This window comes from Prionailurus bengalensis, chromosome A1, assembly GCF_016509475.1.
Source record: "Prionailurus bengalensis isolate Pbe53 chromosome A1, Fcat_Pben_1.1_paternal_pri, whole genome shotgun sequence".
Classification (NCBI taxonomy): domain Eukaryota; kingdom Metazoa; phylum Chordata; class Mammalia; order Carnivora; family Felidae; genus Prionailurus; species Prionailurus bengalensis.
The window spans coordinates 15,404,000-15,548,178 of NC_057343.1; the positions used below are offsets into that span (position 1 = coordinate 15,404,000).

Here is a 144,179-nt window from a genome sequence, read left to right on the forward strand (position 1 = left end):
GAGGGAACAAAGGCTCATGGAGGTTAATGACAGACTCAAGGTCAAGTGCCCAACAAGAAAGGCAAACAGATCTCATTTCAGATCACAGAATCTTTTCACTACATCTTCATTGCCCTCCTGGCCATTAGTTAGCCTATTAGAAATACCATTCCACTAGGAAGCAGAGGGTAATGCCAACTGAGATATTTAACACCCAAAGCCAGCATACTGAGAAAATATCCTAGAATTTATGAAATAATATCTATACTGATGAAAGGACAGGGCTTAAGAAAGCAACATTTAACAAGAAATATAGAGCTTGGGCAACTTCTGTTAGCAAAGGATTAAAAAAATATTTATGGAGGATTTAAAAATATACCAGATAGAATGAAAACTCCGCTATTGGAATAAAGGGTCTCTTTACATAATGATGCGACAGTAATTAGTTACCTTTCAATTCTTGTTCCAATACAGTTCTCAATCTTCCTCTTTATAGATTTTACAAAAAGCAAGAAAATTCACAGTAAAGTCAATTATTGGTCATGAAGTTAATAGGCTCGTTTCTTTATCTTTGGTCTTATAAAACAGTGAACAGAATGGTAAAATACATGGCTAAGGCTTGAAGTCTGAGTGTACAAATTCCTTTTACATTTTTTCTTTTTTTCTAATCTTTTTGTTTCAGCCACAAAGATATTCTTTTTGCAATACCCTCACTATCTCAAGAACCTATACATTCTTGTGGCTGAGAAAAATCCACACAGCCCATCATAATGGAAGAGGATGCACAACTGGTGGGTCAGAGATAAATTTTGAAATGCACACACATTTTGAAATGTACAGTCCTCCTCCTCCGCTCAGCCAGGCTCCTTCAGCCACATCACAGGCAAGCAACACTGCTGTCTTAGGTCGCCATTTGAAATCCTAATATAAAAGGCAAAATACAACTTTAAAATGTTTTCTGGATTTTCTCTGCCTTTTTCCCCCCCACAATTTTTGAGGATTTAATTCTGACAGGGGAATATAATGGAAGAACTGACTACGGTTGAACACATCTAGGAAATATACTTTGCAGAATCCAATCTTCGCAGAGATTACATGGCTCAATTCTTTTTCATCAATCATCTTATTCATTTAAAAATTTTTCTAAATTGGGACACCTGGGTGGCTCAGTAGGTTGAGCGTCTGACTTCAGCTTGGGTCATGATCTCATGGTTCATGGATTCGTGCCCCGTGTTGGGCTCTGTGCTGACAGCTCAGAGCCTGGAGCCTGCTTCGGATTCTGTGTGTCCCTCTCTCTCTGCCCCTCCCCTGCTCATGCTCTCTCTCTCTCTTTTTCAAAAATAAATAAACATTAATTTTTTTTTTAATTTTCTATATTGGCCTATTTATTTGTCTTCTTTTTACTCTAAACTACTCTAAAATTCTTAAGTTTTAAGTATTTATATTAGCATTTTTGTTCTCATATTCAAAAATATGAAAGTCTTGAGATTTATTACAGAAAAAAAACCTGGTAAAAGCTAGACAGCACACAAAAATACTACCACAGAATGCAGACTCATACTCTGAGAAAATCTGTGAGGGCTCAAAGGTATATTATTTAAGCCTCCTATACTGGAAAAAAAAATTCTCTTGTTATTTGAAGACAGTCCTTAAAGGACTCAGAAATCAAGAAAGAAAATTGATAAATTAAGGCAGACAAAAAAGGGGTCCTAAAAAAGTATGATTAAAATTTTGGGGAGAAAGTATACATTCAGTGTCAAGGACGATGCCCTAGCTTCTTTAGATTATTATAGAATTACTTAACAGGATGGCTCGAGGCTTTTGTAGCTAGAATAGATTTCCAGACAGTATGTTGTAAGAAACCATGCTATTCTGGCACATACAAGGACCAGATGATCTGTTAAGTCTTCCCACCATTTAACTTCTCTAATACCATGATGTGCAGGTGTATAAAACCCTTATATAAACTTCTGGGCATTGCAAGGTATCCTGAAAGAAGGAGGAGAGAGAAGAGCTCCATTGATCTCAAGGAAACTCGTGTCTGCACATATTTCAACACCAAAGCAATTTCTAGCTTTATGCCAAAATGGATTAGGTTTTAGTCACATCTATAAATTCTCTGAAGAGGCTGAGGATTATAGTGGTTTAGAGTCCTTTAAAATTACTGAGAGCAGAAACAGATTGGAGGGGGAAAAAAAAGAAAGAAAAGAAAAGGTAGATCATTCTGGGAAAAGGGTCTTTGGCCACCACAGCCCCTAGGGCTCTGACTCAGTCCCTCTGGCCAGGCAGGTGATGAAACTGGTGCTAGTGGGTTGGCTGCAAATTAATTCTACATTATTCCATACACAGATCTGATCTTGTATATATTTTTTCCTGCATTTGTGGAAAAAAGACATCATTTTCTGAAAACCTGTTTACAGCAAATCAAGAGTAATCCAAATACATTTTTAAATTACACAAATAAAAATAATCAGATTCACCCTAATGCCCCAAATCATTTTGGGCTCTCTAAGAAGATGAAGGCCTTATCCATTTCAGGGCTGGACTTGACTTTGCTGTCGTGTCGTAAATCCTTTTGCAATGACCCATCCAGAAATCACTTTTGCGTCTGAAATCTCAGTACTTGGGCTTATTCTTCTAAGATCATCAGGCTATTGGTAAGCTCTTTAACTGTCTCAACATTTAGCTTTTGAAAATCACTTTTAAATCACCCATCACCACTGATTATGAAGGAACACAGAAAGGGGCCTGGCCTGACCTCAGGTCAGTATCAAAGCTGTAAGGGGTCAGGTCAGGCCAATAGCCCTGCAGACTCTAATCTCAGAAAGTTATTTCTATAATTTTTTTATGTTTTTATTTTATTTTTGAGAGAGAGACACACACAGCGAGAGCAGGGGAGGGGCAGAGAGAGATGGAGACAGAATCCGAAGCAGGCTCCAGGCTCTGAGCTGTCAGCGCAGAGCCCGACGTGGGGCTCAAACTCACAGACTGCAAGATCATGACCTGAGCCGAAGTTGGATGCCCAACCGACTGAGCCACCCAACCACCCCAACGGAAGGTTATTTCTTTAAAGCCAATTCTACAGACGTCATTTTGGACAGATCTTGAGTTCCCTCATCTCTATTTTTTTTAATAGACTTGGGATTTAAAGGTAAAACAGGTTAAATGCTTGACTTATATTGGGATAATACCAATGGAGGTAGCTAAATAGATGATTATTTCAAACTGAGGTCTTTTTCCAAGTGCATAATTTAAAAATAATGACATGGGCATGTCCCATGTCTCTAAAGTAAGGGTAAATATATATATTTCAGAGAAGTCATGAACCCACTGAAATTGCACTTAAAATTTTACACATATTGACTATATGCAATTTTCATCAAAAACTCAAAGAGCTCTCTAGCTCCAAACAGAGTTAAGAACCACTGCTCTGAGGGACCAGTAGCTTCCCAAACAAATAACGGTATCATTTAATTCCGTTCTGCAAATAATAACTGAGTCATCTCTTTGCTGGATACTTTGCTACCTAGTGAAGACCCAAACGTGAATAGGAAGGGAAAGTAGTTTATTAAACTCCTCCTGCATGTCACACCCACGCCCATGGCATTTCTTATACTCATCTTCTTTAGTGCTCACACAAGTCTTAGGGATTAATTATAATTATATGGAATAATTTGTAGATATGGAAGTCACCTGTGTAAGAGGTGGAGCAAGGACTCAACATTAACTTGATCTGAATCATAAAGTGTAAGAGGTGGAGCAAGGACTCAACATTAACTTGATCTGAATCGTCCATGCTTGCTGGATCCACCCTGACTTTCTGATGATATAATACAAGGCAGAACAAACGCACCAAGTGCTGAATAAATGCAAGCAACCTGCCACTTCCAAAAAGATCTCTTTTTCCCACCCCTTTCTATCTCTGCCTTTACCACTCTAATCACAGTCATTATATGTTTCCTCTGGATGAGGCAACAGTGCTGATTTTTTTTTTAATTATTAAAGCATATATATATTTTTTTTTTTTAATTTACATCCAAATTAGTTAGCATATAGTGCAATAGTGATTTCAGTAGATTCCTTTGTGCCCCTTACCCATTTAGCCCATCCCCCGCTCCCATACCCCTCCAGTAGCCCTCTGTTTGTTTTCCATATTTATGAGTCTCTCATGTTTTGTCCCCCTCCCTGTTTTTATATGATTTTTGTTTCCCTTCCCTTATGTTCATCTGTTTTGTCTCTTAAAGTCCTCATATGAGTGAAGTCATATGATATTTGTCTTTCTCTGACTGATTAATTTCACTTAGCATAATACACTCCAGTTCTATCCACATAGCTGCAAATGACAAAATTTCATTCTGTTTGACTGCTGAGTAATACTCCATTGTGTGTATATACCACATCTTCTTTATCCATTCATCCATCGATGGACATTTGGGCTCTTTCCATACTTTGGCTATTGTTGATAGTGCTGCTATAAACATGGGGGTGCATGTGTCCCTTTGAAACAGCACATCTGTATCCCTTGGATACATGCCTAGTAGTGCAATTGCTGGGTTGTGGGGTAGTTCTACTTTTAGTTTTTTTGAGGAACCTTCATACTGTTTTCCAGAGTGGCTGCACCAGCTTGCATTCATAACAGTGCCTTTTTTATGTGGTTTCTCTGTTTCCACCCTTGCTGGGTCTAGGGCTGTTCTCCACATAGAAACCAAGGCGATCTTTCTAACATATCATGTCACATCCTGGCCTAAAACCTGCAGTGAGTTCCTACTGAGGATAGTAGGGATCATTTATTGTATGCTATACCACCCTTAGACCAGGCAAGCAAGATCCTCAGAGTGCCCCTACAGTTTGGGGTGCCTTCCCCAAAAGTTTGTAAGAACCCCACAAATTCCTGAGACCAGTGGGGGCCAACAGACATCAGGGTGGGATGATCCTAGCCCAGAGACTTATGTGGGCACTGGTCCCATTTTCTCTCCCTTGGGAGTATTCTCCAACAGGCCTACATGATTGTCCTGAGCTGGCGCTGACCAGATTCCAGAAGCGGGGACCTGGGGTGACAGGATCCTCCCACTGGTCAATATGTTTTTTCTTCTAAGAGGTCTTGCAAGACTGGATTGCCAGAATGGTGCTGGTATGCTGATTTGGGGGTGACACTCACATGGGACATAGGACAGGTCTAGGGCTGTGTGGCTTAAAACAACACAAATTTATTATCTTGTAGTTCTATAAGTCAGAAGTCTAAAAAGTTCACAGGGCTGCACTCCTTTGGAGGCTCTAAGAAAGAATCTGTTTTCTTGCTTTTTTCAGCTTGTAGAGTCTACCTATATTACTTGACATGAGGTCTTTTCCTCCATCTTCTAACCAGGAGTAGCATAGCGGCTTCTCTCCTATTGATCTCCTTCCCTCTTTAGGACCTGTGTGATTACATCAGGTCCACTTGGATAATCCAGGATCATCTCCATATTTCAAGATCCTTAACTTATTCACATCTGCAAAGTCCCATTTGCAATATAAAGTAACACAGTCACAAATTATGAGTATTAGGATATGGACATCTGTGGAAGGCTATTATTCAATTTACCACAACTCTGTACTACCTACAGTCCACTGCCCACCCCTGTGGTCAGGCTCATGTGAGGAGGTCAGCCCTTGCCTATTCGTGTTCACACCAAGGTACTGCTTCTGGTCCATAGCACCTGAGGACAGTGGGGTTGGTGACAGTTGTCCTTTGCTCTGTCAGTCACTCTAAAGATAATAACTTAGTCATCAACCTCCAACCTACCTCTGCACAAGAACTATGCGTGTAGCTCTGACACAGCTCTATGGTGGCATCCTCTTAGGCTGCTTCACTAAAGTGAATTGTTTCGAAACTTACCAGATTACCTCCTCGCCTCCCAAAATACTACTACTAATAATTCATAGTACTAAACACCTAATTTGAAAAGAAAAATCATAAAGCTTTTTAGAAGAGACTATAAGATATATCTCTATGACTTTGAGATGGGGAGAAGTTGCTTATACAAGATACAAATATCACTCACTGTGGGGAAAAGCTACTCAATTTGACATAAGAACATTTCCTCATTGACAGGCCATAAAAGGATTGAAAAGATAAGCCATAGAGTAGGAGAAGATTCTTGCAACATGTATAATAGACAAAGGATTAGTATGCAGAATATATAAAGATTTGTATAAAAGAGAAAGAACAGATGACCCAATTTTTTACAATATCCAAAATTCTTGAACCAGTTCTTCACCTGAAAGGATTCTCAGTAATCATTTACATAAAAATGTACTCAACTTCATCAGTAATCAGGCAAACCCAAATTAATACCACAAGAGGACATCATAACATACTTATGAAATTAGCAAATATAAAAAAATATCTGAAAACATTTGATGTTTGTGTTTGTGTGAATGTAGACCATCAGATACTCTTATTTACTGCTGGTGGGAAGGTAAATGGGAACCACCACTTTGGAAAACAGAGTGGTGTTATCTAGTAAACTGCAAGATAGAAAGACAATATAACCCAGTTATTCCACGTTAGGTTTATTCTCTGGAGATACATGTGTTTATGTGCAGGACAATACATGCATATTGTATGCATATGTAGGCTCATAGTAGCTTAGTTTGTAATTTCCCCAAATGAGAAACAACCCAAATGTCCATTAATAGAATGGACATATAATAATACACCCAGTGGGACACTATACAACAATAAAAATGCTCAGTCACTCATGCCATTCAACATCTATTGAACTTCTTTATTCTAGGCACTGAGGCAGGAAGTCAAAATAAATTAAAACAGGCCCTCTCCTAGAAAAAGCATCTGGGTGTGGGGTGGGGAGGGAAGCAAACAGAAACTTACAATTCACTGTGATATTAGTGAAGCACTACACTCAAAAAGAATGCTTTGTAGATTTACCACACCATATCTTTTCCTCCCTCTTCTAGCTAGAAATAAATAAATAAATAAACAAACAAACAAATAAATAAATAAAATTGCCTTTCTGTTCATTTTTCTCTTTGAAATTAAAACCGAATCAAGCTGAGGAGATACACATATAGTATACTGGGGGAAAGAAAATGGTAAATTACAACAGCAAGAACAAATGCTAATGGCTTAAATCCCATGGACTTTCAGAGTAATTTCGATGTTGTCTAATGACCAGACATAACCATGCCTCTCTGGAGCAACTGCTTGGCATTTAATCTTATGGGTTCTGTAAACTGTGAAACTAATCAGGTCTCTTATGAAATGGATTCTAGATGATTAGAATTAAATTTGTGTCCACCCCACAAGCACAGATAATGCATTTTTATAAGTCGTATTCCTTGACCTCTGTTCTTCCCTCTTCCTTCTCATCTCCTTCTAATGTACCTCATTGCATTCTATTACTTACATTTTATGTGTAAAGGCCGGAATAAATCCTTTCTGGAGAAGCTAGGGGATGGATGAATGAGGAGGATAGGATAAGATAAAATAGGATAAGATAACTGTCTCATCTCTCTTAAAGAACCAGCAGGTGTTTTAAGGGAGGAGATTATGTATTATTCATCTCTATTTCCCAGCACAAAGCCAGACACAGAGTTGGTGTTTTAGTCAGCTTTCCCTAGATTATGCTGCAGGATAAATAAGCTCAAAATCTCAATAGTTTAAACAACAAATATTTATTTCTTATTTATGGTAAATGTGCTCTTCAGGTCAGCCGGGCCCTGCTAGGCTTGGCACCGTGTGTCTTCTCATTCTGGCATCTTGGCTAAAGAAGCCAAGACTAAGACATAGTACCAGCAGCCAGCTTCAGCCATGCCAAGCAATGGCATTTAAATCTTCTGTTCGATCACGGCAAAGGTCATGGTGACTGGTAACTCCCATTGGTCAAAGCATGCCAGTGGAGAGTAATTGTGAACTGCTGGTGTTCAATAAATGTTTGCTAAATGAGTGTTGCAGTCATTACTGTGGTAGTTTCTCTACCTCACAATACATGGTGAGGTTCCTGAGCCATGAGCATCTACTGTCGGGTAAACACCCTCTCCCCTGCCCCTGGAGTTGTCTTACAGAATATGAGGTCCAGAAGGATGATTCCAGACAGTTAGTTAGAGCAAAGTATTTTCTCTATTCCCTCATAGCTCAATGAGCAGAACCAATGAAAAGTGAGACAGAGGAGTTCACTGGCAAATTAATTCTTCATCTTTTAGAACAAACTTCAGTGTGCATAAGAATCACCTGGGGAGCTTGTTAAAAAATATAGATTTCCACTGATATTGAATCTGTGAGACCAGGAGCTTATACTTCTAGGCTCACCATGTAGTTCTGAAGCACAGCATGGTGTGGGAGCCCTGCGTAGAAGCCAGGAGCAACTTGGGCTTGGATGCACAAAACATCTTCTCAGGCCCTGCCACACTTGAACCTCAGGAAGGAGCAGCTTTATCTTTCCCAGCCCTCACTGCCCTCTACTGCAAGGAGGCATGTGGAGAAGAGCCAGGCCCCAACTCCTCTGGGCCACCCTCGTACCCGAGCATTCTCCGTCACCCTGAAATTGCATGACTGTGCGGACCCAGGTCTGTGAGCAACCGCCTGAGTGCTGGGAACTTGTCTGGTTTGCCTGTACATCCCCAGTGCCAACCCCAAACTTAAACTGCGTAAATGCTTACTGGATAAACTAATCAATCTCATTAGTGATCCCTATCTATCACAGCAAGAGTCCTCGAACTCCAGCACATGGAGAATGAGCTGGAGGACTTGTTCACAGGTTCTTGGCTTCACCCCCAGAGTTCCTGGTTTACCAGATCTGGGGAGGAGCCAAGAACTTACACTTCTAACAAGCTCCCAGGTGATGGCCACACGCTGCCACTGGTGGTGCAGGCTCATACCTGGAGAACCCCTGCATTAGAGTTCTTTACTTTAGCTTTTTCTGTCTGTAAAATTAGAAGAAAGGGACCTGCTCAAAAGGCTTGACAATAGCTTTTAGAATCATGTAACACTCTGCCATGGCTCTAAGTGTCCAATCGCATCAGTCCACAAACTTATATGTGACAAAATCTCTCTTTAGTACTCTATTACTGAATTCACTTTCATTCAAAAAGGTCCCTGAGGGGGGTGCCTGCGTGGCTTAGTTGGTTAAGCGTCCAGCTTCGGCTCAGGTCATGATCTGAGTTTGTAAGTTCGAGCCCCGTGTCGGGCTCTGTGCTGACAGATTCTGTGTCTCCCTCTCTCTCTCTGCCCCTCCCCTGCTCATGCTCTGTCTGTCTGTCTCTCTTTCAAAAACAAATAAACATTCAAAAAAAATTTTTTTAATTATAAAAAAAAAAGTCCCCGAGGGCAGGAAGCTTTGGGCCCTGTTGCATCCCAAGAACAGTCTTGACACATAGCTGGTTGCCTTATAAATGTTCTTTGAATAGATGAATGAATGATACCAGCAGTATCCACTGGTCTTCATGCCTCACTTGCTCTAGGGGTCATGCTACGCCTTGCTGCTCCTGTCATCAATGACCCTGGAGGGTGTGCTTTTTGATACATTCTTTTGGCAAGGGTGAAACCTCACTCTTGCTCTCCTCAGCCTGGCACACAGCCCTCAGTAGGAAAGACGCTGGTTCTCTGCTCTCAGAGATCATGGTGGAAAATCTCTAATTCTCCAGCTTTTTTTTCTTTGGAAAAAGAATAAATAAAAAATGAAGTACAACTATTATGAATCAAAAGGCTTTGGCTTTTAATTCATTGTTTTGGCTTTGAATTTCATGCACCTCATTTGGAACTCAAAGCAAAAAATTTGACCCTTTGTTAACAATAGGTATTTTTCTCTCCTTGTAGAGCAAGGGACTCAGCCTTACTTTTATAATAAGCAAATGGCCTTACATCTGTTTTAGGGCTATAAGAAGTAAAAGGAATAAAAGAAGAATGCATCAATTAGTATTTCAAAATAGTAAGCAGCTATGTTTTGTTTTGCTTATATTACAGAAGCACATAGTATACAGTATCATCATCATACTATATGATCATATTACCATCATTAAAACAAAACCAAATCCCATTAAAAAATTTTGTGTACATAACTTACACACCTTTTGAAGAAGATATATTAACGTCATCTAGCACCACGGGGTATCCACCCATTCTTTGCCAAGCTTTGCTGGTGAAGCCTGGGGCTCCGAAGGAAAGTTCACAAACCCATTAAACAAACTCATTCATTTCTACTCAAGGGAATATTCTGTCAAGAAGCCCCCAGTCACAGCCTGCCCTGTGGCAGCTCATCACAAGTAACCTTCTCAGAAACATAAGTTTGCTCTGATGTTAGGAAAAATAAAAACTGGTAACAATAGCACTTGCAAAGGAACATACCTCCTGTTACCATCTCAATCCTGCTGTTATTAGCTCAGACAAAAGAAATTCAGGGCACAGACCAAGAGAGCTTGTAAGAAACAGGATGAGAGAGGTACTTTGAAATATGGGCGCACTGGTGTGGCCGGCTTCTGCTCATCCCCCAGAATGCCTACATCATAGGTATCAGGAGCACTGAGCAGCTCTGTAAGGCACTGACATGAGATGATGGAGGAAGGAAGGCACTATTTAGTGTTTATCACATACCAGAATTATTTAAGCACTCTGCAGACATGATCTTATTTCTTTAAAAAATATTTTTTTTTTTAGGGGCGCCTGGGTGGCGCAGTCGGTTAAGCGTCCGACTTCAGCCAGGTCACGATCTCGCGGTCCGTGAGTTCGAGCCCCGCGTCAGGCTCTGGGCTGACGGCTCGGAGCCTGGAGCCTGTTTCCGATTCTGTGTCTCCCTCTCTCTCTGCCCCTCCCCCGTTCATGCTCTGTCTCTCTCTGTCCCAAAAATAAATAAACGTTGAAAAAAAAAATTAAAAAAAAAAAAAAAGAAAGCCCTCCTTGCTGAAAGGATTAAGGAGACTTTCAAAAAAAAAAAATATTTTTTTTTAACGTTTACTTATAATTGAGAGACAGAGAGACACAGAGCGTGAGCAGGGGAGGGGTAGAGAGAGGGGAGACACAGAATCCGAGGTAGGCTCCAGGCTCTGAGCTGTCAGCACAGAGCCCAACGTGGAGCTTGAACCCACCAACTGTGAGATCATGACCTGAGCCGAAGTCGATTGCTTAACCAACTGAGCCACCCAGGCGCCCGACATGATCTTATTTCATCATCAAGGCAGCTCACATGCGAAACCAATGGTGCAGTGACATATTTTACAGATGAGAAACTGAAGTTTGTGGAGACTCTGTAAATTGTGCAAGCCTACAAGAAAGCAAAATTTGAATCCCTGTTTGTAACTTCAAGCCTGTGTTCTTTTCCATGACAACATGAGGTTTCTGCCTTCAGTGGTCATAGTTTGGTTCATAGGAAAGAGCACAGAGCAGCCAAGACTGACAAGTGGCAATAGGAAACCTGGCCCTTGTCAAAGGCCACAGTTTGTACTGGGCTTCTTATGTGATGATGTGTCTGGTTTTTCTTCCCTGTGATGGAACTCAGTGCAGGAGGGGGAGGGGGAGCCTGGGCACAGTGAGAGAAAGGGCCAGGATTCTGTTCTGTGGTGACCTTCTCTGTCAGAGGTGTGAGGAAAGGGCAGAATGTTAAGGAGAGGAGGCCACACTGAGAGCAGAGAACCAGCAGAGAACTTTCCTTGGTATCTCTTTCAAAGAGTTTCTAAGATTGACTTCATAGCACTCCCACTACCCCCAACTCTGCTACTCCCCAAGCACGGAGGCCCTTAAATTGACCTCAAAATTGTTGATTCTCTGGGTATGGGAATGAGAGGAGGGCAGGATGTCCTTTTTATTTTTTATTTATTAAAAAAAATTTTTTATGTTTATACATTTTTGAAAGACAGAAAGAGAAAGAGTGGGGGAGGGACAGAGAGAGGGAGACACAGAATCCGAGGCAGGCTCCAGGCTCTGAGCTGTCAGCACAGAGCCCAATGTGGGGCTTGAATCCACAAACTGCAAGATCATGACCTGAGCCAAAGTCAGACGCTTAACCAACTGAGCCACCCAGGTGCCCCAGGATGTCCTTTTGATAGCCAAGCTGTAGAAGGGAGTTTCCTTTAGTGCTGAAACAAAACAAAACAAAACAAAACAAAACAAAACCCATTGGTTTATTTGGGAGATACTTGACCAAGTGAGCAGGGACAGTTTAAGGGTAAACATTCTTTAAATTTCATTTGAAAAAATATACTTCTTCAGTCTCTCCATACTGTGACCTCAGGTGACCTCCCTGACTTGGGTGGGTTTCACAAAGGACCCATTTGGGAAAGGCGACAGCCCTGAAAGCTTGTCCAAGCTCAGAGGCAGCCTGTCTGAGAGTTTCCCAAACTTCCTTCCTTGATCTGCACCACACACTCCTGCGTCAACCTGTACAAGGACAGGTGAGCTCACTGGCTGACAGGTAGAGAAGCCACAAGTCTTCCAGCTGATGCTCCTGTAACATCCTTCCTAGAGGTGCTCACCCTCAGAGCTGTGCCCCTTCTGATGCCAACCTCTGCTCTCAGGTGTCTTTTCTTTTCCTATTGCTCTGTTTTAGGTCAGCCTTGCTGGCACCTTTCCATATTCCCACTTCATCAGGTTAAGCTCTGTTTAATTTAGTCATGAGAGATCTCTCTCTAGACAACTGCCTGCACTCCTCCAAAATTACCCGAAGATCATATTGCTTTTAGTTGTTCCTTTTCTTTCTTTAATGGAACATTCCTCTCTCTTACCAGATTTCTTAATAATAAACTCTGCTATTATTTGTTAACTATCTGTTTAGGAACTATCTATTATTAGCTTCTCTTGTAGTTAAATATGATGAAATTAACATTCTCTTTCCCAAGTTTTGGTAATGCAATGTGGTAGAAACAGAATGGCTATCTAATCAAATACATTTATTAACCAGATGAGTTTGGGAAAATTCCATCACCTTCCTGAGACTTGATTTCCTCATCTTCAAAATGGGCGTATAAATAATTACTTTACATGGTTGCAGGAAAGATTGAATGAGATAAAGTGCCTATCACACTGCTAGGTTGCCAGGTATATAGATTAAACGTAAATGCTATGCCCTTTTCTCTTCCTCTTCAAAATGTATATATATTCCAGAAAATTTCATGGTTCCTTCCCTAAAATCTGTCTCCACAACCCAACAACTTATACCACACTGCTATGAGCGAGGTTTGCAAAGCTTGTCTTCCCAAAGAACTTTGTGCAGGCTCTATGTTCAGGAAGCATAAACGCTTCAATTTGTCTCTTCCTGGGTTTGCATATCTGAAAGCAGCAAGAGAAAAATTTTCCATGGCCTGTCAGTAAAGCCTTTTCTAGTAAAAAAAGAAATCCTATTAAAATAACAGTTACAGGTTTTTCAAATGGGTTACATCAATGGGGTAAAACCACAAACTGCTTTCATATATGCACTCTCAAATTTCCTCTCTTCACCCACCCTTGATGACAGCGGATGTAGAGCCTACAAGCCTTCCAATCACTTCCAGCTATTTTAAGGGGGTGGGGGGCAGGGATCTTATTCAGTGCCTGACTTTTGGATATTAACAGGTCTGATCCCGTCTTACATCAAACTTGAACCTCATAGCCACTTCATAGTGTAACCCCCTCTATCCCCAGCAGCTCAGGGCTTACCCTTGCTGAGAACTTTACAATGGGGAAGAGCTGATATAAGAACTTTTTGTTCTTTCTTCATCAAATCTTCTGGCTCTTTCACATTAAGGAAAGGGAGGGGGGTTAGAGAAAAGCGGGCAAAAGGCTAATGTCACTGGTGCTCTCTCCTGGCTAGTTGTCAGTCATACTCTCTCACCTCAGGCACACAAATGCTGATTTTGTCATGGCATCATCTAGAGTTCTTTGGTGCCCTGCCCTTATCCCTATTCCATACCTCCAGTACATTCACATTCTCTGCCATAGACAAGAAACTCTTCAGCAGACCTTTAGAGACCTCTCTCTCCAGCTTCTGGCAGCCCACCCCAACCCTTCTCAGCGTTGCAGGTGCTCAGCTCAGCAGTCAGCCCTTTGAGCAAGGCCCATCAAGACAGCTTGAGCCTACTAACTGCCGGCAACTGCCATGTTCTTTTGTCCTTGAGGAGCTCTTGCATCTTTCCACAACAAATGGGGAAAGCCTAGCTCCCTCCTTGTCCTACATCCATGGGTTAAAGTGCTTCTCTAGCTGTCCTCCAACTGTCAGAGGTTTCCACTCAGAAATCAGTAGTCCTCATGTTTATGCCCCTAGTCCATGGGAAACCCATGACACCTTCCTACTGCAATCCACTTCTTCCCCTCCAGGGCACCTGGTGAGCTTGGGAGGGTCTGCAGCTTGGGAAGTGCAGGGCCAGGAGTGAGATGCCAAATGTCTCTCCTTGCAGTGCCCCATTCTTGGTGAGCATGTCTCTCAGACCCTATCACTTGGCTTGGGGGGTCAGAAATGCTTCACTAACCCCTCAAGGCCAAGAGCTCTCTTTCCTTCGTAGCCATCTTCTCTCACATAGGCTGATGGCAGCTTGAGGTGGAGGACAGTTTCTATGGTTACCAGACCAGATCTAATATCTTTGAGTAGTTTTGGCCTAGGTGTGTTCACCATTTCATTTAGAATAGGGATCTTTTGCCCAGTTTCTCTGCTTTAGGGCTTCAACTAAAATTCCAAGAAAACAGAAAGAACATTTCCACTGAACATCCTCTTACATATCCAAATAATAAATGACATGGGAATTACTACTTAGGTGCAATATACAAGCTATATTTTAATTGTTTTAGGATACAGCTAAGGCAAGATTTTAAGACAACCCAACTATCTATTTTAATTCAATCTTTTAAAATCACTGCTTTATGAAAACTTGCCTTTAATTTCTACTTCAAAGAATTAAAGCCTCCCATTTATGGTGCCAGGAAGCACCATATAACATATGCCTGACAAATATGTCTAATTTTTTTAAAACAGTCTTGCAAAATGGGTGTTCTCCTTCCATTTATTCCATTTCACAGATGAGGAAGATGAGACTTAGAGTAAGTAAATGGATCAAGGTCACACAGATAGTAAATACCCAGCATTGAAATTTTGCCTGTCTGACTCCAACAGGTATAGTCTTTCCAGATCCATGTTATAGCCCAAACAGTGGTTACAGCTTTATCTGTAGAATAATAGCTTTTTAAGAGTTGTCCTAAACTGCAATGTACCAAACACTATTCAATAGGAGTAAAAAGGGGTACTGGGGAGAGGGGAGGGTATTTCAGGGCTGCATAAGTTTGAGAAATGGTGGGTTAATAAAATTAAATAATGTTTAATTGTGTAATTTCTTAGAGGATTTATTTTTAACAACTTTACTGAAATATCTTGAGATATCTTTGACATATTAAAAATTGTATATGTTTAAGGTATACAATGTGATATTATAAAATATTTATTTATTTGTTTTTTATTGATATATTTATTATTTTAGAGAGAGAGAGAGAGAGAGCAAGCAGGGAAGAAGAGCAGAAGCAGAGAGAAAAAGTCTTAAGCAGACTCCACTCTTAGTACGGAGCCAGATGCAGGGCTCAATCTTGTAATCCTAGGATCATGACTTAGGCTGAAATCAAGAGTTGGATGCTCAACCAGCTGAGCCACTGAGGCACCTCTACAACTTGAGACTTTTATATATGAATACATTTTGAGAAGATCATCACAATCAACCTAAATAATGTATCCATTACCCACCTCTACATAGTTATCATTTTGTGTGTGTGTGTGTTGAAAAAATTTAAGATCCATCCTCTTAGCAAATTTCAAGTATACAATACAGTATTATTAACTACAATCAACTCATTCATCCTATATAACTGAAACTTTGTACCCTTTAAGCAACATCTCATTTCCCTCTCCCCATCTCTTAGAAACTTTAATGTATAGGTGAATACTTTGGTTACAGGGGGGCAGAAGGGAAATAAGCAGCAAATTGCGTTTTTAGGACAATTGTACTGACCTCTCCTGGAATAGAACTCTGTGGCTCAGTGACCACTGGATCTGTGTAGAGGTGGTCAGTAGGAGACAGACAGTTGAGTTGGGCAGGCTCTGCAATGTAGCTCCAACGACAACCCATGCTTTGTCATTTGCTTTTTGGTGAGGTCTCCCTCACCATCTCCTTCCCCTGAAACTTCATATTCTTTAAACTTCCTTCTTCAAGATCACTAACAAAAGACAGAGAAAGTGCACAGCTTCGGTTCCTTCCCAGCACACCCTTTCATGTTGTCTTCTGCTCCATACACGGTCGCTTGGGCACCTCAATTATCATCATGGTGAAACCAGACCCTACTTATCCTTTCCCTGACACTCATTCTTCCAGACTTTTCAAAGTAAGAAATAAAGAATCTGATAATGCCACATCTCTAAAGAAAGATTCCTTTAAAGTGAATTTGACAATCTGGCTTTCATTCAGAGCTCCTTTAGAGGCCTTACTATTTTCTTTGCTCTTTGTGTATACTTGGAGACATATTTCTGACATGTAGAATAGAGTAGTTCTAATGCATAATTACATAAGCATTTCTTTTCTCTGATCTTCCATATCACATTATTCTTTCCTGGCCACAGTGATCACCTGAAATCCTCTCCTTCTGAGGATCTACACCACTCACTCCTAGGGTCCTAGCTTGCCCTCTTTAGGGGCCAGTAACTTGAACTGCATCAGTTCCGTTTACATTCATGAGGCTCAGATTTGTTTTTAAATAAACTTTTTATTTTAGAATAGTTTTAGATTTACAGAGAAGCTGTGAGGATAGTAGAGAGTTCTCATATACTCCACACCTACTCGTTTCCTCTATTGTTAGCTTACATTTGGATGGTATATTTGTCACAATTAATGAATCAATACTGATTCATTATTATTAAAAGATTTCCTTGGTTTTTACTTAATGTCATTTCTGTGTTCCAGGATCCCACATTACATTGAATCCTCATGTCTCCATAGGCTCCTCTTGGCTGTCACAGTTTCTTAGACTTTCCTTATGTTTGATGACCTTGACAGTTTTGAGGAGTACTGGTCAGTTATTTTACAAAGTGTCCCTTAATTGGGATTTGAATGATGTTTTCCTCATGATTAGACTTATGAGTTTTTTGGAAGACCATGGAGAAAAAGTACTGTTTTCACCATATCATATCAGGGATATGAAAGCACAATAGTACTAAAAAAAATGACTCATTACTGTTGATGTTGACTTTGATCATCTGGCTGAGGTGGGATTTGTCAGGCTTCTCCATTGGAACATCTTTTTTCTCCCCTTTCCATACTGTATTCTTTGGAAGGAAGTCATTATGTGCAGCCCACATTTAAGGAGCAAGAGTTATGCCCTACCTCCTTGAGGGAAAAGTATCTACACAACTTATTTGGAATTCTTCTATATGGAGATATGTCTCTTCTCTCCTATTTATTTATTCATCACTTATATCAATATGGACTTATTTTATATTTTAAACAATAATCCAATACTACTTCCATTTATTTGTTGCTCAAATTGTTCTAGCTTTGCCCACTGGGAGCTCTTTCCATTGGCTCCTCTGTCTCTTTTACATACACCATCATTTTGTGTTTTTTCTTTTTTCCTTCCTTCCATCCACGTGCCTTCCTTCCTTCCTTCCAATGCTTCCTTACTTTCTGACACTACAAGTTGCTCCAACCTCATTTTCTGCATTCTCTGACATCATGCTCTAATTTGCTCTTCACTTTCTCCAGATTCTGTGCCTCTGTCTCATAGTGCTTAAGTTAGAAACACAAATCCTGAAGTAATTAATATGTTTTGAATTAGTACAATGATTTGATATGACAGACTGCTCCAGTAATCTTTAATGTTAATGAAACTGCATTTAGAGAAGATAAGAATTAGATTCATTACGAATTATTTACTTATACAGCCAATTATGAACTATATGCATGAATGGAGGGAAGAGAGATAATGGAAAAAAGAGATAAGCCAAAGAAATTTCTATTTCACTAGCAATAGTCAGACACCCACAAGTAGATAGCTGCTTACTTCCTTCCTGAAAACTTCAACTAAGTGGTGGGTTCACTTACCTCTATCCTGAGATCTGGCTGAACAGAAACTGAGGAAGGCCTCAGTTTCTCCAAAGACTGAATAACAATAATAATAATAATATAGTTACATTATTATTAAATAATAATTTTAAATTATTATACATAATTAAATATTATTATTATTTTAATGTTTATTTATTTTGAAAGAGAAAGACAGAGTGCAAGTTGGGGGGAGAGAAGAGAGAGAAAGGGAGAGAGAGAATTCCATGCAGGCTCCAGGCTCTGAACTGTCAGCACAGAGCCTGACTTGGGGATCGAACTCATGAGCTTTGAGATCATGACCCAAACTAAAGTCGGATGCTTAACTAACTGAGCCACCCAGGTGCCCCTTATTATTTTTTTTAAGTTTTATTTTTATTTAAGTAATCTCTACACCCAACATGGGGGTGAACTCATGACCCCGAGACCAAGAGTTGCACATTCCTCCAACTGATCCAGGCAAGCACCCTTCCAAAGACTACATAAAATAAACATTCAAGAATTGCTAAGAAATGACACATCAAAATAAATAAGGCTATTGCAAAAAATACAGCATATTTTATCTGGTTTATTTAGAAACATCTGGCGTCAGGCCAGGGACCCTTTAATCTGATATATAACATTTACAATGGACCATTTCTTACTGTCTCTACCCCAATCTAAAACCTTCCCACTCAGACTCTAATTTTTTGTAAAAAATTAATGATGATGGTGGGCAAAGGAATTCTCAGTATCATGAAATCTGATGATCAATGATTGATTTTTCATTGGAAAAACTGGAGTTTCATTGGAAGACTGGAGTTGCTTTGGTGAATTATTATATATGACAAATTAAGGAAATGTTATGGCAAATTATATTGCAAGAAAAGAAATAAAAGATATTCCTAAATATTTTCATTTTGTAAGAATACAGAATTATATGGAATATTGTGCCCCTACTGGAGAGAAAGAGCCAATAAACTGACAATATGCAGTAGTCTCCAAAGAAGAAAGGTCAGCTAATGATGGTGCAAAAACAAATGAGTTTGTCTCAACTCTTACAAAATGATAGACATTATTATAAGCAGCATTGCTACCAGTGCCCAGTTAATACTTTTAGTTTCTTGGGAATAAATTTTATAACTTTTTTTTTTTAATTTTTTTTTCCAACGTTTATTTATTTTTGGGACAGAGAGAGACAGAACATGAACGGGGGAGGGGCAGAGAGAGAGGGATACACAGAATCGGAAACAGGCTCCAGGCTCTGAGCCATCAGCCCAGAGCCTGACGCGGGGCTCGAACTCACGGACCGTGAGATCGTGACCTGGCTGAGGTTGGACACTTAACTGACTGCGCCACCCAGGCGCCCCAGATTTTATAACTTATTGATACTGTTTGAATCATCAGGAAGCTCCCTAGGCTTCAAACAAATATGTTTGGGTGGATAGAATCACAAAGCAACTTAATTCTGCTCACTGTTGCTTTAATTTTATTCACCAAAGACAGTTTTTTCCCCCTCTTTCCTTATGAAATCTCCTGCAATCTCACAACTTTCTGGTTACTTTCCATATTACGAAGTCCTATAATCCCTCTAAGGGGCAAAACAAAATTTCAAATTGGCAATTAAAAAGTTCACACTCCTGTATGGAGGTTCCTCAAAAAACGAAAAATAGAACTACCCTACGACCCAGCAATTGCACTACTAGGCATTTATCCAAGGGATACAGATGTGCTGTTTCAAAGGGACACATGCACCCCCATGTTTATAGCAGCACTATCAACAATAGCCAAAGTATGGAAAGAGCCCAAATGTCCATCGATGGATGAATGGATAAAGAAGATGTGGTATATACACACAATGGAGTGTTACTCGGCAATCAAAAAAAAATGAAATCTTGCCATTTGCAACTATGTGGATGGAACTGGAGGGTATTGTGTTAAGTGAAATTAGTCAGTTGGAGAAAGACAAATATCATATGACTTCACTCATATGAGGACTTTAAGAGACAAAACAGATGAACATATGGGAAGGGAAACAAAAATCATATAAAAACAGGGAGGGGGACAAAACATGAGAGACTCATAAATATGGAAAACAAACAGAGGGTTACTGGAGGGGTTGTGGGAGGGGGGATGCACTAAATGGGTAAGGGGCACTAAGGAATCTACTCCTGAAATCATTGTTGCACTATATGCTAACTAATTTGGATGTAAATTTAAAAAAAATAAAAATAAAACAAGTTAAAATTAAAAAAAAAAAAAGAAAGTTCACACTCATGTATTAATCTAAACTTCCAACGTCATTCAAGTCACAACAGTTCCCCCTCTCTACACTGAATCATGTTCTGGGGGAGAAGGTGTTACCAGATTCCTCTCTCTTTCTAGCTACTATTTCCCTTCTCAAGTTGGAAGGAAGAAAGAAGATTAGGGGAGCACAAAACATCCTTCTTGACTGGTGCTCTAAATCGGCCTTAACATTTTGAGTTTGGCTGATGTTTGATGTTTGTATTTCTTCTGGATGCTTTTGTGGCTTCATGGAGTCCTAGTCCTTCATTCACTGCAGATTTTTCATCTGCACTTCATTTAATGCCAGTAATACATTCTTCTCCAGCTTATCCTGACTCCTCGGCCACTAACAGTCTGTCTCTAGTTATTTTCCACTGACATCCCATCACTTCTCCAAGTGGCCCCAGTACACAGGACCTAAAATAAACCACAGTGGAGCATGAGAAATACACATGCTTTCTTTCCTCTGACAAACTTGGAGTCCAAGCTCATCCTTTGGTAGCCACCACTTCCTCAGCTCTGTTGTCATCAGCTAACTAGCCCATCATTATCTTTAGGTTTCTCAGAAGGGAGTTAGTTACCATTATACCATGACCTTTCAGTTTTAGGCAACACATATCAAGCTCTGTAAGTGATCCTTCTGTAGGTCTAAGAGATACATACTTTCCACTTCTTCTGATGGGGGAATAGGACCAATGCCACAACTCTTACCAGAGAAACTTACTAAAAATCACTCTTTATCTCCAACAGCTCAACTCTGTGATACCTTCAGTGCGAGTGAGGGTTTTAATAGTGCAAAATATTTTGATATAAATCTTTCTAGCAAGTTCTACCTGGTGGTCTAACTTTCAATTCACTTTGATTTTTAACATCTGACAACATACTGTCTTGGCCAAAGCTACTATTTCAACATTTCTACAAAACACTTACCTAAACACACATTCCATAAAACAGGGGTTTTAAGTTTATTTACTTATTTTGAGAGAGAAAGCACCAGTGGGGGAGAGGCAGAGAGAGGGAGAGAGAGAATCCCAAGAAGGCTCTGCACTGTCAATGCAGAGCCCAACGTGGGGCTTGACCTCATGAATCGTGAGATCATGACCTGAGCCAAGATCAAACAGTCAACTGACTGAACCACCCAAGCACCCCTATTCCACAAAATACTTAATGCTAATTTTCTTTGGCCACTATGGCTTATTGGTGATTTATATTTCTACAAATATTCAAAATAAATAGAATGTTATCTGGGATGTAAACCCAAACTTTTGTTTGAGCAGATGTAGAAAGTGGGGGAAGTTTCAGGAGCTCATCAACATTTAAACTCTAGTTCTGTCCTTTAAATTCTTCTTATCTGTTGGTTGAACATGTTTCTCTTTAGGGACGGGCAGCTGTTCTCACATCATCATTATCTCCTACACTTGGTCTTGGTGTAAACTCTATCTCCAATCTCTTTCAAGGTCTCAGCTTCAATAAAATCTGTATCTTTCACAAATTTCAGCACAGGAAGACTTGCTATTTTGATTTATTGTTTTTGCTGTAGGATCATAAAAAATTACAATGTGAAATTCAAAGATAACCAATGGTTTTCTTACTCTGGCTGCGTTTGCTTCCTCTCTAAAGGTAGTGGACATGGAAATATGGTTATGCACCTTAGATTTAGGGAAGAAGCATAGTGGTTACAAGTATGCCAAAGAGAAGAAACACTGTTAATATTTCAAATTAATTTAGGTGTTTCCTGTAAGTTGACACGAAACTTTAGAGGATATATATGATCCTCTAAATATATGCACTAATAAGTTAACAACAAAATAAATAATGTGCTATTTTAATTTCCTGGCATCAAATTGTAAGAAACTTCCTACTCAAGTTTGTCAGAATAAGGAAAAATTATCTCAAAATGTATTAACTCAATAATTAAATTAAAGACAGACTGAGATTTTCAATGAGAAGTCCTGGTATCCAATTCTGGTTTCACAATTTGCTGGCTATATACTCCTAAGCAAAGTACTTAATATCTCTGAGACTCAGCTATCTCCACTGTAAAACAGATATTATAAAAAAGTAGTCCAGGGGTGCTTGGGTGGCTCATTCAGTTAAACTCCAACTCTTGGTTTTGGCTCAGGTCATGATCTCATGGTTTGTGGATTCAATACCCATGTCAGGCTCTGTGCTGACAGTGTGGAGCCTGCTTGGGATTCTCTCTCTCCCTCTCTCTCTTTCTCTGCCCCTCCCCTGTTCTCTCTCTCTCTCTCTCTCAAAATAAATAAATAAACATTTAAAAATACAAAATAAATTGAAAAGCAGTCGATAGTGTTCCTTGAATATTAAAATGTTCTTCTTCAGCATTGTTATTATTCCTATAAAAATACCAAGATTTAAAGGAAATGAGGCTATCTTCCAAACTACACTTTTCACAGAAAGAGAGGCTGTGCAGGAGGCATGGGAAATGTGCTGGAGGCTGGAGGGTTATGTTAATGTATGTTAAATTATTCCTAATATAATAATAGTTAAATAACGTAAACCTCCGATAGGTATTTATAACAAAAGAAAGGGAGCACAAAGGGAGAGGTGAGTGGAGGTGTTCCAGGACTTGGCCTCTGTTCGGGTGGGTACGATATAAATGATGAAGCATGTGGGTCAAACAAGGCAATGACACCCTCCAGCTCTAGAAGCTAAGAGAGTAGAGGGTGTGGATAGACCACAGTCATATTCAGGTGGCTCACTAATTTCCCATGTCGTTTGGAATGCTTTTGGCAGCAAGTAACGGAAAGTCTCCACTCAACTGGCTTAAACCATGTAGAATTTATCATCTTAGATGACAAAATGTGTGTGTGTGTGTGTGTGTGTGTGTGTGTGTGTGTGTGTGTGTTTGGGGAAAGGTAGATCATCTCCAGAGATGACTAATACAGCAATACAATGATTTTAAAAAAGCCATGACCATTCCCAGTCTAAAAGCCTCATCCTCTGATGGGTTTCAGGTGCCACATCCTTATGACAACATCCAGAATTAGAAACAAGAACCTTATCTCCCTTGGGTCTCCTTTTAAGATCCAGAAGGAAAAGTTTCCTAAAAGCTACCTGTGCAACTCTCCCTCCTGTGTATCACATTTTCAAGCCTTGGTCAATCACTGGTAAGAACTATTACTGCTCTGGGGCAGTGATGGGACTCAACTCCCAGAAAAACAGCTGGCCACTCAGACAAAATCTGAATTTTGTAGGGAAGAGAAAGAGGGTTGTCAGGCAGGCAACGAGCGTGGTTGCTCTGGCCTTGCCTTCCCGTGATCGTGGAGATGGGGCTGAGGGTTCTGGAGCAGCCTTTCTGAGGCATCCCCAGCCCAAAGTTGTCTTCAGATATCTAAGGGTTCTTTTGAGGTAAATTGAGTAGGCATCATCTTTCAGAGATGTCTGGAAGAGAGGGCCCCACACTCAGAAAATCTCCCAACAAGAAAAATCTTTCCTGGGGCACCTGGGTGGCCCAGTTGATTGGGTGTGTGACTTCGGCTCAGGTCATGATCTCATGGTTTTTGAGTTCAAGCCCAGCACCAGGCTCTGTGCTGACAGCTTGGAACCTGGAGCCTGCTTCAGATTCTGTGTCTCCCTCTCTCTCTGCCCTTTCCCTGCCCACACTCTGTCTCTCTCTGTCTCAAAAATAAACAAACATTAAAAAAACTTTTTTAAAAAAGAAATATCTTTCCCGTTGTCTCCAGACATATTATTTTTAAAAAGAGCAGAGCCTTTAATTTCTCATAAACATTCACTGATTCTATATGGATATCATCTCCTGTAGCACAACATGGAATTCAGTATTGATGGGGTTCCCTGGAGTTACCTGTTAAGAAAACCATCAAATACAAATCTTAGAGGATATACGTTGACTAGGGTAGTGCTCCAGGATGTTTGAACAACATATATAAAAACATACTGGGTTTTGACTGTGGGAAGAAGGCAAAAGAACAATGGGTCACTGATAGGGTCACTGCCAGCTAGTGCCTTTGGGTGATTAGGGAAGGGCAACTCTTCTTCCTGGGGGGCAACCCCACCAGAGTGTGTAGAGCCCAGGCTGCCCATGACCTGTGGCCATGGTTATGGAATGCTCCTGAGGGAAGTAAGTTTCCACTGAAAGAAGGAAAAGGTACTTAAAGAAAGAGTAGAAATGGGGAAAGTATCTTGTTTAGAGTTAATTTTGTTTCCTTCCATTGTAGTGATACATTTGCATCATCTAGCTGCATTGAGGTCCGAGTTTTATGAAGACTGGGGCTTGTACATATCTTTTTCACCCACGTGGCTCCTCTTAAGGCTACTTCCTAGACTTTCTTTTCCTCTTAACCCTCATATTCTCCCTGGGTTAATTCACAAACTCCACCAGCTTCAATTCCTACATATCTACTAAGGACTCCTGGTTTGTATATCCAGCCAACCCAGGGCTCTCTCCCAGACTCCAGACTCATCTATCAACCATCTGCTGGTGGCTCCACTTGGGGAATAGAAAGTGGCTTTAATGATTTCAGTGTATATTTCTGTATTTTCTAAATTTTCTAAAATGTATTTCTATGATAATCATAAAAATAATGTTATTAGAAAGGGTACAGCACAGGGAATATAGTCAACGGTACTGTAATAGCATTGCATGGTGATAGAAGGTAGTTTGGCGAGCACAGTATAGCATATAGACTTGGAAATCGCCATGTTGTGCAGCGGAAACTGATGTAACGTGCGTGTCAACTATACTTGCATTACAAAAAGAATATACTTAAAAAATGAATGTGATTATACTGGGGATATAATGTAAAACATGAGTATAATTAACATTCCTATCTGGTATATTTGAAAGTTATGACAGTAGACCCTAAGAGTTCTCATCACACAAAAAAAATCCCCCCCTTTTTTTTTCTTTTGTAACTATCAGGTGACGAATGTTAACTTATTGTGGTAATCATTTCACAAAATATGTATGTCAAGTCTTTATGCTGTACACCTTAAACTTAGTCCTGCATATGTCAATTGTATCTTAATAAAGCTGGGGAAAAAATTTAAAAATTAGAACAATGAACTGAGGCACCTAGGTAGCTCAGTCAGTTAGGCGTCTGACTTCGGCTCTGGTCATGATCTCATGGTTTGTAGGTTTGAGCCCCACATCAGGCTCTGTGCTGACAGCTCAGAACCTGGAGCCTGCTTTGGATTCTATCTCTCCCTCTCTCTCTCTGCCCCTCCCCTGCTTGTGCTTTGTCTCTGTCTCTCGAAAACAAATAAACATTAAAAAAAATTTTTAATTAAAAATTAAAACAACAAACTAAATGATTTTAGGTAATGTGATAAGAATTATTCTGTCCCTTACACCAAAAACAAAAAAAAAATGTTAAGTAAGAAATAAAATAGACATGAGAGAATGTTAAGTTACTCTTTATTGTAGAGCTGCTCTATGATAACTATAGTGCTGAAGTATTGTACTTATTCTGACAATTTAATGCCCTTTACAACTGAAAAAAGTGGGAATTATTATCTTCATGTACCAGAAGAAGAAACGGAGGCTTGGAGAGGTCATGGACACAGCTAACAAACTGTGGAGCTTGAATTGGAACCTAACACCATCTGGCTTCAAAAGCTCTGTTCTTTCTAGTGCATGTCCTTTCCCAGAACCAGTGCAGATTCAGTGGGGAAGACAAAAACAAAGTAAAACAAAATTCAAATTATGCACATTTTCTAAAGTCTTTTATTTAATAGAACCTCATATTTAGTATCCTTCCTTGCTTTTTATTCTCAAGTGTTAGCCTTCTAATGTCCTCCAAATATTTGACAGAATGAGCTGGAAGACCACATACCTCCTTGCTCTTTTTAAGCAACAGCCATAGACTATCTTTACTGTTCAACCTGAAATTCTATGACTATTATTATTGCTTTTTTAATGTTTATTTATTTTTGAGAGCAAGACACAGTGTGAGTAGGGGAGGGGCAGAGAGAGAGGGAGACAGAGAATCCGAAACAGGCTGGAGGCTCTGAGGTGTCTGTCAGCACAGAGCCCATGCGGGGCTTGAACTCATAAACTGTGAGATCATGACCTGAACTGAAGTCAGATGCTGAACTGACTGGGCCACCCGGGCACCCCTATGACTATTATTTTTAACTTAAAAATAATCTATCCCATCATCCGAATGCATGGATTACTTTCATGAAACTGTACTACAATTGATATATTGGGATTGTGAGACCTTGACCTGTATTTCTAGGTGCCCTAGAACTATTCTAAACATTTACTGAAATTTCAAAAGGGGACTTTGACTGATTAAGCAACTATACAACTCCTTAACAGTTCAGAAATATTTACTGAGCATCCGCAATGTGTCAGGCACAGTGCATGGGGGGGGGGGGGTTATAAAGATGAAGAAGACAAAGTGCATATTCTTTGCCATGGGAGGGGGCACCGAAATGGATAATTGTGATATAACTCAGTAAGTGATTAAATTGAGGTCGTCCCTGAGGAAAAGACACGTATATTCCTGATGTTCAGTGAAATGTTTATAGGAAATGATAGCCAAGCCAAGTCCTGAAAGATGAGCAAACTAAAAATGTATTGGGAGTCATCAGCAGACAGGCCACGAGGTGGCTACATGAACAGAGAAAAGGCTACATGAACAGAGAGGTCCAGCAGTTGAGAAAGGAACTTTGGGGAGATCAAGAAATTGGGCATGGCCAGAAAAACGGGAACTATGAAAGAGGGAGTAAACAAGAGAAGAGAATGTAGAAGGAGAATTGGCAAGAGGTACTTCCCAGAAACCATGAGCGTAGAAAATTCTAGAGAAGTAGGGAATAGCCTACAGAGACATTTAATAACAAGACAACTGAAAATTATTGTTCAGATTGGACATTATGATATTCATTGATGGTCTTCACTGAAGAAACTTCAGTCAGGAGGTACAGACAAGTGGCAGATTATAGACACTGTAATGCAGAGATCAAGAAGTAGATATAGTCACTGTAGATTAGCGTTTCAAGAAGCTTGGTTAAAGGGAAGGAGAGATGGGGGCAGTAAACAGACAATGCAAGCTCGAGGGAGTTTTTTGGGTTTGATAAAATTTACTTAAATCCATTTTTTTAATGGATTATGGGGGGGGGGGCAGGCAATGATGAGAAAAAGGTTGAAAATATAAGCTCCAAAAAGGTAATTGATGGAACAATGGCATTTGAAGAAAAGCGGTGGGGGCTGGCCTTGTGCAGGAGTAAGGACAGATCCTTTGAAACCAGAATGCAAGGATTATACAGTAAGTAAATTTGTAGATGGGAACGGGGGCAGCAAGTAGGAAGTGGGATAATCCAGGGAGAATGAGAAGTCTGGAGGTCAGGGACTAGATAGGGAGCTGGAGGGTTGTGAGAGTTTGCAACAGGTGCCAAGTGGGAAACAAGTGGGAGAGCAAGGCTGACTCTGGGGAAAACTTCAGATGCATGATGGCAACAATCTTCAAAGTTGTGATTAAAAAAAAATTTTTTTTTAGCAGTGTTCAGTTGCCCTAGGTAAGAGCAGAAGATTGTGGGAATGGTGTGGGGCTGGTATTGTACCTCAGAAAAAAAGGCTGGTCTGAGCAGGAACTTGAATGAGGCTAGATGGGGCTGATGACCAGCTTTCAGGTGACTATCCACAGGGAATGTAATCAAGAACCAAGCACAGTATGCATCTGTGATACTCAAATCTTATCACAATGATCACTCTCCCTAAGTGTTAAAGCCACCAGAAATCCCCCAAGATCAATTTTAATCAACCCTAAGTACACATAAGAATTACACTGGGAGCTTCTAAAAAAGATAATATGTAGATTCCAAAGACAACCATCTGGGATGAGAGCAGGGTAAAGGAATTTTTTAAAACATCCCGACATTTCCAATGTATACCCAGAGTTTGGAGCCAGTGGTTTGGATAGCCAGCCTTTGATTATCCTTGTCAAGGGCAAGCTGGGAGAACGTTGCAGGGTCTGGGAAGGACATAGATAACTGAATTCTATAGACAACCCCAAATCTCATTTTCACTGATGGCTTCAGCCTTTTTATTTTTTAACTAGGTGGTAATTAGCACCAAAATTGACTATTTTGATTTCCTTCCTTTATTTCTGTCATTCATGATAAGATAGAGGTGCTAATTAACAGTGAAATGGCCTGAAGGCAGACAAAAGGCAATAGAAAAAAGGGAAAGAGAAAGTGTGTGGTCCTATAAATTGGATCTTCTTCACTGTAATAGCAGGGTTAACGCGCATTTGGTACTTCTTATTCACCAGGCTCCATCCTTAGAATTCCACAAATAACTCGGTTCTTCTCAGAACAATTCTGTGAGGCAGCTAGATTCTTTCCGTGTGCCCATTTTACAGCTAGGGAAGCTGCAGCTCAAAGACGATACTACAGAGAGTCATAAAGCTAGCCAGTGGTGGGGGTGAAACTGCAGCCAGGTTCTCTGATTCCACAGTCCTCTCTTAACCCGTGAACATATGTGTTCAAGAAACCAGTAAACTCACTGAGAAAGGAAGGTGAATATATTAAAGAAAGGAAAAGTATGAGAATGCTGTGGTTGTTCAGTAAGTCTAAGAAATATGTTTCTGAATGGATCATGAGTGCTAATTTTTTTCTGTCTATATTGCTGATTCACAACCTTTAAATTCACTCTAAAGATATTACTTTTTCTGATGCAAAGCTAGTTTGTCATTAAATATTTCAGTACCTGAAATAATACTTTTTGATGTTATTTGGTAATACAATCTACCTTAAAACTAAATCCCTGGGGGCCCCTGGGTGACTCATTGGGTTAAGCATGCAACTCTTAGTTTTGGCTCAGGTCATCATCTCCGTTCCTGAGATCCAGCCCTGTGTTGGGCTCTGCACTGACAGTGCAGAGTCTGCTTGGGACTCTCTCCCTCTCTCTCTATGACCCTCCCCTGCTCTGTCTCTCAAAATAAATAAATAAACATTTAAAAACAAAACAAAACAAAAAACTAAATCCCTGGGTGAAGTGGTGGATAGATTATTGCTACTACACTAAACACACCTGCTTAAAAGAACAGATTAAAAGTAATCTTTCCACAGTGTCCATTTGCACAGTTTTTCTCAATAATAAAAATCCCATCTTGCCTACCTCATTTGTATTCATTGCACCTATCAGGTAACATAACCTCAATTCAATTAGGGTTTTATTAAACCCTCCTTATAGAGTTAGTTCTGTATCTCTCAAAATGTCAGGATCTACTGTCTCAGTGCGAACTGTCTACAGTCAGTTTATTGGTGACCCTAGGTGTTCATGGTGTGGTTCGCTTTCCTTCATGTCAATTAAATTACTTGCTGTATAAATCATTGCAAATTGTCCCAGATGATGGAGATCTGGCAAATGTCAGAATGCTCATTCATATTTTTCAACACTTATAGGAAGTAAAACATTCTATTTTGTGCATGGTTCCCCTTCTCTCTCTCTCTCTCTTTTTAAATCTTTTTTAACGTTTATTCATTTTTGAGAAACAGAGACAGAGTGTGAGTGGGGGAGGGGCAGAGAGAGAGGGAGACACAGAATCTGAAGCAGGCTTCAGGCTCCATACTATCAGCACAGAGCCTGATGCAGGGCTTGAACTCATGATCTGTGAGATCATGACCTGAGCCAAAGTGGGATGCTCGACAGACTGAGGCACCCAGGTACCCCCTGTCTCTCTCTCTTTTTTCAAAAATTATTTATTTATTTTGAGAGAGAGAGACAGACAGACAGACAGACAGAGAGAGAGTACATGTGTGTGTGTGAATCAGGGAGGAGCAGAGAGAGAGAGGAAGAGAGAGAATCCCAAGCAGGCTCCATGCTGCCAGTGTGGAGGCTGACTGGGGGCTCAATCTCACGAACCGTGAGATCATGACCTGAGCCAAAGTCAAACACTTAACTGACTGAGTCACCCAGGGGCACTTAATACATGTAAAGTTCTTAGGCCAGATTTTCGTGCATGGTCAGCATTTAATAAATAACACATTTTTTTCCCCAAGGCCCTAGGATTGGAAGCCATCAAGTTCACCCAACAATTTAGTTGCTTAAAGCAGAACTCTAGGGTCGCCTGTGTGGCTCAGTCAGTTAAGTGTCTGACTCTTGGTTTCAGCTCAGGTCACGATCTCTTGGTTCTTGGGTTTGAGCCCCACGTCAGGCTCCATGCTGACAGTGTAGAGCCTGCTTGGGATTCTCTCTCTCCTTCTCTCTCTGTTCCTCTCCTGTTTGCTCACTCTCTCACTCTCTCTCTCAAAAATAAATAAATAAGCTTTTAAAAAAAGAGCAGAGCTCTAAAAAAGGTGGCAGAACAGGCCCTGGTAGGCACAAGGGGCAAGAGATTCAAGGACCCCCAGCAGGAGACTTTGGCCTTCTTCTTACTAATATTTAGAGAGATCATATTTTTTCATTTCAAAGGAGCATCTTCTCCACCTACTGGTCCCATTCCCCTTCAGGAAGTTCATTTTCCTATCCCTCAGAACTGAAAGCTCCACATAAGCAGAGATAGTGTGTGTTTTATTCACCAATATGCACCCAGTAATTAGTCCAGTGTCTGGCACCCAAGAAGTAAGAAACAAAATATTGATTAATCTGGAAGTCCCAGGGCAGGTAACGTATTATCAGCTATTGACGCGTTAGCTTAAATTAGACCATTCAGTTTAGTTCTGTCACCTGGTAGTTTTCAGTTGTGTACAGAGAGCGAAGAGATTGTGATGAGAGCAAGAGACAGTCAGGGGCAAGAATAAGATTAGGGGTTCCACGGTGTCCCATCTACAGGGCAGGCAGTTTTTCTATAAAAACAAAAGATAGCACAGGGTTATGGGTCACCCAGGAGAAGCCAAAGGAATAGAGACCCAGTCAAGAGACTATAAATGCACAGAAGAGGAAAACTAAGACTGGAGAGTCTGGGGGAAGCACAGTAGCCACAAATAGGTGAGATCAGTGTGTCAGCTGTGGAGAAACTGAAAGAGATGAGAGCAGAAAACAGAAGAAAAATACGTCATCACTTAACCAGAAATGTCATTAAGTAGGTTTATTGGTCTGCTCAGGCTGCCAAAACAAAATATCACAGACTAGGTAGCTTAACAACAGAAATTTATTCTCTCACAGTTCTAGAAACTGGAAGTCCAAGATCAAGGTGTTGGCAGACTTGGTTTATCATGACGTCCTTCTCCTTAGTTTGTAGATGGCCACCTTTTCCCATGGCCTTTTCTCTCTGTGAGCACATCCCTGGTGTCAGTCTCTCATGTTGTGACTAGGCCCCCAATCCACTAGGGCCTCATTTAACCTTAATTACCTCTTTAAACTCCCTATCTCCAAACATAGGCTTGCACATATAGATTGGGGCCGGAACACAATTCGGCCCGTAACACCGAGGTTTGCTGTGCCGTGCCTATGGGGGAACAAGGTCTACATCAGCAGGTCTTAAAGTGTGGTCTTCTGTCCAACAGCATCAGCATCACCTAGGGATTTTTTTGGAAAGGCACATTTTGGGGCCTGCCCCACATCTAATGAACCAGAAACTCAGGATGGAGCCCAACAACCTGTTTCAACAAACCTTCCAGGTGATTCTGATACAGACTAATGCTTGACTACTACTGATCTAGAGTAAAATACCTACTCAAAAGCACTGGAAAAATGAAATTGGTCCTACATCCTAGTGAATTTGATGTGGTGGGAAAGGTACTGAAAAACAAATCTTCACGACCGCCATAGAAGGTAGGCAGGGATGATATCATGAAATCTGTTCTATGTGGGATGAAAAGCAGCACAGTTCCATAGCTGAATTACCCAAGGACACACATTACTGTACCAGAATGGCAGCAGTGGGGCTCAGGTCTCCTGATTTAGTGCCAAGACACTCAACACTTCCTACCAATCTCCTCTGATACATCTAGTTCTACAAATGACAGCTTGTGGTCTCGCTAGGGCAGCTCTTTTGACAATCTGAATGTGACCAAGTCCTACATACACATCAATTATCAATCAAATGATTATGTTTTTCCTTTTTTTTTTTTTTAAAAAAAAAGCTTATTTATTTATTTTGAGACAGCGAGTGTGAGTAGGGGAGGGACAGAGAGAGAAGGAGAGAGAGAATCCCCAGCAGGCTCCGCACTGTCACCGCAGAACCCAATGCGGGGCTCAAACTCACGAACTATGAGATCATGACTAAGCCAAAGTCTGATGCTTAACCGATGGAGCCACCCAGCTGCCCTCAAATTATTATCTTTTTCAAATGAAAATTTCTATCTAGCCATGACTTCATGGTCAAAATAGTAAAGAATAAATAGAGCACAAGTCATTAAAATTAACTTAGGGCTTCATGTTTATAATTGAAAATTGGATGTAGAGAAATTCAAATACATCCTTAGAACACTGTGGAGGAAATCAATGGACACAAATTTAGCCTCCCAAAGGTAGTACCAGAGCTGTGGGGTGAGTTCTGAGAAAGAAGAGAGAGACAGTTGAAGACTGTTAGTCAGCACTTTAAGAAGATGCATTTAAATCTGGTCCCCCTCTATCGGGAACATCATTTGGCTTTTGTTTTCTTCTGGGAAAATCTCCGCCTCCATCAGCCTTCTCCAGGACATTTATGATATGCGAGAGCTGAATTTGAACCCTGGGAAAATAAGCATTTGGAGAAGCCAAACATTGTCTTGAAAACTGGCAAGGGTAAGAAAATTTGGGGGCAGTGCGAAAAAGTAAAACTACTTCCTAACAGCTTCCAAGTCCTTCCCATACAACGCCTTTCTGGCATGCCAGGGGTTGTGCTGGCTACATTCATAAAGCAAAACAAACTGTAAAATACGCTTCTGTGCCCAGAACTTTTACTGAGATTGTACACTCATCCCCTAAATTTCTGCTACTGACTTGCTGACTTACTTAAGGTAGAATAAGTGACCTATTTTTATATATGGAAGTTTTAATAAATATACTTTAAGGTGGTAGTTATCAAACTTTGCTACATATTTAAATCAAGTGAGGAGCTTTTAATAATCCACTGCCCAGGCTTCACCCCAGGCTAAGTAAATCTGAGTTTCCGGGGTGAGCTTCAGGGATTGGTATTTTGTAAACTTTCTAGGTGATTCCAGTGCACAGCCAAAATCTAGAGACACGGCTTAACAGTAATATTTACTTTTCTTCATCCCTCTCATGACAGTTAGAAAAAAGAAACAAGAAAGGAATTTAATCTAGAAAGAGAAAATTAGAAAAATTCACTCTACAGAGAAAGAAACTAAGTAGTAATTATATCATTTCAGCCTTCACCAGATTAATGACTGTGTCAAATCCAACTTCTTTAACTAGTATAGCCCTCAGTGTTTATTCCCTGGGAACTGGCTAGAACATAATTTAAAAAGAACAAAAGAAAAATCACAGAAATGTTTCCGTGAGATGTATCTCCATGCTAGGAGGAGGGGCACTGATCAATCAGACCTTATGAAAAGTAAGCAGACCTCAATGTAGCCAAAAGGATTTCCTATAGACACAAACTCTCAATTGGGCTCAAAATCTTCACTCTAATCATCCATCAGTTTTGATCATTCCCGAGAATACTGTTTTTTTCTAGGCCAGCCAGTAAGAAAAAACCCCAATCCAACCAACCCGACTAGTTTTACAGTCTCATTTCTCCTCATTTTCCTGAAGAAAGACCAACATCGGGTTTCTAATCTATGAGACATTTTGCAGGGATAATTCTGAAGGAAGAGAGGACACTGGGAGATGTCACAGGAAGCAGGGAGAACTGAGGGAGATTTCACGAGTTCCTTCTGCCCCCATACTGGAAAAGAAAATCGGAGGAGGAAGAGTTGGCAAGTCCTTCCACTCCCTTGTAGCGACACTAGCAGGTGCCAGAACTTCCAATGGGGTAGATCGGGAATGCCGTGCAAGGTTTACAGGCTGCTATGGCCATAGAGGTGTGACTGAGGACCCAGTGCTTGGCCTTGGCCCAGAGGAGCAGAGCTGCCCACCCTCTTGAACCATGTGGGCTTGCACACAATACAGTAAGAAGTGAGAGAGGCTCTTTCCTAGATCCTGAAACCCCTGTCCACCTAGACATAAAAGAAGGGGTCTCCATTATAACTGAGATGGAATTTGCTGGTAACCTGGTGGGATGGGGGCTTGAGGAAGATTAGTCTTGACTTAGGGTTTTTAAAAAATGTGAAATTTTTACCTCCAAAATTATAGAGGAAAATTCACACTGCTTTCCTGGTATTTCAAAGACTGACCTAGTCTCAGGAGTCAAAAACTGTACCCATCAGAGCATATCTAAATTTCAGTTCCAAGATGAAATCACAGATGTAGAGGGAATGAACTTCTAAACAGCCAGAGCTGCCCACTTTTGGAGACACTGCCATACTTTTCAGGATAGGCCTGAGACACAAAGATTCATCCCCAAACTCAGAAATGTTTGCTCTTGGGGTAAATCTGTATGTTCTTGGCACACAGAGTTTCACCTTCACATCTGGCAGTGTCTTTGGAAACTACAATGCACAGCTAAGCAGGAATGTGGACACAACTTGAGGTTTCCTCTCTACAAGCAGTCCTCACTTATTCACCCAATAGACATTTACTGGGTATCTACTAAAGGTCAGGTGCTGGGGAATAAAACCAAGGGCTAAACTGGCTTAAGAAGTTGGATTTAACACAGGCTTTCATGTCTGTTACCTCTTTATTTCCCAGTAATGACAGCTAATGACACAAACCACAGGGCAAAGAGCATCAAAGCTGAGGAACAGTCATGAAGATGTGAAAGCTAAAAAGCAAATGGAGAAGTAACTGATACTTGAGACCTTAGACAGCTGAAATCTATGCTAGCAAAAGGGAAACTAAGAAGCAATGTGATTTGTACCACAGAACCCCAGAACAAATCAGGAATTGGCAGTACAAGCTATCTCTAAAAAGAAGGGCAAAAGTGGGGCTGAAAATGGCAAAACTGATTAAAATAATATTTAAGCAGCAGCTTGGCCAAAGACTAGAGCTTTACTCTCTGGAAAGGGTGCTTTTCTGGACTGGGGACACAGGACAGTGGGTGGGGTTGTCACAGTGAGAATAGAAATTAGGTGAAAGTGAAAGTGTATTAAATGGCAAGATCCCCTCCCAGCTCATATCCTCGATAGGCCTCCTGGACCACCAGGAGCCAGGCCCATGCCCCTCAGGTAGAAGAGTAGAAGATAGTTCTCCAGGAAGAATCTGACCAGTCCAAGGGACAAGGATGGAGGGTCCCCAGTGAAAGGGGACCAGCAAGATCACCCAAACCCTGGAGTCAAGCCTAACAGGACGCAAACCCTGACCTTGTCCTTAGAACTTCCAATTGACAACTGGATAACCTCATTCTTAAATATTACCAGAGAGTCAAATTTTTGAGATGTGGATGTTTGAGATGTAAAGCAAATAAACAGGGGGAAGAAGGTACTCAGAAGATACAACACAAAGTGAAGGTAATTTAAAAAGAAAGTTTGTCATTAATATCTCAGAGACATTAAGAGAGTGAATTGATGAAATAAGAACAGAAGGTAGTATTCAGAGAACTGAAAGCAAAATTTTAATAAAAAATAAATGCAGAGAGAGAGCTCTTAAAAATTTTAGGGGTGCTTGGGTGGCTGAGTCAGTTGAGCGTCTGACTTCGGTTCAGGTCCTGATCTCACAGTTCATGAGTTCAAGCTCTGCGTTGGGCTCTGTGCTGACAGCTCAGAGCCTGGAGCTGCTTTGGATTCTGTATGTCTCTCTCTCTCTGCTCTTCCCCACTCGTATGCTGTCTTTCTCTCTCTCAAAAATAAATTTAAAAAAACATTTAAAAAAATTTTAAATGATAGTAGGAATGAAAAATTTGTCTAGAAGGAGTGAAAAATAAAATTCTGAAACTCTCCAAGAAATAGAACAAAATCAAGAGAAGGGAAATAGGAAAGAAAGGATAACAACAACTAGAGCCTGTGCAAACAATAAAAGTTCCAGAAAAGATTAACAGAATGAAGACAAATTCAAAAATTTTCCCACAGGAATATAAATTCGCATACCATTTGCTACTCACAATGAATTAATAGAGACCAAATCAAGACACAGCATTGTAAAACTTCCAAATATTGGGCTCCAAGAGAAAATTCTAATGCTTTCCAGAAAAAAAAAAAAGAACAGGAAACATACAAAGCAGTGGGAATCATACTGATATCAGATTTTTCTTTTCTTTTTTTTTTTTTTAATTTTTTTTTTCAACCTTTATTTATTTTTGCAACAGAGAGAGACAGAGCATGAACGGGGGAGGGGCAGAGAGAGAGGGAGACACAGAATCGGAAACAGGCTCCAGGCTCTGAGCCATCCGCCCAGAGCCTGACGCGGGGCTCGAACTCCCGGACCGTGAGATCGAGACCTGGCTGAAGTCGGACGCTTAACCGACTGCGCCACCCAGGCGCCCCCTGATATCAGATTTTTCAATGGCAACACTGGAGGCTAGAAGACAGTGGTGCCTGCCTTTAAAAACTAAGGGGGAAATACTTCCTTCCAGAATTCTATACCCCAAAAAACTTTAATCAACTGATGTATAAAATATTTTATTACCATGTGCCCTTACTCAGGAAACAACTGAAGGATATGGTCCAACAAATGATAGAACGGACCCCCCTGCATGCCCCCCAAAAAAGGACAAGTGAGTAGAAACCAACACGGACTCCAGGAAATAAGGCATCCTACAAGGGCAAAGGGAATCTCCACAATGCTAGTGAAGTGGGGGCCATGCCTAGTACAGCCTGAGCAAGTAACCAGTCCATGTTGGAATAAGACAATAGAAGCCATGTCTTCAGAAAGATGGAATCAAAAAATATGAGGTAGCTATTTTGCAAAGAAAGGAACAGAAGAAGTAGTCAGAGGGGAACTGGAAGAACTAAACCTTCATCTCCCAGAAAAGAGAGTCAATAGAGAAAAATCTAAGATGTAAAAATCAAGATATATAAGTGCAGGCATATTGCTTAGAGATTTGGACGTAACTGCAAAAAAGAAAAAGCCAAAGCATGAAAGTGATTACCAGCTCAGGTGGAAGGAGATGGCAAGGCGGGGAAATGTGGAGACAGGACACCCCTCTCTTAGACAGTACAGTTAGACTGACAGATGTTTTGGAAAATTCCACCCCCAGCTCAGATACCTCCGTCCCTCTGTCTTTTCAGTGGCGCATTCAGTGGTGCACACAATTATTCCTTGGCATTATCAGAGCAATCAGAAACAATCAATACATACTAAATATGGTGGATTACTGTCAGTGAGGCACAGATAAGGAATATGCTGTGCTTTAAAATTAGATGTACATTACTTTTTGGGTGAGAAGCTAAAGCAGTAACCTCAAGAATAAGACTGAGAAACTCTGTGGTTCTAGACCTAATTTAACCAGCATGTGGTATAACCTGGGGCAGATCATTCTTCTTGCTTGGAAAACAGAGTTCTAAAATAAGGATTATAATAATATTGACCCTGTTCACAGGAAGGTTATTAGGATTAACTTACAAATAATTATAAAATGGCTTTGCAAATATTGCATTAGATCAGAATACCTAACCCCAGGCAACATATCTTTGCAGTTGAAATAAAGTTGAAATGTCTTTGATTGTTCATCATGGCCATAAAATAGAATGGAATACGAATGAATTACCAAATGTTAAGGTTGCCCCTAATGAGTTCATTGGTATTCATTGGTTACATTGCTCATGGCAGCCACACAAATCAACAAAATTTCAGTTGAACGTACTGGGTCACAGGTCAAATCCAGACAATTTTTTAAAAGACGGTTGATGGGTTTTGTCAAATAAATTAACATCAGTTTAGAAATTCAGGTAAATGAATAGTGTATCAGACAGAGTCCTGGGAGAAAAACACAGAATCCAACGCAGGTGGTTTAAGGAGCTTTCATTAAAATGTGGGCCAAGATAAGCAACAGACCTAAGGTATTGATGCCTCTAGAAACTAGCCACAGAGGCATGGTTACCACCCTTACATCTGAGGGTCAAGGGAAGGTAATCAAAGGAAGGTAAGCCATGTGGGGAACCCAGAACTGAGTTGTGGGAAAGCCTGCATGAGGAAACACGGTCAAAGAATCCAGACTTTGCCAGGAGAGAGAAGGGAAGACGTGGCCTAACTTCACTCTCCCACTACTTACCACATTTCATTCAGTATTTCTATTTGCTTTTAAAATCTTGACTGATTCAGACCACTATATCCTAGTTCTGCTGCTTTTGCAAGACAATCAGTAAATCACAGTCTTACAGAGTTGATGCACAATTAGGTAGGTTTCAGAACTAAATATACGGTTGGTTAAGTGTCCTACTTTGGCTCAGGTCATGATCTCATGGTTCATGAGTTCTAGCCCCGCACCAGGCTCTGTGCTGCCAGCTCTGAGCCTACAGCCTGCTTCAGATTCTCTCTCTCTCTCTCTCTCTCTCTCTCTCTCTCTGCACCTCCTCCACATTCAAGTTAACAGCATAATTGGGCTAACTTTGAGAAGCAAATATTTTAGTATTAAACTTCAGTTAACTCTAGTCATTGGATTCAGAAACACAAAATAGTTATTCTAAAAAGGAAAATCTAGTTCTTGAGTTAGCTGGGGCGCCTGGGTGGCTCAGTCGGTTTAGCATCTAACTTCGGTTCAGGTCATGATCTCACAGCTTGTGAGTTCAGAGTCCCGCATCGGGCTCTACGCTGACAGCTCAGAGCCTGGAGCCTGCTTCGGATTCTGTGTCTCCCTCTCTCTCTGCCCCTTCAGTTTGCACTCTGTCTCTCTCTTTCTCTCTCAAAAATAAATAAACATTAAAGAAAAAAAAAGATATTACCTGTTATTACCACTCAACCTCCACACTCCTACTGGTGCTTCCCACTGGTTGTTTCCAAACAGAAGCCAGTAGGTCAGGAGATGCAGTTCATAGGTCAGCCTCTTAGGACACAGAGGATGGCTGAGGGGATTGAGAATGTATCCAAGGGGTGGTAAATGGAGAATAACCAGCATAAATAAATTCAACCCCCAAAACGCTGAATACCAGTCTAGCTTTAAAAATAAGGTTGTGTCTTCCTTTCAACGTATTCATAAGCCATTGAAAAATTCTACTCTACATTTCTCTTGGCAGTTAGCAACAAATTCCATATGTGCTTGGGTTTTGACTAGGCATGCACTTTGATTAGGGATGGTACGTGACTAAGTAACAGAAAATCCCGTTCCAGTGACGAAGGTAAGTGGGATTCACCCATGAGAAGTTTGGAGGCAGTAGGCTGCTGGCACGGTCAGTACCCAAGGACATCAGAGCCAGACTCGGTGGTTCTCTGGGCTTTCACCTCAAAGCTGCAAGATAGCTGTTGCAGCTTCAGATATCAAGCCTTCAAGGAAGGAAAAGGGCAGAATGAAATAGAGAGCGATGCTAGCTGCATCTGTCTATTTTTATCAGGAGAACAAATGTTTTCCTAGACAACTCAGTCAGATTCCACACTTGCTTCAGTCAAATTCCAACTTTGTTTCATTGACCATAACTGCAACACACTTCCAACTGCAAAAGAGGCTTTATAAGCATAGATTTAGGTGAATGTTCCTACCCCTAACAAAATCTGGGTTCTGGCAGCATGAAGGAAGGAGATGTTTTATAGGTAATTAAAAGTATCTGCCACAGTGAAATGTCATCTATATATTCTATAGTTTGTTACGTTAGATACTCAAAAGAAGCCCATTAATACTCATCAAACGTTAGATAAGAAAAAGCAATGTCCACTTACTCTTGCTTCTCTAATGAATGAACCAGAAGGGTAGTGAGTCTTATCGTCTGAAAACTGTTACCCTGTCCATTGCCACCAACCCATTTCTTATAGCTGTTAGGAGAGAAGTGATTTAAAAGAAGTATCTCAGGACGCCTGGGTGGCTCAGTTGGTTAAGCGTCCAGTGTCGGCTCAGGTCACGATCTCATGGTTCGTGAATTCGAACCCCACGTTGGGCTCTGTGCTGACTGCTCAGAGACTGGAGACTGCTTCACATTCTGTGTCTCCTTCTCTCTCTGCCCCACCTCCACTCAAGCTCTGTCTCTCCCTCTCTCTCAAAAATAAAAACATTAAAATTTTTTTTTAAATGGGGCACCTGGGTGGCTCAGTTGGTTAAGTGTCCAACTGAGGCTCAGGTCATGATCTCATGTTTGTGAGTTTGAGCCCTGCATCAGGCTCTGTGCTGACAGCTTAGAGCCTGGAGCCTGCTTCAGATTCTGTATCTCCCTCTCTCTCTGCCCCTACCCCTCTCACTCTCTCTCTTTCTCAAAAATAAATAAATATTAAGACATTTTTTTTAATTTAAAAAAAAGAAATAACTCAAGAACATGATTTTGCTGTTTTTAAGGTTATTTTGTGTTCCTGTATCCTAGTCATTGCTAGGGCTTATATTTAGTTCAAATAGTACTAATATATTTGCTTCTGAAAATTTGCCCAATTATGCTCTTAAAAAATCTTATCTAGTTTCCAAATACACCTAGTATTGCCTTGACCCTATAAGACATGGTCTCTGGATTGCCATGCAAAGGCAGCAGCACAAGGAATTACAAATCTGAATTGGCAGAGGTTTTATTATAATTAAAAGTATTGAGTAAGATGTCCCTAGATGTAGCGTGTTGATCAGTTACAAAGGATAATATGCCACAGACCAATTATTGGCTTATTTACAAGGGGTGATCCTACCTACCCCTTGTGTTAATGATTAGCTGCCAAGTAACAGTCATTGACAGAGAAGGAGAACACAGAAACCACACCTCAGACTTCTTTATGGCCATGATTCATCCTACTTAGACAACCTCAGTGTGATGTGTGACCTTGAGGTGCTATCATTTCAGTGGTTTTTAAATTTTTTTTTACCACTGTTTTATTCTGCATTACATTGCATCTATTATTCATATGAATCTTGGAACAAAGCTAATATTCCTGCCACATCACTTTGTTTTCTGTCACACTCCCTTTCTGGCCACTTCTGCTCCAGAGTACTCTTGATGAAAGCATTTGTTATACAACCAGCCTACAGTGTAAACCTTGCCCTATGGGCTTAACTTCACATTGACTCACAAAGGGGAGGGAAAATCATATTTTGGAGTGTAGACTTTAAAATCTGAACAATTCTGGAGGGTTTGGGTTGCTCAGTCAGTTGAGCATCAGGCTCTTGATTTCAGCTCAGGTCATGATCTCACAGTTGTGGAATCAAGCCCCACATCGGGCTCTGTATTGACAGCATGGAGCCTGCTTGGAATTCTCTCTCTCCCCCTCCCCTGCTCACACTCCCTGTCTCAAAATAAATGAATAAACTTAAAAAAAATAAAATCTGAACAATCCTGGTATATCCATAATACTGAGACAATGTTTCAAAGGCAGCCTCATGCAAAACATGGAATGATATTCAATTCAGTAATACTGGTCTGTGTTTTAGTTAATCAGTACTGTTGAACTATAACAGAAAAAGATTTCATAATTACAGTAAGCCATAGTAGACTATAGGCTATAACTCCTGTAATGCTTGAAAATTGAAAATTTGAAATGGGGGATTGCTGAGTGGCTCAGTCACTTAAGCGCCCAACTCTTGATTTGGCTCAGGTCATGATCTCATGGTTTGTGAGTTCAAGCCCTGCATCAGGCTTGCACTGAAAGATTCTCTTGCAAGTCTTTCTCACTCTCTTTCTGTCTCTGCCCCTCCCCTGCTCACTCTCATGTACTCTCTCTCTCAAAAATAAATAAATAAAACATTTTTTAAAAATTCCACACCAGAAAAACAAATAATCCAGTGAAGAAATGGGCAGAAAACATGAATAGACACTTTTCTAAAGAAGACATCCAGATGGTCAACAGGCACATGAAAAGATGCTCAACATCACTTCTCATCAGGGAAATACAAATCAAAATCACACTGAGATATCACCTCACACCAGTCAGAGTGGCTAAAATGAACAAATCAGGAGACCATAGATGCTGGAGAGGATGTGGAGAAACGGGAACCCTCTTGCACTGTTGGTGGGAATGCAAACTGGTACAGCCTCTCTGGAAAACAATGTGGAGGTTCCTCAAAACATTCAAAATAGATCTACCCTATGACCCAGCAATAGCACTGCTAGAAATTTACCCAAGGGATACAGGAGTGCTGATGCAAAGGGGCACTTGTACCTCAATGTTTACAGCAGCACTGTCAACAATAGCCAAATTATGGAAAGAGCCTAAATGTCCATTAACTGATGAATGGATAAAGAAATTGTGGTTTATATACACAGTGGAATACTACTTGGCAATGAGAAAGAATGAAATATGGCCTTTTGTAGCAACATGGATGGAACTGGAGAGAGTTATGCTAAGTGAAATAAGCCAGGCAGAGAAAGACAGATACCATATGTTTTCACTCTTATGTGGATCCTGAGAAACTTAACAGAAGACCATGGGGGAGGGGATGGAAAAAAAGAAGTTCGAGAGGAGGGAGCCAAATCATAAGTGAGTCTTAAAATCTGAGAATAAACTGAGGGTTGATGGGGGCTGGGATGGAGGGGAAAGTGGGTGATGGGCATTGAGGAGGGCACCTGTTGCGCTGAGCACTGGGTGTTGCATGGAAACCAATTTGACAATAAATTTCATTAAAAAAAAATAGCAGTGGGGAAAAAAAAAAACTTGAAATGGGGTTGTATGATAATGAAAGTCAGTCCTACATTTATTATGGACAAAATTACCTCAGGCATCTCCTGAGACATTCCTTTAAAATACAGCTAATAGGACATGCCACTATTTTGCCCTTTTTTCTTTATTATTTCCTTTATCCTTCTGCTGAGAACATGGCTCATGTTCTGTTTTGGTACCATCTTGGATCATGAGGCAAAAGGTCCCACCTTAGGAATGATGGGGTAATGAACTGGAAGGACTGGGTTCCTAAAGACTTTGAGGACCAGCTCTTGATTTTACACTTGGAGATTTCAATGTGAAAGAGAAATAAGCTTCTATTTTGTTTAAGCCATTCCTGTTGTGGGTCTTTAGTATTCACAAACACATTGCTAACACATAAAAGCTCAAGTAACAACACTAATGATAGCTAACATTTATTGACTTCTTGCTTTATCATATACTATGCTAAGCACTTTATTTGCACTATCATCTTTAATCTGTGTAACACTCTTATGAGGCAGGTGCCATTATTTTACAAAGGAGAAAACCAGATTTCTGGCAATGGGATTGAAGCTCAGGCACCTGACTCCAGTACCCAGGTTTGAAACATTAACCATGGTGAGAAATATCTTTGTGAGTTTGACTCATGGCTCCTGTATATAGTTCACTTATATCATTTCAAGCATTATTATGTCTCAGTTTTTGAAGCTTCCCTCCTTCCAAATGCCCTACCTATTAAACAAATACTTTATTTTTTTAATTAATTTTTTAAATGTTTATTTATTTTTGAAAGATAGAGATGTGAAGGGGGAGGGACAGAGCGAGAGGGAGACACAGAATCTGAAGCAGGCTCCAGGCTCTGAGCTGTCAGCACAGAGCCTGACACAGGGCTCCAACACATGAACCATGAGATCATGATCTGAGCCAGTTGGACGCTTAACCAACTTAGCCACCCAGGTGCCCCTTAAACAAATACTTTAATAGGTTACAATACTCTATGTTATCTAAGGTTAAGGAAGGGAGAAATGGCATTTATTCTGATAGAGCATATATATAATTGGCTTGTGCTTTGCAGAAAAAGACAATTTAATTTTCCTTACTGCTGTACAATGGGGAAAAATAAGTAGAAGATAGAGAAAATGTCTTCAAGAATGATTCAGAAAGGAGGGATGTAGTCAGAGAACAATCTGCGGCCAGTAATATCCCAATGCAACCCTCCACAACATAGTATTTAAAGTACTTTATAGGTCAGAAGCTAGGGAAAGAAAGAAAAAACAAGCTTAAAAAAATGCAGAAAGAGAAGAGTTTTGCCAAAGAAGTTAACCAGAACAAGCTTTGGTAGAGTAGACTACAACACCTTTGTTTCTCCATTATTCTAATGAATTCATTATAATGTCTAGCCTGGGATAAATTTCTTTCAGCCTCTTCCTGGATTTTTGACAAAAGTTTGCAAAATTATCTGGTTTCCACCAATGGTGTGTTTTTCCTTCATTCATTATTTTTAGTAAATATTTATTGGGTCCCTATAAAGTGCCAGGCATTGTGTCTGCTCAAAGATGAGTATGAAAATAAAGAAGATATTGCCACTTCTCTACTGTGGCTGGGGAGACAGACAAAGAGAAGGTAGTGTAGACTGGGGGCCAAAAAAGAATAGATAGGCAGCAGTGAGGCAGGAGGGACCTACAGAGGGGCTGGAACACAATGGGCTATTCTCACTGGCTGAGCGGTCTGGACACATCCAATGTCATGGAGAGACACTGAAGGATTTTAGGCAGAGGATTAACAAAGTGTTGTTTTAAAATTCTGATTCCACACAGGAGTATGAGATATGGATTATATGAGATTAGAACAGTGGAAGACTTTCTAGTGAGGAAGCTAAACTACAATAATCCAGAAGACAGATGATTAGGGCCCAAGCCAAGGCAGTGAAATAGGATGAAAAAGGGACTGAATGCAGAGAGATCTCATAGAGAAAATCAATAGGTTTAGTGTTTTAAGAGATGAGAGAGGGGGATAGGGAGGAAGAGGAAGTAATCTATGAAGATTTTCAGATTTATGGCTTGCTGGGCTGATTCTGATATTTTACAGGTAGTTGAGGTAGAAGATAGAGCACCTACAAACTGGCTGCTGGGAGTTTGTTGTTATTTTTTTTTTCCTTGCCTCTATCTCTTAGCAGCAGTTTAAACCTCTGCTTACTCATCTGTAAAATGAGAGTAATTTTTTCCTTAGGATTTTAAAAGGAGAATTAAATAAGATAATATAAGAAAGGAACAAACAAAATAGGCCCTGCAACAAAATAGGATCTGTCAGTCAAGATTCAGTTCAGGAAAGAGAAACCACATAAGGTACATCAAGCATAAAGGTATCTAGTAAAGGAAACAAGATGCCTGCAAAATAATTACAAAGACTAGAGGAATTACTGACACAGACAGTAAGCTTTTAGGTGTACCACTGCAACTACCATTAGGAAGTAAGAAAGCTGCTGTTGCTGCTACCCAGAAGCCAGGTGGCTCCAAGAGATGTCAACATCACAGATGCTGTGCAACCACCAAACTAGTAATGAAATGTAAAGCCCAGTCACTGAGCACATCCACCAAGGGCCACGTGTCAATTACCACTGTGTCTGGAGGGAGAATGGCTCTCCCTCCCTTTCACCTCACAAACACATATAAGTGCATTCGTTTGATAGAATATCAATTGCATCCAGAACTCTATGTGAAATTCTTAGGTTTCTGGCTCCTCAAATATGAGGCAAAGTATAGAAGATAGTGGAACTGAAAAATAACCAATAAATAATACCTGGCTCAGTTTGAGAATGACTGGCACTACTTCTTCTTGAAATATCTGATAAAATGCACTGTGGAAGCCATCTGCTCCTGGGCTTTTCTTTATTGGGAGGTTTTTGATTACTGATGTAGCCTCTTTACTCATTATCAGTCTGCTCAGATTTTCTATTTCTTCATGATTCGTATCATAAGTTAATAGGTTGTGCAAATGTAGGAATTTATCCATTCTTCTAGGTTGTCCAGTTTGTTGGCATGTAATTATTCTTAGTAGTCTCTCATGATGCTTTTGTATTTCGTAGTATCAGTTGTCTCCTCTTCCATTTCTAATTTCATTTATTTACCTCCTTTTTCCTTCTTGGTAAATCTAGCAGAGGTTTGCCAATTTTGCTTATCTTTTCAAAAAACCAACTAATTATTAATCTTTGTTATTGTTTCTCTTTTGTTTCATTTACTTCTCTGATCTTTATTATCTCCTTTCTATTAACTTTGGGCTAATTTGTTCTTTTTCTAGTTCCTTGAGGTATAAAATTGGGTTATTTATTTGAGATCCTTCTTTTTTTGTAAATATAGGCAATTATCATTATAAACTTCCCTCTTAGAACTGCTTTAGTAGCATATCGTAAGTTTTGGTATTTTGTGTTTCCATTTTGATTTGTTTTCAGATTTTTTTTTTCATTTTTCATTTCTCCTTTGGCCCACTGGTTGTTCAGGAGTGTGTGGCATAATTTCAACATATTTGTGAATTTTACAGGTTTTCTCCCGTTATTGATTTCTAGTTTCATACCATTGTGTTCATAAAAGATACTTGGTATGACTTCAATCTTTTTAAATTTGTTAAGATTTGTATTGTGACTTAATATGTGACCTATCCTGGAGAATGTTCCATATGCACTTGAGAAGAACATGTATTCTGATGCTGTCAGATGGAATGTTCTGTGTATGTCTGTAAGGTCCATTTGTTCTAACATGTAGCTCATATCTAATGTTTCCCCATTGCTTTTCTATGTGGATGACCCATCTATTGTTGAAACTAGGGGATTAAAGTTCTACTATTGTATTGTTGTCTACTTCTTCCCTTAGACCTGTTAGTATTTGCTTAATATATCTAGGAGCTCCAATGCTGAGTTCATATACATTTACAATTGTATATGTATTCAATTCACCAAGAAGGAACACTTTATCATGTAACGAACTTTGTCTCTCGTTACAGTTTTTGACTAAAAGTCTCTATTGACTTTATATAAGTATATAAAGACAAAGTATGTGAATTTAAATATATAAATATAGCCACCCCCACTTTCTTTTGGTTTTAATTTGTGTGGAATATCTCTTTTCATCCCTTTACTTTGAGCCTATATGTGTCTTTAAAGCTGAATTGAGCCTCTTATAGGCAGCATGTAGTTGGGTCTTGTTTTTTTTTTGTTTTTTTTTTTTTAATCATTCAGCCACTCTGTGCCAGAGCAATTAGGCAATAAAAAGAAGTAAAGGTATCCAAATCAGTAACAAAGAAGTAAAATTATCTCTGTTTGTAGATATTATAATATTACATTTAGAAAATCCTAAAGATTCCATCCAAAAAAAACATGCGAATTAATACACACATTCAATAAAGTTGCAGGACATAAAATCAACATACAAAAATCAGTTGCATTTTTATACACTATCAATGAACCATCTGAAAAAGAATAAAGAAAAAAATACCATTTACAACAGCAGCAAAAACAATAAAATACTTAGAAATAAATTTAACTGAGGAAATGGAAGATCTGTACACAGAAAACTAAAAGACATTGATTAAGGAAGTTGAAGACACAAATAAATGGAAATGGAAAAATACCTTGTGTTCGTGAGTTAACATAAAAACAGGTATGTAGACCAATGGAACAGAAAAGCAAGAGTCCAGAAATAAATCCAAGTATTTATGGTCAACTAATATTTGATGAAGACGACAAGAATACTCAATGGGGAAAAAATAGTTTCTTATATAAATGGTACTGGGAAAACTGGATATCTATGCTCAAAAAATGAAATTGGATGGGAGAAATGGGTTAAAGTGGTAAAAAGGTACAAATGTCCAATTATAAGATAAGTAAGTTCTGGGGATGTAATGCATAGCAATGTGACTATATAGATACCAATACCGTATTGCAATATGACCTGTATCAAATCATTATGTTATATACCTTAAACTAATACAATGTTACATGTCAGTTATATCTCAATAAAGCTGCAAAAAAAATGCTAATCAATGGTCAAACAAACAAATGAACTAGAGAGCTTTCATTAGCTTTATCAACATGGGTGTCATTGTTTTCCTTGGCAGGTTAAGCGTCAACGACAGAAGCAAAGTTAGGTTTCTACGTTGTGAGGAATGGGTCTTTGGTATGGACTCCTTCAAGAAGCACAGCCATGGAGGAAAGAGATGGGACAGGGAGAAAAAAAAATGTGTTAAAAAAAAATGGCTCTGCATCATAAAATGAACTACTAAGATGTTAATATAAGTTCTTTTCACTTCCAGCTATCTTTGGTAGCTATGTGTCTGTGTAATGTATTCTGAAAATACTTCATCAGGTCTGGGATGATGATCACCCAACATTATAATGGCTCTTCTAAATGGTACTATTTTCTTTCACTTTTTTCATAGCTTGAATTCTTTATAATGAGCATAAATTGTTTAAACAAAAGCAAGTGTCATTATCCCCTAAAGAAAATAAATTGTCTCCATACTTAGAGTGAATTGGTACTTAAGGTTATTTTATACAAATGGCATTTTTATTGATAAAGTCTAGGACAAGGAAACCCAGTGTCTATGTAGGTATCAAACTTTTTCCTGGACTCGGGGTTTTTAAAGGTAATTATGCTATCGGAACATCTAAAGAGAAATACAGGATGAAGGAGATTGGAAATTAACCTAAAACTTATTCCACATGGCTAGAACCTTACATTGAATACTAGCTTCACAGTTTAAGATGTGGGATTTTAAGATGGAGGGAAATAAAGAGACCAGAACCCAGTGCCTTAAATTATAAATGGAAACTGAGGCCCAGGAAGGACATGGCCAAGACCACACAACTGAAAGAATGGGAAGTCAGACCCTTGAATCTCAGACTGAGACTCCACCCACTAGGTCAAAGGGCTCATGAGTGACGTAGAGAATTTGGAGAACCTCAGAAAGGGCCAAGAATTAGAAAATAGGCGTAGAACAAAAGGCTGGAGAATTTGGGATTATTTAAACTGGAAAAGAAAAGACTGAAGGGTCGCTTAATAATTTCCCACTACAAAAGGAACAATCTTTTTTATCTCTCCTAATGAAATAGATAAGTTTGGTCCACACTTTGCGCATGCTGTTTTTTCCATCTAAAATACTGCTTCTGTTTACTCCGCACCTACGCACATATAACTCCCCCTCCTCCAATGTCATTAGATGAGTCCCACTCTTTCTAAACCTTCCCTAGATGAACTTTATCTTCTTAGGTCTCCTTCTTTAGCACTGATGGCTGGGATGGGACCAAAAAGATTGACATTATGCCTGTTTCACTAGAATGTGTCTTACCCCTTCTGAGAGATCTATCCCAATCCTTCAATCTGTAACCCTACTGACTTTTGTCATGGCCTAATAAAGCGCTGCACTTACAGTAGATAATAAATATTTGTAGAATTTAATTAAACCATGGCATTGTAATTATAATTTATGTTAAATAGAAAACATATTCTGCTAATTGCAAATATTATTATTAAGTAGGATACAAACACTTTGTCTACTACTTAAAAAAAAAAGGCATATTATCTATGTAGGAAATTTAAGAACCCAAAGCACAAGGTTGCACAGATGAGCTTCAATCCTGAAGTTCAAGTCTGAGCCTTATGATTCTGTCATTATCTACACTGAATTACAAAGTATGTGTCTCTCAAATACACTTCTTCAAAAGATGCACACAGAGGTTTCATCTCTCAGTAAAGTTGATTTAAACTACTACAAAATCGGGGCACCTAGGTGGCTCAGCTGGTTGAGCATCTGACTCTTGATTTCAGCTCAGGTCATGATCTCGTGGTTCCTGGGATCAAGCCCTACAATGGGCTCTGTGCTGAGAGTGTAGAGCCTGTTTGCGATTCTCTCTCTCCCTCTCCTTCTGCCCCTCTCCCACTTGGGTTCATGGGCTTGCAAGCATTTTCTCTCTCTCAAAATAAATAAACATGTTAAAAAACCCCCACAAAAACCCAAAAAACCACTGCAAAATCAAACTGATGAATCACTCAATTGATGAGATATTTGTAATGATTTTCCATAACATATAAATAAAATGAATAAATCAAATGAATGATTCAATGATCATATGATCAGAATATTCTAGTTCTATCCAAATAATGAGAACCACATGCAAAAGCCACCTTATCGCTCTAATGTTACAAAAGATGATTAACTATAGATGCACTCACTCTTTATGAATGACTAATCTATTATCTCTAATATTTATAAAATGTAACTTTTTTCAAATGTTTAATGTTACAAAAGATAATTAACTATAGATGCACTCACTCTTTATGAATGACTAATCTATTATCTCTAATATTTATAAAATGTAACTTTTTGCAAATGTTTCTGTAGCCTCCCTCCCCCCCATTTTCTTATTTTTACTCAAGTCAGTGATACAGTGAAGAAGACAGGATGTCACTAAGTGACCTCAGCAGATAGAAAGAAAAAGAAATCACTTATAAGATACTGCATTCCTGCATATTTTAGATGATTATCCTTAAGGATTTTTACTGTTGTTTTAACTAAAACCACTCTAATTTCATGCTTCCAAAGTTTTACTTTCACCATAAAACATATGCCTGGGACTTTCCCTTTTATTAGCATGTAAATCTATTAATATAAGAAACATGATCTTTGGGATAATGAATTACTTGCTCTCCAGTAGAGCTCACTAAAACGTTGCCTCTAAAATGGCCTTCCTGAGAGGCAGACCTCTTTAAAAAATTAATGGGGATCATGAATTAAGTTTGTGAAATTTGTAGCATTTCCGTTTAGTAATAGCTATTCTTTCCTATAGACAAAGATGGCATTTGGTGCCCTTTGGGATGTTTTCATGTCTAATAATATGAAATATAATACAATTTCAGAATAAGTAGAGCTTTTAAATGTCATTTAAAATATGACACAGCTTAATGAAAGGAAACAACCAAACTGTTTTGGCACTTCAACATATTTCAGGCCTCTGCTTTGCATGACTTAAGGTCGCTTGAAAAACATCCATGCTCTAGTGCAGGATTTGAGAGGTGGCCATGTCTGGAACAGAAAGTCCTCCTAATGTAGAGATGTACGTACTGTGAAGGTAATGAAGCTGACCCTTCAGGGACCTCCCTTGCACAGCGCTGTGAAGGCCACAGACCCTGGGCTATAGCGCCCTAGAAGGGAGCGCAAGCCAGCTTCCAACCAGGAAGCATTCCCATGTGCTCATTGTTGGTGAGTTGCCTAAAGAGATCTCTGAATCTTTGAGACTTCCATAATTTGTTGTGATTTATTTTTCTCATTTTAACTTAGATCGCTTTTGTGACTTGGTGTATTTTTCCCTAGAGGGATCTCCAAATCATGTTTCAGGCCCCACAAAACAGCAAGAAGGATTTCTTTGCAAAGAAAATTTGTTTTAAAGAATCTTTTCAGTTGACATTTTCTGAGTTTCATTAGTTTCACCAATGCCCCCCCACTGTAATTTGTGTGAATGTAGGTACACAAATGGTCTGCACAAATGGTCATTGGGATATCAGTGGTTAAACCCCAAATGCCAAAGGCAACTAAGCTGCAGAGGCAAATGAAAGCCCTAATTTAGAAGTAGCAGCACAGATCCTTAGAACAACAGGGGGATCAGTGCAACAGAATGACCCAGCAGATGTTAATTCCAACCTCACTACTAGGCAGGGTACTTCTGTAGGGTCTGCCTGAGGTTCTGATGCATCAAACAAAAGTCAGGAGAAAAATCATGATCTACCCTGAAATCTGTCAGCACAAAGTGAATTCAAGGACACAGAAAATTCAGCAGCCAGTGCACACCATGACGAACAATGTGACATGGAGATTTAAACCAATATGAGAAAAAAGACGTCAAAAAATTAGAGGGGCCTCTGAGTACCATCTATCCTACTAATTCTATTCTGCTGAGCTAAAGCATCACAACTTGAACATGGATCCACTTCTGATGAACTGATACTCATCAGTTATCCCATAAGAGGTGGGCTAATAACACATAAATAGCACTCACTAAGGGAAAAAAAATCTCTTACTTTTAATTTCTTTTTTTGTAAACTTTTTTTAATGTTTTTATTTATTTTTGAGAGAGAGAGAGAGAGAGACAGAATATAAGTTGGGGGGGGGGGGCAGAGAAGAGGGAGGCACAGAATCTGAAGCAGGCTCCAGTCTCTGAGCCATCAGCACAGAGGCTGACGCGGAGTTCGAACTCATGAACCGTGAAATCATGACCTGAGCTGAAGCTGGAAGTTCAACCAACTGAGCCACCCAGGCACCCCATAATTTCATGACTTACTAGCATGTCTTGTACTATAGAAAATTTGCCAACTATAACAAGGATATGGCAGTCCTGCATTGTAGTTAAGTTGGAGTATGTTATTTTTAAAAATAAATTCTTATATTTTATTATTTTTATTTCTGAGAGAGAGTGCACATGCAAGTGCAAGTGGGGAGGGGCAGAGGGAGAGAGAGAGAGAGAGAGAGAGAGAGAGAGAGAGAGACTCTTAAGCAGACTCCATGCCCAGCAGGGAGCCCCACTCGCAGCTGGATCCCACAAATATAATGACACAAATATAATGACGTGTGCTGAAATCAAGAGTCAGACACTTAACTGTCTGAGTCACTCAGGTGCCCCCAGCATAAATTATTTTATTTTATTTTATTTTTTTAATTTTTTTTTCAACGTTTATTTTTTTATTTTTGGGACAGAGAGAGACACAGCATGAATGGGGGAGGGGCAGAGAGAGAGGGAGACACAGAATCGGAAACAGGCTCCAGGCTCTGAGCCATCAGCCCAGAGCCTGACGCGGGGCTCGAACTCACTACCTCGAGATCGTGACCTGGCTGAAGTCGGACGCTTAACCGACTGCGCCACCCAGGCGCCCCAGCATAAATTATTTTAAAGTAATTTCTATCATCTGCATGAAACAAACTTTCAATATTTAAAATAAATCTGTTTTCTAAACATTTCCACAAAACCAAAAAGTCAGAACACCATCTTTTGAAAGAAAAAAATTACAACTGCTGACTCTAACGGTTAAAAGGCATTAGTAGTGAGAGATGTTGGGAGTGTGGATGGGGAAGTGAGAATGGGAAGGGGAGGGGAGGGTATGGAGATGGGGGGTAAAGATCAAGGTTAAATCTAGTGAGAGGACTTTTTCAGGAGAAATTGCCTTCTAGCCAATGCCTTAGGACAGTGGTACTCCCCATAAAGGCCAAGGAAAGCTAAGGGTCTCTGAGACACTTTGAGGGTATTCAAAAACTCAAACTGTTTTTATAATAATACTAAGAAATTATTTGCCTTTTCCTTGTGTTATTTTGCATCAATGGTGCAAAAGCAATAGTGAATAGAACTCTTGGTGGCTTAGCACAATGCAAAGCAGTGGCTCAAACTGTAACTAGTAAAATTTACCAGTTTTAATGTTATGTTATTGTACTAGTATAATACACATTGTACGTCACTGCCATTCACTGGCAGGGGGGAAAAAGCCAGAAAAGAGTTTCACTTTAAATGTCTGTTACAAGGCAATACAGATTATTAATTTTATTAAATATCATCCCTTTAATATACATCTTTTTAATATTCTGTTTGATTAAAGGGGTAGTATGCAAAAAGCACTTTTATTGCATACTGAACTATAAATGTCTCAAGGAAAAGCACTTGTAAGGCTGAGTTGTGAGCTTAATTAGCCACTTTTTTGAGAGAATATCATTTTACTTGAATCAGTGAAGAATCATGTTTCTCCAGACTTGGGTATTTGGCAGACATTTTCTTAACAATGCACCAAGTAAGATTATCACTTCAAGGAAAATAACTGACAGTTTTGCTCCCATGATAAAATTCAAGCTTCAAAGCAAAAATTAGAATTTTAGACAAATTGTATCTACAAGTGTAAGCTTGACAGCTTTCCAACGCTCAAAGACTTTTCTGATGAGATAGTAGTGATATTAACGCATATAATATTTTATGGTGAAATATGCCAGCATTTGAAAGATCTGTACAACTCAGTGAATCAATATTATAAATGACCAACATATCATGTTATGAAATCATAAACGGGTAAAAGATATAAGATATCTTATAAGGTATAAGATAAAACAATAAATTTTAATAGCTTCATGATTCAACTACCTCTCAATACAGCATCAGGCTTCTCATGGGTCATGGGTCATGTATTACATCAGAAGTTGTCTGAATCTGCCCCATGGCCTACTTTTGAAAATGGAGTTTTATTGGAACACAGCCAGGCCTATGTGTTATACACTGTCTGTGGCTGCTTTAGACCCAGACAGCACAGTTGAAGAGTTGTCACAGAAACTTTTATGGCATATAACCCCCCAAAAACTTAAAAGAGGTACTGTTTGGCCACTTACAGAATCAGTTTGCTTACCCCTGTCTTAAATTAATGTTCTGCAATTTACCCTGTTTCTACCTTTCTTATAAGGACACCAGACATGCTGGATTAAGGGCCCCCCTACTCTAGTATGACCTCATCTTAAATCTTAATCACATCTGCAACAAACCTATTTCCAAATGAGGTCACATTCTCAGGTACTATGGGTTAGGGCTTCAACATATCTTTTTGAAAGATGCACTTGAACCCATACATTCATACATAAGAAAATTAGCTTTGAAAAGGAAAACTGAAATGGAAGAATTATGAACAAAGAAATTGTTAAACTATGTGAGTAAAACTAGAAAAAAATTGACTAATCTCTCTCTCTCAAAATAAATAAATAAACTCTGAAAAAGAAAGGGAGGGGGCTGGGTAGCTCAGTCAATTGAGCATCTAACTCTTGATCTCTCTTCCCACCCCCCTCTGTCCTGCTTGCACTTTCTCTCTCTCTCTCAAAATAAATAAATAAATAAACTTTAAAAAACTTCTTTTTGAAGGAGTATGCAAGCACACGAGTTTGAAGGCCATGCAACAGTCTAGTCATTTCCTTCCAAACACCTTTAAGTCCTCCGTCCTCTCCTGTCATTGCACTCATCAGGCTTAAGTCTAACCCTGGTTCAACCCAACTAATTACCAATTCCACACCTGTACTCAAGCAGCTCACTGTCGCTGAAGAGAAGCCTGAGACCATGCTGACTGGTTTCACATTCAATCCAGATTACAACGCTCTAGAGGATACACCACACTGCCTAGCAGTCCTACTAGTCTGGCATGTTCAACTACTTCACACCTTCTTTTCTTTCCTCAACATTCCTATCTCACTGCCTCCACATCTCAACTAGCAGCTTATAACTTTACCTCATAGCTCCTTGAGAAAATGGTTGGAATAAAATGAGACCTTTCTCATCTTCTCTCCAGCAACCTTCATTTGTACCCATGCTTTGCCTCCCCACTTATCACTATGGTGACGTCGCTCCCCAGAAGTCTGCATTCCTCTTATGCTCTGGGCCCTGTCCTCTCTCAGCTCCTTGAAGACACTGTCCCTAAAGTTACCTCCTCTTACGTGTATCATCACCAATACCTCTTTATATCACATCACACCCATCAACTTCACAACGTGCTTTCATATATCCTGTCTTAAAAAACCCTCCCATCTCTCCACTTTCCTTTAGAGATGAACTTCTGAAAAGAGTCTTCTATGTTGCCTTTTCACTTCCTTAGCTTACATTTTCCACCCAGTCCATTCCAAACAGACTTCCTTCACACCATTCCATGAAGATATTTCATTAAGGACAATGATAGTTTCCATGTTGCCAAATCCAATGGCTACTTCTCTCTTCTTATCTAATGGATCCATTGATCACTTCTTCATACTTGATCTCTAATTTTGGAGTTCTCCCTGGTTTAGTGTTAGTTCCTCTCTCCAGTCAACAGACACCTTTAGGTACTTTACCTTGTGGTTAAAATACCATTGTTATGCTAATGATTTTCTAATCTACATGTCAAACTTGATTTCTTTCCAGAAGGGCCTACTTGCCATCTTCATTTTTATATCCAATAGATATCTTCAATCTAACTTGGTGAACATAAAACTTTGGATTCCTTTTTTTTAATATTTATTTATTTATTTATTTAGAGAAAGAAAGAAGGAGTGAGGGAGGGGCAGAGACAGACAGAGACAGACAGAGACAGACAGAGACAGACAGAGATGGGGGGGAGAAAGAAAGAGAGAATCCCAAGCAGGCTCAGCACTGTAAGCACACAGCCGATGCAGGGCTCGATTTACTTGCTGTGTCCTCACATAAGGGAAGGACAAGGGAACTCTCTGGGGTCTCTTTTATAAGGACACTGATCCCACTCATTAAGTTCCACCCTCATGACCTAATCACTTCTCAAAGTGATTAGGCCCCACCTTCTAATGTCATTACACTGAGAAATAAATTTCAGCTTATGAATTTTAAGAGAATGAAAACATTCAGTTTATAGATGTAAGCAATGAATTTTAATACTATATAAATTTGGTATCTACCATCATTAAAAATACATTTAAAAACGCTTCTTAAATTGAAATTTTATCATTTTCCTTCTACGTGAACTTACACTTCCAGTATACTTACTCTCCCTGACAACTGAATTTTATAACATATTTTTGTATTCACAAGTTTTTTATTTATCACCTTCACACATTTCTCTGCAACAAACATGTATATAAACTGAAGTTTAATGTAATTTTTGTATTTTCTTTGAGCATAAGGGTCTGAGTGTTGAAATTTGTCTTCTAGATTAGTTGCCATTATAATTATTATTAATATACAATGAACTAAAACAATTTTCATATATTAAAAACTTATAACCAAAACATAAATATATTTTAAAATTTGTTAAGTAACTATTAAACATAAAAACTAACATTTTATTGAAAGTTCTTCTCTTTAAGGCAAATGACACTTTTTGCCAATTAATTATTTCATTCATAGGTAAATGTTACTTATTTATAGATTAAGTTATAGGAATATACGCAATTAATTACATTTTTATTTTTCATTGTTATACATATGTACTGAGAAACTTTGTTCTCATAACTAAGTAGATAGCAAGGGAAGAATTTTAAAGCAATCCCACTCAACTCCTTGAACTCCTTCTGAGTTGAAAAGCAAAAAATGTCATATAAAGACCTATCATAAGAAACATAATTACCATCTAACAACTCAATTTATTGGAAGGAAAGAATTAGAAATCTCCTAACTTGCAAAGGGATTTTTTATCTGGTTATTAGAATCATTTCCCCCACCTCAATTTCTGGGAAGTACACCAAAAAAGCTTTGCCAAGACTTATCTGAATATAAATTACATGTGCTATTCTTTCACTTAGAGGAATTTTGTTTCATCCAAAATATTCAGGAAGAAATTTAGAAAAGTGAATATTATTAATTTAATTACAACTCTGTCAATACAATATGTTTGATAAAATGCTATGTAATCATCCTTTTTTCACTAAACTTCTTACACTTTGAGGTAACTCAAAGTGGATACAACATGCAGTTGTAAAAAATAATACAAGTTCTCCTCTGCCCTTTATTTGGTTTCCCCCTCTAATCACATGTTTTTAATATGCTTTCATCAGTACCTCCAAGCTGTAGATTTAGCTCATTCAGTATATGGATTGAGTATATCACACAATCCAACTGACAAAGCCAGTACTCAATGTCCAATCAAGCAGCAATATCAGAATTCGTTCCTTTCAGAAAGAAGTTGACTTCATTTTAAAATAATGCAATGTATGCATTTTTAGGATATTATTAAAATATGAGAAAAAATTGCAGCATGTTTTGTCAGCTAGGTTACTTGCTTCTGCAGATAAGATTTAAATGATGTACAATTAATAGAATCATTTCATAATCATCTCCTAATCAGCTATAATAAAAACAAGACAGTAACAACATTGTTTCTCAATATTTATTTTGTGATGATGCAGTGTAATGAATAGCTGAAATGGTAAGTTTTTTTATGACATGAGAAATGTGATAAAAACACACTTCCCCTACTTTGGTAAGTGAACTGTGCACATGAGGTAAGCTTTGTTTTTGATCCTTTTGGAATGTTTAATGGAAAGTTAATATAAAATCAGAAATAATCCTATTAATTTTGTTAGATACAGTTATCTTAAATATAAATTCAGACCTTTCCTCTGAATTTGTTAAAGTAAAAAAGATACATATTACTAAAATTCCACCAGTCCAGCAGCCAAAATATAGTATTATTTTTTGTTAATAGGAGGTAGAAATTATTGAACATTTTATAAGATGAATATTGATAGTAACTGGAACACATATTTCATTATTTGGTAAAAAACTTATTTTTAACTATCTTATTAGAAAATGCACATGAGCTTTTTTCACCTTAGTTTTTCACCACAGTTTTTTTTTTCACTACAGTTTTTTCACCTTAAATATCTTGAAGACTCAGTAATCTTAAAAAGCATTCCGCTGATATTTATAAGAATCAACATCATGAACCTATTCTACTTGGGCAGTTCAAAGGTTCTTTTTGTTTTAGAAAATAAAAAAGTCCCAGAAGTGTGGGGAAAGAGTAGCTTTACAAGGGAGAGACCTGACAAACATTACCTGAGCCAGGTGATCAAGGTCAACATCAACGGTGGGAAGTCATGTTGATTGTACATACCCTGGATATGATGTGATGAAAATGGCACTTTATCTCTACAGCCTTTCTCCCCAATCCCTATAATTCCAGTCTAATTATGAGAAAAACATCAGACAAAATAGCTGACCAGTCTCCTCAAAACTGTCAAGACATCCAAACCAAGAAAGCTGAAGAAACTGTCATAGCCAAGAGAAGACTAAGGAGACTTGATGCTTAAAGGTAATATGGGATCCAGGAACAGAAAAAGAATATTAGATAAAACTAAGAAAATCTGAATAAAATGTGTGTTTTAGTTAATAATACTGCATCAATATTGGTTCATTAGTTGTAAAAATATACCATAATAATGTAAGATGTTAATAACAGGGGAAACTGGGTATGGGTATATATAAGAACTCTGTACTATCTTTGTAATTTTTCTGTAAATCTAAAATTGTTCAAAAATGTAAAAACTTTACTTCTTAAAAAAGTACTAGGGATAAGTATCTTGAATACCTAAGGTAAAAAAAAAATTAAGCATATAAAAAGTGTAAGTGTATGTGTTTAATTTTCAGCATTTTTTCCCTTGCTTTGCTCTCATATAATTCTCCCTCCAAACTGATAACAGACCAGAGGTAAAAGTGGCAGAATCATTAAACAAAAATTTTTAATGCCACCACCCCATTTCTACCCAATATCTGAATTCAGGACATCCCAACATGGCATATTATTTATACTTAATGCTGCTTATAAGACCATGTTTCCCCTTAACCAAAATACACAGAAGACAGAAATCAGGATAATCTTGTGTTTTAATTATTTTTTAACTTCCTCAAAATTAATATTTTGATTTATTATTTTATTTTGTACCCTGAGGTTTTATAGTCCAGTTGAACACACCCTATAGTAAGATTTGGGATCAGTGAGGTATTTGCCTTTCTCGTGTGTAGCAGGAGGAGTATTATAAATGCCTGTGAGCTCTCAGGTAGATCAATTTAAGAAAAATAATCGATACAAAGGTTGATGGTTTCCTTAAAACTATCTCTGCAGAAGTCTTTCCTTTGGAAAATCTTCCTGTACATTATGGCCACCTAGTTTGAAGACCACTGGAATGGTGAACTGTGGAATCCCAGATGGATAGAAATGAGGACAAGAGGGTGATTATCACTGGAGAAAAGCAGTAGGGCCACTGGTTTAGAAACCTTGTTGGAGTCGAAGTTGAATTCCTGGTAAGGTCAAAAAAGGAAAACAAACAGAACAAGAACAAGATGATGACAAACAAAATTTGTTTTAAAAAAAAGAAAGAGGGGTGCCTGGGTGGCTCAGTCGGGTAAGCCTCTGACTCTTGATCTCAGCTCAGGCCATGATGTCACAGTTCATGAGTGTGACCCTGCATTGGGCTCCATGCTGACACTGTGGAGCCTGCTTGGGATTCTCTCTCTCTTCCTCTCTCTCTGCCCCTCCCCCGCTAATGCACTCACTCTCTCTCTCTCTCTCAAAATAAATAAATAAACGTTAAAAAGAGACAGAGAGGGCGCCTGGGTGGCGCAGTCGGTTAAACGTCCAACTTCAGCCAGGTCACGATCTCGCGGTCCGGGAGTTCGAACCCCGCGTCAGGCTCTGGGCTGATGGCTCAGAGCCTGGAGCCTGTTTCCGATTCTGTGTCTCCCTCTCTCTCTGCCCCTCCCCCGTTCATGCTCTGTCTCTCTCTGTCCCAAAAATAAATAAATGTTGAAAAAAAAAATTAAAAAAAAAAAAAGAGACAGAGAAAAAAAGAAAGAGAGGGAAAACAAGAGAAAACTCAAGCCAAGAGTTTCCGCATGCTATTTGGATGGGAGAAAGTACCAGGACCACCAGCATGTTCTGGAAGGTCTGTTTTCGCAGACATCCTCATGATGACCAAGTCCATTCCTGCTCAAGTCTATCTTGTTCATGACTGTGTACAAGTTCCCAGCACATGGGAAATACTCAGTAATTATTTGACGACTAATTGAATGGATTTAGGAAGTTTACACTGCAAGGTACTATTCAGGGAAAATTTTCTCTACCTATCTGCCTTGTCTATCAGTGCTAGAAGTGAAAATAAGATGACCATATTTATAGTTTAACAGCACCATTTTCCGAAATGTATTAATTACATGTACTTTGTATAGAAATATCTCCTTGAGCTTTTCTAAAAGACATTTTTAACACGTGGAAAAAATAGTTCACTCTGCAATAGTAACCCTATTGGGTCCGGTGCTCTTCCCTCCCCTTTTCCTGAGGGGCTAATGGAAGTCTCACGCTTTATAATTCTGCACATGAAATACTCTGCTCCTACTTACTGTTCTGAAAACAATCAAGGTCCAATTCTGTTTTCTTCTTTTCTTGACTTTACAGCACATTTGCTCAAGAAGCATATTTTCTCTGGCTACTGATTACTGATTCATTTTCACCTGGACGTCGGGGGAGGAGGTGCCTGCACACCAGCTCTCCACCTGACAGTCAATGCCATTCACCCACAACACTCTTGATAAGAATTCCTCTGAGTAAAGCCACAAAATAAGGCAAAGGATATAGCAGATGCATTTAGCTCAGAAACATTTCAGTAACAATCTTCTTCTATTTTCTTACAGATGATCAACTCTAGAATTGTCAAGCTAGACTGTTGTTTGTTTCTTTTTTTAAGTAGCCTCTCCAGGAAAGGTGGGGCTTGAACTCACCCCAAGATCAAGAGTTGCATGCTCCACCAACCGAGCCAGCCAGGTACCCCTATACTGCTGGGTTTTTAACTGTTTTGCCACAAGAGCAAATATATTTTAGTCATGCTGAAGGTTCCTGCCTAAGTAGATGTTCCCAATAGTATTTGAGGGTTACACTGAGAATCGGATAGCAAAACTCTCTTGCCAGGCACTGGGAATTCCCAGTGCCAGGTATTATGGGGTAGAATTCAGCCTAAATATTTTACACACCTTTAACTCTTCCCCAACTCAACGCCCCCCCCCCAACTTCTTGCTAATTCCTTCAAAGTTAGCTTTTCTACCTTAATACCTCCAGTTGCCATTTTGCTGTTATGAAATTCTAATCCGTGTCAAGGAAAACCCATCTTTGAGAAGTACCTAAGTGCCACATTATGAACTGCAAAGCTCCCACAGAGCAATTTAAAATGATGAATATCCTTTTCAAACATCCTTTTCAAAATTGCACATGGACTTCAGCCAGTCACAAGACAGAGATGTGGAGGATGCATTAAACTCCCCATCTGTTCTTCACATTGCTCATCATTGATTTATAACCCACAGTAAGTCATTTGGCCACACAAACAGAGCTGACAGGCAAGTGCAACACCCAGCAGCTGAGGTGCAAACCCTACGAAAAGATGCATCTGTGGCATTAATATTTTTTTCCTCCCTGCACCCTGATGTGACGCACTGCCATTCCAAATACAATTCTACCCACTATTCTCAGAAACACAAACAAACCAACCAACCCTGGGGTACATTTTAGACTTTGAGAAAATAAAGCTCCTCAGGGATAACTTCAGACTTCTGCTTTCATTAAAGCAGCTTCAACACATTTTCGCTCCCTTCAAACACGGCAGCAAGTGTAAATTTCTTCCTTCCTGTGTCATGTCCTATTAACAGAATCACTGTTTTTGCTTTCTAGACTGTGTACCATTCACTGATTAGGTGAGACATAAAGATATTTCCTTTTTCACAAGCCATGAGAGGGCACCGTGTGTTGCAGGAGATAAAACAAAGGCCACAGATTCATGCAAGTAACTCCAAGGCATAATTAACATTGGTGTGATTTCGGAGCATTATCTCAAAGTAGGCATATGGGATAGCCACCTTCCTCTGACACTTCAAACCGGCCCCATCTTCTATAAGAGCTGAAGGGTAACAAAAATTATGCAAGGTTATACTGTGGAACTGACAGAAAGCTGAATGTGAAGTGGGAATGTTTGGTGTTAGTGTTCACCTTGTTGCACAGCTGCCATTTTGGCCCCACTGACCCTTCACGTTGGCAGCCACCAGGATTTTTCCCTTTTGGGAATATTCCATAGGACAGTTCTTCAGAATGTTCCAGGGACCTCTCACTGACATTTTCTATTATCTTCTCTCCACCCTTCCCTTCCTGTGCCCAACCTTTCTGTTCTATACCTAGCTTCACCCACAAATATCAGACCCCTAACAGTTCCAATTTAAGAACAAACTCATGTAATATGCTCAGATGCTCATGGCTAACACAGAAATACCTCTGGCTTTTCACTCCCACAAGAAACTACAGTACATTTTAAACAGGGGCTTCTAATAAACTATTAATTTTAAGCCTAGAGAAAGGTTCTCCTGCTGGAAATTTCAAGTAAAATAGGAAAAAAGAAAGTACGTTTTTGGAGAGGAAGGTCAGTGACTTCTAAGATATACTATTTGACTGTTGTTTCCTGGGTCCTAGCCATTTCATGCCTGTAATCATTGGAACACTTTGATCCTAGAGAATAGAATCTTATCCTTGTTACTTCAAGTAAGAAGGGCGTTACTATAAGGATACATATCGCAATAAGAGCAACTGGAATTTTAAAGGACCCCAGAAATAGCCAGGGTTAATCAGCTTCACAGAAATAGAAACGTAGTTTGGAAACTGGAAAATAGTTCAGGATCCAAGACAAATCCAAGGACTGGGTTAACTTGGGGTCCTCTTGAGAGCAGGGATTCATCTATTCCCTCACCATCATGGGGACTCAGTTCCTCTTGGCTTCTGTTTCCTTGCTGCTCTGAGCCAACCACCTCTCCTCTGCATGTATGTAGATTTCTGCTAACTCATTACTTTTGCTTATTCATAACTTCTGCTTACTCATAATTTCAGCCTACACATGGTCCTTGCCGTCTCATAGTCCAGGGGTTGTGTCGTTAGCTTCTGTTCTGGATTCCAATTGACCACCTCTAATATTTGAATGTCCTAGCAGTTTGAATGTCCTAGCAGGAGAAGTTACCTAAGCCAGTTAATTAGCATTCTTCTTATTGAGGTGGAGCCTTGATACCCAGCTTCAGCCAAAGTTTTCTTAGCTAAGAATCAAGTTGGCTGGTTTAAGCAAAAAAGGAATTTAATGAAAGGATATTGGATCAGAGAAATGCTCAGAGAATGAACACATGAACACAAAAAGAGAGGCTGAGCACCCAGAATCCCAACCAATCATACCTCCAAATCAGACAAGTGGGAACACTATTGCCATCACTGAACAGTAGGAGCCACAACTCGTAACTGACACCTGGGCACTGAAGACCTGATGTCACTGCTTGTCCCCCTTCCCCTGCTGGCCCTAGGAACTGGATGTTGTTGCATTCACTGCCACAAAGAGCTCTTCTTATCTCAGCTCCTTTGTACGACCAATTTCCAATTCTATCTCTAAGGAAGGTACATTTGATGGGCCAAGTCTAGGTCACATGCTCTTGCTCTAGCTGCATTGGGGGTTGGGGTGGAGATGGGAAAAATGAGAATGTGCACGTGGCCTTTTTGGCTTCACCAATTAAGCCCATCTCATCTGCTCAGGAACAGAACATGGCTCCTCACTCAGCAGAGGACTGTGGGTAGGGTGGGCATTTTGATTGGCTGGTCCAAGACAACCTCATAACTGAAAAAGTAAAGGAAATTCTTTCACATGCTCTATTGGCTTGACGCCCCACACAGCACGCTCAGACTCAATGTAGGTATTTATATGTTTGTCTGCCTGATTGGATCAAAAGCATTTTAGGGCAGAGACTGTCTTCTTTATTTTTATTTCCCCAGTGCCTGGGGCACTGCTTGGCATATAGCAGATGCTCCAAAAATGTCTGTTGAATTTAATAGCACTTAAGGTCCAGGAATTTGTCCATAGTGTTAGATAACATAAATTTCTCCATGTTTTGGGGAAGACTGTGATTTAAACAAACACACAAACAAAAAAAACCAAAGGACTTATTGACACAACATGAAAATGCAAAAGAAGTAAAAATTTTTATGACCTACCCTCTTCTCAGTTACCTCAGTTCCTCTACAGGGCAAAGAGCTCTGAGATTGTGGAACGTGAGAACTGCTTGAAAGAAGAGAGATTAAGGCATGAGAGAGAGGATAGAGTTTGGGGAGGGAATATCAAAAGGGGGCAGAGATGACGGGATCAAGCAAAGTGGGGCAGAGAATTAGTCTAGGGAGTATTGTAAACAGAACACAAGCCTTCCTGGAAGGAAATTCGAGAATGGACAAAGCAATTCTGAATGTTGCCTTGATGACAGCACCAAGAAGAAAAGACAGAGGCAGCATTTTTATGCACTCATTATATGCAAGACAATAGCTAGGAACTGTGTGTGTGTGTATGTGTGTGTGTGTGTGTGTGTGTGTGTGTGTGTGTGTGTTTAAGTTTCACAACAACCTATGAGAGTGGGTCTGTTATTTCTATTTTATACGTAAGGAAAATAAGACTCAGAGAGGGTGATTGGCTTAATCACACAGATAATAAGCGACAGCATCAGAATTTAATGATTCTCCATCTGATTCCAAATTCCACTCTTAAAAACAACAGCAACAATGACAAAACCAATCCATCCATCCCTGAGTAAGACAGAAAAGGATCAGAGGGACAGTTTGAATGATCATGAATGATCATCCTAAAAGCTAGAATTATGTCTCCAAACTGCCTGCAAACTCCCAGTAACTTGAATAGTGCCTGACCTACTTTTGAAAACTTTCTATGTAAGTAAATCTGACAATTAACATTTTTGAGATCTTTTATATATGAAATTAAAAAATAACAAAGACAAAAGAAGCTTTACCTCTCATACTGGTTGTTTTTTTGTTTTTGTTTTTTTCACAGTTTGTGGTCATTTGCTTCAGTAGCCATAGGCAATTAAGTTCAGGAAATGTCAAGAAAAGCCTTACAAATTATGTATTTATTCCTTACTTCTTTTGTATTGAAACACAATCAGTATATAAAAACCACAATCAGTATATTAAAAAAATGTCTTGGATATTACTATTTATGATGAGGTTACGTAAAAAATCTAAGGTAGAACACTGAAGGATATAGATGGATGTGACAAAACTCATGGGAGTGGCATGTGAATGGGTCAAATTTAGAATGCAGACAGAAGTGTGTTGGGAGAGAATCTGACTCTCTGAATTCAGAGAATCTCTGAATCTGCCCTCTTTTCTATACAGCTCATTGCACTGCCCTGCATTTTACATGATACAAAAGATTCACAGAGAAAAGATGAACACAAACTCACAATTCCCCTGGAGAAGGAAGAGGGAGCAATAGAGCCTCTGCCCACTTCCCAAGGGGGCCTCAGGATCTGTCCCTACCTAGAGAACCAGTGCACATGGGCACAGCCAACATAATCCCAGGAGAAGGGCACTGGTAAGTAGGAGTAGTTGTGCACGTGTAAATGGTCACCAAGACGTGTGCATCATCCTTCTATACTGATTTGCATGATTCATTTTCCTAGCCATAGTTGGACCCCGCTCAGGGTGAGTGCAGCAGGACAGGAGGGAGCAGGGACTGGAGGAAAAGGAGCCATACCTTCACAGGGGCTCAGCCCTTCACCAGGCAAGTAAGTCAGAGCCAACTGGATTGTTGAATTGTCAGAGCAGAAGAGACCACAGACATCTTAAATGATCAGTTTAAGTTAAGTTTTACAGTAAAAACAAAAAACAAACAAACAAAAAACAGGCATCCAGAGTCTTTAAGTGAAGATCACGAGGCTGCTTGGTAACCGAAGTTCGTCTTGTCATTGAAAGGCTCCCTCCCTTCCCAGAGTTCTTTTAAGGTCTGTGACCCTCTCTAAGCCAGTTACCCCGTAGGGACTTTTACGGTTGCCGGTTTCCCTGGCAGTGATGGAGACTGCGATCCCGTTCATTTCATCTGATGGTTTGGCAGAGGATTCAGAGGGGAAAGAAGAGAAAAGCACGGAAGGAGAGACGCGTGAGGCGAAGCCCGACACAGGATGGGGCAAAGTCTTCATGCTGCTCAGAGCTGGGCTTGCTGCGATCGACCGACCGGGGCTCGTGGTTTGGAGTGGGGGCTGCGCAGGACTCATAATAGATGTTTGAGTAAGAAACTTGGCAGGAAGCAGATGCTTTCACCTGCTGAGAAGTTCCTGAGCCCCCAAAGAAACTGCACCCCCATAACTCCCCCCACCCCCACCCCCACACAAAGTTAAGGGCACCACACCTGCCTTCCCCAGATGGGGCTCCCCGTGCGAACGCCTCCTCGTCCTCCAGGATTTTCCAGCGCGGGCTCAAGCTCCTCCCTCGCCGGAGCGGGGCTGCTGTCCTCCAGCCAAGCGCCAGCCAGAGCAGCGGCTGGGGGGCGGCGGGGAGTGGGCCCCGCTCGCAGCCATTGGCTGTGCGGGCCGCAGGGGCGGAGGGAGACCCGCGGTCCCGCCGACTCGGCGGCCCCGGCTTCACTCCAGCTGCGCCCGCCGCCCGCCCGTGCGCTCCGGCAGCTCACCGCACGCTGCGCCTGACTTCCCCGCGGACGGCTTCGCGGGCGCGGATCGCAGAGACCCGGGGGCCTGCGAGGAGCTTGGCGCCGCCCTAGTCCCACCCGGGGTGCCGGAGCGCGGCCGGGGAGGTCGGAGCGTCCCGACCCGCAGGTCAGTGACAGGCTCCCGACGCCGCCCGCGCGCGGAGGCAGAGGAGTGGGGAGCCAGGGACGCGCGGGGTGCCGAGCGCCGGAGGAGGGCTCGCCCTCGGCGGGGAGCGCCCCGACTCCTCGCGTGGGGCGGCCTCGAGTTGCGGAGCTTCCACTCCCTCCGGAGCCGCCTCCCAGACTCTCCCCGGCTCCCGGAGGTTTGGCTCCTTCCCTGGACACCCCGAATCCATCCCATTTGTGGCTAGCCGTGTCCTTTGCGGCCCCCAGCAACCTCCGCAGGTCGGAGGTTCCAGATTCTCGGGATGACCTCCCTGGGCGACGTAATGCCCGTGGCCCCGGGAGCACCCGCTTTTGTCCCGGACCCAGAGAGCCGGGAGGACCTGCCCCCGCGTCCGCTGCTGCACAGATTGACTCCTCTGTGCAAGTGTAGACAGTTCTACACTTTGCAGAACGTGTTTCTAGGTGCATTGTTTGCTTTTGCCTTTGTGGTTCGTGCGGTCACCTCTCCGGATTTGCAGGGTCATCCGGCCATTCCTCTACTCGCCACGCGCACACTGCCCGCTTTGCATCTTCCTCTGTTTGCGGGAGTCTTTTCACCCATCTTGGGTGGCTTCAAATCCGGGGAAGTTTTACCTGGTGCTGAACACTTGCGTTCCCCAGCGGTGGCTTCCGAGTTCCCGAAAAAGCCAGCCGCGCCAGCTACTTTCCCCTTTTCCCGGGTCTGAGGAGATGCTGGAATCCCGTGTTTCCCTGTCGAGGTGCGTGGATTACGGACAAATGACATCCTAGATGATTTAGGAGAGAGGTGTGTGATGTGCCCCACTCCGGGTAGCAGAAGGATGCGTTCATTCACAGAAACATCTTGTTGAGGACCAGGTTTGTGGCTGTACCTGCGCGCTTTCTGCCGCTGCATGCCTGCGGCCCGCCAGGCTTGGGTTGGTGTCAGACTCCGGGCGCAGGGTCTGTTTCCTAACCTCCTTCAGGTCCTCTGCCTGTTAAATTTCCTTCGTTATTTATTTACTTATTTATTTATTTTACTGAAGTGTGTCAGTACTTAGGTGGTTCTTTGTGGTGGATAATAGGATCCTATGGTTCTGGACATTCTCAAAGCCTTTTGGTCCAGTCCACGCTGTAGGTGCAAAGGGCGAAACCCGCAACGATTACGCCCTGGGGCCAACCCCAGGGACCACTCCTCAAGATGTTTCTCCTCTGGAGCTTTTTGCTTTACATTTTCTAGATTCATTGTCAGACAACAGCCGATCAGCAGAAAAAAAGCAAGATAAGTGATAGCGTTTTCTTAAATGGTTTACCTCCTAATGCAGTCTTGATGCCCAGTGCATCCCCCTTTAAAAAAAAAAGGTATTTAATTAGCTTAAAGTATGCAACTAGTCTGACTGTTTTAGCTTATTTGTACTCTAGCTCCTACAGATAAATTCTTAAATCTATTTCGTGACTAAAATGCTTCATTTCGCTAAGTACAGAGGCGTCTTGTCCCCCTACCCCCACCATCCCACATGTACACAGCACCGCGCCTAGTTATAATCAGCACCTAGTTGATCCCTTGATGCACATCGCTCTCTGAAGTGTGTATTAGTGGGTCCAGCTCGTAACCAAGTTGCACTGCCACCACTCCCACAGGGCACGTCCTTCGAATGCTGGGCACTGTGGGGATGGAGAGCCATCTGCCAGCCTCCGAACATTCTGGGAATATGGAGCTCCAGAAAATGGGTGGGGTATTCCATTTCTGTGTTTTGATTTTGAGGCTTATTACTTCTTTGGGTTATGTATTTATTATTTTTGATTCTTCTACATAAGGCAGACTGCTCTGAAGAGCTCCACACTTGCTCATGGTTCTCATTAAAGAAGATTCATGTAAGGTAAGATACATTCCATTTTCCCTGCTGTTAGTGCAATTCAACAGATTTCATTTGATGTCTATGATGTGCAAAAGCTTGTCAGGGGTTAAGAGATAAATAATGGTGTGATAACATATGGCATCGAATCCATAAGAGGGTTTATTTGCAGGTTTCCTATGACTTTTTTTTTTTTAATGAGGGCAGATGAAGGATGGCAGTTGATTGGTAAGAATGATTAACCATACTAATCATTAAGTAATGTGGAGTCATACATTTATTCTTTTTTTTTGTTTATTTATTTATTTTGAGAGAGAGAGAGAGCACACACATGCACACAAATGGGTAGGGGCAGAGAGAGAATCCCAAGCAGGCTCCGCACTCAGTGCCGAGCCCGACATGGGGCTCAAACTCATGAACCATGAGGTCATGACTGGAGCCAAAATCAAGAGTTGGATGCTTAACTGACTGAGCCACCCAGAAGCCCCCATTTTTTCTAAGAATGAAAGATTAACCCATCACAAGCAAAACTCTCTGGTTTGGCCTCTATGTAGATCTATGTCAGCCCATTTGATAATATCCCTTCTTCTCTAGGCTTGCTCTTCTCCTTGCACTTGTATTTTAATATCTTTTTCTTTTTTTTTTTAAGTTGTAGACTTGAAGCATTTTTATATTTAATTTGTTATTAGGGAGAAGCAAAACAAAATTATAATTGAGTTTTTTTTATTCTGCTCCTTTGAGTTTTTAAAATAGTAATTTAAGAACCTGGAAAACTATATTCCTAAAAGTCCCTTGACATCAGGTACTGTGTAGGTCCCACTTGCCTGGCTCTTAGCACTGATGAGCCATTCAGGAAACGTCTGCTAAATGAAACCAGAACCCAAGAAAGTAGTGTTGCAGAAGAATGCCATTTTCTTCAAGTAGACATGTGTGGAGCATATTATATTATTATATTACTATGTCAATATAAAGCATCACGGGCTTAACTTTTATTATTGTTATTATTCCTAGTGACAGCTAAAAAAATACTAAAGCCTTTAACTTAATACATGGAATAGGGAACATAACAAAGAAGCAGCTCAAACTAAGTGCATGAGTTGGCAAGATTCCTTTTAGCTAACGGATGTACCTAGAGAAATCAAGCTAGAGACATGGGTGCAGAAGTCCGTGATATGTACACATGTGGACCAGCCTTTGATTTAGAACTCAGGAAGTCTATCTATGCATTCACTGACCATGTCAGATCTAGGACAGCAGGCTGATGAGCCAAGTTCTGGGAGCCCTTCAGTTCTGATTGTGTTTTGTGGCAGGGGTGCCTATGGTATATAGTGTTCTGAGTTACTCAGTCTCAAGACACAGTATGCCTCCTTCAGGAGTTCCTATGTATAGGATCCATGCTCATGTTCACATTTGGAACCAGAAAGTAATCACTGTTTAGTCTAATAAGTTTTTTGGCAACAACAAAAACCATAAAAAAAAGTGGAGATTCTGAATAGTCAAGTAGCCATATACAATGTAATAGTATCTCTAAGCATGAAATGGCACAATCCAACCAAAACAGTGCCAATATTTCAAAGCTCTGAATTTATATCAGGAACAGGATAGACTGCCATTAGTATTTCCTGAATTCCTAATTTTTAAATTCTCACCTATTAAGTTATATTAAGATGGGAAATTAGTGGGCCCAGATTTATAATTTACATTATGGGCTTGATTGTTGACGCTGTTGATGTTGTTGATATTTTTGACTGTTTGATAGTGTTATAGACAGTAGTGAATGGGTATGGAAATTATAAGCCTGTAATACTTGCTAAACAGGGTAACTTAAAGTAAAATACCCGTGTATAATTTTTGATGTGAAACAAAAGGATAGGTGGCTGTTAGATCCTGTGTCAAATTCAGAAAGACACGAAGATGACTTATTCCAAGGTTAAAACACCAAGACAATTCATTCAACATATAAATTTGCTCCTCAGGGAAAGCCAAAATAGCAGCTTTCCTGATTAATTTGCCACAGTGGTCTGATACTGATTAGAAGTGCCTGGTAATTTATTAACTATTGCCCATTAAACCAGTTTGGTTCTTAATCACTTTCAATTTCCCCTGTGACCAGGATTCTAGCAGAGGGATCTACTCTTCTCTTTTCTTAAATAAAACATTCACGGTATCCCATAAAATGCAACTGTAATACAAAGAGCAGTTAAGCCCTAATGGGCAGATTGACTTATTTGTCTCAGCCTGAGAGTCTTAAACATTGAAAGGAAAGGTACAAGTGAACCATTTCAAAGGTTTGTGTTAAGTATATGCAGTACAAAAAGGAATAGGAGGAGGAGGAGTGGGGTGGGGGAGGGAAAAAGGAGGGGGAGGAGAAAGAGTTCAGGGCTTAAAAGCCAGTTGCCTTTTCACTGCATATGCTATCATTAAATTTTATTTCTATTTTTCTAATGAAAACACCTTTATTGGTTTTTTTCCTGATTATAAAACAATATATTTCTGTGTACCAAAATTCACATACATGCACAAAATAGGATGTAACCAAACATACCCATATTACCTGCTAACAAGAAATGTTAATAACTTGGTGCATAATCTCTTGTTTAGTTTAGTTTAGTTTAGTTTACTTTTGCATGCCTCTAATATTGTGTAGCAGTGCTAGTAGTTCTTATTTTGTGAAAGTGGAATCACACTATGCACTATCTTACTTTTTGACTTAGGCATACGTGTCCAGCATCTTTCCAGGTTAGAAAATGTAGTCCTTTTTATTATATCAGAGTCCTCCATTGCATGATTCTAACATCATTTATTTAACCAATCCTTGACTCACGAACATCATGGTAGCTCCAGTGTTTAGCTACGGAATGCATCTTTGTGCATGCACTTAAATTTGTCTAACTTTATCCCATGGGGTAAATTCTCAGAATGTATTATTTATATTGTTACCCTACAATGCCGTACATTTTTGGATGAAATGGGAAGCACTCAAATAATTCATCTGATAAGCCTGGCACATTTTCTGCCCTTAAAAAAAAAAAACATTCTGGGGCATCTGGGTGGTTCAGGCAGTTAAGCATCTGACTTCGGCTCAGGTCATGATCTCACGGTTCATGGGTTCGAGCCCCACTTCAGGCTCTGTGCTGACAGCTTAGAGCCTGGAGTCTGTTTCCAATTCTGTGTCTCCCTCTCTCTCTGCCCTTCCCCCATCTCTCTCTCTCTCTCTCTCTCTCTCTCTCTCTCTCTCTCTCTCTCTCCACTAAACAAACATTAACAAAAATTTATAAAAAACACAAAAACATTTTTATTGATTTTTATTGATGTTTGACATTCATATAAAGAAGCACTCAATGTGAGTATTCATGTGCTCAACACACCCATGTAAATAGAACCCAGGTTAAAAAATATATATTTACTAATACTCTCCTTGATGACCTTCATATACCTTGGTAACCTGTCATTCTAACAATTCTTCATGAGAAAGTCCTTAGTGAGCTTGTTGACCTCGATTTCCATGAGTCAAGTGCAAGGTTAAGGGCACACTTTTAGAGTGACAGTGGAATATTGACAGATTCTCAGACCTTCAAAAGGACTACTTGGTAACAAAGTTGGTCTGGTTCACTGAAATGAGTTTCCAAGATCTTTCCTTCTGTCTCCTGTCTAGTATCCTTATCATTTTTGGTCTCAGATTTGGACCTTCATGGCATATATTTTGATTCAAATGATGAATTAACCTCTGAATGACAAAAGAAACCGAGTAACATGTTTTTCACCTAATTTCTTCTTGTTGGCTGCCCAACTCAGCACTGAGTATAGAGTGGATTTGGAACCAGGAAAGGATCCTAGGCTCCTAATTTGTGGTTTCAGCCACTAGCTATCTCCTTCCACCATCCTTTTCCAGAAGGTATATGAACAATGACCTTCAAATTTTAATTTACTTAACTTTGGAGACCTTGGCTTCCTGATTTATAAGTACTTCTAGTTACCCAATTCTATGAATAATGTTTTCCTTTTGTGGTTGCTTATTTACTTTTTGTTTTGGTATTGTTTGATTTTCTGAATAGAGGAAAATTAATATTAAGAGAGATCACAGGGAAAGAAAGAATAACTTAATATATGATAAATGACTTAAGTCAGTTCTAGAATGAATGAAAAGAAAAAAAAAATTGCTTCTTTTCTGCTCATGTGTTTTCATTCTTTTTGTTATTTTTCCAAGAAGCTGAGGTCTGGATTAGGGTGTTAGCACAATACCGCTTAGGATATCACTGCTCACATCACCATGACTATGATCCAGATGGAATGGTATTCAGAGTATGGTCCATGCATCAGTGCCAGCCCTTGAATCGTTACTCACTCCCATGAGATATGGGACTTGAGCCAGAATATAAGGCACTAGTGTACTTTTTAGTTTAGCTTTCTTCCTCCCTCCCTCCCTCCCTCCTTCCTCCCCCTCCCTCCCTCCCTCCCTCCTTCCTTCCTTCCTTCCTTCCTTCCTTCCTTCTTTCCCTCCCTCCCTCCCTCCTCCCTCCTTCCTTCCTTCCTTCTTTCCCTCCCTCCCTCCTTCCTTCTTTCCCTCCCTCCCTCCCTCCTCCCTCCTTCCTTCCTTCCTTCTTTCCCTCCCTCCCTCCTCCCTCCTTCCTTCCTTCTTTCCCTCCCTCCCTCCTTCCTTCTTTCCCTCCCTCCTCCCTCCTTCCTTCCTTCCTTCTTTCCCTCCCTCCCTCCTTCCTTCCTTCCTTCTTTCCCTCCCTCCCTCCTTCCTTCTTTCCCTCCCTCCCTCCCTCCTTCCTTCCTTCCTTCTTTCCCTCCCTCCCTCCTTCCTTCCTTCCTTCTTTCCCTCCCTCCCTCCTTCCTTCCTTCCTTCTTTCCCTCCCTCCCTCCTTCCTTCCTTCCTTCCTTCCCTCCCTCCCTCCTTCCTTCCCTCCCTCCCTCCTTCCTTCCCTCCCTCCCTCCTTCCCTCCTTCCTTCCTTCCCTCCTTCCTTCCTTCCTTCCCTCCCTCCCTCCTTCCCTCCTTCCTTCCTTCCTTCCTTCCTTCCTTCCTTCCTTCCTTCCTTTCTTCCCTTCTTCCTTCCTTCCTTCCTTCCTTCCTCCCTCTCTCTGTCTGTCTGTCTTCTTTCTGTAGTAAGACATTTTGGATGCTGGAAGCAGTGCTTTACAAGTTCCTCATTTCACAAGGACTCGTAACCCACATATTCCTGACAGAGGCAAGTGGCTACTTTAAGTAGCAATGATCTCCAGTGTGGGGCTTTGTAGTTAAATTGAGAAATTTATAAAACTGTAAACATTTTCCATTTCTGTGCTGATTTTCTGTTGAATTTTGTTTTGCTCTGTTTTGGCTTTTAGGTTCTTTTGGTGAGGGGAGAGGTGAGCTAATTCTTGAGGTAGAGTGACTAACAGAGTACCACGGCATATGATGTTCCTGAATGAAGTAAATTAAAATTGTCTTCCTCTGTGATGATTGGAAAGTGGGTATTGTCCTTGATCCTGTTTGTCTCCACAGATGAATACAGTGCCAAGCGTTGTGATTGTAAGGGACTTAGTAATTTTCAAAGGATGGGATTATCATGAAGTTTAACTGAAAGAACATTTTAAATTAAAAACAATGTGTTCTATTTTATATCCAGTCAGGTCTTCACTGACTCACTATGGTAAACTCTCATGATTTTCATTGTGCTCTTCAAAATACATTTGTTACAATCCCTGATCTATGTTCACAGTAATGAATTTCAATATTTACAGCAGATTCCTACATCCTTTCCTTGGTTATCCTGGTGGATACTTGATTAAATAAAATTTTTATTGACACAATTGCTTGATAAAAAGTATGCTCAGAGTTTGCTCTAGAACTTGAAACTATAAATTTTATTGCCATAACTAAAATAGTTATAAAATTTAGGGTGTGTTCCACATTATTCTTTACTATTGAGTACTTATCCTTTGAGTAATTGATATGATTTTATACAAATCATTCATTCATTCAATAAATATTATTGCACATCCAAAAAATAGAACAAATATGGAATACCTCTTCAAGAAGCTTCCAGTTTCTTCATTCCCTTACTCTTTTATTCATGCAACCATCCTACAAATGCTTATTGAACATCTTTATACAAGACACTGTGCTGGTTCATGGCTATAAAGATTAGTGAAATGGTATCCTCTATTTATGAGTTCATAGTCTCAAAGTTTTAGAGAAACAGGTAAACAAATATAATAAGTATAATAAAATGTGAGAAATGCTAGTGTGAAAAGGTATAGAAATTATCATGAGAATGCGGAGAAAGGAGCCAGAAATTTGTGTAGAGAAAGTAGGTGGGGATTTATATTATGAGTGAATAACTAGATGAGACAGGAGGGAAGGCTTGAATAGAGTCTTGAAGAATGAACAAATTGGATTTTGGGTGGAGTTAGGGAGAAGACATATATAAATATAAGGATTAAACATATATGCTTTTTAAAAAATGTGGGAAATCAAGAACAGTTTGATATGCTTGAACCACCAATCTTAGGAACAATGGGAAAAATGAGGCTGGAAAAGTAGCAGGTAGCCTGATAAAAAGGAACATATAATATAGCACAGGTAATATAGGAAAGGTCTTTTAAGATTTGTTACTCAAGATGGTCACTATAAAAATTGTATATGCAATAGACTCATGCATATAATAGTAGTATTTTATCACCTTCCTGTACATAGTTAACAAGTATTTATTTATTTATTTAAAAAAAAAATTTTTTTTCAACGTTTATTTATTTTTGGGACAGAGAGAGACAGAGCATGAACGGGGGAGGGGCAGAGAGAGAGGGAGACACAGAATCGGAAACAGGCTCCAGGCTCCGAGCCATCAGCCCAGAGCCTGACGCGGGGCTCGAACTCACGGACCGCGAGATCGTGACCTGGCTGAAGTCGGACGCTTAACCGACTGCGCCACCCAGGCACCCCTAACAAGTATTTATTGAATGAACAAATGAATGCACCAGAAAATATAGTTTTTCTTAACCAAAGGCAATACCACTGTCCCATTACTTGTATAATGAATTGTTTTTTCCCATTAGAAGTAATGAGTTAGTCTTAATATCTTTACTATCTCTTGCATATTCCCACTTGAAACCCTTTGTGCATACTGAAGTTATAGCTCGTCAGGACTATCCTTACATGGTAGCACCTGATCATGTTCCAGATTATTAGGGAATATGTTTTTGGCCATACCAGTAGCTAATTCTCATCCCTTTAAGCCTCACTCTTGCATGAAATTAAAGTTCACCAAAACATCCTCTACAATCTTCTTGCTCACCACTGCCACGAGGGGGTTTTAACATATTACATAGACAATTCATGCAACTCTAAGTTATACTCAGAATTTGGCTTCTTTAATTTTATTTATTTATTATATTTTTTTTTAACGTTTATTTATTTTTGCAACAGAGAGAGACAGAGCATGAACGGGGGAGGGTCAGAGAGAGGGAGACACAGAATCCGAAACAGGCTCCAAGCTCTGAGCTGTCAGCACAGAGCCCGACACGGGGCTCGAACTCACGGACCATGAGATCATGACCTGAGCCGAAGTCAGCCACTTAACCGACTAAGCCACCCAGGCGCCCCGCTTCTTTAATTTCTTGAATACTAAGCATAACCTCTGCTGTCATAGTATAATAAGACCTTACATCAGTCAGTAGAAGGTAGATAATGGCTTACAACAACAAGTGCCAAGGGACACCTGGGTGGCTCAGGAGGTTAAGCATCCGACTCCTGGTTTCGGCTCAGCTCATGATCTCATAGTTCCGTTGAGTTTGAGCCCCACCTTGGGCTCTGTGCTGGCAGGGCAGGGCAAAGGCAGAGCCTGCTTAGGATTCTCTCTCTCTCTCCCTCTCTCTCTCTGCCCCTCCCAACTTGTACTGTCTCTGTCTCTCTCAAAATAAATAAACTTAAAAAAATTTAACGGAAACACACACAAAAAAACAAGTGCATTCGTCATTAACACTAAGTATTGATAAGGCCAGCAAGGGTGGCGGTCCTCACCCAGCTCACCCTGGGACAGAAGCTGTCCTGTACTTAAACAGTTACTGCAGCAAAGGGAAGGGATGTGGCAAATCTCACATGGGCCTTACATTTTCTACCTAGAAGTGACATGTCACTTTTTCCAGATTCTGTTGGCCAAAACAAGTCATCTGGCCACCCTAAAGTCAGAGGGGATGGGAACATGAATCCTACAACATGCCTGGAAGGAGAAAGGAACAGCAGAAACACATAAACAGCATGAATGACCACAAGTCTTGAAATTATCCCTCTTTTACCCTCAGGCTCCCTGGAGAGAAGGAAGGTAGTGAATATAGAGCATTTGGGGACACAGGGATACAGATTTGAATTCCAGCCCTGCCTCTAAGTGGCTGGGTGATCTTGGGTAAGCTTTTAAACTCTCTGATCCTTAATTTTCTCATCCATTAAAGAAAGGTGAGGAGCAATAATGACTACCTTAAAGAGCTGTGAAGATGAGAGAAAATACACATGCACAATGCCTGTGTACACATGAACACACATACAAAATTAGTATATGCTTTTATTTAATAAATCCTGGCTGCTATCATTGATATTCTTACTGTTGTTTTCCTAAACTGGCGTGCTGGACATTCTTTCCCCTACGTAACATCCTGGGTATACCTTCTTCTGCCTATCATATCCTGGAGCCATATATATTCCCATTCTACAATTACTAGGGTATGCTCCCCCCACTCTCTTTCTCTCCCCTCTACCTCCTCTACTCTTCTGACATGATTTGCCCCCTACATTCCATCGCACACCATTGAAATAAAAGAGAACTAAAACTAGATATAAGACTAGTGAGGGGCGTCTGGGTGGCTCAGCCAGTTAAGTGTCCGACTCTTTTAGCTCACGTCATGATCTCATGAAGTCCCATGTCAGGCTCTGGGCTCACAGCGAGGAGCCTGCTTGGGATTCTTACTTTCCGCCCCCCCCTCCCCACCACCTCTGTCTGCCCCTCTGCTGCTTGCTTGCATGGTCTCTCTCTCTCTCAAAATAAATAAATAAACATGAAAAAAAAAATAGTAGTGAGTGAAGTGTGGACATGTGCTTCTGACCAAAGCTATTCCTACAACTGAATAAAACACATAGAGCCCACAACCTTAAAAGTGGATAGCCCCACCCTGATAAAGGAAAAAGTCAGTTAAATCTCATATAAGAGATACTCGTGGTTCTGTTAAATAAAACAATATTTCTTTATATTTTTAGAAGAATATATAACTATTGTGGTCTTTTTTCTCCAAGTAATTCCTAATTATTTTTCAATTTCACCTCCTTATATTTTAAAATTAAAACGCAAAATAAATTCCTAATTATTTTTCAATTTCACCTCCTTTTATGTTTTTAAGTTAAAAACACATTCTGGGAGAATTTGAGCCTACACTTGTTTATTGCTTCCCTATTGTCTTTGACAGATTCTTGAGTCGTTATCTAAAATGACAACAGGCTGCTAAGGACTTGATTTCCTCCTACACTTGATAGCCTGCCATATCATTTTGTTCCATGTTACAAGGAACATGTAGACATTCTCTTTGTTAGCCAGACTTTTGAGTTCACTGTACTGCCTGAGATAGAGACAGACAGACAGACAGAAAACGAGGGAGATAGAGAGCATTAAGGCAAGCACTGCTGTTTGGTCCACACCAAGGATTAGGAGGACCACAGGAAATCTCACGTGGGAACACGCTTTCCTCATGAGGACACAATGTCCTCTTTTCTGTCCCCTGCCCTCCCTGGTGTACCTGAAAATCCTGGTAGATGAGTAATTTCAGAGCCATAAGAGAGCACTTTGTCTCCTTATAGTGGTGTTTTATGTAACCCCTGTCTAAAATCTGACTCATCTGGTACTCATCATTTTAGGGTACTTACCTATATTCACAGTCATATGATTGCTGATGACTGGCAAAAAGCACTATTAATATCAGTGCCCTCTATTTTTTCATTTGTAGCCGCATTTTGCAGTGACGATTGATGATTTAATCAATCATGCCTATGTAATGAAGCCTCCATGAAAACCCAGAAAGACAGGGTTCAGAGAGCATCCAGGCCGGCCGTGCTGGGGCGTGCTGGGAGAGGGGATCACTCGGCATGGAACCTCTGTGCCCTTTCCCCATACCTTGCTCTATGCATCACCTGCTGCTGTCTGGTTGTTTCTGAGTTATATCCTTTTACAATAAACTGGTAACCTAATAAGTAAAATGTTTCTCTGAGTTCAGTGAGCTGCTCTAGAAAATTAATTGAAGCTGAGGAGGGGGGCTTGGGAACCTCTGATTTATCACCATTCAGAAACACATGTAACAACCTGGGGCTTAGGACTGGTGTCAGAAATGTCTATATTGCAGAGGAGGGTGTCGCAGGACTGAACCCTCAACCCGTGAAATCTGATACTATCTCCCGATAGTGTCGTCCCAATTGGGTTGAATTATAGGACACTCCGCCAGTATTCCTAGAATTGCTTGTTGGTGTGGAGAACAGCTCCCCAGTTCTGCCCCACACACTGGAATTGGTACCAGATCCTATTTAACCTGAAACTAATATAATGCTATATGTCAATTACATCTCAATCAAAAAAAAAAAACCCAAAACACCAACTATTCTTTCTTGACTCAAGATGCCTCCAGAGTCCCTAATATCTTTGGGTATTTAAATTGTAGGAGAGATGTCTGGCTGCTGCTGAAGATGACTGATGATGTAAGACAAACAATTGGATTTCATGATTCTGGAGGTCCAGATTGAGATTCAGACCAGTGGGTGATGGCAGGAGTGAAGTTAGGAATAAGGCTGGCTGGCAAGTCACCATTCCTAGTGTTTAGGCAGCATCTCCCACCACCATGAATCCAGTTTCTCCGGCATATTATACTTCCTCTAACGCTTCACCTCCAGTAACCATGGATTAGTGGGCATAATGAGCTGATGGTAGCAAATATGTGAGGTTTTTCCCATGCCATTTGAAAGATTCCTTTGAAGAATCAGGCTTCTATCATTGTATATTTTTAAAAGCTCCTAACATTTTAGCTGACTTACAAATATCATACCAAGCCTATTTTCATTAATAGCTTTGGGGACAAGTCATTTTTCCCCGCAACTTGTATGTTGAGAAATTCCAAATCTACTGAAAAGTTGCAAGGATAATAACCATGCATACCTATAGATTGTTTAACTATAGACTTTAACTAGACTAAACCAATTGTGAACATTTTGACATATATGCTTTATCATATTTCTTTCTGTATGTGTGTATAAATGTGTGTGCTTGTTTTTTGGGTTGTTTTTGTTTTTGTTTTTGGCTAAAACATTTGAGTGTTATTTGCTGATATTAGGATACTTTTTGGCTACAAACTTTAACATGCATTTCCTAATAACAGAACATTCTCTTATATCACTTAGGAAATTTAATATTTATATAATACAATTATCTAGTGTGCTATCTATGTTTAAATTTCCCCGGTTGTCCTCATAATGTCCTTTATAAGAAAGCCATTTTTTCTTCTAATTGGCCAAAGGATCTTGCATTGCATCCGGGAATGGATCTTGAAATCTGCTCCCTATTTCTTTTTCTGAATATTCATCTGACTCCTAAATAATGTAATATGGCCAAAACTGGCTGTATCCAAAACAGCCTGCCTAAGCTGCCAATTACTAATCATTCTTCCTAAATACCCACTTTACTGTGGAAAGCATCATCATTGACTGTCAGCCGTAGAGGACCGGGAAAAATGGAGAACTTATTTAGCAAAATTCATATGTATATATTATGCCAAATACTGGGCTAATATCCAGAAGGGATGGGCAATTTACATACTATGTAATCAACTAAGGTTCTATTTGTAGTTATATTATGAGGGACAATGGCTCATTAATTCAAGTAAATGCTGTGCCTTGATTAAAAATGTCATCACGTAGAAACTCTGTGAGCTTGAGACTTAAAATGTAAGACCTAAAACATTTATATACATTTGTAATATTCAAATCTATTTTTAAGGAGTAGACTATAAAGCATCTTAGTTTAAACAAATACATAACTGTATTTGTAGTTGTCATGAATAGTGACTTGCTTAATTATTTGATAATACTCAAGTTCTTTTCAGACAACCTGTGTCATCACTTTTTGTTTTTTAATTGTACCTATACATGTGATTTTATGGATAGAGGATAGCTATTAGTCTTTGGAATACTCTTATTTGCAAAACCAGAGAACTGGATATATTATATAATTTATATTCCTCTCTTCCCTCTGCTTCAATTATCAAGATATTTTAAGTAGAGGTGAAGTTTGGGGGTTAATTTATGGAGTGAATGAAATATTTACTACATATCCATTGTTATAAATTGAAAGTTTATGAGATGATGAAAATTTATAAGAAAATACATATAAAACAATAGGCATTTACAAAAAGTGGCAAACCTAAAGGTCCTCTTTAAACACATTAGTTTGGATGCCTATGGGAGACGGAAGGAAATGGAATGAGGAGTCAAGATAAAGAGGAATCAATGAAGACAATAAGCTACAAACTGAGGAATGTACCTACTTAAAGAATTAGGCAGCAGTAGACCCAAACAAAAGTACTGGTTGGGAGGAATACAGTATCATATTTTCCCCAATTATAGTGAGTGGTCCATGGGTGCCCACTTGTGAGGAATCTGCTTAGACTTAGAGGGGACTTCATTAAATGGCTGTTGAAAAACAAACGTCCAGGCTTTTCCCTATTCCCTTACAGCAGTTTTAGAGGAACCCACAGTTCCCTGGAGCCTGAGAGAGGAGATTGGGGATACGTAGTGGTCTACATGTAAAGATTTAAAGAAAACTGTAACAATCACAAAATTAGGTTTACAAGGACAAATTTTCCCAGTGTCATACTCTATAAGGGGACTGTTACGAGAAATTCCTGATTAAACAAAAAATATATTAGAGCTAAGTTATTTTAGAGGCAGAATGACAGACCATGGAAGAGGAGAAAACACCATTCCATTCTGCTACCAGAGCATGATTTAATGAAAATTTTTTTATATGTGTCCAATCTTATTAAAAATAAGTAAGGTTTTTAAGTATACTAATGGTATGATTTAACCAATTTTAGCTGCTCCAGTTCTGGTATATGTGCTGCGGGAGAGTACACTAGCTGTTTTTCTTAATACACTTCTAAAATACTGGAAAAGATCAGATCCTAGTGGAGGGCGAGAACTGACCTGAAAGCCCTTACTAAAAATACTATAACATCTTGAAAGGCCAGTCTTGCTTCCTGCCTTCTTTCTTCCCACTGACTCATTTGGACATTGCTTATGATCCTCAAGTCATCATTTCTCTGGCTGTTCGCTTTTCCTTTAAATCAAGTGTTTAAGCACAGTGACCTTTCCTCCCTCTCCGTAGAAGATTTTCATTGTTCTGCTGCTTCTTACTCAGCAAGTGCTTCCTTCAGCCTTCAGGGTGCTACTTTTCTCATTCTGATTTGGATTAATTGTGTTAGCCTAGATGGGTCCAATATCCCCAGAGGGTAGGACCCGAGCCCTTCCTGGTCTTTTCTACACATCATAAAAGAATCATGACAATGCTATGCCTAGACCTGTCTTTGTATTTGACCTGTTTTTTAACCAGAAAATTATGCATTTAAACTATCTTATTCTAAAAGAGTGACATTCTTTTATTCTTACGAAGCAGTGTTTTGGTCGTGAAATCTTCACATGGAATATAAATACAACAAAAATTCATTAAGAATAATACTTTGAGGGGCGCCTGTGTGGCCCCGACTTCGGTTCAGGTCATGATCTCACGTTCGTGAGATGGAGCCCCGTGTCGGGCTCTGTGCTGACAGCTCAAAGCCTGGAGCCTGCTTCGGATTCTGTGTCTCCCTCTCTCTCTGCCCCTCCCCTAATCACATTCTGTTTCTCTCTCTCTTTCAAAAATAAATAAAGATTAAAAAAAATTTAAAAAAGACTACTTTGATTTCTCCAGAAAAACAGTGTTATATAAATGCAAGGGAGGTCATACTATAATTACATTTGAGGTTGTACAAGATGGATGGTCAGTCATGTGTATATTCCCTTTTGAAATACTTGCTTGTATACATGTTTTTTTTAACTTCAATCTACACCACTTTGTATATCAAGAAAGGTATATTCTGAATATTTTGTGAATTATAATTTATGTAGATAACGATTTTTTAAAGAATTAGTTCAAACAGTTCATCTAGCATAAAAGCATTCTGAGTATATTTATTTTGTTAGGGAAATATTTTACTGGGCCTGAGGGTAATCCAGATTACCCTTACCACCAAGTCCTCACCAAGATAGAGAGAATTAGGAGACTGGTCTGGATCTAAAACAACTTAAAGACCTACCATAGAAATTGATTTTTTTAATGTTAAAAAAAATTTTTTTAGCTGATACTAAATTATTACTTTGTCATTTTAAAAATTTTCACCAAAGTACTATGAAAAAGCTCTGACTATATTCTGATCATTCATTTGAACAGTAGATAAAGAGAACTGTTAATTTTAATTTTTTGTCTAACATTATCAGTCCAGATCCATGAATTCCAGTGTATTATTCAGAATCTTCATATTCTATATTTCTTCTCACAAGATGGTCTTCAAATTCAATATTTGATAATACATAGACTCAGTTTATTTCATCACTTGGTTTTATTTTTTATTGGGCTATGACAGGGAATCATAAACAGAATTCACATATAATTCTACCCTGCTAAGTATTATACTGACAAGAGCAGTTCTCAGACAAATATATGGATGGCTGAATCATCTTTGAATAATTATAGCACATAAGACAATAAACTTTATTTTCATTATTCCAAGACCAGGGGTAAGTATTTGCAACTGCAAGTGACAACTGACATTTAGAGAAGTGTGGGTGGGGCATATGTATGTCAGCACCAACCTTCTCTCATCTAGCATGACCTAAAAGGCCATCAGCCAAAGAGAAAGAGTTCAGAGAGAAGATAATCGTGCAAATAGTAAACGAATGGCTCGAGGTCTCACAGAAAGCATATTGTTTTTTAAGTAGAACTAAAACCAGCTTTGCTTACGTGTGATAAGGTCCCTACTAGATTTTGGAAATGATAGTTTCTATGTGTTCTACAGAGAAAGAGATCCAGTATATCATTATGTTAATCAAATTCGACATTTGTAGACGGAAATAAGGATTTTACCATGTCAGGTTAATAACTTATCAACTCTATCAAATCATTACTGATGGTTTGAGAGGACAGCCTTTTGGAGAATGACATAGCAGGACTTGCTAATGATGAAAAGCTGATTCCGACATCCTAACAGCCAGGGTACTCTTTATGTCTGCAAGGCAACAAAGCAGCTTATCCCAGTTTTCCACAATAAAAACCTTTCAAATAGTTGTTCTTCACATAGAAATGTATCGAATAAAGGTCAGAAACAAAGCAATTGCCGTGCCAGATTTGAGGCTGACTGTGGGCTGAGCTGTGGACACCATTACGTTGTAGAAGTCAAGGCATGGCGTTGGCTCCACCCATATGCAGGCCACCAGAGGTCTCGCAGTGCTTGTGTGTGCAGACTCAGAGGTGGGGGCCTGTCGGCTCTTTTTCCTTTTACCAGGCATGAAGTACGCGTCAGAGGGTATGCTTTTGTTCTTCTGAAACTTTACAGTTCTCATAATGACCCCATGGGAAGGAACGCTTCCATTCTTCCAGAGGACTCACAGAGGCATGGTGCTGAGTGTCCTGGAACCAGAGACCCCCCAGTCTGCCCTGTCTCTACTGTCTCTCCATCTCCCTGCCCCACTGGGCTCATGGTGACATTACACATCCGCTCTTCCTCACTTAAGTAGGTGACTGCCTTTTGTAGATTCCTCCCCGGCACAGGTTTTTATTCCAAGAGACAAAGGGAAAGCTGGCCGATCATGAACCAAAATATTTACACAAATCTTCATTTGTAATGTTTTGATCTAGCTGTCTCATTTCCCTTTCTCAAATATCACTTTTTGACGGTGGCTCAGAAAAAAAAAAAAAAAGAACATCATAATGCCCACGTGGCTTTAGGTGCCACCTGAAATGAGAGGACATCGATGCTGCCCTGAGACAGGTCAAGGCTATGCATTTAAGATGAAGTCTCTCTCTTCTTTTCTTTAAACCTAATCTGTTTGGGAGAAATGGCCCAAGGTGCATCATCCTGAAACATTTGTTTGATTTCATTTTCACAGTTCTACCTTTGGCCTCATTCACACAGTCACAAGGCCTGAACATGTACAACCTGCTTCATCCTGAACATTTATACACAGATTGTCAAAACATTCACCAGAGAGAAGGAAGATTCACCAAATTTTTAAAACTTGAATAAGAAAATGAGAATCAGTGCCATCAAAACTAAAACAGTCTCTAACAGTGCAAATATTCGGTGGTTTCAGAGAGGACAGTGAAACAAAATTTGCATATCTGTCATTTAAAATTAAGAAGTATTCTGGAAATGATATTAAGTCTGAAATACTGGGAGGAAAATATTTAAAGGAGAAGGTATTTAATTGTGAATTGTCGGACAATTACACAAACTTTCATTTGTTCATTTCTACCATTCTTCCAAGACCTCTTAGAAGATCAGATGCTCTCCCCAAAACTTCTTAGCCTCCTTTCCTGTAAACCCATTTCACAAAGACCTCTTAGAAGATCAGATGCTCTCCCCAAAACTTCTTAGCCTCCTTTCCTGTAAACCCATTTCACAGACAGTTGAGGCCCACAGGGACCCTTTTGTCTGAAAGTGAAGATCTTCTTGATGTGAAAAGTTTCCTTGGAATATTTACAACGTAAAGAGATGCCTTTGTTTTAAAAAAGTGGTCTGGCAGCCAGCTGTGAGCTTCTCCACTGAACTGCTGACACCCTAGTGACACTGTCTGTGCCTCCAGCTCACCCCCAGAAAATGACAGTGTTGGGTAGCAAAGGTGGCTTTAGAAAAATCATCCAATTCCAGCTGAATCTATGACCTGCATGTGTCAGAACTGTAGGACCAGCCGAGACTTTGAAAGCTCTTCTAGCCTTTCTAAGCATTCAGAAGGAACTATATGTCTACTGGGACTTTACGTGGGATGGCCTTTTATAATTTTTTAAGTATGTTTATGGAAATGTTATCACATCCTAGCTCAGGACCTCTTGGTGAGGTAGGGAAGGTGAGTTTTATTGCACCAACAGGAAAACTGAAATGCCAAGAGTGAACAGTGAGCTTGCCCAGAGTAAGTGGCAGGTAGGAGCTAATGATGCAACTCTTCATCATTTTTCTCTTCCCATCACAGTTGAGAAAACTAAGAACACAGTTCAGGCATGGGGTCTAGTCCCTAGTCTGTCACTGTCTAGCTGTGTATCCTGAGTAAATCATGTCTTTGTGGCTCAGTTTCCTCATCTACAAAATGAGAATAATAATTCCTGCTCTACCGAGTAGCTGTGAGGAACACATAAACTGCTTAGTCCCCTCGTCACCCATGCTAGGAAAATAGGATGTAAAATCCTTACTACTCAAATGTCAGGAAAATTGAGACCAGATGGTATAAGGAGTGAGGATGGGCAGAAACCCCACGTCCTAGCTTATCTTTTAATGAGAGGTTTCTTTTGTCAGATCAGTTAGCTTCTTTCTCTCCGTTTCCTCAGCTAGATTTAGGAGGTCTTTCCAGAATACTAAGAATATTTCTTCTTATTCATCCTAGTTTTCTTTCCTAATGATCTTGCTGCCTCTGAGACTATTTTCCCTAAAGATGAATGGCTAGGACATTTACATAAAAAGGCAAGGGACTGCCAAATCAGTGTGACACATTTTAGTCCCCCTGTGACTCTCTCTCTCTTTTTTTAAGGATCATTAGGAGCCTGTAGCAACTTAATGGAATTAAAATCACCAAGCAAAGTATAATGAGGAGTAGGAGTCAAATTACTTTAGGAACTACTAAGACACTGCATGTGGCCTACTCAGAGGAACTCACTAAGATCATTAGCCTGCATGACACCCAGCAGGGACAATCTTCTCATAAGTGTCCCCTGCTTCCCAGGGATCATTAATGCTGCTCAGCTCTGGCCACAGTGGCCAATGTCAGACCCTCAAAGAATCAGCCACTTAATTAGATCTGGAGTACAGAAGGGAAAAGCAAGTTTTCAAGATAAAATGCAGGGCAGAGTTTAGGAAGAGGGAAAGCCAGGGGCAGAGTGGATTTTTCACATTAGCATTTCATTCTATCTGACAGGAGGAGGTTTAGAAATTTACAACAAAGGGATCTAATGCCACAGAGAGCTAGGAAGAGCCTCTTTTCTCGACTTGAAGAGTCTTCTGCCCAGAGGGATCGATGCATTCCGCGCCTCCACGTGGACTTAGCGGGCTGGAGGCCGAGGCAGAAACCGACTGTGACTTTGCCAGTCATGGAGGAGAGGGTGTCTGAGACATGCTACACCCACACTCGGAGCCTGGGGAATCATGCCGTCTCCTGCTTGCTACCTGCCTGTCAGTCTGCTTTGCCTGTGTGTTCCTCACAAGGACCACGTTAGGAGCGAGAACATGGTCAAGGGCATACTCTGCCTCCCGGCTGCCAGAAAATCATGCCTTCTCCACACCCAATAAACACACATACACACACTATCAACTCATTTTGGCCCAACCTCTACAATTCACAAAGTGCTTCCATGGCTGTTTTCTTGATAACACAGGTGGGACAGGTGCTATACATTTTACAGATGGGAAAGTGAAGCTCAGAAAATGTAGGCAATTTGCCCAACTTCCCAAAGGTAAAAGGGAATTCAGACCTCAAACCTAAGTCTCTTGACAGCAAATCTTGTACTTTCCATCACTCAGAGGGAATCCAACCTTTTTTCTTCTAAATTAATCTGAAGTTTTTATTCAGTGCTAAAGTATGCACTAGAACGTACACAGGTAGATAGAAAAGAAATATGAAGAAATGGCCCCTCATTTCAAGGAGATGAATTTTTATAAACAAATCAGAAAATTATAAATGTTCAACGAAAAAGCAAACTTACCTGCATGGCGTGATTCTTCAAAGTATAGTAGAGATAAATCCTGGCTGGGAAGGTGCTAGTGGGCTAGAGGTGTGCAGAGTTAATTTTCTGGAGAAGAGAGGTTTGGCACTGACTTTCTGGGTCCTATTCTCAGATCATCCACTTGGAGCATCTGTTGAAATCACAGCAGATGGAACACATCAGAAATGTATTTTCCTTTTTACTTATTTTAGTTCCTTGGAGAATCCTGGTACCTGGGGTACTGCAGCGGTAAAATGAAATAAAAGTTTATTTTTATATCATCATTTGTAATATCATAAGCATTACCTGTTCCTGGAGAAGTAATTTCATTCCCTTCCCTTCTTTAAGTGAAAACTGGAAATAAGACTGAAGTGTGATATTTTGTGAATAACGCATTCAGTTGTTCTTTTTTGTTGTCTGTTTGTTTTTGCAGGGCCAATGGACACCTGATCCCCTGCTGCCTTTGTTTGAAATCCAAGAAGTTTCCTTGTGCTGATTTAACTGCCTGCAGTCTTTTCTATCATAAAAAACAAAACAAAACAAAACAATGCTGATTCTGTCCATTTTAACCCCTGTGTGAAACTGACTTTTAACATACTTGTGCGTTCTTTGACCCTCCATGAAAGATGTCTGAACCTGGCTCTTCATCTGTATTTTCGGGTAACGTGGAGAATGGAACTTTCCTTGAGCTCTTTCCTACATCCCTGTCCACATCGGTAGACCCTTCCTCAGGCCACCTGTCAAATGTCTACATCTATGTGTCCATATTCCTTAGCCTTTTAGCGTTTCTGCTTCTGCTTTTAATCATTGCCCTCCAGAGGCTCAAAAATATCATCTCTTCCAGTTCCTCCTACCCGGAGTACCCAAGTGATGCTGGTAGTTCTTTCACCAATTTGGAAGTCTGTAGTATTTCCTCTCAAAGGTCCACTTTCTCAAACCTTTCCTCATGAAGAAAACAGAAGAATTCTTGAATGCTGCAGCAGCCTCGGTTTTCCCTTGCGGGAAGCATCACATGAAATAGTTGCTTCATGAAACAAATAACCCCCTTTCTTTTCCAACCAATGAGACCCGTGTCTCCTCCTTCACCCCTAATCTCTCCTTCCAGTCATGACGCTTTCCATTTGTGAATGTAGGAGTTGATGCTGACTCAGAGAAATGTGTGCAAACCTTAAGGGGCAGAATTTCACACAAACCACCTGACCAATCCGGAGCGGACTTCTTGAGGGTGGATCAGTTCATTTCACTCTGCTGGACACCCGAGGCGGAAATCACGCGAGGCGGCCTCACAGTGGGTGCTGGATACAGACTCTTGCCCTTCATTTCCCTTACAAAACCGTGAAACCAACTGAGCTGGCAGGAACTGGCAAAATTAAGTCTGAGCTACTTAGAAGACATTTTCCATATTTAAAAGATAAAGTGGAAACATCAAATTAAAAAAAAAAAGAATCAATTTAGATTTAATGTATAACATTCCTATAACCGGAGGCAAAATATGCTAAATGTTTTCACTTTAATAAATGAAAATCACATTTATTGATGAGTAAGTCACTATGGAAAAGTTTTGGAAGAGTAACTTTTAATAGCAAGACAAATATGTGTTATGATGCAGTCTGTAATGTATTTTTGCCTCTTGGTTTTTTTTTTTTCTACTTATGTTATAGTCATAATACTCCTACTGTTGTAGAATTCTTTGTGATAATTGCTGTTACTAAGAGAAACACCCTAAGAGACACTAAGAAGTTTTTATTTTATAGCTATACTTTCTATTAGTGGAAATTAAGCATATGGAAAAATATTCATTTAGTTCTGTTTTCTGCAGTAATAACTCCTAGCAGTCATGTAAGCATGTTCCTTTATTCAGTTTCATAGTCTTTATAATTTTAGTGCAGAATTCTGTTAAGGCTCCCAGATGTCAGATGTTTGTTCACCCACATTAGATTGCAAAACTTAAGGGACTAAATTGCTATTTTACATATTATTATATACTCCATGAATGTGACATGTCTCTGGTAATTAGTTGTTCTATGTTAACATAACACTTTGAATTAGAACCCCGGGATGTGGGTTTTTATTAGAAATTATAGACATTCAAGTTGTGTAGCTGCTGAGAACTTAGTGATACTGGGAGCCCCACACTATGTTCACCCAAACACTGAACTTGGGGGCTTCGTTCATGAAGTGAGGCATACCTGTGAGCACAGACTTAGAAGACGGAAGAAATCAAGCTCCCCCTAAAAACAAAGCAAATAAACTACAGCTTCTTTAGAGTGAGAACTTTAATTTAATTTTAAAAATAATAAATGGCCCACAGCATAAACAATGAAATTCATCAGCCTACAGAACCCACTGCATCAACATACCCCATCTTCCCACGGCAAGTGGATCATTTCTTGTCCAAAACATTTTCTAACCTTCAGTAGTGGAGTCTCAGTACATCCTTTGGATTGATTGTGCAGGCGACACTGTCTAGTAACTCGAATGGGATAAAGAACCCACCATTTTTACAAGGTGTATTTTTGTCATTCCAAAATGCTGAGACAGATGAGGACTGGTAATGAGGATCTGAAGGTTGTTTGTTTGTTGTTTTTTTTCTTAAATCCATAAGCTTCACTTTAAATCAGACCACATTGAACTATTTATATGAAAAATGTTCCCAGACACCATAAGACCTGCACAGAGTTGCTGTCCTAAAATGCATAATTAGTGAAAACGTGGTTTCTGCTGCCATTTCAAGCATGGCAATGTGTTGCAGTGTTATCATGTAGTGTAAATGCTGGACTAGAAGAACTCCATTACTTTAGATCATTATCAGCTGTCTCTGAGTGTGTGTGTGTGTGTGTGTGTGTGTACTAATGTATATATATTTTTTCACACGCTCCCAATTAAAAATTCTGTAAAAACTACAGGATAACAGAGGCATCTGTGTTATCACCTTTGCTTTTTTGGTTAATTTTGTGCTATTTTGGTTATTGAGGAAGAAAGGATATGGATCAAGTGATTTAAAAAAAAATAAAGTAACAAGTTTGCCACACAATAGGATAATCTGAGTACCATCTGTTCTAAGGGTAACTTTATATTCTTTCCTTCTGAAAGAGATACAAGGACTTCTGAAAGTAAAACTGCCTTTAAAAAAAATCTGCAGGTAGATCCCCCTCCCTGCTGCTGCAGTGGTTCTTGCTCTCCAGATTAAGTGGAGTATTTAAAAGCAACATTCGCAAATGTGTATTAGGACTTGTCAAGCTTGCCAAGATAACGGATTGCACAATTTGAGATGAACTTGTCTAGGAAGTTCAGAAAGCTTGGAGGACTGGTTTATAAATGAAGAAGTAGAGCCCACTGAAAGCCTGGTTCTTCTCTTATTGTTTTCAGTGAGGTGGTCTTCCCTCTTAGGGAGGCTTTTCCATCACTCTGTCTGCACATCCTCTCTGAAGCAGGGTCCCTAATGAGTGAGTGACCCTGATCTCAGCCTCTCCCCACCCCGCAAGAGTCCCCCACCCTTGGGGCAGTGAGTCGCACACTTCCCTGGTCAGAAGATTCACCTAGACACTTGGAAAATACTCTGGTTTCCAGGCCACAGCCCAGACCTCAGGAGCGGAGCCAGAAAACTGGTATTTGTCAGAAGGGCCCTGGGTGATGCTTGTGATCAGTGGGACACATGGTGGCAAAGGAAGGGTCCCATATATTGCTCTAGTGTATTTGCGGAGGTCAAGAGCTCTCACCCCTCATTTACTGCCTGAAACAACTGCTGTATCTCCAAGCTAAGTTGCCCTCCTATGCACAGCTTAAAGCACCCCCACCCCAAACCTTCTCACTTTCCTGCAAGGGTCTGAACTCCAGGCCACCCTCCTCAGTGGAAAGCTACGGCCATCGTACTGGGCTCAGTGCAAGAGGGACATGAGGAGGTCACATCCCTTCTTCCCCACAACACCATTTTCATAAGACCATGTGCATATAACAGACGATGGCAGATGACTGAGGGCTAACTGACAGGATTTATAAAATGAGAGAAAACATTTTACATTGTATTCTCACAATCCAAAGGAAAACAATGACACAACTGAAAAATGAAACATTCTCAAGGAGAAATGCCAGTTTCTAGAGTTGGCTCTGCCTCAGGTCTGCCTTTCCTGGAGAGGCTGCCACTTCAAGCCATTGCCAGGTCCCGCTCTGGTTTGCAAAGTCCTCTAGGACCCATCCCCACTGGTGCAGCACACAGACCCAAGCCCCCAGTACCACATTCCCCAGAGCCTGAGTTACTCAGGATAGGATGCCAAGGCTGTGTGTGGAGGGGTATGGTGGGTGTTGGAGGGAAGGGAGGCTGTGGGGGAAGAGTGGAAGGGAGGCTCAGAGCCTCCCAGGACCAGCTCTCCTCAGAATCTCTCCATCTGTGAGAGAACAACTGCTTCTCTTTCCTTCTAGTTATCCAGTGGGCAGCTCTTAGAATCCCACACGTGTCTGTGTGTGTGCACAGACTCATACACACAGAGAATCCCACGCATATGTTCTCTTCCACACACAGCCCTCCTATGAACAAACAACATATCTCAATGCACACCTCAGTTCTCAAAGTCCATCAACCTCAATTTAACCCTGCCTTCAATGTCAAGCAGAGTACAGTAGTGCCCCATGCTCATCCTTCTCTTCCAAATCTGTGTCTACACATCCACCCTTTTAAAAGAGAGAATTGCTAGTAATGCTCCTTTTTACTGCAACAGAGCTCACTGATCCCTGTAGTCACATTTGACTATATGAAGACCTTACCAAACCATTGCAAGTACTGACTGCTTTTCTATATATGCAGGTAAGAGCCCTTCTGAAGTAGGGTCTTTGCCATCCTGAACACTGCAAGGAGACAGAAGGCCCTTGTCACTAGACATAGCAAATAGATACGGCTCCTGCCCTCGTGAAGCTTACAATCTACTGAGAAAGACACAAAACAAAAGAACAAAAAATATGCATATTTACAACTGCAATTAGCACTATGAAGAGAATAAAATGGTGGAATGACAGACAACAAGGTGAAGTCACTTAAAATATGGTGGTCAGGGAGAGCCTTTTTGATGAGATCATATGTAAGTACTGAAGTGTGTTGGGAAGAATATTCTCTCAAAAAGAGTAGCATGGGGGTGCCTGGGTGGCTCAGTCGTTTGAGCGTCTGACTTCGGCTCAGGCCATGATCTCACCGTCCGTGGGTTCAAGCCCCACATTGGGCTCTGTGCTGACAGCTCAGAGCCTGGAGCCTGCTTCAGATTCTGTGTCTTCCTCTCTCTCTGCCCCTCCCCTGCTCATGCTCTGTCTCTCTCTGTCTCAAAAATAAATAAAAACATTAAAAAAAATAATTAAAAAAAACAGGAGTAGCATGTACAAAGGCCCTGTGGCAGGAAAGTTCTCCGCTTATTGGCGTAGAGAAGTCAGAGTGTTGTGGTTCAGAGCAGTGAACTGAAGGTGGGTAAGGGCAGATTATGTAGGGCCTGGTAGGTTATAGTAAGAGTTTAGGTTTTATTCTGAGTGCAGTGGGAATCCACAGAAGGATTTTAAGCAGAGCTGTTAAATAACTAACTTTACATTTAAGAAATATTACACTAGCTGTTTTGTGGAAAATAGACTAGAGATGGACAAAAAGCCTTATTCAGATCCAACCTGGGTGGGGTATACGAGTGGGTGGAGAGTTGTTCTCCCAGCTACAAATATCATATCTGTTCATCTTCTAGCCATGGAAACGGTCTTAGCTTAGAATTAGTGTCAGCACACAACTCCCTTCCCCTCCTCCTCCACCACATACTCATCTCCCTCACTCCTCCCATCTCTCTGTCTCTTTTACACTCACACGCATACGCACTCCTACCGTTTCCCTCCTCTCCTCACTTGTCCGCATTTGGCCCTCGCTGACGTTCTTTCGATCATTTTCAGTCCATGGTATCTCTTATTCCAGTATCTTCAACATGATGTGTGACTAATGTTCCAATAAAACAATTAATATTCTAATACTGGAGTAAAGTTGAAGCATTAAAGCATTTAAAGTTTTGCTCCTTTCAAAATTCCATTCCCGAAAAAGCTGTCATTCTTTATGCACTCTATGGCTTAACCCTTATGATTCTAGCCTCTCATGAATAGTTGGCATTTTTGAAAAGTTTCTCCTCAGTTATCTGCCTGCCCTGTTTAACTAAGTCTACGTGCCATAGAACTCAGGGTGTGTATTCAGAGTTTTGTTCAAATCCCCAAGTCCTAAAGACTACCTCCATGACCACAGGCAATCTTCCTGAGTCTCCAAACCTTGGTAACCTAAAGAGAAGAGTCATTTCCTTATGGGTTGTGAGGATAAGGAGAAACTGTATGTAAACTGTCTAACGCTACATTGCTTTCTACGTGGTAATATTATAGATGCAAATACCAAGCAAACATCACTTGGAACTTTTGGTCCCTGAAGGTTCAACTTTTCCCATTTTTTTCTGCTTATCATCTACTCTCCTTGCCTTCATGAATTCAATCCCTCTTCCAGTCTTATCTTTAAGCAGTGTTTAAGACTTTAAGCAGTCCACTGTACTGCTTTCACCTACCCCCTATCTAAATCTCCCTGTGACCTCAGTGAAGATCCATGAACGGAAGAAGTTGCACAGCAGTTTCTCTCAACGATGTACTTACTTATTCAGCCTTTCCCCTTCCCAAGGACTGTGCATGTTAGGGACAGAGTAGTGTGTCATAATGTAAGCAGTAATGGTGGAGAGACATATCAAGAACCAAGACTGCTGCTAAGCACCATCTGATTTATGAAGCATAGTAAATATGCTGGAGGGATTTGGGGTTGCAATCAGATGGATGATTTAGGAAAATCAGATTCGGAAGAGTCAAGCAACACTAAGGCCTCTGCACATTTGCCCAAATCATCCAGTGTTGGCCCAGTGAAGCAGCACCTCTGGACTCCCGGTGTGAGCTGCTCAGCCGCACAGCATATTGTTGGTTCCCAAACTGTCTTTGTTTCCTTACTGTTAGGGTAGTCTTTGTGCCACTTATCCCTTGCATTCAAGAATGTAAACTTACTGAAGAATTTTTGCACGTTGCTACTTCTGGATTACTACATTTCATAAAAGCAGTTTCTAGTTTCTTTTTATAATACAATCCACTTCAGGGGTGCTTGGGTAGCTCAGTCGGTTGGCCATCTGACTTCACCTTAGGTCATGATCTCAAGGTTAATGAGTTCAAGCCCCGCGTTGGGCTCTGTGCTGACAGCTCAGAGCCTGGAGCCTGCTTTGGGTTCTGTGTCTCCCTTTCCCTCTGTCCCTCCCCTGCTCACGCTCTGTCTCTCTCTCTCTCTCAAAAATAAAACAAACATTAAAATCCACTTGACCCCAGAGCTGTAGTTACCCTGAGAATTCAGAAGATAAGTCAAGATTTCCCAGTGACCCAGACATATCATTATAAACATCATTCTTATACCCAGTCCAGAGGGAACTCTGGTTAATAAAATGCCAGATTCATTTACTATAATATCAGTTGTAACAAAATTAAAAGTATCTAGACATGCCTAACACTAGTAATAAAAGTAAACTTAGCTCAAGACCATTATTCAAGCAGGAATACTACTGATAATAATATTAATTGCCAACATTTATTAGTCATTGTAAGACAATCTTTTAAGTGCTTTATGTGTTCACTCTCAACACTCCATAATATAGGTACACTTACCATTCCCATTTTACAGATGTGGAAACTGAGGAAGGTCACAAAGCTAGTGAGTGGCAGAATCAGGGCTTCCACTAAAAGGAAATCAGGCTTTAAGTTCTACAATTTCACCGTTATGCTTTACTCCTCTCTTCCTTTCATTCAGAAATAGTCATTTTTAATAGAAATATTTGCGAAACTGTTTACTCACAAAGGCAGGTTGAGGAGGAATAAATAAATAAATAAATAAATAACCAAATGTTAAACATTATAAAATGTCCCAGACCAGTATAAACATGTACTTGCTAAAAATGGAGAAAAGATCATAGGCTATTGCTCTCTTACCTAACTATGGCACCAGGTCCCACACAGTCCCTTTTGTCATTGACATGCCTGAGGCTGACCCTGTAGATACGGAGCAAGGGTCCTGCTTCTGGAGTCTGGACAGAAAGACATCTCAATTCCATGGGCAGCATGGCAGCATGGGAACATACATGCAAGATGCACAGGGAAACCCTCCTTGCAGTAGATTCATTTCAGATGAAAGGAAGAGGTGTTAATTCATTTAGCAAATATTTATTGATCATCTATTATATATGCCAGGCATTGTTTTTTGGTCTTGGGATTCAAGAGCAAACAAAACAGACAAAAACCCTTCAAGAAGTTGACATTCTAGTGGAGGACAGACAGTAACAAAATAAATAAGTCAAATACATAACAGGTTTGATAATTTAAGTGAACAGGAGAAAAAACAAAGTGGGAAAATGGGATAGAAAGAATTAAATGTGACTGAAAGTTTAGAGAGGGGTAGAAAAGGTGATTTTTCTGAGAAGATGCTATTTGAGTTGCAAAGAGGAACTTTTTGTGCCCTTCCCCCCCCAAATTAAATTATAACACAAAAGACAATCATCTGAAGATTACAGAGTAAAAATGTTGAACCCCATGATTTCAATCACTCAGAGTCAGCCAACATAAAACCATAAACCAAACAAAGCTTTCACAGATTTATGCGGGGGGAAAAAAAGGAACAGAAAAAAAATAGATTTCCTCACACATTGAATTGACTTCTTGCTCTGTCTTCCATCTGCTGATATGGTCTAACATGCTCTCCTTACTTGCACAGAGGATATATGCATGAAAACAACTGGTTGGAGAGTTGAAAATGATATTAACCACTTGCTTTCGCTATCCAATTCCAAATATTGCGGTGATTATTTTCACTTAATAGAAATGAATGCACACGGGTGTCATGCCAACCCAGCCTCAGCTACTTGGCTAGAAGTGGGAACAGACTGCTATTAGAACTTACTAACTATAAAATTAGCTCTAATGGAAGTAAATATAAGGTACAGCAGACACACGAAGAAGGAAGTCTGTTCCCAAGTGGAGGATGCTTGAGCCAGCTGTTTGCTATATGGAATGCTGAAGGAAGCATTCTAGCAGCAACACCAAGTCCAAAGGCATGGAGGTCTGACAGGGCTTAGCATGTCTGAGGAACCACATGGTAGCCCATGTTGTTAGCACATAACACACAGGAAGGAAGGCACACCACCACAGGACCACCTTTCAAAATGTCTCCGCCCTCCACTCCCGGCACAACATCTTAATTCTTGGTGTCCTGGTGTCTGAATAGCACTTCACAGCCTGTAGCTAGATACCCACTGGGGCACTTTTGCAGGGCTGAGAGAGAGAACCTGAAATCCAAGATCAAGGACAAAGGGCTTGCATGAGAAGGTCACTCGTCCTTTCCATCTTACCCCATACACCTCTATCTCTGAGGGTCTGAGGGTGAGCCTCACTGATGACCCTGGGATGACAAAATTGCTAGTTATGGCTCTTCCAGAGACTGGCGGAAGACAGCGCTGGACAGCCAGGGCTTAAACCTAATGCCACATTAGGTTCAGGCATTATTCTACAGCAGGGGATTGCTGCTGGGCGCTCCTAACCAGGGGAAAGACATGATCATATGCTTCACACGTTTATTTTAAAGTTGGAATAATAATACATTTGAAAGTGCTTTGCAAACCTTAAAGTCTTATTTTCCCCCCAGTTCTTGGCACATAGGATGACTTAGTAACATTTGTAGAATGAATGAGGGAGTGAAAGACAGACCAACCGCGCAGAAACAAATTCCCTCTGCTCCCAGAAGGACACCTTTAGAGCCCTTAAGCCTGTGAGGAGAACTGATCCCCAGTGATTTCACAGGCACCATCTAAAAACTCGATGGAAACTACTTGAATTGGAAGGCTTTCCAATGTTCTATTTCATCATAGAAGCTATAACAAATATTCACTTGCTTAGAAAAGTGAGCGGAAAGAAGTCAGACTGGAAGATATGTAACCACAGCTTGGATCACTGAGTTTTTGAATTGAGAACTTTTGATAAAGCAGGGCATACCATATGCCATGAACATGTTCATGAGGACACGAGGAAAGTAGGATTAAGCCAAAGAATCGAATAAATGGCTGAACAGGAAAAAGGATCCTATTCGGTTCAGTAAACCCAACATTTATGAGACTTTAAACTTTTCTGTCTGTCCTACTGCAGCTCTCAATCAGCCGTTCCATATAAATAGCAAAATATTTCTAGCTTATTTGTACTCTTTGCTTCAGTGACCATACAGGCAATTTATCTTACACTGTTTCCAAGGCTGAATGAAATCCACAGTTCTGCCTGAATTCCTTTCTCCCTTTAGAGATTTTGCTGCCTCCTAGTTTGGGTCCTCTCCAACTTGCGAGAATAATGTGTTTTCTCCCCCTTCCTCTCTCCCCCTTCCTTCTGATGCTATCCTTCATTAACTCCAAAGTTTCCTCTTCTCCAGAGATTCCACTGGCTTCTTCACCTTTCCCCAGGAACGAGCAGCTCTCTCATTTAGGGACTTGTCTACCTTGTGCTCAGAATTAGCAACATCTGCTAGTTTGTTTTTCTGCACCTGGGCTGCTTAAAACTGTCCTGACTTGTAATCCCAGCAAAACTAAGTAGTCCCGGGCACATTTATGCTCCAATCTACAAAAAGCTTCTCCATAAGATCTGATTTACAATTACACTGCCATGATGAGAAAGCACTGAAGGAAACTGATTTATGAAATCAGTACTCATGTTCCAATCATTTGTGACACAGCTCACCGTCTCATCATAAAATAATAATAATAATGATAATAATAATAATAATAATATATAGAATGATCATATTTGCTTTGGTGACAAAATGGCTTTTTCTTACTTTTAGTACTACTTCTGTTCTAAAGTATAACTAAAATATGTAAGAATATTTCACTCTAATTTTAATAGCACTCTTTTCTTCCTACATTAATGCCACATTCAGTATCTCAAATTCAACACAGTAATTTAGTCAAAGAATGTCATCATATATGAAGAGTAGCGTTTTTAAAAAATTTTTTTTTCAACGTTTATTTATTTTGGGGACATAAGAGACAGAGCATGAATGCGGGAGGGGCAGAGAGAGAGGGAGACACAGCATCGGAAACAGGCTCCAGGCTCTGAGCCATCAGCCCAGAGCCCGACGCGGGGCTCGAACTCACGGACCGCGAGATCTTGACCTGGCTGAAGTCGGACGCTTAACCGACTGCGCCACCCAGGCGCCCCAAGAGTAGCGTTTTTAAAAGTCCTCATTTCCTTATAATACACCCCGTTGTTCTCTGGATGGGCCTCCCTTGTCCTAACTTGACTTGGGAGGGAGAGGGCAAGTAAGAAAAATGACAAGACCTTAGGAGAATAGCTCAGGAAGTCAGGGGAGGCGAAGGCTGCCAGGAACAGGCAAAGCAATTGTGGAGAGAAAGTATCCGGTCGATAAAGGCTGGTCCTTAGGAGGGCACTTGAGTGAGTGAATGCAAATTGTGCAAGGCAGCAATGGGATCTTGGCTCTTACTCTCTTCCTCTTGTGATCTAGACTTTATTGAAAGGGTTTCCTGCACTTACTTCCTCAGCTTCATTCACTTCTCTACCTACTGCAGCCTGCTTTCTGCACACACACACACACACACACACACACACACACACACACAACCTTTGACTGAAATCATTGTGCTCTTTGACAGTCACCAGCTGTTTTTGTCATTAAATCCAGTGGACACATCTCAGTTGCTCCCTTGTCTGAATTGCCTGCAACACTGACACACTGTGGAGCGTCCCTACCTCAAAACTCTCTCTTCCCCATGCTTTATTACCCCATGTTCCCCAGGCATTCCTCTGGCCACTGCTTTCCAATACCTTTCTCTGCATCTGTTGTCTTGACTCGTCTTTTAAATGTTAGTGTCCACCAGATATTTGCCATTGGTATTTTCTTCTTTTCATTCTACACAATCACATCCATTCTCATGGAATTCATTTCCGTTTTCCTCCTGACAACTCTCAGCCAACCCATAATCCAACTGCCTCCTGACCCAAACTCAGCATATCTAAAACGAAATTTCTCATTTTCTTGCCAATGCCCCCCCCCCCGACCTGCCCTCTCTCTTGTATCTGCCGTGCTGACTCCTCCTAAGGCCTCACTGGTACTCTAACACTCACAGAATCCTGACCATCAGACCTACTAAGATCTTGAATTCAGCCACATCTCCCTTTATCCACTGTTGTCTTTCAGGCCACTTTTCTCCAATCCTTCACTGGTCTTCCAGCTTTCTCTCTCACTCTCCTCCAATCTATCCTACAATCTGCAGCCAAAGTCATCCTAAGAAAATGAGAATCTGATCCATCATTTACCATCCTTCAGTGACTCTCCACTAAATGCAGAATAAAGATAAATTTTCTCTATTGGTTATAAGGCCTTCAGGCATGGCCCTTCAGTTCCTTATTTCTTACTATCCCAGCCTTCTCTCTGAGTCCTCCCACTCAGTCCTGCCCACATGCTCCACCCACATCAATATGGAAAGAAAGACTTATAGTCTCAATCAATCTCTGTCTCTCTCTTTCTCTCTGTCTCTTCCCCAGATCTTTGCACAGATGTCTGGCCAAAATATATACATAAATATATACTTATACATATGTACCTTTTCACTTAGATGTCAGGTGCTCCAGGGGACTTCTGTGACCCTCCCAGGAGGGGTCAGTCATTCCCTATGGGTTTCATACTGCCCCTGTTCCCGTGTTGGTGGAATACACAGCACCCATCACTGTGCTGTTTCATGTGTCTCCCCTCACACATGATACACAGAGCTCCTTGCAGGCAAAGCTGCAAGTTATCCTCACAGCCCTGGGCCTGGCACATAAGATACCTTCAATAAAGGGTCCACAAATAAATGAGTGATAATCTAAGAAAATAGAACTACATTTTCCTCACACACATTAATATTTCCATACAGAATTCACTGAGAGTAACAAACCAAATAAAATTCCCTTTTAAATGTTTTTTAGGGGTGCCTGGGTGGCTCATCCAGTGAAGTGTCAAGACTCCTGATTTCAGCTCAGGTCATGATCTCATGGTTGTGAGATTGAGCCCCATATCAGGCTCTGAACTAAACATGGAGCCTGCTTAAGATTCTCTTACGCTCTCTCTACTTCTGCCCCTCTTCCATGCTCACACACTCTCTCTCTCAAAAAAAAAAAAATATATATATATATATAAGCTATATAATACCTCATAAAACCAGTGAAAACAAGAGAAAAAAAATTTAAGTTTAAATGGATTTTCCAAGTCATTTAACTGCATAAAGGTCAGGGCTTTTCAGTGTTTGCACTTTCCTGACCTGTGAGCTGCCCAAGGCAGGACCTATTCCTTTTAGCTTCTTTTGAGACTAGAGAACTATTATACACTCCTCTCCATGCCCTTGCTGTAGACTGTGTGTGCCCCCAACTGTCACTAATTCTCTTGGACCTACTTGCTCTTTATCAAAGGAATCTCTATGACTCACCAGCTTTCAACCTGACTTCTTAAACAAGTGGACCTTTTTGCTCAAAGCAATTGAACACAATGAGGCACTACATACCACACAACAATTGAGTTAGGAGAACACTGAATAGACAGATCTCTACATAATCAGAAAATATCTGCTTATAAGCTGCAGGTATCTAGAATCTTTTTTTTTTCAGCACAAAGTCACAATTCAGCCACACTTTTCCACATTGTCATACTGAATGCTAAAATACAATAAATAATTCCTTGTGAGGGAAATATGTTCTTAGTGCTCAGTGCTATGATTTTTCCCCACAGGAAAATGATATTTTACCAAAAATAATTTATACCTTGGCATCCGAAGTAATGCAAATTGATGAAAATATGAGACTGTTAAAATTAAGGATATGAAATCCCTTGGCTCACACAATATGTAGATTTGAGAACTTTGGTGAATGTTAGAAATGTGGGCTGCACATTGTGTTCTGGGTGCATTTATATAGGTTGTACAGGTCTGTTCCCAATCCATGTGAAAACATACCCTAAGTAAAACCATTAAGGAATGTTTACTGCAATGACCATACAGAGTTTATTCTAAATTTGAACTTCTTTGTACTTCCAACAGCAGGAATACAGAAGGTTGAAAGGCTGGCAGCCTCAAAGATTTTTAAACACAGAATTAGAGGGTCCATTTTTTTAGGTCCTTGTTATATAGGTTCTGTGATTCACTAATCAATTACTCCTCATCAGAAATAAGGAAGGTACAGACCCTGTCCTCAGGTTGCTCGTGGTCTGATGAGGAGAAGAGAAGGAGAGGAAAAAAGAAAAAGAAAGAACAAATATATGTTGAGTGTCTGCTATAGGTCAGGTAGTATATAAAATGTTATGTACCATTTCATTTAATCTTCATGATAACTCCATGCGGTTGGGATTATTAGCTCTGTCTGTCACAGAAAGAGATGTTCAGAGAGATCTTCTTTCCAAGATTATCCTGCTGGGAACTTGCTGCAAAGCAATGTGGTAAGAGCAAGAGAAGCCAGAGAAGGAGGCAGGCCCATGTAACTGAGTGGATAATATTATTAACTGACATAAGAAATAAGAGTATGGGAAGAAGATTTGCATGGTTAGACATAAGGAATTTGGAGATCCCCATTTTGATGTCTCTGCTCCTGAGATGACAGCTAGAAATATGGGTCTGGAGTTCAGGGGAATTCAGGGCTAAAGCCATGAATGAGATCCTTAGGGATTAGATACAAATCCAGTAGAGAAAAGGCTGGGGGCTGAAATTTGGGCTTAAAAACAAAACAAAACAAAACAAAACAAAACAAAACAACAACAAAAACACTGCCTAAGAAGAAGAATTCACCAAAAAGGCTATGATGGAATTGTATGAAGTGCAAAAACAGGAACAGGAGAACACTGTGTTATGAAATAAGGACTACAAAGTAGAAGCAGATGTTAAAAGAGGGCTACATAGATATTTACGTCTCATATGGGGGGGAAGGGGGACTGGTTGAGTTATGGGCTGAGGAGGAGCCTGCTGAGGTGGAGACAGGGAAGATGGACCAGAAAGGAGGTAATCTTGTTGATTTGCAAACCGGCCCCCATACAGGAAGGACAAGAAAAGACCAAAGAAAGAGGCAGACCATTCCAGATTGGTAGGTAGCTGTTTTCATAAGCAATAAGAAGCAAGTAAGGGAACTTATGAAGCTTGTTGTAGAGGCTACAGATGAGTAGATCTCCACACCTGCCTGCCAGAATCTTGAAAGTTTATACAGAAGCCTTAGCTGGGTTCAGTCACATATACCATCCAGATGGTCTCAACACCTTATTATCTCAAGGCTGTGTCCTTTAGGCAGCTTCTAGTACAGGGAAGGCAAGTGGAATGCACACTCCATGGACAGACAAAGAAGTTAGGGTCCTCTGATTACGTGGGTCCAACTCTCAGGTCAACCAAAGGTCATACCCTCCTCATGATGACCTCCTCCAACACAGGTTTCTCCCACTGGGTGGCACACTCCAGACCTAGCAGAGGGCTGTGTACAAAGTCTCAGAAATGTTTTTTAATGACTGAAGTATTTAATTAATTAATACTTGAAGGACCCCAGAGAAGATGGGGCAAAATGAGATCCAGAGTGCAGATGATTGAGATCAGCCCTGGACATGAGAGACATCACATCTTCCTTTCAAACTGGCATCACCAATGATAAGCATGGTGCTTGAATAGAGGAGACACTCAAATGTTTGTGGGCAAAAGGAAGGAAGTTATATTAAGGGTGCTATCAAAATAGAGTTCATCAGTGTTCCTTAATTTCAGTTAGAAAATTCTATTTAAAAAAAGTCTATTGATCAAGTCGAATTTTGGTAATCTACAGCAATTTTGTAGTAGGCATGCTAAAATGGCCTTCTCTTGATTTTTCACCAAGAGTGACATAAGCCTTTCACTGTTGATAGTTTAATACTATGCTTGAAAAAAGGAAATAGGTTATTGAGCATTGTAGAAATTAAGTTATTTTTAAATATGAATATTCTCATGCTTCTATACTATAGGGTATGTTCATGGATAAAAAGAAAAAAAAAGTTGGGATGCATAAAAACAAGAATGAGGGGCGCCTGGGTGGCGCAGTCGGTTAAGAGTCCGACTTCAGCCAGGTCAAGATCTCGCGGTCCGCGAGTTCGAGCCCCGCGTCCGGCTCTGGGCTGATGGCTCAGAGCCTGGAGCCTGTTTCCGATTCTGTGTCTCCCTCTCTCTCTGCCCCTCTCCGTTCATGCTCTGTCTCTCTCTGTCCCAAAAATAAATAAACGTTGAAAAAAAAAATTTTTTTTTAAAAAATAAAAAAAAAATAAAAAAATAAAAATAAAAAAAAAAAACAAGAATGAAATGTGGACATCTGCTCTTCTAAGTTGGTGTTTATCCAGTGAGTAAGGACAGAGGCCATAGGAAGAAAAGGTGTTAAGAAACTCTAAAAAGTATAACCATACAGGCCTGCAATCCTATGGCTATGTCAGTAGCAATGTAAATGTATAGAGAATTTAGATACTGCTTAGCAGGGTTTATCATTTCTATTCATATCCTTCAAATACCATCTGAGACAGCACTCGGACCATGGCCCCCAGGTAAGAGCAGATTCTGTGACCCGTGGCTTTCTGTCACAAAAATGCCAGCCACCTCCTTTCCCTTTGGATTTGAATTTTGTTCTCTACCTTGGAAAGTCTGCATTTCCACTAATATTGACTTCTATGCTCCCTGCCTAGGTTTCCACTGACAGGAATGCAAGCCAACCATTTTCGAACGATGCAGGTTATAGAACACTGGAGAATCGTGTTATCGTCCCAAACTGTTCAGTGGATAAACTTGTTTAGTTATTCTCCAAGATTCCTAATGAGACACCAATTTTCTCCAATGCCCCCCAACCACTACTAATGTTTGCAAGAAGTAATATCTGGATAATGAAAGGTCGTAAACTAATCTCCTTTCCTCCCCATTCCCATTGTTACCATGTGGTCAACTGGAATTGAATAACTGCAATCACTTCAAAACCCAACTACAGTCTGCAGACTGCTTTCTCCCAGGTGTTTTTTATTCTCTACTACGCTGCCAGATCAATCTTCCAGACACAAGCATAATTTGCCATGTTGAGGCCCTGTTGAAGAACCTACAATGGCTCCTATTGTCTGCCACGTTAAGTCTTAATTCCTTTGTGCACTTTTTAAGATCTTCAGAATGTGGCTCCACTCCTACTTATACTACTTATACTCCTGCACTCCAAGGCACCCTCCTCTTGAACAGAACCATCTTCTTCCCGTTCAGCGCCATTCTCATCTCTGACCCATGCCTACCCTGTCCTGTCCCCATTTCCCTACCAGTTGGAATGCTTTCCTTCCCCCTCGATCCCCCTCCCAACTCCTTCTCCATCCCTCCAAGACCAGGGTAAGCTCTACACCTTCCAGAAAGTTCTCCAGCTCTTCCAGTTGGACACTCTTCCTGCCAGTGGCAGACAAAGTCAAAACTAGGTAATATTTGGAAAGGAGATGGCACACTTAACTGTTCTTTGCTGGGGCCTCTTTGGAAATATATCTTACACTTCCTTCTGTATTCCCTGCATAATCTAGGAAAGGGCAAAGCAAGTAGTAGACGTAAATACTTACTAGGCCTTGACTGTAGAGTGTGTACCTGTCCTTCAGCTCTGAGGCCACAACAGTTTACCTCTGGTTAAATGTCAGCAGCTGGAGGACTAGTTACTAACATTCTTACTACAAACCCAGTTCTCACATTACATCTTTAGTAAACGCAAGTCTATAGCTGGATGAGTCAGAGAGAAGCTTCTATAACTTCATTCAATGTTAACCAAAATGAAATGTTTGCCTCTGGCTGGCTTTTACCACTTTCTCAGAGAGATGCAGTTGGTTTGGAATCTGAGCTCTATGTTAAGTGCGATAAGAAGCTAAAGAAAAATAATGTGGGAGCTCATGGCTGTGGAACCACTGAGCTTTGGTCGTCCCTAACTCCTTTATGTCATCTGCTAGCCTGGGCTCAGTTCATGTGGCCATGTTGCCTACAAACCATTTCCATGACTTTGAATGGCACCATTTCAGGGCTACTGATGTTTAGTGCCTGTTTTAATACTTTTGACTCACTTAGGAAAGATACGGCTGATGTGGAATGAAATGAAACTTGGGATTCTTGGTTGAACTCTTAAAGTCCTGTTCATCAGATCCTTAAAGAAGCCAGAGGCCTTTCCTAGACTCTCCTCAATCTGTTTCCTCAATCATTTCAAATATTAGAATTAGTTTCCCCCTGGATTGTTATTTTAAATGTTAATTATATATTAACAGAAGAACCAGAATAAATAGCGTTTATATTTTTGGTTTTCTGTGATTATTTATGTCTCTGCCTTCAGAATGAAATCATTTCCTTCCTGACTAATCAGAAGGCTGAATTTAGGTAACAGAGTATAGCTGTGGACCTAAGCTAGATTTCTAAAAAGAAAAATAATTTCATAGCTGACTATGCATGTCTTAGTTGAATGCCATCCTACACTCACTGGCAACTACATATGCATTCTTCAGGACCCAGTTCAAAATGTCTTTCACTCTGTGAAGCCTTCTCTAGCTTCCCCAAGCAGAGTCTGGCATCTCTCCTTCATATTCCAACGGCACTTTTTTTTTTATTCCTTGAAGTCACAAATATTTACTGAGCACCTACTTTCTATTACTCAGTCTCTTATACCCTTGCCATGATGTACTTTATGGAGTTTATCAGTTCGCCCATCTGTCTCCCCCTCCCACTCAACTTCCAGAGGGTGAGTACTATGTTTTACTCATTTTCCTACCCTCTGCACAATGCTTGCACACAGTATATGCTCAATGGGGTGATTTACATCATAAACTACAGGAGGGAGTGGTTCCTGAGCAGCCCATGAGTAACATTAAAAACAGGCAGACCAAGTCATCAGATCTGAGGTTGTGAAGTAGAAGCCAGTGTCTGGGCTTCTAGCCTTAGGCACCAGCGGGAAAGGATGGGAAGATGGAATTTAGGCCTGAAAGTTTAACTGTCAACAGAAATCATCTAAATAGCTCCTGAATTTGCCTCCTACTACCTTTCTATTACCACAGGCTCTGACTTTTTCAGGCATTCCTAGCTTCCTGTCTGAATTTACTGATGACCTCTCAATCGGTCCCTCTAACTCCACAGTATTCTTTTCCCTCCTCATCTCTTCGAATCCAACTTTAACATAACCCTTAGCCTGATCTTTCAAAAAACAAGTACTTGTTTTTCATCACGGTTACTCCTCCACACCACACCCTTTTCTCCAATTACACTAAACTACTGGAAGCTCTCTGAAAGTTCTAAACCATCTTGCTTTTATGTCTTGGCATATGATGCTTCTTTTTCCTGGATTGAAATCTTTCATATCCTTTATCTTACTCAATTCACTCTTTCAGGTTATATCTAAGGTGGTACCTTACCTGAGATGCTTTCCTTAACCTTCCCCCCACATCCCAACTGGATTAGGTGCCCAATGCATGAACTCTCATACCACCTGCGCATTCCCCTAACACAGAATATCTCACAGTGCTACAACACTTGTCTGACTTGTCCAGGACACTGAGCTTCTTAAAGATTAGCACACTTTCTTATTTGCATCTGTCACTGTCTCAGTGGGTTCTTCCCTGATCAGCCCACTTAACGTAACACACACACACACACACACACACACACACACACACAGAGTTTCCTATTTGCATTCCCTGCTCTTCAACACTTCTAACAACTATACAGTGTACTAACTTATTTTGTTTATTATCTATTTATGCACTAGAGATTAATTGCATGAGAGCAAGAATTTGAAAATCTGTATTTTTCAAAACCATCTTGAATTTCCCTGGTCTCATGATGGTTTTTCCCTTCTACCTGGCTCTAAGTTATAGTTACATTACTAAGAAATAACCACTTGCACTTTTCTGAGGGAAACTGCTGGAGTCCTTTTCTTCTTGCACATGCCTACCTATATCACCAATATCTTATTTTGCTAACATGTGAATGCCAGGATGCTTGAAACTTTGCTCTGGTTTATTGTCAAAGTTTCAGTTACCTGTTCATAGACTGACACCTTCTTACAACACTATAAAATTTTGTCCCTACTTAATCACTTCAAAGCAGCTACTTTAGAAGGTGTCTCCTCTGCTGCCAGCCAAGTTCATAAAGAGAAACCTTTAACCTTTGATTCCTCCATTTTGCTCGTGTGTTTGTTTTTTGCTTGTCTCAAAAGATTTTGTCAGTTTCTTTCACTGCTAGATTCTGAGAGTCTAGAACAGTGCTTAACATAAGAGCAGGTGTCCATGAAATATTTGTTAAAGAAATGAATTTCTATCTAGTAAGACACCTGGACATAATAGACCCTTAATACATGTTAACTGAATAAACTAATGGCAGATTAGAAGAAACAGGGATGCAGAATCACATCAAAGACAGAGGATAAAAATGCCATGCTAAATTTCTCCTTCTTTCCCATGTTCTGTATCAAATCAATTGCCACACTGTGATTCACTTTTTTAAAAATTTTTTTTAACGTTTGTTTATTTTTGAGACAGGGAGAAACAGATCATGAATGGGGGAGGGTCAGAGAGAGGGAGACACAGAATCTGAAACAGGCTCCAGCACAGAGCTGTCAGCACAGAGCCCGATGCGGGGCTCGAACTCACGGACCATGAGATCATGACCTGAGCCGAAGTCGGCCGCTTAACCGACTGAGCCACCCAGGCGCCCCTGTGATTCACTTCTTAAAAGTCTTCCTAATACTTTCTGTCACCTTCATTACTTCGTTCATGTCCCTCCACCTCCATTTTGGACTATGAAAATATTCTGCTTGTTAGTTTCCATGTCTTCAGTCTTGTTCTCCTCTAGTCATTCCTATTCTAAGTGCCGTTTCTAAAATGTGTCCAGGAGCATCACTCCCCTGACTGATGAACTCCATTATCTGAGGGATCAAGTGTAGATTCTTTTGCAAGAATGAGGCCCTTCATGACTTGGCTCCTTCCCATCCTCACCTTCTACCCAGCTCTACCCTTCCCCACGTGTGCTCTGCACTCCTGCCTTTCCCAACTATTGCAATTCTTTACACATTTTTTTTCACGTTGCTGTGCGTCTGTTCTCTTTGCTTGGAGCAGCCCTCATCTATTTTGCACACCTGATGAACTTTATCTTCTAAAATTTAACTTAATGTGGCTTCCTCTTTGAAGTCCCCTTTAACCCCCAAAACTGTTGCTCCTTCCTATGCCTCCCAAAGCACCCATCACCCTGTAAACTGTCATCATTTTATCATGTGTCTGGCTTCCTCTCAGGATTATGTCTCATACACCTTCGTATACCCAGAGCTTCACTCCATGGATGGCATCCAGTAACTGGACTATATCTATATTTGTATATTTTTTTAAACTAGAAAGACTCACACACTAAGCTAAACATCAAAGTCCTTTGTACTTTGTGGAAATTAGTCAATTCTTGAGTCTTTATGAAACCTATCTGGAAACCCATGACATCAGTGCTCTGACAATTCTCCTGGGCTCACTGTTACACTGAAGGGCAGGGTGAGGATTTGAGCATGGGCGTTTTCTAAATTATAGGAAGGCAGGCTTAGCAATTTTTAAAAGCCTCTCAGCCTTTCCTCACAAACTAATCCATCCCAGTCTTAGTTTATGACTTAAGTTATACTTCTGGCAGTCTCTGAAATGGTTATTAACTCTTCTTCCTGCTTAAAAAACAAAATGAAAAATACAATTGGCATTTATGATAATTTACCAAAAGGGAATTGATAATATTAAGCAAACAAGGCAATGTTAGATTTGGTATTAATCTGTATTTATAGATTATAAATATAGAGTCAAGGAAAAAGACAAAATGATATTCAGGAGGGAAACAGAGATTGGAAGGCAGAAGACACAGCATGGAGCATTAGGGCAAAAAGGTAAGACAAGGGCACTGATGGGTAATGAGGATGGTGGCCTAGAGCACCAAGAAAACAAAGCACAGAGTAGAGTAGGAGAGACTTGGCTGTTCAGGAAATTCAGCCGTAAATGTTTCACGTTCCAGGTTCCTGTCTAAGTACATTCCTTCAAAGGCACCATACCAGATTTCTCACTCTCTGTGTACTCAGGGTAGCATGCTAGTCAGGGAAAGGCTAGGGTTTCCCTAGGTTTCCTTGGTAGAACTTTGCGGAAAGTTTGTGGGTGTGCTACAGGTGGGACACATGCTTGCACTTCAGGCCACAGCACAGGGGGGCAGACCCCTGTACGGCTGGGCTTCCAGGCCCCCAGGGAGCTCCACCTCCTTGACTACTGCTCAGGTCTAGAGAACCTATGGTCCAGGGAGGGTTTCAGGTGTTCCAGGCTTAGCAAGGAGAAACAAAATGCCACATAGATAGAGTTTTACAGATGAGGGAAACAGGAAACAGCAGCCCTGCGATGAGCCTGTGAATCCATCCTCCAGTTTTCAGCAGGCCCCACTGGTGTAAGTTGGAGAGTGGAAGACCTTAAGGCTCTGTACCAGTCCTTATGTGCCAGGAGTTACCTTGTATGTACCTGTCCTATGGGCATCATCTTGATGATAATAAGGGTGAGACTCCTTAAAGGCATTACACCAATCTAACACACAGAAGGGCGGATCTCAAATGACCCATGTACCTGAAATGTATTGTACCAATACAACAACAATTCCTCAAAGGCAGCTTCACTTGTAGGAGACCTCAAGGCTGAGATGTCTAGCAGAATGTCCCCATTAAAAGTGCCAAGTCTGAGGCCCTTGACTTCCAACTCTTCAGCCAAGCTCACCGTGGTCACCTGCAAAAATTTTACCTCTCAGGGAATATATTCTAATGAAGCTTTAAACCACTTAAGTTCCATATGTGCAAATTTCCCATGTCCAATCTTCATTAGAATTCTTCCTCCTTGAGTCCCTCTACTATAACCTTCTTCCCACTTCTAACTCCTTTAACTTGGTTCTTATGAGATTTTTTTCCTTTTTTAATTTTTCTTAAGTTTATTTACTTATTTTGAGAGAGAAGGAGAAAAAACAGGGGAGAGGCATGGAGAGAGGGAGAGAATTCCAAGCAGGCTCCCCACTGTCAGCATGGAGTCCGATGTGGGGATCAATCTCACAGAAGTATGAGATCATGACCTGAGCTGAAATCAAGAGTGGGATGCTTAACCAACTGAGCCACCCAGGTACCCCAAGATTATTTTTTTCTTATTATCCTGAGATGAAGGGCAGTAGAAGAAGGAAAGTGTGTATCTAAGTAGAAAAGTTTAGCACTAATAAAAATGTCTGAGGTCAATAAATACTTAAAAGCCAAAAAGTAATGAAGCAAGACTTTTGAAATCTCATTTCCAGTCCAAAGCAGGAGAATCATAATCCTAGGTTAAAATTCCCTTGTTTCATCTTTTTTGGTATGGCCAGTCATTGAGAGAGGATCCTGGAGGACAGCCAGTAAAGCTAAGCATGTATTGGTTCTTTGCCTCCCCAGGGGAAAGAACTGAAGGATTCCTTGGTCTTGGGATTCACTTCAGTAGAGGCAGATTAAAGCTGAAGTCATTTCTGAACTACCAAAGGGAGTTTCCTAGTCACACTCCAATCACAGATGGGTGGACTGGTGAATAGGACTGTCTCAGATCAAAATGTGAATCTGGAGAAGTTTATGATTCCTTTTGAGAATGTGAATCCTTACCAAACTTTCCCTGGGCAGGTTTCTCATGCCACCCAGGCCCAGTCCTTCTTCTACCCCCTCTCACAGATCTTATCTGCCCTGCAGGTACATACTTGTCCTGGACACGCTGGGCTTTCCAAGGAGAAGAGTTAGCTAACTCAGTAAATTAACTTGCCCTCTGCTAATAGACAAATGGAGGAAGCTAAAAGAACCCCTGAAAGACCAGGCCTCTCTGGAAATCATTTTGCTTTGTTAACAATGACCTCCTAGAGGCAATGACTTAGAAGAGAAGCAATTCTGATGGCAAAGTACTTCTAGTTGTGTAGAAAGGGACACCGGAGCCATAAAAGATAATGGGACTGGGGCGCCTGGGTGGCTCAGTCAGTTGGGTGTCCAACTTCAGCTCAGGTCATGATCTCACGACTGGTGAGTTCGAGCCCCACGTCGGGCTCTGTGCTGACAGCTTGGAGCCTGGAGCCTGCTTTGGATTTTGTGTCTCCCTCCCACTCTGACCCTCCCCTGCTTGTGCTCACTCTGTCTCCGTCTCTCTCTCAAAAATAAATACACATTAAAAGAAAGTTTTTAATAAAATAAAAAGATAATGGGCCAGATACTTTGGGGCAGGCAGGTCCTTGTAGAGCTCCTCAGAAGTAAGCTCTGCATCTGCTGTCCTGACTATGTGTGGAAACCTGACAGAGGAATTCTGAGCTGTTCATTTATTTACTCACACAGTCATTTAACAATAGTAATGAAAGGCCTACTATGTGAGGTCCTGTGCCACAGAAATATAAAAGTAAACAAAAGAGATATGTCTTTACCCACAGGGAGCTTACAGCCTAATGGGAAGACAAACCAAAAACAAATGTCAGCAGACCAAAATCTGTAAATTGGTTGGCATTGTATTTTAAACAGAGAATGTCCAGGAAGTCTTCTTTAAGGAGGAGACATTTAGGCAGTCTCAAAAATGAAAGGAGCCAGCCAGGCAGAGAGAAGGGGACCAGTGCTCCAGGCAAAGGAAACAATGTGTGGTGAATACTGAAAGAGCTTAGCATACTCAAAAAACAGAAGAAAGACCAAAGAGGTTGGAGATTGCTGGCAAGGCGAGAGTGACACAAATGAGGTTAGACACCGAGGTAGGAGCTACAGAAAGTTGACAGTAAGTTTTATCAGAACTTATAGGCTTGGGGTTTATTCAAAGTGAAATGAAAACACATCAAAGGTATTAACTAAGGGATTATGCTTTGGTATGCATTTAGAAAACTCTTGCTACTCTGGAAAATAGATTGTAGGTAGACAAGAGAGGCCAGGGAGAAACAAGCTGAGCATCTGTTATATTTGCCCAGGAGGGAGATGATGGTGGTCTGGACTTATCTGAAAGCAGTTGATAGATGTGAAATGTATTCTGGGGTGCCTGGGTGACTCAGTCAGTTGAGGGTCCAGCTTGGGCTCAAGTCATGATCTCAGGGTCCGTGAGTCAGAGTAGCCCCACATGGGGTTCCACACTGTCAGTGGGATTCTCTCTCTCTGTCCCTGCCCCTCCCTAACTCATGCTCTCTCATTCTCAAAATAAATAAGTAAACTTAAGAAAAAAAGATGTGAAATATATTTTAGAGAAAAAATCAATAGGATCTGCTGATAAAAGGTATATATGAGCTGAGGGAGGGGAAAGAATCAAAGATGACTTCAACACGTCAAAGGGAACAAGGGAATGTCACAGCCCATTCATTTTCACCCTTGGCTGTGACTCCTGAAGCCTTCTTGAGTTTCTCAGAACTTACAGGTCTTGAGAAAAAGCTCTTGTTTGTATCCATCAAAGGCTTCCTTCTCCATGAGCAAAACCATCTAAGAGATCCATCCATGTAAAGTTTTCAACATGAATTAGGAATTCTGAGAAGGCACAAAGAAATTAAAAAAATAAAATTCTTACCTGTGTGAATCTTATTGAAATAGGCAAAATAAAATGATGCCTTGCTTTGAGATTGTGAGATTCTTATTTAATTGCTCGGAGTAGTTATCAAAGGGTTTAAGAAACATGTCAAGAAGTTAAGTGGAATCTGGGAGACTGAGTGAGAACTCTGATTCTAAAAGTGGGCATAATTTCTTTTCCTGACAAGCCACAAAATATAAAAGTATTTAAGTAATCTCTTCAAAGACTATAATGGAATAAATAAATTGTAAGAGCAGTAAGCATATAGTAGTATTTGGCACTTTGTGTGTGTGTGTGTGTGTGTGTGTGTGTGTGTGTGTGTGTGTGTTTAGTTGAACATGATCTCTTCCTATAGATGGCCTTAGAAAATATTCACAAATAAATATGGACTCTCTTTTCTAGCATAATCACTATCAGTGGGACATATGGTGCATCTCTAAAAGTAATCCCAGTATTTTTCCCCACTTCCTTTTAAAACAATGCTGTTGCTAAAGTTTGGTGAATAAAGAAAATATATCCTATTTGGTAACCACTTGCAAATAGTGTGCTTTCTTCCTTAAAAACTATTGTATGAACTCTATTTATATCCAATAATTAGTCTTTCACACAATCAAGTGATTACTTTGGGCTTGGATCCTCAAGAAATTCCATTGCTGTGCTGAATAGTGGCTGGTCAAGAAATAAAGGGGTAGGTTTTAAAAACTGTCATATCTCCTTATTTCTACCATTAAAAAAATGACAATAGAAAATCATATCCTGATTCCCAGATCCAGGAATGCCAGTGTAATCAATATCACTACATTAGTAGCAAGTAAGAACCCACCAAGAGCAGAGAAGGGCAAGGTGGTGGGATGCAAAGAGATTTAAGGGATGGGCAATGCCCTCAGGGAGTTTACAATTTCTTCCTATCACTACAGTCAGCCTAGCTCCTTCCTGCCTCTGGACCCTTGTCCTGGCCATTGCTTTTACATTCAATAGCTTCCCCAGACCTCTGACTTGGCAAACTCCAACAGTGTCATTGATTCTCAGCTTAAACACCACTTTATCAGAGTAAGGGGGTTTGGGGTTATTTCCTGTATCTCTAAGACAAGATCCTTTGTTTCTAGTATCCTGTGCATTCCTTCATTGCATCTGTCATGGTTGTTATCATACAGATATTTGTGAGTTTTTTTTTTTGACTCATGTCATTTAATGATTATCTCCCCAGATAGACTGCAAAGTCCATGGAGACAAGTGACCTTGTGCACCACTCTACCCTCAGCCTTAACACACTGCATGGCACATAGTGGGGTCTCAGTAAGTATTTGTGGGGTGAATAGATTTATTATTGACATGAATACAAATTGTCAAAAAGCACTTCATGGTAGGATAACTACCATAATAGCTACCTTGTGAGATTAAAGGAGGGAATATCCAACCTGAAGCTGAAATGGTCACTATCAAAAGAAGAGCCTAGAGGGAGATGGATCTAGAAGAAAGAATAGGATTTATTCCAGAGAAGATATGGAAAAGTGTCTGTGACTGGAGGAACAGAATAGTGTGTATGGCAAATGGGAGGGGACATGAGAACACTTGTATGGTTAAATAGGAGGGTCTATAAGAAAGTGGTGGGAGTAAGAAGTCAGTTACATTTAGGCAAATCTAGGCAATGATAGTCCCATTAAACGTTTTGAGCAAAGTGATTACTATACAAACCTAATATTTTGACATCTAAACTACAAAGCAGTTAAAATAAAGGGTTTAATTTCCACTATAAAGATCTCTTGGCTTTACTAAAAGATGATGGAAGGATTATTTTAGACAACATCACTTTGGAAAGATTAAAACATTTGTTTACAACTAAAACAGAGCTAGAGTTGTGAGAGATTAATAATTAATGAGCCGAGTGGCTAAGTTAATTAAAGACCATTTAAAAAGTAGGGTAACACTTCAATTCTAATCATGAAAACTGACATTTGTGATTTGATTTACAAAATTTTAATTTATGTAAAACTTTTCAAAATCACACCTACCACATTTGGCAAAGTATCTTTCAGATTCTAAAATACCACTTGCTGAAGAATATTCCAGAATATTTTCAAAAACACAATTAATTACTCTGCTAATTGTAGAAAAATAGAACTGCAGCTCAGATGCCAGCTGAGGTACCTTGCCTTCAAATAAAATTGACATGGGGCACCTGGGTGGCGCAGTCGGTTAAGCGTCTGACTTCAGCCAGGTCACGATCTTGCGGTCCGTGAGTTCGAGCCCCGTGTCAGGCTCTGGGCTGATGGCTCAGAGCCTGGAGCCTGTTTCCGATTCTGTGTCTCCCTCTCTCTCTGCCCCTCCCCCGTTCATGCTCTGTCTCTCTCTGTCCCAAAAATAAACAAACGGTGAAAAAAAAAATTCAAATAAAATTGACAGTAAAATACCTGGCTTCCTCTCAGTTTCCCTGAGGATGACAGGAGATGGCTTCTGCCTAGTGACTTCTCTCTTGAGTGTCTCTCAAGAGTGTTATTGTCTGACAATAGGCTGTCTGTTTTTAAAAATACTACATTTCCCCAAATGCGGAAAATGTGGCCAACTCTTCTTAGGGACTTATCAATATAAAATAAATGAAACTATGCAAAGAAAATGATCAACATCCACCCAAACTCTTGATTCTTAGACTAATGCCCCCTAAAGTGCAGTTCCCCTTCTTTTTTTTTTTTTAATATTTATTTTTAAGAGACTGCAAGCAGGGGAGGGGCAGAGAGAGGCAGACAGAAGATCCGAAGTAGGCTCTGCACTGACAGACAGATAGAAACAAGCCTGATATGGAGCTCGAACTCAGGTGCCGTTCCCCCTTCTAAACTACACAGAACATGTCACCACTCACCACTGGAGAAGAATCATTTCATACGGCTCAACCTAATATCATCTTTCCTTGATAATCCATGTGTCTGAAAAATGCCTACATGTGGTCAGTAGTTCCAATAGAGAAATTCAGAGATACATTACATGTCATGTCTTATTCTCAACTAATGGTATGACTTCAGTGATCCCACAGCAAATCCAAAGCATCTGACATTGAAATATACTCTATGAAATACACCACTGAAATATAGTCACCTCTTCAAAAGGAATTTCACAGCATGACTGAAAAACTTACAAAGTACAACTATTCTGTCATGGAACCTAAAAAACTTGGCTGTGGAGAGAGAAAATGAAAATTATTTTCAAGCTGGGATATTTACAAAGGTAATGTATCATGGATTAAGGACTACTTGAGCAGAAATGAATATAATTGACTAAAATAAGTTTCAGTGTTGTCTGAATGCAAATTGTAAATTTAGACTGAGCATTTCCATGAATTTAGTACTCAACCACATCCGATATGGAAATCTCTAGGGTTGGTAGGCTTTCTCATCCCAGGCACTGCCTTCCTAGGTATGAGCACTAGAGGCCGCCATATGGGAAAAAGCTGAATTGGAAGACAGTGACTCTGATCTACACATATGGCAATTTGCCTGGAGATTTCTATTCAAAATGGCCTCCCAGAGTCTCCCCTAGGAAAAAGAAAAAGCAGCTAATTAATTCACCACTCCTAGAGTTGACTGGAATAGCAGATCGATATGTATGCTATGAATTTAACTTCAAGGAAGAAAAGCCTAATTTTGGAAATGCGAATATTTTAGGAACATCATAACAGATATCTAAGGATGTTTTCTTTGCCTGGTGAAACATGCGACTTTCTATTACAGTATCCCAGACCCGGGCCTTCCATTGTCTCACAAAAGGGCATGTGGCCTTTTGAGAGGTTGTGCTACTCTTATGACAGAAGACTTTGTAGCACAAAGAGCCCAGTACACTCTAAGAACAAAGGGCAATCCGGATCTCTTCCATTCAAAATACTCTAAAATAGTGCTTTCCAGTAGAGCAATTTTATATATACATATAATCTCAATAACTTTTTACATTGATCACATGTTAATATAATATCCTATCATATGATAATATTTTAGGTTAAATATGTTACTATAGTTTTACCTTTTAAAAAATGTTGCTACTAGGAAATCTAAAATTATGTATGTATCATGCATTATATTTCTAGTAGACAGTGGTCCTTGAAAACTGGGAAAAACCCATCCTCTTCTTAACTACTAGGGTTGGATGGAGCCCAGCAGGCATGCCAGCTTTGAAAACCTGAGCTGTAACTTGTGATGCTAGATGCTGAAATGAAGGCTTATACAACAGTGCAGAAGAATTTATCCTAGTAAGCAACGTGACAGGCAAAGAAATGGTCTAATAGATCACAAGGGCCAGGTTTCTATGACTGTTTCAGAAGGGAAGCTGTGGTTCTCAAATTGTGGTCCTTAGACTAGCAGCATCAGCATCACCTTGGAACCTGACAGATAGCAATTCCTCAGACCTATCCTTGACCAACTGAATCAAACTCTGGAAGTGGGTTCTAGTAATCTCTGTTTTTAACAAGCCCTCCTAGGTGATTCTGATGCACTCTCAAATTTAGAACCACTGTTATTATCTCATTTAATATCCCACCTGCTCTGAGGGGTTGGAAATAGTTACCATTCCATTTACCAAGTGAGGAAACTGTGTGAAAAAGAATTTGAGAAATATACCCCAGTTATGTAACTATTAAGTGGCAAAAAAATCAGCCTTTCAATTCCTGTGTTTCTAATCCTAGAGTGGATGTTTTTTGTCAAATCAGTGAGGAGAAGGAGAAGGAGAAGGAAAGTACGAGGAAAAAGAGGAAGAAGAGGGGGAGGGGGAGGAGAAGGGAGGAGAAGAAGAGGAGGAGGAGAAACAAGGAAGCTAGATCAGTTGTGGTTAAACTTTTTGGAGTAATCAACCTAAGAATCTGGTGAAATTCTGGTCTGTCTTCAACAAAAATGCACTTTTGCACAACACCGGTATAAATTTCAGGAGGCTACTTGACCCTTGAGTGCTCGGCCTGCATCTAATTATATAACCCCTCATCTAGAGCCCCAAATAGGATGATGAGTCATTATTCATAGTAAACTAGTCTCCCTTTATAGGAAGAGGGTTTTATATATATAATGTTTCCTACTGGATACATTGAAGAGAAAATTTGGTCTTAGGTGTTGGATGAATAAGGACTGTGTGTTTCTTTTAACATAGGCAGTAATCACTTGGACATCAGCCTTAACAACAAATATACAGATGTGTCTCCTCAGGCAAAAGAAACAAAAGCAAAAATAACTATTGGGGCTACACCGAAATAAAAAGCTTTTGCAGAGCAAGTGGAACTATCAGTAAAATGAAAGGCAACCTAGTGAATGAAAGAAGATATGTGCAAATGATATATCTGATAAAGGATTAATAACCAAAATATATAAAGAACTTATACAACTCAATACCAAAAAACAAACATTCCAATTTAAAAAAAATGGGAAGGTGAACTGAATAGACATTTTTCCAAAGAAGACATACAGATGGCCAACAGACACATGAAAAGATACTCAACGTGACTCATTATCAGGGAAATGCAAATCAAACCATAATGAGGTATCACCTCACACCCATCAGAATGAATGGCTAAAACCAAAAACACAAGAAACAAAAAGTATGGGTGAGAATGTAGAGAAAAGGACACTCGTGCACTGTTGGTGGGAGTACAAATGGGCACAACCCCTGTAGAAAACAGCATGGAGGTTTCTCAAAAAATTAAAAGACAGAAATACCATATGATCCAATAATTCCACTACTGGGTATTTACCGAAAGGAAACAAAAACACTCATTGGAAAAGTTACAAGTACCCTATGTTTATTGTGGCATTATTTACAATAGCCAAAATATGGAAGCAACTCAAGCGTCCATCAATAGACGAATGGATAAAAAAGAGGTGATACACACAAACCACACACAAACACACACACACACACACACACACACACACACACACACACAGTGGACTATTTCTCAGCCATAAATAATAAAATCTTACCATCTGTGACAACATGGATGAACCTAGAGGGTATTATGTTAAGTGAAATAAGAATAGAGAAAAACAAATACCATATGATTTCACTTATATGTGGAATTAAAAAAAAAAAGATGAACAAACAGACTTAAATACAGAGAATGAAAAGTACAGTATAGAGAATGTAGTCAATAATATTGTAATTGCTTTGTATGGTGACAGATTGTGACCTGTATTTATTTCCTCCATTGGCTTAACTAGGAACAAAATGTTCATTTGTGGTTTATAATCCCAACTGCCTTTTAGCAAAGGGAGTAGCAAGCATTGAACTGATCCTGAAATCTGAAAAGGGCAGGGTCTTAAGGGAGAAGGAGGGCCAGTGGCTTGGTTGCATTTGGCTGTAATGTCAAAGCACTGCTACAAAACAAGTAAAAAAAAAAAAAAAACTTACTAATAATGTCTGTGTTTTCCATTTGAAGATAACGTTAATGACAGGAATTTCTACTTGTGTTGGCTTTGGGAGCAAATTAGCCTGAAAAAATGGATGTACAATGAACATGTCTTTGTTGTTTGGGGTGCAGAAGGTATTTGCAGAGTCTGAGGCTCTTTGATAAGCACAATACAGCTCGTTTTTAACCTGACATGGAACTTTTATAATTTATTTCCAGACAATGGTGATCAAGTACTTGGAAATGGTGAAGGAGGGGAGGCTGGTCTTTTATTAACCTGCAAAAATAAAGCGAAAAATTTATTCTTTCATAAAAGGGAAAGTAGGCTATCTTGACTGTTATATTGATAAATCCTTATTGTTTCTTTAATACGTAATTCTACATTTCAGAAGATAGGAAAATCTTCTTTTTTTTTTTTAATTAAAAAAAAAATTTTTTTTTCAACGTTTATTTATTTTTGGGACAGAGAGACACAGAGCATGAACGGGGGAGGGGCAGAGAGAGAGGGAGACACAGAATCGGAAACTGGCTCCAGGCTCCGAGCCATCAGCCCAGAGCCTGACATGGGGCTCGAACTCCCGGACCGCGAGATCGTGACCTGGCTGAAGTCGGACGCTTAACCGACTGCGCCACCCAGGCGCCCCAGAAGATAGGAAAATCTTAAGGGTGAATATATACCTCTGTTCATTTGGCATTTATTTAATGCCTTGAAATAACAGGCAATCACTGATATAAATGGATTGAGTTCTGAAAGTTTGTACTGTAGAAAATTTTCCATAAAAATTATAAATGCCATTATAATAATATATATCCTATTATAATTATATATTATTGTAATTATATACATAATTACACTAATAATGGATTATATTTGTTTTTCTAACTACATTAAAATTAGCTAAAATACATGTTTTTGGAATCAACCTGCAAATAATCTAACCATTATTTATGGCACTATTTCCATGAGAAAGACAATTAATGTTAGAAACCTATTTAAACCTACGATTGGAAAAAGTAGAGACTTTTAATACCTTCTACGACTCTGGAAAAAAACAGATCAGGAATTTTTCTTTTGACTGGCTCTGGTGGAAGAACTTTCTCTCCTTTGGCAGCTAGTTTTACAAAAGGAAGGGAATTCGCCCCCTGGTGGTGATCACATACATGCATGAAATATTCATAAACCAGTGTTTATATATTACAAACTGTTTATGTATTCCTTTTCTCCCCCACCATGGGATTTTTAAATACACCTTTATATCTCCCAAAACTTGTAGGGCATTATCTTGCATATGGCAGACAATCTGAAAGTTTGCTGAATTAATTATTAAAGATGCTGATTTTCCACTAAACATTGGACAAGAGTGAATGGCTTATTTTTACAAGCTCTTAGCACAGAATCATAAGCAAAATTATTTTTCTTACAATATGAGGACACTACCATAGGAATTGTTTTAAAGTAGTTCATAGTAGTATCAATAAATTTCTAACAAACTAGTTGCTAAGTTGAAACTTCTGTGCCCAGCTTTTTTTTTAAGTGCCACCCCACCACCAAACACAAACACACACCCTACCTGTCAAATTAATGTTTTAGTTAAACTGGTTCTCCTGTAATTCCCCAGATACAATTTTCACTGACCAACCCCTTCCCCCCCCCCCAACTGCCTTTAACTTGTAGTTATCCTTTGGCCTTACCACCTAGAAAGGGATTCTTTTTTTCTTTCCATATTGTTAAATCTCATGGTCTAACACTCTTACCCTCTGGCAATATGAATAGCCATTCTGTCTTTTCTGAATATTGAAAACCTAGAACATGTAATGCTGGGGGCTGTTATCTCTCTTGTATTCAAAAACAAAAACAAAAAACAAAAAAAACAAAAAAAAACCACACTTCTGTATGAATTACCCTACCCAGACTATATAATTAGCACCTTCTTATATATCACCTTATCTTCAATTTTTTACCCATACAATTCAAAACTTTATTATACAATGTTGTGTTCAGATGTTTCTAAATTAAATTATAAGCTATTGTGTAGAAAACTTTTCTTACACTTCTACATTTATTCATTCACTTCAGGAATTATGCCATTCGTTCATTCATCACATAATTCACTCATTTGAATAATAAATATCTATGAAACATGAATGAGACACTATTGATGATGTCATTGGGTTCACTGCATCTAGTACGGGGCTATTATACATCATCTATGACATGGAAAGCTTGTTGCTATAAAACAACAACAACAACAAAAAAGTAACTGCAAAAAGATGTTTCCCAGTGTTGTGATATGATAAATGATGATCAAAGTTTTTCTGCCTCAGTTTAACATAATCTTATGTCTAGTTGAGATCTTACTTTGTGTGTGAACCAAATGGTATAGTGGGGGAAAACATGGACCCTGAGAAGGAAGTCCCTGAAAAAGTGCAACTTCTCACTGTAACACATGAGGCAATGTCACCTGCTAAGAAAGGAGGTCAGTATTTACGAAAAAGTGAATAAGCCCATGAAGAAAGTGAGAGACTGCCTCCTAGAATCACTTTGAGCATCTCACTCAGATTTGGGGACCAAAACTATGCAGTAACAACCTGTGATTTCCTCCAGCAATATTCAGTACCCAGGTGTAGGGCAGAAAAGGTCCATTTTGCCTTTTAGACAAGGTCAGGACTTGGAAGGCTGATACCATTGGAGGAAAATAAGGCCCAGGCAAGAGAATAGTTGGAGAGATGTTTCTAGCCAAGGAAGAGGGGGAAGCAATGAAGGAACACAAGCTTGAGGAACCAGGGAACTCAACAGGGCATGGTAGGTGAAAGTTGGATGACTAAGAAGCTGCAGTCAGAGACAGAGTTAAAAATTTTTTTTAATGTTTATTTATTTTTGAAAGAGATAGAGAGCGAGCAGGGAAGGGGCAGAGAGAGAGAGAAGGACACACAGAATCTGAAGCAGGCTCAGAGCTGTCAGCACAGAACCTGACACAAGGCGAGGACTCAGAAACCGTGAGATTATGACCTGAGCTGAAGCCAGATGCTTAACTGACTGAGCCACCCAGGCGACCCTAGCAACAATGTTTATATTGGAGTTTCCAACTTCAGGAATGATTAGTGAGGATGAGTTTGTGGATGGGTTGCTGACGTAGAATGGAAGTTAAGCTTTGTTCAGTTAAGGAGGTCAAGTTGAACCTTGAGAGACTGCTCACCAGAATGTTAATGTTATCTGTGATTATGGCAGGGGTTCTAGAAGTCATGACTCCTATGAGTTGGTGCCAAAATCCTCAATAAATGAAGGCTTATGGGATGGGAAGAGTGGTAGAACTACATGGTACAAAACTCAAAGAAGAGTCATCAGAAAAATGCAAAAGGGAATTCTGCCTGCTAGTGAAGTCTCATTGGTTTATAGTTTTTTTTCATTCTATGAAGCTGCTTTCCTTACTTATTTAACAAATCAGAAAACATAAGTGTGGTTGATATGTATTTGAAAAGTTTAAAAATTCAGGTGCAAATACTTGGAAAGGACCTACAGTTTTATTCTGTGATTTTTTTTTTAATTGAGAGACAATTTACCAGTCATGATGCATTTCCTATCTCATTTAAGAATCACAAAAAACTAGGGGCACCTGGGTGGCTTAGTAGGTTGAGGGTCCAACTCTTGATTTCAGCTCAGGTCATGATCCCAGGGTCATGGGATCAAGTCCTGCATCGTGCTTCACACTGAGCTTGGAGCTGCTTGGGATTCTCTCTCTCCCTCTCTCCCTCTCCCCAACTCATGCTCTCTCTCTAAAATAAATAATAATAATAATAATAATAATAATAATAATAATAATAAATAATCACACAAACTAACATTTTATTAATGCATTATACCTGATCAAAATCATATTCTGTTTTATCTATGATACAGGTAGCATTTAAGTATTCTACTGGGAAACCTGTTTACAATGATTAAGCCCAAAATTAAATTTTTAAATGATTAGACATGAGGATGTTCTCTTCCTGTATCACTTCTCACCCAACTTAGGATATAAAGTACAAACCTTAATGCCACATAGCAAAGCTCCTTGAGAATCAGTCTTATTTCAAAACTGAGAAACTATCATACTAAGTTTTTTAAATTTAAAATGATAGTATGGGAACTCAAAGTGATAATATTAAATGCTAGGCATAAATCTTTATCTCTTCATCAAATAAATGAGGAAGTACAATCTATTGGTTAGAGCCTCATTGTAAGTAATCTCTATTTTGTAAGAGAGACCATGGAGAGGGTTATCACCCCCATCATTTATGCTCTTTTAAATTCTCAAGAATATAGCTTGACTTGTCTAAATAATAATCAGGTTACTATTGAGAACTGTTTGTTCTCACCTAAACAATGACCAGGAACGATCAAGGCATATAGCTACAATTCCAAGTGCATAAGACAGAAGAGGGAGGCAGTGAACCTCTTGATATGTTCACTTGATATGAAGTCAGGCATTTTGGTTGGGGATAAGCAGGTTTAGAAAGGAATGGGAGCCCGCAGGAGAAAGTGTTGCAAGTTGGTAGAGTTGGAATGGTGACCTGGTTCCAGTTAGTTCTCAAAATTTCTATAAGCCTATCCTGATGGGAACTTGAGCTTGTTAGGCCCTTAACTATACAAGAACACTTAGAGAAACCTGGCCACCCAAATCTTCCCAAGTAATAACCTTGTACTCCTATGCCTCAGCCATACCCTCACCTCCATATTTGTTCCTCTAGAGAAACTCCACCTCATCCATCACATACCAACGAAATCATTGTGAGTAACTCGTGAATTATGTCCTATGCATACAAGATTAAAAATCTCTATTAGGCCTTACCCTCACCAACATGAAATGGGGTGATGCTGGTGAAGCGTCCCCTGGTATCTTTACTGTTTTTGAGAAGGCTAAGGTTCACCTGAAGGTAAAGCCACAAAAGCCCTCATCTTTGTACCTTGTGTTGATCCCTCATGTGCGCAATGGGAATTTTCATGCGCAAGGAGAAACATGAGAACTCTCTCAAGATTGTAAGCAATGCCATCTGAACCCTAATTGTATGGCTCTCCTGGCCAACATCATCCATAAAAATTTCAAATAATGGAGAAACTCATAATCACAGTCTATGCCATCAATGCCACGAAGACACTGTGGGTGTCCCCTGTGGTGAACCATGATGTCATGGTGCTTCCCAGAGTATCATCCCCGTAACCAGGGGCACTTCCAAGAGTATGTCATGGATCCGACCTGCCATCTGAAGAAAGCTTCTAAGTTCAACGTCAAGAATGTGGTAGAGCAGGAGTTGGGGGGCCCTCTGAAGAAAGTCCTGAGCAATACTGAAGACTAGATTGTCTCCCATGATTAACAGAGTCACCCACTCCTCCACCTTGATGCAGGGCATTGCCCTCAATGACCACTTTGGTAAGCTTATTTTTAGGTATGAATGTGACTACAGCAACGAGGTGGTAGACCACTCATGGTCCATTAGGTTCCACAGAGTAAGAATCCCCTGGGAAACAAGCCAAATAGTCCTGAGGTAGAGAGCGACTCTCAGCTGCTGGGAAGTCCTTGACTCACATCCAATCCCCAATACACTGAGAAACTCCCAACCCTTCACAGTTCCCATTCCAAGCCCCTGAAGAACCCTACCATATATATATACCTTGTCACATATGATCAGCACAATCAATATTATACACTGTGCCCAGAGAAGGAAAATCTACCAGTTCCCCATTAAGAATCACACCTAAGCTTTTTAGTATGGCATTTTGCTTCCTTATTAAGCTCTCAGATTACTTTTCTGTGCTCCACTCTAACCATTCATACAACCCAATATCCTATACGTCAGCCATACTGGCCTTTTTGCTGCATTTTATTAACTCTGTTTTAGTGAATACTGTTTCCTTTTTTTGAATGTTCTTTCTATGATCCTGGTCTACCTGACAAATGAGAGATAATCTTGAGGTAATTGGTGTAACAGTGTCAAAGAAAAGTCAGAAGGGGCTATGGGAGAAAGGTCTCAATAATAAAGAGTTAGCAGCATGTTACTACTTATTGATGGAGCAAATCAGTGATGATCTTGGTTGTGAAATAGCTACACATATGATGCTACTGAAGAGGCATGACCCAAATGTCACCTCTTCTCCATTGCTTTCCCAGCCTCACTACCCACCTCCCGAGAAAAGGTCTTCGGCTAGAATTATTTTCCCTCTATTTTATTGAGAAAAGCATTTATGAGTTCCTTCATTTCTAAGCTTCTAATGAAGAAAATAAAGTTTCTTCATTTCTAAGTAAACCTTAGTAAATCCCACTCCTGGGGCATCTGGGTGGCTCAGTCAGTTAAGTGTCCAACTCTTGATATCGGTTCAGGGCATGATTTCATGGTTGTGAGATCAAGTCCCACATCAGGCTCTGCACTGAGAATGGAGCCTCTAGGGATTATCTTTCACCTTCTCTCTCTCTGCCCCTCCCCTCCCCTGCTCATGCCCATGACCATGCTCTCTCTCACTTTCTCAAAATAAACATTAAAAAAATAATAATAAAAATCCCATTCCTTCCAGACTGTTCTCTGAGTCCTTCTTGCAACATTATATCTATCCTTTCCCTTTTTATTGGAGTCTTCCAGTCTATCCACAAATATGCACAGATGCCTGTACCCTAAATCACTTAACTTTAGTGCCCTTCCAGCTAATATCATATTTCTAACCTTCCACACCCAGCAATTCCAGTGGACAATATATTATTATTGCCTCCATTTTGTTAAAAGGCATCTACTGCCCCTTTTAGGTTCTTTCTTCATCTTCTTCACTATTACCTCAGGTTATCTGATGACAACAACAAAAAATCCAGATACCAAATGCAGTGCCTTATTTTCAGTTTCCATTGAACATAGGTGATCTATCCTAGTTCTTGAAATGATCTCCTCCTAGTCTTTTGGGACATAACTCCTTTGCTTTCCTCCTATCCTTCTAAGCATACCTTTTCAGACTCTGTTCACAGGCGTTCCTCCCTTCCTTCCTCCTTCATCCTAGATATGTCATTGATTCTCTTCTCTTTCATTAGATATTTCACTTTCACAACTTCAACCACCATTCCTGCATGGACTAGTCCTATATATAAGCCTTGACCTCTCTAACACATTCTGGCTCTGATTTCTGTCTGCATATGGGATGTGACCCCCTACAGATACCACCAACACCTGAAACAATATCCTTGCAACTAATTTTCATCACCTCTTCTTTTCCAAACATACCTTTATGTCTATCTCTTACATTTCCCTTCCAGCAGAACCACATTAAAACCATAAATAAGAGATAAAATGTCTCTTTTACTTTTAAAGGCTTTCAGAAATTATAATATCCTAAAACTTCTTTGGCAAACAAACTTTATAAACCAGGCTACAGAGAACTAAAGAGGAAATGATGTTTTTACACCTCAAGGTAGATACAATTCTGCAATTTAAGATAAAAAATGTCTCATTTTACAAAGAAAATCACTTCTAGGGAAGCACATAAAGAGAGTTAGATGGATTCCTAAAAGACTAGAGAGTAGAGAGGCTCAGGAGTACTTACCTTAGAGGAATCATTTATTTAAGATATAAGGCAAAAAGAGATCTTAGAAAAAATAAGATGCTATATGAATGCAAAGATTGGTTCTATTGAAATTATGTTAATTTAATTCATTTACTCCATGGGGATTATACCACTAAAGAGTTCAAAAGATTTAGTCATCTTCCTCTGTTACAGATTTATTTTAAATCCTTATGTTTTCAGCTGTCTACCTTTTGGTCTAGTGGCCTTTTGTACAAAATATTCCCATTAGAAGAAATATTTCTGACTAACCCTTTAAAATATGAACAAAATAGCATCTATTCTGAATTGCTAGCTGCTCTCTGAATAATAAATCTTCCTACAGTTAAACACAGATAATTAAGGTCTGTTTTAGAGACTTGATTTCAGAGAAAGGAGGCTCAGTAATTAAAGTGAAAATGAAAAAAATGAAAATGGAAACTGATCAGGAGTGAATTTCCATTTCCATTTAACAGAATCTCTCAGGCATTAAGTTTTATTAAAATTACCCAGGAGGCTACTCAAGCTATTTGCTTTCCAAATAACCTCTGATTTTGAATAAACAAAATGTAAGCTATGTTATTTTGGTTCTATAACAGAACTAGGAATGAAACGCAATTGAAAATTCAGGTTGCAGTGGAGGTTGAAAAAGATGAAAAAAAAAAAAAGAGCAAAGATGTGCTGATCAGGAGTACCTGGCGAAGCCCCTCTGCTCCCTCCCCACAATAGCCTCTTCCGGGGACAACCCCAGCCAGGAAAGGTCACTGCACAGTTTTAAAGTTGCTGTTCCTTAAAGCCTATCTACCTCTTAACCTCCATGGCTGGCAAGGGACTGCTGACCACCAAGGGGCTGCTGCAGTCCTCCAGGATGGCCTCTTCCAGTCGAGGGTTGCAGACAGAACTAGCTTCAAAGATGCCCCATATCTACTCGCATGGTGTGACAGTCAAGTATGTTCAACGTCATGGTGGCTGTTAGTTCAGCCCCAACAACAGATGAGAAGCACTGAATGCTGCAGGTCTGGGAGAGAATCCCAAAACACATGAACCATCCTCTCTAAGAAAGTCTCAAAATCTCATGGAAACAAACAGGAGAGGACCAAAAGATGAAAGAAAATCTCACTTCTTTTTTCTAGGTTAATAATGTTTACATTTCCAATTACAATTCAAAACATTCACACCAAACTAAAGTGATTAATTTATCTTATTTGTCACCTTCATAATACTTAAGTTCTACTTGAAATGAATGGAAAACAGCTTAGCAAAAATAAACAAAAACCAAAAATACGAATTGCCCAGTATTAGTTTAAGGAGCTTCATTTTTCATATAACCTTTATTCCCCAAATTCTATTTAATGAAGAAACTAAAGTATTATGCCAATTCTCGTGGGTTTCAGACACTATGAAAAATCTAGAGATAATCAGAAAGGCCTATTATTAAGGGTCATGCGTGGGAAAATTGGAGGGTGGGGGTCTCGTGCACTCCAGAGTGGTACCAACCAGCATTTTGCTACATGTTTGTGTAAGTGTTCAATCTGCTTGGTGATCATGCACACTCTATGATAACCACTATCTTTGTATTAATCATTTTGTCCAGATAGCTTTGAGGGTTATAAAGAAGTATCTTTCCAAATGATTTTTGTGTAACAGAAGGACTGTGCCCAAAACATTGGATCATTTATTTTTGTTCCATTATTTCCCCCATATATGCCAAACTCAACTGGATTAACATACTTGAAACTTCGCATAATAGTAATTCATTTTTTAAAATATCTTAGCATTGCACATTACAGAATAGAATAGTATGACAACTAGAAGGCACAATTCCTTTTTTTTTTTTTTTAAATTTTTTTTAACGTTTATTTATTTTTGAGACAGAGAGAGACAGAGCGTGAACAGGGGAGGGGCAGAGAGAGAGGGAGACACAGAACCCGAAACAGGCTTCAGGCTCCGAGCTGTCAGCACAGAGCCCGATGCGGGGCTCGAACTCACAGACCGTGAGATCATGACCTGAGCCGAAGTCGGACGCTTAACCGACCGAGCCACCCAGGCGCCCCTAGAAGGCACAATTCCTGATGTGAAGTAAGTTTTACTTGGATAGGCAACCAGTCTTGAACAAAAGAAACAATTAGGAGATAATTTCACAATTATGATTTATGTAAGTCTTAACATAAGCAAGTATATTGTGACTTAATATGAACATTTAAGGTCACTGTCATATTTTCTTGGATTTACTTCTAATTCTTTATATGTTTTTCTTTTTTAAATGGCTTGTTTTATTTAACCACATGTCTTAAAATTTATTTTTTATAGAATATATATCTAGTACACTTGTTGATGTCCCTTATTAATTTTTCCCATTATCTTTATAAAGCTTTATTGAAACCTGTATGTCAAGGTGACAATAATACAGTGTTTGGAAAATAGTAACAAAAAAAGGGTATCCCAGAGTCAGGTTTACCAAATACATACTGGAAACCAGGGAGCATCTTCCTCCATTTCCCAGCAGGAACAGAGGGCAAAACAATAGCTTCTGCTGACTTATATGCCGTTATTTTCTCTTTTTTAAATCATTATCTATGAGTAATTACAACTTTATTCATATATCTTTAATATGTTTTTTCTTATTTTTCAACTGGGACCTCCAATTCAATGTTGAAATGATATAGCAGGCATCCTCGTGTCATGCCAATTTTAAAGGAGATGATGTTTCTAATGATGTACCAGTAAGAATGATATTTGCTGTAAGTTTTTGGTAAATACCTTTTAGGTATTTTTCATTTACTGTGATAACTTTTAATAAAAACATTTACAAACAGCTTAAAACTGTCATGAAACAATTTATATTTACCCATATGTTAATTTGCTCATCATTCCTTCTTGTGTTGCACACACATCTTCCTTTTTTCTTCTTCCTCAAGTGAGTCCTTTAGAAGCTCCTTTGAAGAGTGCCTACTGGTAATACACTCTCAATATTTCTTAGCTGAAAATGTCTTTATTTTGCCCTTATGCTTGCCTGAAGTTTTAACTAGGTATGTGTTACCGTATTGACAGTTCTTTTCTTTCAGCATTTTGAAAATATTATCCATTTAGGGCCTCCCTCCATTGTTGATGTTGAAAAGTCAGCCCTCGCATTACTACTGCCGCCCAAAAGTATGGTCTACGGAGCTTGTCAGACGTGTGGATCTCAGATCCCATCCTAGACCAATTGAATCAGAACTCTGAAATGGTGGAGACGCTTCTCCATGCTTACTTACTAACTTTACAGGTGATTCGGGGGCTCATTAGAGGTTGAGAACCTAAGAGTAATTGGTGTATAGGCAACTTGATCTCTTCCTACTTTTAAGATCTTCAAGACATTATGATATATCTAGACGTAGATTTATTTTATTTATTATGCCTGGGAATTTTTACTTCTTGCATCTAAAGATTCACATCTTTCAATAATTCTGGGAAATCATCAGCCATTATCTCACCAAATATTTTCTCCTTCTGTAACTCCAATAACATGTGTTTTAAACATTTTCATTTTTACTTTCCTATAGTTTTTAATGTAGATCTCTACATATTAATATCTCTAATGTTTTCATAGGAAAACAATTTCTGAATAGGGGTATCTGTAAATGACTACATCTGCAGAAATTTAATTCAACAACTTACACAACGGATGCTGAGTGACCCCCCCACACACTTCTAATCTCCGAGCTGGGAAATAACTTTCCACTAAAATAGTATAGCATTTTACAATTACTGCAGTACCTTAAAGCTTAATCAAAACAGCACCACCAAAAACTACGCTGTAAAATGGAACGACTGAGACCCTTCTATTGTTTGTTTATGAAGTAAAATCTCTTAGAAAACATTCAAGACAAGTTGATACTTCATTTTCATAACACAGTGTGTTCTTTTACAAAAAGGTACCCACGTATCATATCTTGGTCAAAAAGGAGTCACTTTTTTTTTTTTAAGTAGGCTTCACATCCAGTGTGGAGCCCAATGCAGGGTTTGAACTCATGACCCAGAGAGACCAACACTTGAGCTGAGATCAAGAGCCAGATGCCCAACTGACTACACCACCCAGGCACCCTTGCAGTAAATTATTTTTAAAATACTTCTCAGTGAAGAAAACAGCCAAGCTAATAAAAAAAAAATCCAAGATATTTTCCTGTGACTTTAAAATTCATTTCATTAATAGTTGTATTCATAGACTCCACAGAAAATCTGTTTCCTGATATTGCAGGGACCTTTCATCAAATTTGGTGATTCAATGACTTTCACAGAAAAGAATGTCAGCAGTTTTAGAATGCCAGAACAATAGCTTCATCTGAACCTCTCAGTGCTTCCCCTCCACTCGAAAACATGAGGACAAAGAGCTTGAGCAGAAATAAAACCAGGCATAGAACCTAATGGGGGAGGGGGCATATTCTTCTTTAACATGCTGATGGATAAATAGGAAATTTAAAACTTGATTTGTTTTAAAAGCTAATGCTTTCGAGACTAATTATCTGTAATGACAATATGTCTGTGTGCTATGTAAATAAGAACCTACAATGAGACACATCTGTCATAATGAAATGTGACACAGGAGAGATTAGACTAAAGCTTTCCTTACAGTGAGCTTTTAGACAAACTTTTTCTCTGATTAATAAAATGTCCCATTGTTTGAGACACTTGCAGTAAGATGTGGATGGAAATAGGATTGGATTATTATAGGAATTTTTGTGGATGAGTTATGCAGATTTGATCTGATTAGTTCATTTGTGCTCAGCAGAGGCAATGATTGCTCCCTCTCAGTCAGCCATTGCCATGTTCTTCAGAAAGGCACAGGATTCTCTGGGAGCTGAAGTCTGGTACCTGACATTAATGTATGGGCTTGTTTACATCAAGAAGCTCATTCAGAAGAAATTTTTCTGTCTCTCTCTCTCTCTCTCTCTCTCTCTCTCTCTCTCTCTCTCTTCATCTAGAGACCATCATAAAACAAACAGAAACTACCATGATCTGAGGCTTACCTCGTCTCACTCTCTTCTCTCACCTGTAACCTCCACCTCTCCCTTTCTGCTGGTTCTTTCCCATTAGCCTAGAAATGTGCACGTCTCTGTCATCTTAAAAAAATAAAATAACAGAAACAAGAAAGTCCTCTTTGAATTCTGCCAATTTAATTCACACTTGACTCACTGAAAGAATAGTGCACTTCTCCATCTTCACTTTTATACTTCCCTTTCATTCAGACCCCATTGTCATCTGGCTTCTTCCCAGATTAGAAATATTGCTGGGATGCCTGGGTGGCTCAGTCAGTTAAGTGTCCAACTCTTGATCTTGGCTCAAGTCATAATCTCAAGGTTCGTAAGATCCAGCTCAGAATTGGGCTCTGCAATGAGAGCAAAGAGCCTGCTTGGGATTCTCTCTCTTTCTTTCTGCCCCTCCCCTACTCATGAAAACTCACACACTATCTCTCAAAATTAATAAATAAAACCAAACAAACAATAAAATAAATCTTGTTAACAACTGTAATAACAACAAGGTGTCTATTTTTCAGCTCCTACCTTGTTTGACAACTCCAGGGACCCAACACTATTGATGACTCCTCTTTGTGAGGTTCTTTACACAGTGGGTGTCTAGGACTCCAGTTTTTCTTCTAATTCTCAGTTCTACTCTTCCATGGGCTCCTCATCATCAATCCTCCTACTAAACAGTGGTGAGCCCCAGACCTGCACCATGAGGCCCCTTCTCTTCACATTCTGCCTGGGCAATTGCATCGTTGCTCACAGCTTCTCCTTAAGTTGAGAATTCCAACATCTGCATCTGCTGTGCAAACCTTCTCCTCAGCTCCTGAGCTCCAAATCTATACATCCCACAGCTCATATGGATGTTAAATAGACACCGCAACTCAATGTAACCAGAGAGGCTTTATTTTGAAAGGAGAAAAGTTTTTCCTACTATATTCTTTATCCTCTCAGTTCTTCAACCAGTAACCAAAGAACCAGCTTTGCCGCTTCTCTTTCCCCTTTGTCTGACCTCAATATCACTAAGACTTGTTAGTTTTCCTTATCCCCTTCTCACCATTCTGTGTCTTACCTATCCCGTTGTCTTCCTTCTCAATGACACTATTGTAGTTTACACTCATTATCCCCTGCCTATAACACTGTCTCCTAAACAGTCTCCCTGTTGTTATATTTGCTGCTCTCCAGTCATTCAATTCACTGCTGAAGCGATGTGCCTAGAATTATAAACCTCACTCTGTTGTTGAAAACCCTCCACATTGAACATCTCTTACGCACCCCTTCAGATCCTTCAGCCTCCCTGTCTCCCAGGCCTCTGTCACTTGCTCTGCCCTAACTACAGCTACTTCACACATCTAAAATGCCTGCCTACAGAAATCTTCTGCCTGATCCCAAGGCCTGGAGCTTCTAGCTCCCCTCCACCACTCCCGTGCTCAGATGAAGCACCACATGTTAGTCCTGGTTCTCCAAGAAGCAAATACCAAGATTCAATTAAACATGTGCTACAGATCTGATCACTATTGAAGGAGAGAAAGAAGTTAGGAAGGTTATATAGAAGAGTCCTAGACTCCAGTGCAGTTCTAAGGAAATCTTGGCAGGAATGCTGAGACATCCACAAGCTAAAACCTCCTGTTAGAGGAGTCCCTGTCTCCTAGGAATAGACCTACCTTACTATGCTATGATCAGCCTGCTATGATCAATCACTGGGGCAGACAGAGGAAGTGTGGCCTCTGTACACTTAGCGTGTACGCAGATCCACCAAATCATACTGCTGGACAGACACAGCAGCAGTCTACTATATGACGGAAGTGGCACATTTATGATGAGGCTGGAGCAGGTCCAAAATTATGAGTAAATTACTATCAACTGCTGGTCCAGACTGCCTGCCATCTACTTCTACAACACCAGTGCCTCTCTTTCAACCCATTTATTCCTGTGCTGACCAAGTCTCAGAGGAAAAAGACACAAGACTGGCTCATAGTGTGTTGGTGTAGCTGGAAATGAACAGTTACCACATTAGCCCCAAATGTGGGTGACTCTGAAAGATGGTCTGACATAATGACCCTGAATAGTCTCCTTGACCAGCCCAGTGCTTGTGCGATAAGCTACAGAGTAGACAGGGTAACAAAGATGAAGACTATGCATGGGCCTAATAACAAAGGCTTCTTGTCATCATCACCAATCTGGCTACAGCCACTTATGAGTGGCCAATGTGCCAGCATCAGAGACTAAAGATGTGCCCTCAATGTATCGCCATCCCTTTAGAGGTCATCCAACAACTATCTAGTGGCAAGTTAATTTTTCCATGCTGGAAGGGACATTAATTATTAATCCATACAACATTGACACATACTCTGGATAGAGGGTTGCCTTTCCTACCTGCAAAGCCTCTACTGACACCACTATCAAAGGGCTTGTAGAATGCTTTATCCTTCAACATGCTTTCCACACAATGTTAGCTCCCACGTGGGATTGTTTTCTACAGCAAAAGAGGTACAAAAGTGGACTTGTTACCAGGGGACTCAATGATGATACTACGTACCCCACCAGACCAACAGAATGACAAACAGCCTGTTGAGGGCTCAACTATGGATGCAATATCTTGTGGGGTTTGGGTACTGTCTTCCAAGAAGTGATATATGGGCCAAATTGACAGGTGACATATAGTAATATGCTTCCAACAGTAAGGGTTTATGGGTCCAGGAAGCAAGAGACACACAAGTTGTCCCCTCATCATCAAACACAGGGGTCCATTGACAGGATTTGTGCTTCTACTCCTTGCAATCCAAGGTCCTTCCCAATCGGAGGCCCTAGTTCCCGGAGAAGGGGCACATCTGCTACTGTATGTAAGAGTCCCATTGATTACCCTTGGACCATTTTGAGCTTTAATGACAATATTTTGAGCTTTCATGCCAACAGTCCAAAAGGTAAGGAAACGGTTTCCTGTCTTATTGATTTAATTAAAGAGCTGGTGTTACCATCACAGGATGGCTCCAAAGGAGATAGTGTCTGAAACCCAGGGGATCCACTGGGTATCTCTCAGTACTCACATGCCCATTGGTAATGGTTAATGGTAAAATGCAGCAGCCATGACCTAAAATGTACAGGGAAAGCAAAGGGTGAGACCACTTGAAGTTCTAGGTCACCTCACCAAGAAACCAATATAGACCAGCAAAAGCTGGCCCAGGATGAGGGAAGTATATAGAATGTATGTGAGGACAGAGATGATAAATATCAATTAGAGCCTCAGGACCAGCCCCAGCCAAAAGATTGTAGCTTATTATTTCACTAGCCGACTTGCCTTCTTTCTGGAAATCACGACAAGTCTCCTTCCTGAGGGGAATTCTGTGATTGACCGACTTGTTCCTCCCCTCTGTGGGGAAGCAGTAAGAGCAATTTGTTCTCATAATAATAGAAGCCCAATATTGTATCACAGAAACCATATATAATGGAAGGTCACAAGCATATCTGAAGATCATAAGAGGTCATCTGTACTGGGTACATCTTATGCACTGCTTCAGATTCCCCCAGCCTCACCTGTCAATCAGCCCTTGGCTATCTGTTCTGCCTCAACCACTGCCACAATGACCGGTTCCAGACTCAGATGAAGCACCACACTGCAAGGCATGGATCTGGCTCTCTAGAAGGTGCCCAGTGATGCAGTTCAAAAGTAGAAGGGAGTTAATACCTCAACAGTGAGCTCTGTTTAATGGGAGACAAGAGAAGGTAAGATGCTATCAGATGGATTCCCTTCCCCTACACCCTCTGATGGAATGCTCTGAGGCACATCTTTTTTGTACAGCGTCCTTGGAGCTGTTTCAAGTGGCTGAGAAACTGGCTCTGTTTCTTCGTGAAGTGATGACCAGCTTCGTAATGAAGACCTTGTGTACCTCCCATCCTTCCCTGACTTATTGCACTTTTCCTGTCTCACTGCCCCCAGATTACCTTTCCGGGAAAGCATTAGCATTTAATCCTTACCTCTGGTTCTGTTTGATAAAGAACCTGGGCTAAGTTTCACTTCACTGCTCACTCCCTCCAAAGAAAACCTCAGTTCCAGCTCCCGATGTCATTTTCACTCTCATCACCTGTGGTCCCCTACGTTCATCTTTTGGTGATCAAGCAGAGCTCTTCACAGGTTTCCAAGATGCCCACCTTTTTCACAGCATCATACATCTGTATCTGCTCTTTACTGTGCCTGGAGAATACTCTCCCACCCACTCCCTCTGGTGAACTTCCCACAGTGCCAGGGGTGAAGTCAGACAACAATGAATCCAGTACCTCACGAAACTTCACTACAATTGAAATGTTTAGAAGCCTCTTTCAGTATCCTTGCTTAATACTTAAATATTAAAACAAAAAGAAAAGAAAAAGAAAAGAAAAGCCACGTATGAATAAACACTTATTCTTCCTCTTATGGTAAAAAAAAATACTTGAAATACAAGAAAATCACTATGGAGACAAGCTGAAATGCATTCCTTTATCAGCAAATGTAATTGAAAGATTCTCAGCAAAACTGCTGAATGTTTGAAGATGTAAAGAAATAAATATTAAAATAAGTATATAATAATACAGGTTTTCTGTATAGATAGAAAAAAGTAAAGATATTGCTAAAAAATCAATTTATGATATTACTAGTCTGGTTCAAAAAAGAAATAAAAAATAACTCCTTTTCTTATGAACAACTAAAGGAAAACATGTACCAAGAAGCTATATTCTCAATGGTAAATTCTTTAATGAAAACAATTATTTATGAAAAAATTTGCTTAATTGAATGGCTACTTAAAGTGGAATAAAAAATATTCTGGGATAAAGTCAGAAACATTTCCACATATAAAATCCTGCACTGCATCATTCATAGTCAAGATGTTACAGCAAAGCAGTTGAAGCCAGGAGTGTGCCAAGTGTTAGAGATGTCAAAAATGTAGTTCCTTTCCAAGAAGACAAGATCTTTAAAATACAGACTCTTGTACAATACTTTGTAATGACATGAGGAATAACCGTGGTAATCTTTTGAATGACACAAGGTTTGTTTGTTTTTTTCTACTTGTGGCAAAATACATAAAAGGTTTGTTGAATATAAAGGTATTATACATCTTTATTATATAAAACACCATGCTCCAGATTTGCTGATTTTTTCTGGTATGACAATGGTTGTCAGGATTTGCTGTTGGGAAGATATTTTCATAGATTAAATACCCTTTATCACCACCTTCAAGATGAAGCTACCATTTTGATAATTTTGATTCTGATAATGAATGAGAAAACAACTGCTTCTTGAAAACAAAAAAATTACTCTGGGGAGAGTATTTTGAACAATGACTGTTTGATATTATTTCTATTAGCATATGATCATACAACTGACAATAATGTATGCCACCTGTAACAACTCCTTCCTGTGCTCACATTTTAAAAGTTGACAATACATTTTTCAAACGTGTTTTCAAATCATCCACATGTGGAATTTCATTGGACCTATACCCACTTACAAAAATACATAAAATGCAGGACTTTTTGATGAGTCTGCATAAACAACTGATTGATATCATGGAAGATGAACATCTGGTGAGTGATTTTCAACTAAAATCTTTGCATAATTGGTGAATGGAATTGAAAAAACAGCATCATGATCTAGCAGGCACAACCAACAATGCACATCTTCAATTTGTATATATGTATCTTTGTGAGGTATTTTTCTACTATGACCACCTTTAACTATAGAAAGAAACTGAGTTTAGAACCAGAACTTAAAACCAAATCTTTTCAAAGATAATATAGCATAACCAATGACATGTTTTCAATGATGTTTTAAAAAATGTAACTGCTTATCTCATCTTTGTCTCATCCCTTTTTAAAGTTCAATTTGCTTTTGTTTGGTATATGATTCATGTATATAATAAATATACATCAATTAAGAGTACATGACCATTTGGCAATGATTTCTTGGATATGACATCAAAAGTGTAGGCAACAAAAGAAAAAAGTAGATAAATTAAACTTACTAAAACTACAAACTTTTGTGCATCAAAGGACACTATCAACAGAGTGAAAAGGCAACCTACAGAATGGGAAAGATATTTGCAAACCATGTATTTGATAAGGGATTAATATCTAGAATACATTTTTAAACACCTGCAACTCAAAAACAACAGAAAATAAACAACCCACCTTAAAAATGGGAAAAGGACTTGGGTAAACATTTCTCCAAAGAAAATACACAAATGACCAGTAAGCACAAATCACTACTCATTAGGGTAATACAAATCCAAACCACAAAGAGATACCATTTCATATCCATTATAATGACTGTTACTAAAAACAAAAACAAAACCAGAAAATAACAGGTGTTGGTGAGGATGTGGAGACACTGGAACCCTCATACACTGCGAGTGGGATTGTAACGAGGTGCAGCCATGATGGAAAACAGTATGGCAGTTCCTCAGAAAATTAAATACAGAATTACCATATGATCCAGCAAGTCCACTTCTAGATATATACCTGATGAAATTGAAAATAGGGACTTGAACAGACACCTGTACACTAATATTCATGTCAGCATTATTTACAATAGCCAAATATATGTTATTATATTTATATTACTGACATATAACATTAGTAATAATTGTTGTTATATACTGTTATATTTTTGTATACATTTTGTATACATATACACAAAGGAACATTGTTTAACCTTAAAAAGGAAGGAAATTCTGAACAAGGTATATAATATGAATGAACCTTAAAGACATTATGTAGAATTCCCCTGGAAAGCCATCTGGCCCTGGGTTCTTATTTTTTGGGAGATTTTTGATTACTAATTCAATTTCTTTTTTTTTTTTCAACATTTTTTATTTATTTTTGGGACAGAGAGAGACAGAGCATGAACGGGGGAGGGGCAGAGAGAGAGGGAGACACAGATCGGAAACAGGCTCCAGGCTCCGAGCCATCAGCCCAGAGCCTGACGCAGGGCTCGAACCCACGGACCGCAAGATCGTGACCTGGCTGAAGTCGGACGCTTAACCGACTGTGCCACCCAGGCGCCCCACTAATTCAATTTCTTTACTGGTTATGGGTCTGTTCAAATTTTCTTTCTTCTTGTTTCAGTTTCAGCAGTTTATAATGTTCCTAGGAATTTGTCCATTTCTTCCAGATTACCCATTTTATTGGCATATAATTGTTCATAATATTCTCTTATTACTGTTTTTATTTCTGTTGTGTTGGTTGTGATCTCTCCTCTTTCATTCTTGATTTGATTTATTTGGGTCCTTTCCTTTTTCTTTTTGATCAAACTGGCCAGGGGTTTATCAATTTTGTTAATTCTTTCAAAGAACCAGCTCCCAGTTTCACTGATCTGCTCTGTTTTGTGTTTTTTTTTAATTTCACTATCATTGACTTCTGCTCTAATCTTTATTATTTCCTGTTTTCTGCTGGTTTTGGGTTTTATTTGCTGTTCTTTTTCCAGCTCTTTAAGGGATAAGGTTAGGTTGTGTATTTGAGACCTTTATTCCTTCTTTAGGAAGGCCTGGATTGCTATATACTTCCCTCTGCGTCCCAGAGGTTTGGGGCTGTGGTGTTATAATTTTCATTGGCTTCCATGTACTTTTTAATTTCCTCTTTAATTTCTTGGCTAGCCCATTCATTCTTTAGGAGGATGTTCTTTAGTTTCCACGTATTCATTGTCTTCCCCATTTTTTTCTTGTGGTTGATTTTGAGTTTCATAGCATTGTGGTCTCCTATGGAATAAAGACAGTCTCTTCAGCAAATGGTGCTGCAAAAACTGGACAGTGACATGCAGAAAAATGAACCTGGACCACTTTCTTACACCATACACAAAAATAAACTCAAAATGGATGAAAGACCTAAACATAATACAGAAAGCCATCAAAATCCTAGAGGAGAAAGCAGGCAAAAATCTCTTTGACCTTGGCCGCAGCAACTTCTTACTCAACACGTCTCTGGAGGCAAGGGAAACAAAAGCAAAAATGCACTGTTGGAACCTCATCAAGAATAAAAGCTTCTTTCTGCACAGTGAAGGAAACAATCAGCAAAACTAAAAGGCAACCAATGGAATGGGAGAAGATTATTTGCAAATGACATATCAGATAAAGGGTTAGTATCCAAAATCGATAAAGAATTTATCAAACTCAACACCCAAAAAACAAATAATCCAATGAAGAAATGGGCATAAGACATGAGTAGACACTTCTCCAAAGAAGACATCCATATGTCTAACAGACACATGAAAAAATGCTCAACATCCCTCATCATCATGGAAACACAAATTAAAACCACAATGAGATACCACCTCACACCAGTCAGAATGGCTAGAACTAACAATTCAGGCAACAACAGATGTTGGCAAGGATGCGGAGAAAGAGGATCTCTTTTGCACTGCTGGTGGGAATGCAAACTGGTGCAGCCACTCTGGAAAACAATATGGAGGTTCCTCAAAAAATTAAAAATAGAACTACCCTATGACCCGGCAATTGCACTATTAGGTATCTATCCAAGGGATACAGGTACGCTGTTTTGAAGGGGCACATGCACCCCAATGTTTATAGCAGCGCTATTGACAATAGCCAAAGTATGGAAATAGCCCAAATGTCCATCAACAGATGAATGGATAAAGAAGATAGAGTATACACACACACACACACACACACGCACACGCGCACACACACACACAAATGGAGTATTACTCAGCAATCAAAAACAATGAAATCTTGCCATTTGTAACAATGTGAATGGAACTACAGGGTATTATGCTAAGCAAAATAAGTCAGTCAGAGAAAGACAAATATCATATGACTTCACTCATGTGTGGAATTTAAGATACAAAACAGATGAATGAACATAAGGGAAGGGAAGCAAAAATAACACAAAAACAGGGAGGGGACAAAACATAAGAGACTCTTTCATACAGAAAACAAACTAAGGGTTGCTGGAAGGGCTGTGGGGGGAGGGATGGGCTAAATGGGTGAGGGGCATTGAGGACACTTGTTGGGATGAGCACTGGGTGTTGTACAAAGGGGATGATCATTGGAATCTCCTGAAAACATTATAGCACTATATGCTAACTAACCTGGATATAAATTATCAATAAATAAGTAAATAAATAAATGACATTATGTGATGTGTGAGATAAGCCAGACACAGAAGGACAAACAGTATATCATTCCACTTATTTGAAGTATCTAGATTAGTCAAATTCATAGAAACAAACAATAGAATGGTGGTCACCAGGGGCTGGGGCTAAGAGAGGATGAGAAGTTATTGCTGAATGGGTATGGAGTTTCAGTTTGGAAGATGAAAAGTTTTGGAGATGGCTGTACAACAGTGTACATGCATTTTATGTCACTGAACTGTGTACATTAAAATGGTTAACTTTTATGTTGTGTCTACTTTACCACAATAAAAATAATAATAAAAGGAACACGACTTAAATGTATGTACATCTGAATGGCAGAGCATTCTTCGTCCTCTGCACCACGGCACATGTCCAATTAATGCTTGGGAAAGGAAGAAAGGAGGGAGGAAAGGACATCCATCTTGGAATTATGACAGGGAGACATTATTTTCCTGTGTATGTCTTTGAAGGATACAAATATTTGGCACCCTGAGAGATACCAGCAATATGTTCTCCCAGAACATGGAGACTTTTCTAACCTGCCCTCCTCCATCTTCCCAAATTCTGACCCCACAGTGTTTTCAACCTCACAATGGCTGCCAAATTTGCAAATGTTAAGGGGAACTTCTGATAAGTCCTCAGTGAAATTCGTAGGAAAATCCATACCACCTTTCCTAAGCATGCAAACAGAACTGCATTCAGGCAAAAGCCTCCATTTGATATCATGTATAGGAGAAAAGGAAAGTCTACCCACATGCCTAACACCACTCCCAAATGACAGTCAGGCTCAGTGTAATAAGTGTCTTCAAGTTGCTGGGCCATGACCTAGAGCCTAATTATGATGAATTAAAATAAGCAAATTTTGCTCATTTCTCTTCTCCTGAAGTCTATGTTTGGCACCTTATTTTAATTGAAATCTTTGGAATTAAATACTACTAACATTGACACATACAGTATGGGGTAATTCTTCTAAAAGATCAGTAAAGTTTAAAACCCTGCAATGCTTTCAACTTAAAATATCATTCTATGTTTAGGGAAAATGTCAAAGACAACAGTATCCTTTTATTACAGATCACCTAGAAGACAGATAATATTCAGTATGTGTGAGGATAAATCTGCAAAGAAAAGGAAACGTCAAAAGGCTGCTGTTAGACTCTATGGTATGCCAGTGTTTAAACACTGAAAAACCAATAAAATGTCATTTCACATTTAAAGTAAGCATGCTAATCTCCAGATAGAGAAGTTATAGGAATTCTTTTTTCCTTAAAAAAACTTATATTCTGACAGTAACTTCTGATATTAATATTAATGCATGTTATTTTACAAACAAAATTGGTGTCGGCAGCTCAGGATACAACATTTTACAGCAAAGGGAGAAAACAAAATATAATAGGAGTATAGGATGGAAGAACCCTTATTTTACCATTATTTTTAAATCTCTTCATTAGAAAGTATGTAATTCTATGAAGGCAGAAACCATATTATTTTGCTCATTTCTATATTCTCCCAACAATGCTAGAACATAATAGGTATTTCATAAGTATTTGTTAAGTGGATACATAAAAGTGCAAAGTTAGGTATTCACTTAATGTATTTCAAAGGAAAATTGCCAAAAACAGACCCCCCAAATCAGTTACAGAACTGAAACCTCATCTCACTAGGGTGACGTGACTGCCACATGACTAGCTAGTGGCAGAATTCCAACAGAGACCAGTGTCCTCACTTCCCCAGAAATTCATGTTTCAGTTTAAAGGAGCAGAGTGAAGATTCTATTGCTACATCAAGCTCTTCTCCAGTTATTCCCTAACAGCTGAGACAGGAAATGAGACAAGGAAGGATGAGCATCCAGCTTTCTTCAACCACTAAGAATAAAGACAGAGAGCAAAATACCAACAGGAATGGGAGCAGATCTTGAACAAACAAGGGAAAAGAGGAGAGGGCCAGAAAGAGTCATCCTTACTAAATGTGAAGATTTAGCATTATTTTCACAACTCCCTTCATTTGCTCTGAACTAATGAATGTTCTCTGGGTCCTTCTCAGTACGAGCCTTCAACATCAAAGAAATGATTACAATGCTAAATGTTTTTCCCTATAGCAAATGTGTACCATTTTATTGAGTTTAAAGGAGATGTACCACTATATAGCAAATAAAAAATAATGTTTCATATAATTAGTATTTATTTTTCCAACTGCATACTTTTTGGGTAACAGATGTAGTTACATCCCAAGGCTTACTAAAAAGACTTAATTTCTACTTTACTGAAAAATATAGAAGTTTCCATCTTTATTAAAAAACACATCAGGGGAAAGAAAAACAATTGTAAAATACAGACAATATTTAGATTCCAAAGAAAAGAGGAACATTGTATTTCCTTTAAATTTTTTTAATGTTTATTTATTCGAGAGAGAGAGAAATAGAGTGCAAGGGGGAGAGGGACAGAGAGAGAGGGAGACACAGAATCTGAAGAAGGCATCAGGCTCTGAGCTGTCAGCACAGAGCCTGACAGGAGGCTTGAACCCACAAATGTCAAGATCATGACCTGAGCCCAAGTCAGACACCTAACCAACTG

General features: G+C 39.9%; 1 protein-coding gene across 2 annotated transcripts; it reads left to right on the plus strand.

Annotated features, from left to right (window-relative positions):
* The first annotated feature begins 66,943 nt into the window (after positions 1–66,943).
* Positions 66,944–90,952, plus strand: SERTM1 (serine rich and transmembrane domain containing 1). Of its 2 annotated transcripts, none has more exons than XM_043577047.1 (3): positions 66,944–67,058; positions 68,877–68,934; positions 88,352–90,952. In XM_043577047.1, exon 3 carries the CDS (start codon positions 88,545–88,547, stop codon positions 88,866–88,868), a length of 324 nt encoding a protein of 107 aa, XP_043432982.1. In that variant the 5' UTR covers positions 66,944–67,058; positions 68,877–68,934; positions 88,352–88,544; the 3' UTR covers positions 88,869–90,952. The 2 variants fall into 2 exon arrangements, with proteins under 2 accessions (XP_043432982.1, XP_043432972.1); XM_043577037.1 differs by having other exon boundaries at positions 66,953–67,058; positions 68,873–68,934.
* Positions 90,953–144,179: the final 53,227 nt, after the last annotated feature.

Excerpts from the sequence above, each read along its gene's own strand:
- SERTM1 (XM_043577047.1), top strand. The coding sequence starts at position 88,545 with ATGTCTGAACCTGGCTCTTCATCTGTATTTTCGGGTAACGTGGAGAAT.